Source organism: Taudactylus pleione, unplaced genomic scaffold, assembly GCF_031769625.1.
Source record: "Taudactylus pleione unplaced genomic scaffold, aTauple2 ptg000019l, whole genome shotgun sequence".
In the NCBI taxonomy this organism is placed as follows: Eukaryota; Metazoa; Chordata; class Amphibia; order Anura; family Myobatrachidae; genus Taudactylus; species Taudactylus pleione.
This window is the reverse complement of record NW_028284421.1, coordinates 26,883,785-27,027,963: the sequence shown is the minus strand read 5'-3', so window position 1 is coordinate 27,027,963 and position 144,179 is coordinate 26,883,785. Positions and strand designations below refer to the sequence as shown.

The window sequence follows — 144,179 nt, the reverse complement described above, 5'->3', positions numbered from 1 at the left end:
ATTATTTTTCACCCGTTTCAATTATGTTATCTCGTTCTGGCCCGGCTCCAAGAACTTAAAAGCGGATGCACTGTCTCGCAGTTTCCAACCTGTTCAGCCGAACATTGTCTTGGATGATACCATTGTTCCCACTTCTAACATCCATTTAGCTGTAACCAGAAATCTAGCAGATCTCATTTGTGCCTGTCAATCGGAGGCTCCAGCAGGTATGCCACAAGTGGCCCTGTTTGTTCCAGAGAGATTTGGGAAGGCGGTTCTGCTGGATTTTCATTCCTCCAAATCATCTGGGCATCCAGGCATTACTAAGATGGTTGAGTTGCTGTCTCATTCAGTATGGTGGCAGTCTATGGGTCAAGATGTCCGGGACATCTTGTGTTAGCATGTGACATCTGTGCTCGAAACATGTCTCCTCATACAGCTCCTCCTGGTCTCCTGCTTCCTCTTCCTACTCCTTCCAAGCCAGGGACACATATTGCCATGAATTTCATTGTAGACCGTTATTTTGTTATCTGTACGATTGTGGACCATTTTAGCAAGATGGTGCAGTTTGTTCCTCTCACCAAGTTGCCGTCTGCTAAGGATTTGTCTTTCTTATTCATGCTTCATGTTTTCATACTCCATGGCTTACCCATTGACAACTTCTCTGATCAAGGGACACAATTTGTGGCGCAGTTCTGGAAGAATTTCTGCTCCACTCTCGGTATTAACATCAGCCTGTCATCCGGATACCATCCACAGTCTAACGGGCAGACAGAATGGGCTCTAGATGGCCAGCAAGACTCTCACCCATCCTGGTCCAAGGACACCAAGAATTTGTGGTGGAAAAAATACTAGATTCCAGACTCTCATGAGGAGGTCTTCAATTCCTGGTCCACTGGAAGGGATATGGACTGGAGGAGCACCCCTGGATTCCAGAAAGATCTTTGCATGCTTCTACATTGCTGAGAAGATTCTTTGAGAACTTTCCAGACAAACAGGGTCTAGGGGTTCCTTAACCCCTCGTCAAGGGGGGGGTACTGTTAGGATCTACAGTTTCCAACCTGTGGCACAGCATTAATTACTGCCTGTCTGTGTGTGCAGCATCAGGTGCACATTGATTGATTCTTCTGACTGAACACAGCCCAGGTGCTCAATATCTGTCATTAAGGGAGACTTGCTTGGATTGGATCCTCTCTGTTAAATTCCAGCCAGCCCAGCACTCCATGCCGGTGATAGAAGTTTTTTTGTACTTCCGGTTCCTATCTCTTGCTTGTCAGTCGAGTTCCTGAGTCAGTCCAGCTGTGTTTCGTGTGTGCCATTTACTCCATCCAGGTGGCTCCACCTGCATCCCATCCACGCGTGCTGCTGGTTCTGGGCAACATGATGCGCTTCTTATCCCAGAAGCGTCTATCATAATCCGGTGGCCAGTGTCATCCCGGTGGCACTGGTAGCAGCTCTGTGTTCCAGGTGCGCAACCTCGCACACCGTCCCCACTGTCATCCCAGCGGCACTGATAGTAGCTCTGCATTCCAGGTGAGCAACCTCACATACGATCGCCAGTGTCATCCCGGCGGCACTGGTAGCAACTCTGCGTGCCAGGTGTGCTATTAAGCACACCGTCGCCAGTGTCATCCTGGCGGCACTGGTAGCAGCCTCACGTTCTGTTGCATAACTCACCTGAGTGTTATCAGCCCCCAGGGCTGCTCCAACAGCCCAAAGGCTGCTTCACACCATCAGTCCCTTGGCCACGATTATAAAGGCCACAATCAGCCTCCAAGCCTGCTCCAACAGCCCAAAGGCTGCTTCACACCATCAGTCCCTTGGCCACAACTATAAACTCCACAATGAGCCTAAAAATACTATCTATGTTTAGATATACTTTAAAAGATGATCATATGGGTCAGAAGTGTGGCTTTGGAAGCCTAAGAGGGTGGCCAAATTAGTGCAGCTTTACGTCACCAATTTTAAAATGTAATTTTCTGCTTCCTACTTCAAGCTGCAACCAATATAGTAATACTGTAAAGTATAAGTAGTGTATGCACAGGGCCGGATTATAGGCGGGGAGGACGCCATGTGGCTCCCACATTTTGGGGCCCCCCACATTGCCGTAGCATTCAGGGCCACTCTGGACAGTCTCTTGCCAGCTCCCGGCAGCAACAGCAGTCACTGATGGGCCATAGCTGATGATGGAATCACCGCATCATGCTAACATAATGCCACAATTCGTGGGTGTATGGGTAGGGGGCAGAGCCTAATGAAATGTATTGCCTGCCCCCATCAGAAGCCTGATCCCACAACAGGTAGCAGTGTGTAACTGTGTGTGCACTCTCTGTCCCTTCCCTCTCTCCCTCTCTTCTTCCCTCCACTCCCTCTCCATCTCCCCCTCTGTCTCACTCACGACTCCCTTCCCCGTTCCTCCCTTTCTCTCCCCCCTCACTCCTTTTCTCTCTCCCTAACCCCCTTCTCAAAATCCTGCATTTGCTCCTGGCAGTGTACTAGATCATGTCCGCTATGCTGCTGGAGTCTATTCCCAGCAGTGTAGCAGACATGATGTAGTATGCCACAACCTTGACAGCCAGTGCCTTCGTGGGACCGTGGAAAATTCTATTGATGAGCCCCCCACAAACCTTAATATGGCCCTCTGTATGCATCTGGATTACACCAGGAAAGAGCAGTAGTACCTGAGGCTGGGTTACATCTATTATACTACTGTTCTCTCCTGATGTAACCCAGCCTCAGGTACTACTGCTCTCTCCTGGTGTAACCCATGGGCATATACTACTAGTATATGCCCATGGGTTACACCAGGAGAGAGCAGTAATATATGCGCCTGGGTCACACCAGAAGAGAGCAGTAGTATATGCGCCTGGGTTACACCAGGAGAGAACAGTAGTATACACACCTGGGCTACACCAGTAGAGAACAGTAGTATTTGCACATGGGTTACACCAGAAGAGAGCAGTAGTATATGCGCCTGGGTTACACCAGGAGAGAACAGTTGTATATGCGCCTGGGTTACACCAGGAGAGAACAGTAGTATACACACCTGGGCTACACCAGTAGAGAACAGTAGTATTTGCACATGGGTTACACCAGGAGAGAACAGTTGTATATGTGCCTGGGTTACACCAGGAGAGAACAGTAATCTATGTGCCTGGGTTACACCAGGAGAGAACAGTTGTATATGTGAATGGGTTACACCAGGAGAGAACAGTAGTATATGTGCCTGGGTTACACCAGGAGAGAACAGTTGTATATGCGCCTGGGTTACACCAGGAGAGAACAGTAGTATACACACCTATATATATAAACCATAATAGTCCGGCACTCTGTAGAAAATGTAGTACTTAGCTTGTTGCCCCTGCCCCCACAGAAGAGATGATCTAGATGTAGATAAGTGCGGCACTCCAGCAGAAAGAAGAAATGCACAGACACAGCTGACCGGGTTAACGTTTTAATGCTACTTCACAGCGTTCTGATGAAAATGCTGTGAAGTAGCATTGAACGTTAACCCTGTCAACTGTGTCTGTGTATTTCTTTCTGCAGGAGTGCCGCACTTATCTACATATATATATATATATATATATACTTATACTGTGTATATATATATGCATATATACAGTATAGTATATATATATATATATATATTATATACATACATATGTGTGTGTACATCAGAAAATACAGGAGGCACACAATGGTGAAGCATATTAGAACTTGTAATTTTACTTGAAGAAGATTAAAAACAGTCACATAAAACGTGTGATATATGTTTATTTCACAATCTAGGCACAGGGTACAGAAGCATCTGAACGTTAGCTGCTTGCTGGTGTCGAAGCCGGATAATTGGCTGAGACCTAAATTGTAAAATTAATATCTGCACGACACCATTTTGCAAAAGGCTACACGACTCCGTTTTGTGAATGGTTACACAGCGCTATTTTGCGTTGCCCAAACAATATCAGTATATATACAGCGCTATGTTGTTATTTAGCGTTGTGCGTTTCCCACGCAATAGAACACTGTTAAAAGTCCTGACCAAAACAATACATACATTTACTAAAACATATAATATGAACAACCCTGTAAAGCACGTACCATGGTGTACTTCACAAACACGTAGACGCACAATGCATACTAGCGTCTTTTCTTAATATTCCTACACTTACACATTGCACACTTACATAGAAAGGTTCCCTAGCATTAAGGTTAATATTCAAGGTTTTATTCATTATTAATTATTTTATGAAGTGACTGTATTTAAGATCTAAGGTTTAGTACATGATAAGCAGACCGTGTTTTGGTGCTATTCTAAACCACTGTTTATTTGCAGATATCTGGTTCCATCGGCAAGGAGATCGCAACATGCGTCTGTAAATTATGAATCATAGAGAGTTAGGCATTGAAATGTACTCTGTAATGTAATGTTTACTAGCCAGTTTAGACTTGTTCTTCAGCGGGAAAACACACAAAAAGAGCCGTTGGAGGGCTGAACCCATACTGTACAAACTGGCTTATGGACTGCATCGTTACAGAAAAACCAAGAGGAAGAACCAATGGGATCATGTCAACTCGATCTATTATATTGCTTATCTCTGCAAGGGTATATATGCAAGTGTTCTATATCTGGTAGTTAGTCATGTCTTTCTTTCTGTTGGCGGAGGTTTCATAGTTGATGTTGGGAAATCTGGATCCAGAGCGCATGCGTATGTATCGACTGTACCTTATGATTGTATAATCTATTTGTGCTAATTGTATTATAGATCAAGGTGTGTAATTAAATGCTTTTATGTGAATAATATCTTTTTGTGCTTTGGAACCACAATCAAAGTCTGGAAAGCAATTATTTATTGTGCGAATTACAACGCTAAATAGCGACAATTTGGGTATAGAGATCATCAGGTATTCATAATTGGGGGCTCATAGAATGAGATCACACTGCCAATTTACATGGTAACACACGGTTATCGGTCTCTCATCATAGGGTGGAGGCGCCATATGCAGGAAAGAATGCACTGCTTTCGAAAACCTGCTGCCACTTAATGCTGAGAGACCGCTATCCGTTATTGTGTGAGTTCAAGGAGCGCTAATTAGAATACAGGGACAAGGAAGGAAAAAAGTTTGTTTTCTTTTGTTGATAAAGGTTCGTGTTAAAAGGGGAAGTCGCACAATAGCGTACGCATATTTCCTATATAGCTGCCACGTGTTGAAACGGTCATTGTATGTATATCATGATTGCTTGATAAACCTCTGAATTATGCTGCTATATTAAGGGAAAAAGGTTTTTATTTTCTGCGCAGAAAAGGAGTGTATAATTGAAACGTGTGATTGCAAAGCAGAGGCTACTGTCTGTTAAGCCTAAGTGTAAGTGGAGGCTACTGTCTGTTAAGCCTAATTGAAACTTGGTAGGTGCCCGATGGGGCCGGACAAACTACTGGGCCAGTGTACAAAGCAGGTACATTGTGGTTATCGAGAAACGAAGGGGTTTCTTGGTCCGGCACCCATTAATCGCAAAGTCCATTGATCAGTTAGGTGCTTTGGGCAATGCGATTGAACCGCATGGTTATATAAACCGTGATTGTGAAGTGGGTTGTCGTGGGAGTGAAACTGCTGGCAAGGTTAGGAGTAATTGGAGCTTCTAGATGCTACCAGTGGGAGTAAACTGAAAGTAGGAAGCGAGCGGCGGAAGCTTGGGTTAATATCGTCGCAGGTAGAATAATTTTCAATAGGTGGTTATTCTGCTCCTCGTTGTGCAAGCCAACTGTAACGCCAGGCATGCCGACTGTGCATAACGGGAGGGAGTGCGTGAACATAGCTCACTGAAAATCATTCACCAATTGAAATTCTCTAGAAATTGCTAAGCATTTTCTCAGATGGGTGCGAAGCAATCTCTAGTAATGGTCGATGCTGTGCTGCTGGTGGAAGGGCCACTTGGGTCGGCCAGGTATGTTATGTTTAAAAAGTATGGTGCGTACGCAACAGCGTACTGTGACATATGGGTCAAAATGACCAAGAAATGTAGAACACCTTTTCCTAAGATTGGTAGCTTTGATTCGGAGGTTCTGAACAATGTCAGAGACAGTATATGTTTAGTGAAGTCTCTGAAGAAAAGGGTAAAGTTTAATGATTGCTTAAAGTTGTGGCAGCACGAGGGGAACATGTGGCTTAGTGGTGTGCATGCGACGCAAACTAGCATTGCACGCACGATGCAAGGAAGCATGCACGCAAACAGCATTGTGTGCGCACCGCAAAGTAGCGCGCACGTACAGCAAGGTAGCATTGCGGAAGGTAATGTTAGTAGCACCCTATGTGGATGGGGGTGAAGGTACAGTCGATCTCAAAAAACATAAAAATTTAACAAGTAACTTGTACACTCTTCTAAGTAACTATAAGGAACATGTTTATGATGCAGATGATGAACCTGTTGTGATGTCCGCTCTTTCTCATGTTGCACAAATGTTAAATGTACCACCACAGCAAGCACAGGTAGCCGCCCTGCTAGTTCCAGAAATGGAGGTAGCCCCACCAGTGCAGGAATTATTAACACCCGCTGTAACAGTAGCAGAGACTGCTAATACCATACGTAGTAGCAATAGGCTGAACCCTCAAACAGGTAGTGAGGCCAAAGGTAGCAGTGTTGCAGGCATCCATCCCGTCCAGACAATAACTGTTCCCAATGGGAATCCGGACGCACATGGTGTAGTGGCCACAAGGAATGTAGCAATGCATTGTCCATGGACAAGAGCAGAACTACGTTCCATAATGACAAAATAAGTTCCTTAGTCTCTTCCTCAAAGCCCGATTGTCATACACACAGAGGAAACAGAGCAGGCTTTCCTTAACCTTAAGGACAGTCTGACAAGAGCACCTGCATTGGGAATACCTGATTATGAAAAACCTTTTGATTTGTACTGTACGGAAGCCAATGGTTGCGTAGCAGGTGTCCTCACACAAAAATATGGTGATGCCAATAGACCCATAGCATACTACAGTGCACAATTGGACACTGTGGCAGATCACTCCCAACATGTTTAAGAAGTGTAGCAGCATCTGCTCTATTGGTCAGTAAGAGTGAGGATGTAGTATTAGGCCATGATATACACCCCATGCTGTATCTGCTTTGCTAAATTCTGCCCAAACCAGATATGTCTCCTCAGCTAGGTTCACAAAATGGGAACTAGCTCTAATAGCACCTGCAAACATCACCATTAAATGGTGCAGTACGTTAAACCCAGCAACGTATTTACCATATGCGCCTCAGGATGCACAAAGGGTGGAGAGAGGTGAGTCGCTGGTGGAAGGTGAGTTCTGCAGGTATATTGATGCACATGATTGTATGGAATATTTGAATCAGACCTTTACTGCAAGACCTGACATACGGGATACACTTTTAGAAAATGTAGATGTGACATTTTGCACGGATGGGAGTTGTCATAGACAAACTGACACTGGAGAGTTATGTACAGGTTATGCTGTGGTAAATGACGAAGACATTATAGATGCTGAACTTCTTGGTCCACCTCACTTCGCCCAAGTGGCGGAGCTAGAGGCACTAAGAAGAGCATGTGAGTTAGCAAAAGGCAAATCTGCTAATATCTACACTGACTCTAGGTACGCCTTCGGGATAGTAAATGATTTTGGTGCTCTATAGCGTCTGAGAAATTTTATGACAGCAGCAGGCACACCAGTCGCACATTCCAGACATATAAAAGGACTACTAACAGCGATCCAACTGCCTAAGGCAGTGGCCGGAATTAAGTGTAAAGCCCATACATGTGAGGACGATCCGGTGTCACTGGGCAATAACAGGGCAGATAAAGCTGCCAAATGGGCAGCAGGTTCAAGAGTGAACATGCCAATTAACCAAATGATGTTTCAAACGATTGATATGCAGAAATTAATTGAGATGCATAATTTATGTTCCATTCAGGAAAAGGCAGTCTGGAGATCCAAGGGATGTGGGCAAGAGTCCTCTGGACTCTGGAGAGATGGACAAGGTAAGCCAGTGGCTCCCAAGGCATACTACCCAAGCCTGGCTGAGGCAGCGCACCGTCTGACTCACTTGGGAAAGCAAGGTATGTGCAAGTTGGTGAGAGCATACTGGTGTGCACTGGGTTTTTCTTCTCAAGCGGAAAAGAGAACAATGTCCTGTTTGACCTGCTTGAGGAAAAACATTGGGAAAACAATCCCTACTGAGCCATCCCACATTCCTCCGACCGACGGACCTTTTCAGGTAATACAAATTGATTTAATCCAATTACCACCCTGCAGGAATCTCAAGTATGTATTAGTATGCACAGATGTGTTTTCTAGTTGGGTTGAGGCATATCCAGCTGCCACTAATACTGCTGCGTTTACTGCTAAGAAAATTGTTCAGGAGTTTGTAGGCACATATGGTATCCCTAGAATTATTGAAAGTGATAGGGGTAATCATTTCACAGGTGATGTCTACCAGAACATGTGTAAGTTGATGGGTATTAATAGTAGACTTCACACCCCTTACCTATTGCAAGCCAGCGCAAAGGTGGAGAGGATGAACGGTAGTATTAAAAAGTAAATTAAGTAAGATCATGGCAGAAACTGGACTGGGGTGGCCAGAAGCACTACCACTTGTCCTTCATAGTATCAGGACAACTCCTAGACCCCCTCTCAATCTGTACCCCTTTGAAATACTGTTTGGTAGACAACCTCACTTGATTATAAGTCCACAGGAAGATTTGAAAGGTAACAATGAGGTTACTGTAAGGTATCTTATAACAATGAGTAAACAGTTAAAGCAGCAACAGCAGAAACTGAAATTGTTGTCACATGATATGCCAGAAACAAACTGTCATGATGTTGAACCTGGAGAATTTGTTATGATCAGAAATTTCTTGCATTCAGGTTGCATGACAGATTGGTGGGAAGGTCCGTATCAAGTGTTGCTGACAAGTACAACTTCCTTGAAAGTGGCAGAGAGAGATACCTGGGTCCATTCCACTCTCTGTAAGAAGGTCAACCAACCGGTGGAGAGACAAGGCGGAGTAGAGGCAGATAACGTTGACCTGTCAACTGCGAGCCTGTTCCAGGAGGGTTAAAAGTTGCAGTGAGACACCTGAGCTAAAGAAATTTGTAGATTAGTGTTCCAGCAATGGAGTGGTGTGCTGGGGTTACGTTTGTGTCTTTTTCCAGAATTTTCATCAATCTAGTTTGTTTCGGGATTTCTGGTTTCTGTGACAGAGGACAGATGATGGAGAGGGGAGCTGATGATGATATCTATGGAGTGGAGTTAGAAGAAGGAGTGCTACAGTAATCGGGGGAGTATCTGACCAAACGCAGTATAGTAATTGTTAAAAGATCTGTTAGCCTGGAAACTCGGAGGCAGTGTGAAGGTTTATCTGAGGAATATTGTATTTGTGAGTTTTGTGGGTCCCTAGTTGATGAGAATTGCATCCAATGGTGCCAGCCTAAGTATAACCAGTATTGGGGTGGCTATCCTTTAGAGGATTATCATACCATGGTGGGCAAAGTTTTAAACCAGACTGACTGTTGGGTGTGCTCTCATGTGCCTCAGGGACAGCATAATGTAGGGTTAGTGCCATTTCCATTAAATGTCTCTGAGGTCTTAGAATTACAACAAGGGAAGATGCTGGATGGAAAATTTCTTATCTCCAAACCACCTCATTTTAAACTCCACCAGTACCAAGTGGATAAATCACTTTTTATGTTTGAACATCACCAACTTCAATAAACCAGGAAGTTGGGAGGTGACTGGGAATAACCAGACGATGACCTTCTCACTAAGAGCTGATAATGAGCCTATACATTTTGAACTGTTACGCACAATTAGGTTAAGTGGGAAACACTTCCGGTAACAGTATACACTAAGTGACATCAAAGAAATGGTTGGTAGAGTACCAGAAGGGTACTGTGCCAGAGTTATACAATCAGAAACGTGTGTTAGCCAGATGGGAGAACCTGAGATAGGATCATTTGTTAGAGAAATGTGTTGGATGGTTATGATGCATTCTATTCCTTATGTTCTCCTCGATGATGTATATTTTATATGTGGAAGGAAAGCATATAAGTGGCTCTCTCCGAGTTCAGAAGGTTTGTGTTATCTGGGAAGAGTACTCCCAGAGGTTATGGCCCTTAACATGGTGAAATGCTTGGTATTCATAAAAACACCATCACCATATCTTCACATACAGTATGAACACAGAGACAAAAGAAATATGATACCTGGTGATGTACATAAAGCCACACAGTTAATTAGTGAAACAACTGGCTTTCAAGTTTTAGTAGCATTGGATCCCACCAGGATCACTCGGGGTACTCTAAATTTCAGATATGTTCAAGATCTTGCTAAATTAATAGTTAATATCACAGAGATGTATGATGACATGCTTAGGTACACAGGTAAGGAGTTACAGGCCTACAAGAAAGAACTGGTGCAACATAGATTAGTATTAAATTATCTAAAAGATGTCACCGGAGGGTACTGTGTGACTTTGGCCACCCAATTTGGTGTAAAGTGTTGCACATACATCACAAACGATACTATTGACCCCAAGGAGGTGATAGACCGGAAGATGGACGAAATTCTGCAGTTAAAATGGGAATTTCGGAAGAACCATAATGCTTCAGTGGCTGAAGTAGAGGAAGAGGTAGAAGGGGTTTCTTGGTTGAACCCAGTGAAATGGTTCTCCAGTCTAGGAGAGTGGGTCCAGGAAATAGTTGCTGGTATAGGTAAATTCCTGATCCTCATATTGGTTGTCATCATAGTAATTGGCTTATATGTCAAATGTGTTCCTACTGTGTTGAAATGTGGAAAATGTAAAACTAAGGTAAATCGAAGGAATGAAATTATGATGGTGGTCAGTAGTAACAATATGAATACTGAGGTAAATGAAGAACTGCATTACATTCCTGAACTAGAATGTACCATCAGATGATGTATAGATTTAGCCATGCATGAAATGTATTATTAAATGTTATCTTGAACATCCTAAATAATGCAAGTCCCTATCCCCTTCAAGATTTCCTTTATAGGTTAGATGCATCCCCACATCTTTCCCATGATCTCCCAAGATCTGCAGTGTGTGTATAAGGGTAGTTTTATGTCCCTCTTAGAGACACATTATTGATGGTTTAAGAACCACCTTGTGCCATCCCATAATATAACATTAAATAATATGCCATAGTGTAAGCCTAAATTAATTTTTAAGATCAGAGTGTGATAGCATATTGTTTGCTATCAAAGGGTGGACTGTTGAAGCCGGATAACTGGCTGCGACCTAAATTGTAAAATTAATATCTGCATGATGCCATTTTGTGAATGGCTACATGACTCCATTTTGTGAATGGTCACACAGCGCCATTTTGCGTTGCCCAAACAATATCAGTATATACGGTGCTATGTTGTTAGTTAGCGTCGTGCGTTTCCCACGCAATAGAACATTGTTAATAGTACTGACCAAAACAATACATACATTTACTAAAACATATAATATGAACAACCCTGCAAAGCACGTACCATGGTGTACTTCACAAACACGTAGACGCACAATGCATACTAGCGTCTTTTCTTAATATTCCTACACTTACACATTGCACACTTACATAGAAAGGTTCCCTAGCATTAAGGTTAATATTCAAGGTTTTATTCATTATTAATTATGTTAAGTGACTGTATTTAAGATCTAAGGTTTAGTACATGATAAGCAGACCGTGTTTGGTGCTATTCTAAACCACTGTTTATTTGCAGATCTTCGGTTCCATCAGCAAGGAAATCGCAACAGGCCTCTGCAAATTATGAATCATAGAGAGTTAGGCATTGAAATTTACTCTGTAATGTAATGTTTACTAGCCAGTTTAGACTTGTTCTTCAGCGGGAAAACACACACAAAGAGCTGTTGGAGGGCTGAACCCATACTGTACAAATTAGCCTATGGACTGCATCGTTACAGAAGAAACAAGAGGAAGAACCAATGGGATCATGTCAACTCGTTCTATTGTATTGCTTATCTCTGCAAGGGTATATATGCAAGCTTTCTGGTAGTTAGTCATGTCTTTCTTTCTGTTGGCGGAGGTTTCATAGTTGATGTCGGGAAATCTGGATCCAGAGCGCATGCGTATGTATCGACTGTACCTTATGATTGTATAATCTATTTGTGCTAATTGTATTATAGATCAAGGTGTGTAATTATATGCTTTTATGTGAATAATATCTTTTTGTGCTTTGGAACCACAATCAAAGTCTGGAAAGCAATTATTTATTGTGCGAATTACAATGCTAAATAGCGACAATTTGGGTATAGAGATCATCAGATATTCATACTGGTCTCCTGATGTCCGTCCACACTCCTTCCTGGACCCGTGATGTTAGCACAATCACGTCCTCTTAGCCAAGCTGCATCACTACAAAGTATCTGTGATTGGGATCTGGACTGTGTTAATAGAGATAATGAGTGCGCAGGTTAAAAGGACAGCACATGTACATATATATATATATATATATATATATATATATATATATAAAATAATTTGGACTGTGCAGCACACCCCCGTACTGAATAGAAACATGGGTCGGGAAGTCCTGAGGCGGACATTTTAGAAAATCAATATTATAAAAGGACACCTTAAATTGGCAGAGACATTATTATGCTTTTTATATAAAAACAACCTTCCCTACTCCACACTTCAAAATATAAAAAATATTTTGGGAAATCAAATAATTTAGATTTTGTAAATTGGCTGTCTGAGGCTTCTCCACTTGTATTCAACATGGGCATGTGCTGCAGCGATGAGAGAGAGTGAGAGAGTGCGGACAGGGAGTGAGGGAGAGAGAACCGAACGGACAAGGAGAGAGGTGTAGATGGACAGGGAGAAGGATGGACAGGAAGAGAGAGAGAGACTGATGGATAGTGAGAGAGAGATGGATAGACTGACAAGGAGAGAGTGCAGTACTCTATGTAAATGTAATACTATTAATAATTTGTACTAATCCTGATTTCTTTAGTTCTGGAAAACTCCTAAAAAGTCTATTTGTTTAAATTATTTTCAATACATTGACAAAACAGATATATTTTTATAAATCTATATATACAGGTATATTTATAAAAAAAAGAGAGGGACAGACGGCGAGAAAGACAGGAAGAGACACAGAGGGACAGTGCAAGACATGGGGGGACAGGGAGAGGGGGACTGAGACAGACAGCCTTGGAGAGAGGGAGGGAGACGGTCGAACAGGGAGAGAGAGAGCACAGTACTCCATATGTAAATTTAATACATTTAATAAATTGTTCTCATCTTGATTTCTTCACCTCACAGTGCCTTCACTCAAGCCACAACATTTCGAAACTAAGAACTCCCTTCTGAAAAATTACTTTAAGGTACAACATTTTTAGGTAATTTATTGACAATGAAATTAGATATCTTTATATATCTGTATAGCTATATAAAGATAGTTATAGAGAGAGTGGGACAGAAGGCAAAACAGTCGAACAGAGGGAGACACGGTAGGACAGGGAGAGAGAGAGAGAGACACATGGATGGAGAGAGGGAGATGGATGGAAAGGTACAGGGAGAGGGGGACAGGTGGAGAGGGAGAGAGAGTGCAGTACTCTTTGTAATACAAATAATTATGTTTACATACACTCTCTCTCCCTCTACTTGTCTGCCTATACGTCCCTCTCCCTGTCCATCCAGCCTCTCTCCCTGCCCATCCCTCTCTCTCTCTCTCTCCCCCTGCCCACCCATCCACCTCTCTCCCCCTGCCCACCCATCCACCTCTCTCTTTCCCTATCCACCTCTCTCTCCCTGTACACCCGTCACCCTCTCTCCCCCTCACTCCCCATCCGTACACCCCCTCTCCCCCTGCCAATCCCCCCCCCTCCCTGTCCCTTTCCATCCGTCTCCCTCTTTTCATCCATGTCCCCCTCTCTCTCCCTTTTTGTCCGTCCCCCTGTCCGTCCACCCCCCTCGCTCCCCCTGTTCGTCGCCCTCTTTCCCCCTGTCTGTCCGTCCCCCCTCTCCCTCTGTCCATCCATCCCCCACTCTCTCCCAGTATGTCCGCCCCCTCACTCCCTGTCCCTTTCCATCCATGTCTCTCTCTCTCTCCCTGTCTGTCCATGTCTCTCTCTGTTTAACTGTTTCGCCTTCTGTCTCTCTCTCTCTCTCTCTCTATAAATATATCTATATACTGTAGATATTTAAAGATATCTAATTTCATTGTCAGTAAATTACCTAAAAATGTTGTACAGTACATACCTTGAAGGAAATTTTCAGAAGGTGAATAAAGTTTTGAAATGTTGTGGCTTGAGTGAAGACACTGTGAGGTGAAGAAATCAAAATGAGAACAATTTATTAAATGTATTAAATTTACATACAAAGGGCCTGATTCAGCAAGGATCGCAGTTGCTAGGACGCACACAATCAGCCGATTGTCGCGTTCTACGCATGTGTATGCATCGCAGTGCGCAAACCAATCACTGTGATCGCAGAGGCTATGCAGACCCATCGCAGAGTGGTTGACAGGAAGTGACGTTTGTATGTGGTGACGGGGGGTGGTCGGGCGAATGCAGGTGTGCCAGTGCATCTGAACGCCGTTGCATCGGCGTACATAAGTTATCCACTGCGTAGCCATACGCAGTGTGAGGTCTCATAGCGTGCGTGGCTGTTAGCAATTTCTGAGTAAGGTCAGGGCTTGTGCAAGTATGGGTCCGATGGTACCAATGGTTTTGCTATTCTGCTAAGTATTATGGATGTGCATATGATAAGGTAGGCGGCCTTGTGTAGTACTGTGTTTGCATTGCGATCACAGTAGTTTGGATTGCTATCGCAGTTGAACTGCGTGCATACGCAGTATTGCGATCCATAGAGAATCAGGCCCAGAGTACTGAGCTCTCTCTCTCTCCCTGTCCGACCATCTCCCTCCCTCTCCAAGACCGTCCATCTCAGTCCCTCTCTTCCTGTTCCCCCATGTCTTTCACCGTCCCTCCATGTCTATCAGTGTTTCTTCCTCTATCTCGCCCTCTGTCCCTCTCTCTTTTTCTAAATATATCTTTATATATCTATATAGATTTATAAAAATATATCTGTTTTGTCAATATATTGAAAATAATAATAAAAATAAAAAAATGTACATTACGTACCTTTTAGGAGTTTTCCAGAAGACCAACACTTAAAAAAAAAAATGGAAATGTTGTGGCTTGAGTGAAGGAACTGTTAAAGTAAAGAAATCAGGATTAGTACAAATTATTAATTGTATTATGGTGCGTACACACGGTACAATAAAAATGCACGATATGAACAATAATGATATCTTATTTGGTGCCTTCCAACCCACAGGCGACCAGCAATGCGCAGGCACGGACGGACGATAACGATATCGGCCAGTGCCCGTGCATGCAGGCCAACCTGGACGATTTCGTCCAGGTTACATAGGGACCCTGAACAGTTAATGCCAACAGTCTGAATACCGAAAGGTCGGAATCCTGGCACCAGTATCCCGACCACCGCCATCCCGAAGGTAAGTATCGGGGTGTTAGGGGGAGGTTAGGTTATATAGCAGGGTTAGGCACAGTGTAGGGAGTATTAGGATTAGGGTGCGGGGAGTTAGGTTTAGGCACTAGGGGAGAGGTTAGGTTTAGGCACCGGGGAGGGGATGTTAGGTTTAGGGTGCAGGGAGGTTAGGCTTAGGCACTAGGGATGTAGGTTAGTGGTTAGAGTTACTTACCTTACACACACAGTATATATATATATATATATATATATATATATATACACTGTATATATATATATATATTAGGGGTGTGCACCGGCCACTTTTCGTGTTTTGTGTTTTGGTTTTGGATCTGGATCTTTCTTCGTGTTTTGGATCTGGATTGGTTTTGCCAAAACCACCCTTCCGTGTTTTGGGTTCTGGGTTTTGTGTTTTGGATCTGTATTTTTTTGAAAAAAAGCATAAAAACAGCTAAAATCACAGAATTTGTAGGTTTTTCTGCTCCTATGCTTTTATTAACCTCAATAACCTTAATTTCCACTCATTTCCAGTCTATTCTGAATACCTCAAACCTCACAATAGTGTTTTTATGTCCAAAAGGTTGCACCGAGGTAGCTGGATGACTATGCTAAGCGACACGAGTGGGCGGCACAAACACGTGACCCATCTAGGCGTGAAACTGCAGTGGCAGACAGGATGGCATTGAAAAACTAGGCCCCAAACTGTACATAATGCAAAGAAAAAAAAGAGGTGCAAGATGGAATTGTCTTTGGGCCCTCCCACCCACCCTTATGTTGTATAAACAGGACATGCACACTTTAACAAACCAATCATTTCAGCGCCAGGGTCTGCCACACAACTGTGGCTGAAATGATTGGTTCGTTTGGGCCCCCACAAAACAAGCTGGCAATTTATCTGTCCCTGCACAAACTGGCTCTACGGAGGCAAGATGTCATCCTCATCCTCCTCATCCACCGATTCCTCACCCTCTTCAGTGTGTACATCCTCATCCTCACAGAGTATTAATTCGTCCCTGCTGGAACCACAGGTCCCTCTGTACGTTCTGGAGGCTGGTCTCCCTGGAAGAGTTGATAATTCATTTTATGAACATCATCTTCTCCACAATTTGTGGAAGCAACCTCCTACGCCTTTCGCTGACAAGGTTCCCGGCTGCACTAAACACTCTTTCGGAGTACACACTGGAGGGGGGGCAACTCAGGTAAAATAGAGCCAGTTTGTACAGGGACCTCCAAATTGCTTCTTTTTCCTGCCAGTACAGGTACGGACTGTCTGACATGCCTACTTGGATGCTGTCACCGATGTAATCCTTTAACAGACAGACGCACGCTTGTCGCTGCTGCTTTGAGGATTCAAGTGCGGCTACAGCCCACACAATTCACAAAGACAGAAAAAAATAAAGAATATTTTTATTGTTTGTGTAGCACACTTTGAGGGTGTCACCACCCTTTAACAGACAGACGCACGCTTGTCGCTGCTGCTTTAAGGATGCAGGTGCGGCTACAGCCCACACATTTCACAAAGACCGAAAAAAAAAGAACAATATTTTAATTGTTTGTGTAGCACACTTTGAGGGTGTCACCACCCTTTAACAGACAGACGCACGCTTGTCGCTGCTGCTTTAAGGATGCAGGTGCGGCTACAGCCCACACAATTCACAAAGACAAAAAAGAAGAATATTTTTATTGTTTGTGTAGCACACTTTGAGGGTGTCACCACCCTTTAACAGACAGACGCACGCTTGTCGCTGCTGCTTTGAGGATGCAAGTGCGGCTACATCGCACACAAGTCACAAACACATTAAAAAAATAGTTTTTTATTTTTTGGAGCACTTTGAGAGTTACACCACCCTTTAACAGACAGACGCACGCTTGTCGCTGCTGCTTTAAGGATGCAGGTGCGGCTACAGCCCACACATTTCACAAAGACCGAAAAAAAAAGAACAATATTTTAATTGTTTGTGTAGAACACTTTGAGGTGTCACCACCCTTTAACAGACAGACGCACGCTTGTCGCTGCTGCTTTAAGGATGCAGGTGCGGCTACAGCCCACACAATTCACATAGACAGAAAAAAGAAGAAGAATATTTTTATTGTTTGTGTAGCACACTTTGAGGGTGTCACCACCCTTTAACAGACAGACGCACGCTTGTCGCTGCTGCTTTAAGGATGCAGGTGCGGCTACAGCCCACACAATTCACATAGACAGAAAAAAGAAGAAGAATATTTTTATTGTTTGTGTAGCACACTTTGAGGGTGTCACCACCCTTTAACAGACAGACGCACGCTTGTCGCTGCTGCTTTAAGGATGCAGGTGCGGCTACAGCCCACACAATTCACATAGACAGAAAAAAGAAGAAGAATATTTTTATTGTTTGTGTAGCACACTTTGAGGGTGTCACCACCCTTTAACAGACAGACGCACGCTTGTCGCTGCTGCTTTAAGGATGCAGGTGCGGCTACAGCCCACACATTTCACAAAGACCGAAAAAAAAGAACAATATTTTAATTGTTTGTGTAGAACACTTTGAGGTGTCACCACCCTTTAACAGACAGACGCACGCTTGTCGCTGCTGCTTTAACGATGCAGGTGCGGCTACAGCCCACACAATTCACATAGACAGAAAAAAGAAGAAGAATATTTTTATTGTTTGTGTAGCACACTTTGAGGGTGTCACCACCCTTTAACAGACAGACGCACGCTTGTCGCTGCTGCTTTAAGGATGCAGGTGCGGCTACAGCCCACACAATTCACATAGACAGAAAAAAGAAGAAGAATATTTTTATTGTTTGTGTAGCACACTTTGAGGGTGTCACCACCCTTTAACAGACAGACGCACGCTTGTCGCTGCTGCTTTAAGGATGCAGGTGCGGCTACAGCCCACACATTTCACAAAGACCAAAAAAAAAGAACAATATTTTAATTGTTTGTGTAGCACACTTTGAGGGTGTCACCACCCTTTAACAGACAGACGCACGCTTGTCGCTGCTGCTTTAAGGATGCAGGTGCAGCTACAGCCCACACAATTCACAAAGACAGAAAAAAGAACAATATTTTAATTGTTTGTGTAGCACACTTTGAGGGTGTCACCACCCTTTAACAGACAGACGCACGCTTGTCGCTGCTGCTTTAAGGATGCAGGTGCGGCTACAGCCCACACAATTCACAAAGACAGAAAAAAGAAGAAGAATATTTTTATTGTTTGTGTAGCACACTTTGAGGGTGTCACCACCCTTTAACAGACAGACGCACGCTTGTCGCTGCTGCGTTAAGGATGCAGGTGCGGCTACAGCCCACACATTTCACAAAGACCGAAAAAAAAGAACAATATTTTAATTGTTTGTGTAGAACACTTTGAGGTGTCACCACCCTTTAACAGACAGACGCACGCTTGTCGCTGCTGCTTTAAGGATGCAGGTGCGGCTACAGCCCACACAATTCACATAGACAGAAAAAAGAAGAAGAATATTTTTATTGTTTGTGTAGCACACTTTGAGGGTGTCACCACCCTTTAACAGACAGACGCACGCTTGTCGCTGCTGCTTTAAGGATGCAGGTGCGGCTACAGCCCACACAATTCACATAGACAGAAAAAAGAAGAAGAATATTTTTATTGTTTGTGTAGCACACTTTGAGGGTGTCACCACCCTTTAACAGACAGACGCACGCTTGTCGCTGCTGCTTTAAGGATGCAGGTGCGGCTACAGCCCACACAATTCACATAGACAGAAAAAAGAAGAAGAATATTTTTATTGTTTGTGTAGCACACTTTGAGGGTGTCACCACCCTTTAACAGACAGACGCACGCTTGTCGCTGCTGCTTTAAGGATGCAGGTGCGGCTACAGCCCACACATTTCACAAAGACCAAAAAAAAAGAACAATATTTTAATTGTTTGTGTAGCACACTTTGAGGGTGTCACCACCCTTTAACAGACAGACGCACGCTTGTCGCTGCTGCTTTAAGGATGCAGGTGCAGCTACAGCCCACACAATTCACAAAGACAGAAAAAAGAACAATATTTTAATTGTTTGTGTAGCACACTTTGAGGGTGTCACCACCCTTTAACAGACAGACGCACGCTTGTCGCTGCTGCTTTAAGGATGCAGGTGCGGCTACAGCCCACACAATTCACAAAGACAGAAAAAAGAAGAAGAATATTTTTATTGTTTGTGTAGCACACTTTGAGGGTGTCACCACCCTTTAACAGACAGACGCACGCTTGTCGCTGCTGCTTTGAGGATGCAGGTGGAATCTAGACGGGATTTGGAACCGAGGACACACTACCTCCATCAATTGTCTAAATCCCACTGCACTAATGTCGGATACCGGACGCACGTCTAACACCAGCATAGCAGTCAAGGCCTCAGTTATACGTTTTGCTTCAGGATGACTGCTGTCGTACTTCATCCTCATCGCTAGGGACTGTTGGAGGGTCAATTGTTTAGTAAAAGTAGTGATGTTCCTACTTCCTCTCTGGGATGATGAACAACTCCCAGCAGCAGCAACAGCACTAGGAGGAAGTGGTTCTTGATCTTTCCCTATTTTATTTTTATCGGAGAAAGTTTGGTCCTCCATTTATGTTATATTGATATATATACGTGCGGCTAAAGCGCACACAAACACAGAAAATATTTTTTTATTTTTGCTGGAGAGTAGTGCACTTTGTGGGTTACACCACCCTTTAAGAAATGAGCCAGCCAGCTCTTTACTTATGGGACACAGGCGCACGCTTGGCGCTGCTCCTTTGTTGATGCACGTGCAGCCACAGTGCACACAAGTCACAAACACAGAAAATATATATTTTTTTGGTTTGGAGTATACTTTGGGGGTTACAGAACCCTTTAACGGTCAAGCCTGCCGGCCCTTTACTTATGACACAGGCGCACGCTTGGCACTACTTTGTTGATGCACGTGCGGCTACTGCGCACACAATTCACAAACACAGAAAATAATTTTTTTTTTGGTTTGGACTGGAGAGTACTTTCGGGGGTTACAGCACCCTTTAACGGTCTAGCCAGCCGGCCCTTTACTTATGACACAGGCGCACGCTTGGCACTACTTTGTTGATGCACGTGCGGCTACTGCGCACACAATTCACAAACACAGAAAATTATTTTTTTTTTGGTTTGGACTGGAGTGTACTTTGGGGGTTACAGCACCCTTTAACGGTCAAGCCAGCCGGCCCTTTACTTATGACACAGGCGCACGCTTGGCACTACTTTATTGATGCACATGCGGCTACTGCGCACACAATTCACAAACACAGAAAATAATTTTTTTTTGGTTTGGACTGGAGTGTACTTTCGGGGGTTACAGCACCCTTTAACGGTCTAGCCAGCCGGCCCTTTACTTATGACACAGGCGCACGCTTGGCACTACTTTGTTGATGCACGTGCGGCTACTGCGCACACAATTCACAAACACAGAAAATAATTTTTTTTTTGGTTTGGACTGGAGTGTACTTTGGGGGTTACAGCACCCTTTAACGGTCAAGCCAGCCGGCCCTTTACTTATGACACAGGCGCACGCTTGGCACTACTTTGTTGATGCACATGCGGCTACTGCGCACACAATTCACAAACACAGAAAATAATTTTTTTTTTGGTTTGGACTGGAGTGTACTTTGGGGGTTAAAGCACCCTTTAATGGTCAAGCCAGCCGGCCCTTTACTTATGACACAGGCGCACGCTTGGCACTACTTTGTTGATGCACGTGCGGCTACTGCGCACACAATTCACAAACACAGAAAATAATTTTTTTTTTGGTTTGGACTGGAGTGTACTTTGGGGGTTACAGCACCCTTTAACGGTCAAGCCAGCCGGCCCTTTACTTATGACACAGGCGCACGCTTGGCACTACTTTGTTGATGCACGTGCGGCTACTGCGCACACAATTCACAAACACAGAAAATAATTTTTTTTTTGGTTTGGACTGGAGTGTACTTTCGGGGGTTACAGCACCCTTAACGGTCAAGCCAGCCGGCCCTTTACTTATGACACAGGCGCACGCTTGGCACTACTTTGTTGATGCACGTGCGGCTACTGCGCACACAATTCACAAACACAGAAAATAATTTTTTTTTGGGTTTGGACTGGAGTGTACTTTCGGGGGTTACAGCACCCTTAACGGTCAAGCCAGCCGGCCCTTTACTTATGACACAGGCGCACGCTTGGCACTACTTTGTTGATGCACGTGCGGCTACTGCGCACACAATTCACAAACACAGAAAATAATTTTTTTTTTGGTTTGGACTGGAGTGTACTTTTGGGGGTTACAGCACCCTTAACGGTCAAGCCAGCCGGCCCTTTACTTATGACACAGGCGCACGCTTGGCACTACTTTGTTGATGCACGTGCGGCTACTGCGCACACAATTCACAAACACAGAAAATAATTTTTTTTTGGTTTGGACTGGAGTGTACTTTCGGGGGTTACAGCACCCTTTAACGGTCAAGCCAGCCGGCCCTTTACTTATGACACAGGCGCACGCTTGGCACTACTTTGTTGATGCACGTGCGGCTACTGCGCACACAATTCACAAACACAGAAAATATATTATTTTTTTAGCACTTGGGGGGAGCACCCCTGATGGACAGAGCACCCCCTGGACAACACTACAGCACCTCTTTAGGACTGGGACACTGCACAGGACTTTGGAGTGGACACAGCCCCTATGGAGAACTGACTGCACAACACAGTCCAGCCAGCCCCTATGGACTTTGAAGTAGTGGACACAGCCCCTATTAACAACAGCAGTACAGCACAACACAGCCAGCCCCTATGGACTTTGAAGTAGTGGACAACAGCAGCACTACACTACACTACACTACACAGCCCTAACTCCCACCCTCCCTCTTCACTGTCCACAGCCGAGTGAGAAAATGGCGCCGACGTGGGTACCTTATATAGGATCCAAAACCCGCGAGACTCGGAAGGCGGGAAGATGACGTTTTGCCTCGATTTCAGAATCCGAGTCAGGCGGGAAAAGTCGAGCCTGACTCGGATCGGACTCGGATCGGGGGGGCTCGGGGGGGTTCGGATTTCAGAAATCCGAACCCGCTCACCCCTAATATATATATATATATATATATATTGTGATAAGGGGTAGGGGATCCCTCTCCTGGGGTAGATGGACAACTCCTTACACACAGCAGCCAGGAAAAAGCACACCAGTCGTGGATTTTCATGCAAGCTGGTCGGCGCCAGTTTCTATTGTGCAATATCAATAATCAAAGAAACAAAACATAAAACAAACCCTAGCCCGACTGGGCACTAACTAGAAAGTAAGTTCCCTCACTTAACAGAATACTAAATAAGTCCACGTCCACAGTACCTTCTGGTTTGTAGCCAACAGTGTCTCAGAGCAAGCTAACCTGCGTCTTGCTCTCCCAGGTATGAGACACTCAGCTAAAACAAAACCTAGCTTATCACAGCCATTTCCAGGTGCAAGCCCTAATGACCTGCTACCAGGCTGAAAGGCCCAACCCCTGGAGTGGCCTGTGGATGGAGCCCTCCCTCTCCTCACATCCACACCCCCAGGACCCATTACGGCTTTTCACAGAAGCCGACATTTATAGTCTGCTTTAACCAACAGACTTCTCCTGGGGGTTTTAAAAGACATAAGACAGGAATCTGGGACAGATATAGAAGCCATTCCACACCTCTCCAGTGCTTCTATCACATATCCCCCCCTTTGTTTCGACCTGTAGGGCGGAACAACTGCAGCCCCCAAACAATGGACACGTGATAAAGCATCTGCATTAGCCAGCTGGCTTCCTGGCCTGTGTTCTACTGTAAATTTAAAGGTTTGTAATGCCAAGAACCACCTCGTTATTCTCACATTGCTGTCTTCCACTTCAAAGGGGCATGGTCAGTGATCAATGTGAACTTCCTCCCACTAAATAGTAGCTGAGAGTTTCTAACGCCCACTTTATGGCCAATGCTTCTTTCTAGACCATAGCATAGTTTCTCTCATGTACATTTAATTTCCAGCTTAAGAAAAAAATCGTGCGTTCTTCACCCTCTTTGCTTTGGGACAGGATCGCTCCAATGCCTACATCTGACGCATAAGTTTGTACAACAAACTCTCTGTCAAAATCAGGGGTCATCAGAATTGGTTGGGTATATATTGCTAGTTTTAACTCCTGGAAAGCCTTCTCTGCTTCAGGACTCTATTGTCACAAATGGTGTCTGCGAGTTACCTGTCTCAGGTGGTGATTGGGATTCAACGTAGACTGGCATGACTGGAACCACAGATAACGTAAATAGCTCTATTTGCAAGATTTGTGTAGCAGTGAAAACTGCCTTTGATGATAAATGACAGGAACTTGGAGGAACAGGACTGGGACCGGCAGGAAGACTTGTTGAGTTGAACTGATGAACTAGGAACTTGACTCTGGACTGGAACTACGTGGCTTGAACTGATGAGCATGGAACTTGACTCTGGACTGGAACAACTTGGATAGAACTGATATGACAGGAACTTGACTCTGGACTGGAATAACATGACAATGGCTGAAGGGAAATCTGGTAATGCTGAGATGAGGGTTAAACAGAGTGATCCGGAAATGCTGTGACAAAGGTTGGAACTCAGGTGCAGGCTAGATTGGATAATTGGGAATTACAGGTTCAGGAAGGAATGGGTAGGTTTGGGAGTTAGGTTCAGGGAGGGAGTGGGTAGGTAGAAGGAGCAGGAGTTGATCCACAGCAAGAAGCACGATGCAGGTTTGCAGGGTGCCAGGGACTAACCAGGAGTAGGGCTAGCAGAGCACTAAGGTCAGGAGCACAGGAACTCACTATTAGTTGATGCTAGCAGGACGTCAGGATTGACAGGTATTGCTGTAGCTGGTTTTCTGGATGCAGCAGGGGTTACTGCAGCAGGTTTTCTGGATGCACTAGGGGCTGCTGTAGCAGGTTTTCTGGATAGCACAAGGGGTTGCTGTAGCAGGTTTTCTGGATAGCACCAGGGGTTGCTGTAGCAGGTTTTCTGGATGCACCAGGGGTTGCTGTCAGCAGAAGACAGGGATACACTTGTACACGGAAACAGCACGAACCATACACCACGGGAAGTAACGAGATGTTCAGGTCCAGAATGCTATCAGGGGAGGATATATATACTCTGGGTCTGGCTGCAATTGGTGGATATGGACAGGTGGTCTGGCAGTAGCATTCTGAGTGGTGGAAGGCACAACATGCTGAGGGAGTACTTATCTCTGCAGCACTGAGAATCAGAACCACACCTGCGATTCCAATCAAGACTAGCAATGCTCACAGACAGAGGAGAGCCCAAGTGAAATAATCACTGTGGGAGGAATGCAGGGAGAAGTGCTGCAGCCAGCATGATCAGAACAGGTCCTCCAGGTAAATTACACATACAGATCCATGGAGACAGCTGGCAGTGGTAAGTCAACAGGCAAAAGGTGAAAACTAGACAGGTTCGTGACATCCATTCCACCATGACTTTCTGTTTACCTTTGGTAAGGTCAGTCAGTGGGACTGCAATTGTGGCAAAATTGGGTATAAACCTCCTATAATACCCAGTAATCCCTAAGAAGGCTCTCACCTGCTTCTTATTCAGGGGTCGTGGTCAGTTTTGTATTGCTTCAATCTTATTGAGCTGTGGCTTTATCAAACCTCTGCCAATGGTGTACCCAACTTACTTTACTTCTTCCATCCCTAGAGAACACTGTTTTTGGCTGGCTGTCAAACCTGCCTTATAGATGGAGTCCAACACTGCTGGTACTCTGGGCAAGTGAGACTGCCAATCAAGACTATGAATGACCACATCATCCAGATAAGCAGCAGCATACTGTCTATGGGGCCTTGGAATCCTATTCATCATTCTTTGAAAGGTAGCAGGTGCCCCATGTAGCCCAAAGGGCAACAACTTGTATTGAAACAACCCCTCTGGTGCAGAAAAAGCTGTCTTTTCTTTGGCGTTCTCAGTTAACGGCACTTGCCAATACCCTTTGGTTAAGTCAAGAGTAGTTAAATATCTGGCTGTCCCCAGCCTTTCAATTAGTTCATCCACCCTAGGCATAGGGTAGGCATCGAATTTTGACACACTGTTCAAATTCCGGAAGTCATTGCAGAATCGCACACTCCCGTCGGTTTTGGAATGAGCACAATGGGACTTGACCATTCACTATGCGATTCTTCAATTACACCCAACTCTAACAGTTTTTTAATTTCCTTCGACACTGATTATCTTTGGGTTTCTGGTAACCTATAGGGCTTTAGGTTAACCTTAACCCATGGGTCAGTGATTATGTCATGTTTAATGACCATGGTTTTCCCTGGTATGTCAGAAAACAACACCATATTTCTGATCAGAAATTCCTTAACTTCCTGCTGTTGACTGGCTGACAGGGTGCTTGCCACTGTCACTTCGGGTACCGCGGGCCCTGGGTTTACTGGAGGGGCTCGGAAGGCTGACAGTGCTGCTCTATCCTTCCAGGGTTTTATAAGATTTACATGGTAAATCTGTTCTGGCTTTCTTTTCCCCGGCTGGTAAACTTTATAATTGACCTGCCCCACTTTTTCTAAGATTTCAAAGGGTCCTTGCCATTTAGCCAAAAGATTACTTTCTACTGTGGGAACCAACACCAACACTCTGTACCCAGGAGCAAAGTTGCGTAAGCGAGCATTGCGGTTGTATACCCTCTGCTGTGCCTGTTGGGCCTGTTACAAGTGCTCTCTTACTATCAGCACCACTGCAGCAATTCTTTCTTGCATTTGCGAAACATGCTCAATAACTGTTTTATACAGACCGAACTGCCCCTCCCATGTCTCTTTGGCAATGTCAAGTAATCCCCTTGGATGTCTCCCGTACAATAAATCAAAAGGGGAAACCCTGTGGAGGATTGGGGAACCTCTCTTATGGCCAACAGCAAATAAGGTAACAAGTAATCCCAGTCTCTACCATCTTTGTCCACTACTTTCCTTAGCATGTGTTTTAAAGTTTTATTAAACCTCTCCAATAACCCATCGGTCTGAGGGTGGTAAACAGAGGTTCTTAACTGATCAATTTTAAACAGGTGGCATAACTCTTTCATGATTTTTGACATAAACGGGGTACCTTAGTCAGTCAGGATCTCCTTAGGTATTCCCAACCTGCTAAAGACATGGACTAATTCTCTAGCAATGGTCTTGGTTGACGCATTGCGTAATGGTATCGCTTCCGGGTACCTGGTAGCGTAATTCATTATCACCAGAATATATTGATGGCCCCAGGCAGATATCATTAATGGCCCAACCAAATCCATAGCTATTCTTTCAAACGGAACCTCAATAATGGGTAACGGAACCAGGGGACTTTTGATATTTGGCCTTGGAGCATGATACTGACATTAAGGGCAGGATATACAATAGTCAGATACCTCTTTATGGACCCCAGGCCAGAAAAACCTCTGCATAATTCGCTCAGTGGTTTTCTCTACCTCTAGGTGGTCTGCCATTATATGACCATGGCCCAGATCTAACACTGTTCTTCTGTATGCTTTGGGAACTATTAATTGTTCCACAATATCTTCCCCCTTCTTAGTCACCTGATACAACAAATCCTGACATACTGCCACATGAGGATATGATAAAGGACTATCGGCATCTATGGGTTTACCATCGATCACCTTGACATTCTCCCTGGCTTTTACCAGAGTAGGGTCATTTAACTGCTCCACGGTAAAGACCTCTCTTCTGACCCCTAAATCAGGCAGACGATCAACTGGCTCAACAACACTTCCCACCTCAGTGGGAGGCACATCACTTGGTGAGCTACCATCACGCTCCACATTCTATAGTTTGCCAATCATACTAGAAAAAGGGAACATCTCTGACTCTGAAGAAACTTTCTCTGCTACTATGCCAGTAACATTCTCAAACGAGTCAGGGTGATTTACCTCTGTGCAAAACCGGCTTTCCCACAACTTTCAGAAGTGAGCAAAGTCTCTCCCCAATATTGCATCATACATTTAGCCATGTACCAAACCCACAGAGACTATCACGGAACTACATGGTGTCTCGATGTTCACTTCTGCAATAATATAATAGCGAGTGTCCCCATGTATGCAGGTCACATCAACAGTTTTCCCCTTATGCTTCAAGGGGTTTACCAGCTCAGCTTTCATAAGTGTCACCAGGCTACCAGAATCTAACAGAACCTCTACACGGTTGCCTTCTACAGTGAGTACACACATGTGCTTATCAGTCTCAGCCTGCCAGTCAGCAGTACAGGCTGGCTGTGCAAAGAAAGACCCCCTGCAGCATACATGAGCAGTATCACATTGCATAGGTTCAGAGGTAAGTGAACAATTAGCTGCAATATGGCCAAAGCCACCACATCGGAATAACTGAATCATATTATTATCTAGTCTTTTATGGGGTAGGAACCTTCCTGGCCTGGCTGGCCTGTCTCTAAGTTCCACACCCTCAGTCTTAAGTACATTCCATCGCCCAGCACCCTTCTCCCTTGGAACAGTCTTACCAGTGTCAATGGGAGTTCGCTGGTGCATCATCGGGGCTCGGTGGGGCAGACTCAACAGCTTCTCACCCGCCACGTACCTCTCCACCAGTTCGACTAACTGGTCTGTGGACTTAGGGTCTGCATGGCTCATCCACTTGCGCAGAGATGCAGGTAGTGATCGCAGATACCGGTCCATCACGACTCTTTCCACGATCTGTGGTCCTGTCAGCATCTCGGGCTGTAGCCATTTTGTGGTTAGATGGATGAGGTCATGCATCTGTGAGCATGGAGGCTTTTCCATTTGGAGTTCCCAGCGGTGGACTCGTTTGGCACAAACAAACGCGGTGACCCCCAAGCGAGTTAGGATCTCTCATTTTAGTTTTTCATAGTCCTTTGCATCAGCCAGGCACAAATCATAGTAGGCCTTTTGTGGTTCCCCAGACAGGAAGGGTTCCACAAGACTTGCCCACTGTTTCTTGGGCAACTCTCCCTTCTGCGGTTCTCTCAAATGCCATGAGATACGCCTCCACATCATCACTTGGAGTCATCTTCTGTAAAAAATGACTGGTGAGTATAGAGCGAGTGTGGGTTGGAGGGTCAGTGGATGCATCTCCAGACCGGGCTCTCAAGTGTTGTACTATCTCTTTTAAGGCCTGGCAGGTTTCCTCGATAGTGACTTGTTGTTACCTCTGGGCTGTCGCCAAGGCCAACAGTTGCACATTTGTGCATTCCTGCTGAGCTCTGGTAGCTTCCTGCTGAAGTATGTTCGTATCCTGCTGAGCTGCCGTAGCTTGGAACAAGGCCTTAACAATGTCCTCCATGTTGTCCTTAGGGGTAGGCTGGAAGCAGAACCTTGCCTCTCGGAGCATCTACTAATGCCACCTTCATGGACTCCACAATTTTGTGCCTGTTCATTTAAATTTTAAAGGACAAATTTTTCCTCGCTGCAACTTCAGTGTGTGCTTGCCCGCATTCTCCACCACTTGTGATAAGGTTGGGGTAGGGGCTCCCTCTCCTGGGGTAGATGGACACCTCCTTACACACAGCAGCCAGGAAATAGCACACCAATCGTGGATTTTCGTGCAAGCTGGATGGCGCCAGTTTTTATTGTGCAATATCAATAGTCAAAGAAACAAAACATAAAACAAACCCTAGTCCAGCTGGGCACTAACTAGACAGTACGTTCCCTCACTTAACAGAACACTAAATAAATCCATGTCCACAGTACCTTCTGGTCTGTAGCCAACAGTGTCTCAGAGCAAGCTAACCTGCGGCCTGCTCTCCCAGGTATGAGACACTCAGCTAAAACAAAACCTAGCTTATCACAGCCATTTCCAGGTGCAAGCCCTAGTGACCTGCTACCAGGCTCAAAGGTCCAATACCCGGAGTGGCCTGTGGATGGAGCCCTCCCTCTCCTCACATCCACACCCCCAGGACCCATTCTGGCTTTTCACAGAAGCCGACATTTATAGTCTGCTTTATCCAGGAATCTGGGTCTGGGACAGATATAGAAGCCATTCCACACTTCTCCAGTGCGTCTATCACAATATATATATATATATATATAAATAGAAAGGCGTCCGGCACTCAAATATATAAAAGCAACTTGCCTGGGTGCACATCCAAGGAGGTAATGCATATAATAGACGATCGGAGGCACTCGGCAGGACTGAACAACTACTCACAAATGGAGCCAAACGTAGCCGGTGTATGGGTCAACGTTTCAGCAGGCTTGTTGCTTTTATCAAGACATGTCTTTGTGAGTAGTTGTTCAGTCCTGCCGAGTGCCTCCAATCGTCTATTGTGTATATATATATATATATATATATATACACACACAAATAATATACATATACCCACACAATATAAATCTACAATTATTATTTTTTTTTCAGATAGAGTACGCTGGTTGAGGCTCCCTCTGATGGTGTCTCACAATGGTTATACCGCCCCCCCCACAGGTCTCAGCTCTGGAAGGCAGGTGCACCCGCATTAACCCCCCACAACCCCCCCTTCCGCTGGCTGGGGCACACATTGTCAGCCCCCTCTGACCATGCCTCCTGAATGTTACATCATCCCCCCCACCCCCAAGTCACCTTGGTGGCTGACAGCAGTGCTCAGATGATCATATCACCCGCACCAGACCCCCCCCACACTCCCCTTCCCCCTGGTCACGGGCCAGCTCCCGCTGGTAAGAATGGCACCCACTAGGAGCGCATGTCACTTACTGCTCTGCATGCCGCTCATCAGCTCAGCTACCTTGACCACCAGCCCACAGGTCATGGCTCCCGCTGGTAAGAACAGCACCCATTAGGAGCGCATGTTACTTACTGCTCCGAGTGCCGCTCATTAGCTCAGCTACCCCGACCACCAGCTCACAGGTCATAGCTCACGTTGGCCGGGGCTCCAGGTGACTAGCGCATGCGCAGTACTGCTGTCCCTGGGAAAATGGTGCGGGAACCATTTTCCCGGAGAACCACGCATGCGCAGTAGATTCCGGCAAATCGGAATCTACTGCATTGCGGCACCACCAGAGAGAGTGGGTCTGCGTAGTCACAGCGATCACAGTGGCTAGTTCGTGCACTTGCACTGCAATGCATACAATCGGCTGATTGCATGCGTATTACCTACTGCATTCCTTACTGAATTAGGCCATGAGTCTGCACATGCCCACCTCTTCTCTTAAAATGCCCCTGCTGCTAACCCTTTACTGGGTACTGGGAGAGGTTTTACGCTCCTAGGTACACAAATGTGTGTTTATCCCTGCTGCTGTAGATAATGTTCACCTTCTAACTCTGGATTTAGCTACCAGATGGAGATATACAGTATCGCCACTGTTGTGAAGAGAATTGAAAGCTACATCTAACACCATTTATAGCTGTCTCTCTTCACTATAGCTGCATTGACCAGGCATGTAAATATGAGCCCTGTATACCACAATCCTGCAGTGAGAATGGCTGGGGGCTGCACCCAAAACTTCCCATCAGTAGAGGGAACTATGGGCATCGCACCCGCGTGTTGCGAAAATATGCAAATGAATGTGATCGCAGCACTATACCAAAATGCCCACCAGCTTATAAAGCCGCCCACTTCCTATTACATACATCCGCAAGTCAGCAAAAACATTGGTAACATCGAGTAACATCGGACACATATACAGAGTTGTGGTTGAGCTTGACATGACTCTCAACCTGCGAAGCTTCCTGTCACCATAATTATGGATGCCTCTGTAACAGCATTCAAAGGTACAGGCACGCCTGTGTTCCTTCGACCACCCCCCCTCTTCACTCCCAAATGGCACTTGCTATCAATAATTTCTCTGTGCCACTTCGTATCCGATGCATTCACATTGGCGATCGCAGCGGCCGGTTTGTGCACACGCACTGCGGTGCATATGCATGCGCAGAATGTAAACATCGTCCAGGTGCGTGCGAATGCAGACCTGCAATCCTTGCTGATGAGGCCCTATGTTCGGTCAGCTGGAAGTGCAGGAATGAGGTGTGTGCTGTTGATGGTGTGACTGTTATGATTACTGGAGACAATCAACGGTATTATTGTAGAGCCAACTGATGACAGCCTTGAGGGCTGGAATGTATTGTACTAGTCGAGGCCAAGGGTTAAGGATTTGGTTGCAGCCTTTGGGCTATCGATGCTGCCTTGGGGCTGGTTTGTTTTGGCTAGTTGTGCTGAGGGCAAGAGGTGTGATGCAGCCTGTGGGCTGTAGGAGCAGCCTTGAGGGCTGGTAGTGGCCTTTATAGTCGTGGCCAAGGGACTGGTGATGTGAAGCAGCCTTGGGGCTGTTGGAGAAGGCATGGGGGCTGATTGTGGCCTTTATAGTCGTGGCCAAGGGACTAATGGCGTGAAGCAGCCTTTGGGCTGTTGCAGCAGCCTGGAGGGCGGATATTGACCTGGGACCGCATCAGCCTTTGGGCTGATGAGACTCAGGAGAGGTATGCAACAAGAACTTGGGGCTGCTACCAGTGCCGCCAAGATGACACTGACGATGGCGTGCTTAATAGCGCACCTGTAACGCAGAGTGGCAACCAGTGCCACCGGGATGACACTGGTGATGGTGTGCTAATTTGCGCACCTGGAATGCAGAGTGGCTACCAATGCCGCCGGGATGACACTGGTGACGGTGTGCCAAGTTGCGCAACTGGAACGCAGAACTGCTACCAGTGCTGCCGGGATGACACTGGCGACGTTGTGCTAGGTTGCGCACCTGTAACGCAGAGTTGCTACCAGTGCCACCGGGATGATACTGGTGATGGTGTGCTAGATTGCGCACGTGGAACGCAGAGTGGCTACCAATGCCACCGGGATGACACTGGTGACGGTGCGCTAAGTTGCGCACCTGGAACGCAGGACTGCTACCAGTGCCGTCGGGATGACACTGGCGACGGTGTGCTAGGTTGTGCACCTGTAACACAGAGTAGCTTCCAGTACCGCCGGGATGACACTGACGATGGTGTGCTAGATTGTGCACCTGGAACGCTAAACTGCGACTGTTGCCACCGGGTTGACACAAGTCACCAGATGGTGACAGACGCTTCTGGGGTAGGAAACACTCCGTGCTGCCCAGATGGTACAAGCAGCACGTGTGGACGAGATGCAGGTGGAGTCACCTGGATGGAATAAACGACACACACGAAACACAGCTAGACTGACTCAGAAACTCGACTGACAAGCAGGAGACTGGAAACCGGAGTACAAAAAAACGCTATAACCAGCAAGGAGTGAAGGGCTGGAATTTAACAGGAACAAGGCCCAACCAGAGCAAGTCTCCCTTAATGATAGACCAGTGTGCAGCTGTGTGTGCACAGACAGGAGAATCAATTAGCGTGCATTTGACACTGCACACAGTCAAGCAGTAATTAATGCAGTGCCTCAGGCTGGAAGCTGCAGATCCTGACAGTGACCTTACAGACCTCTCCAGATGCTTGTGGCCCTCCTAAGGTGACAGTCTATCATTGAGGAATCACATCCTCTGACCTGGCACTTCCCCCTGGTGCTCCGGTCCTATTAGTCAGCTGCTGCTGTTCTGTACTACCACTCTCACAGACGGCACCCATAGCGCAGCTCCTTCTCTTGCTTTGCAATTACCCCAGAACTGCTCTATAACAGATTTAATTGTCCCCCTCAGCCATCAGAGTCATGTGACTTGTTGCTGACTCACCAATGTTCCGGCAGCTGGGCTCCCTCCAGTCCTGGTGCATGCCAGCGGAGCTAATGACACAAGGCCTGATTCATTTCAGATCGCAACTGCGATTGCAAAAGCGATTACGCACGCAGTCTCACTGTGATAGTATGCTAATCCATTGTGATCCCTATGACATCGCTGCACAACATAAGGACGCCCACTTTACCTTACATACATCATTAATCCTTAGCAAGACTGCAAAACCATCGGTAACATTGAGTACCATCACAGCCTCATGCACACTTGCACAAGCTCTGACCTTACTCAGGAATTCCTAACTTCATCGCAAGCTATCAGGACACAAGCTGCGGAAAGGCATTGCAGTGGATAATTTATGCACACCCATTCAACCATTCGCGCATGTGCACTGCGATGCATATGCATGTGCAGAACACAACAATCAACGATTGCGTGCGTAATCTCTGTTGCGATCGGCAATTAATCAGGCCCTGTGTTTTTATGCTGTATTGTATCCTTTGATGGTAACCGCAAGGTTACTTGAGGTGAACCTTGCTGTTACCATCAAAGGATACAATGTAGTGGTTCCCACCATAGACTTCAATGGAGATTTCACACCACTGAAGTCTATGGGAAAGACAGGCTGACCGCACACAGCCAATCAGCAGGCAGCTCCTACGGAGGCGTCTGCTGATTGGCTGGCGGTTCCTGCAATGACTGGGCACACGTGGGTCTTAGGGCCTGATTCAGAGCTGAACGCTCTGACCAGAGCGCTCGCTCTGAATCAGGGCCCTCCTCCATGAAAATGGAGCGGCCTCCTGGCCGCTCGTATAGCTGTGGGTGACCACCCACAGCATATGCGAGCGACCTTCCTTCTGTCCAGCCTGGTATCAGGATTTCTCGGTTTGTTTTTTTAACCCCCTGGATGCCTACATGGACCGAAGAGGACATATATGTAGAAACAGTCGCTAAGATTGAAAGATTGCAATTACTACACTCAAGCCAATAAATTTATAAAAGAAAAAAGAAGGGATCACACATGTGATCTCTCACGATTATAATAAAATATGAATAGATATAAAATTAACACATATTTGCATTATTCCATAGTCTTGTAATGGGGGTCATTGAAGTTGAATAGACAGGATGGGCAATTAATCCTTAATAGGAAGGTGTTACCTGTAGACTCCAGTCCTGTGCAGCAATATGAAGAGTAGGGGTTAATAACCCTAGTACCCAGCTGGTACTGCGCTCAACCCGACCAGTGGGGAGCGACTTAATATAGATGTTGGTATTTAATCCTAAAATTAGGAAGCTGCAGTGGGAGGATTGCTTCTCCAAGTCATCTATTCTGCTCCAGCAGATCAAGGGTCGACAGATTCCAGGAGAATGTCCCTGGAGCGCACCGGTCTCAGGCTGCAAGCCGTCGCTGGGTGTCTGAACAGTGGCGGGGTCCAAATCTCCCACCAACACAACGCTGGACTTCTCCGTGTATGCAGGAGTCACAGCTGTCGGCACCCAGATGTCCGTGCGGCAGGGAGAAGCAAAGGATCGTCGCTGGGTCCCTTGCCTGTACAGAGCCCGGGCTGGTTATGCTTCTGGGGAGAGGATGCACGTCATTTTTTTTTTTTTATAAAAAGTATTTTCATATGTACACACAGAAACATGCACGTATCTCATGGATATGTGCATGTTTCTGTGTTACTCTAACCTGCTCAGGATAAACTCACTATCCTGAAGCTGGTCTATTGTTTTTGCGATTTCTCAGGCAGTAATATGTGTGAGTGAAGCACTCGCACTCTATTACATTCCCCGAGTTCTATCTAGAGCAGTGTTGGCTAACCTTGACACTCCAGCTGTTATGGAACTACATAACCCAGCATGCACTGCTACAGTTTTGCTATTAGGGTATGCTAAAACTGTGGCAGGGCATGCTGGGATATATAGTTCAACAACAGCTGGAGTGTCAAGGTTAGCCAACACTGATCTATAGAGTGGGAAAACATCTGGATGTGAGATGCTTTTTTGCGAGTAATAGTGAATCCCAAAAAATTTTAGTGTTACTATAGTCGCACCCTATTGCATTTGCGAGGGAGTAAAAAATTTGAGTTTAGCGCTATACTTGAATTTTTACAAAATTGCAACCTATTACATTTGGCCCATAATGTTTACTTTGGTCAGAAGCCTAATTTAGAGCACTGGTAACCAGGGCCGCCATCAGGGGGGGTCTGCCGGGCCTGGAGACCCGGGCCCGGAGAGAGCGGGGGCCCGGTGACAAGACGACAGTGAAATCGGGCTTCGGCGCCTGGGAGAAACGGTGCAGCGCCGCCGCCAGTATTTGATGCATGGCACCATCCGCGAGCATTGCAGCTCGCGGACCGGCGGCCAATCAGGAGTGGCCGCAATGGCTGCTCCTGATTGGCTGCTGGTACGCGAGCTGTGATTGGCTCGTGGCCAATGCCATATTTGAAATGCCGCGGGCAGCACTGCGCTGTTTCTCCCAGGCTGCCGTTGTGTGTCTGCGCCGCTGACTCCCGGGGCCGGGCCCGCTGACACTGAGAAACAAGGTAGGACCCGGAGTCCCTGCTGTATGCCCCTCCACCTAGTGCAGCTGGCCTTCCCTACCCTAACCCCCTACTCCAGCCAGCCTTCGCCTGCCCTGTGCTCCCCTTGTCTAAGCAGCCTTCTCTTCCCTGTGCCCCCCCAGTCCAGCCAGCCTTTCCTTCCTCCGTCTAATCAAGCCACCCTTCCCTTCCCTGTGCTCACCCTAAACCAGCTATCCTTCCCTGCCCTGTGCCCTCTAATCCAGCCAGTCTTTTCTGCTTTGTCCCCCCTTCCCAGTCCAGCCTTCCCTGCCCTGTGCTACCTCTAATCAAGCCAGCCTTCCCTTCCCTATGCTCACCCTAAACCAGCCATACTTCCCTGCCCTGTGCCCTCTAATCCAGCCAGTCTTTTCTGCCTTGTCCCCCCTTCCCAGTCCAGCCTTCCCTTCCCTGTGCCTCCCCCCTAGTATACCTAGCTTTCCCTGCCCTGCCCCCCTCTAGTCCAGTCAGCTATCCCTGCCCTTTGCCCCCCAATTAAGGTCCAGCCTTCCCTGCCCTGTGCACCCCCAGACCAGCCTTCTCTGTGCCCTCCCAGTCCAGGCTTCCCAGCTGTATGTCCCCATGTCCATCCTTCCTTCCCGACCCCAAACTTTGAGAATGTTTAAAGTTTAAACTGGTTTAATCACCAATTGACGTCCCACCCCCGAGTGTAACTCCACCCACATTGTACAAAGCTCCGCCCACCTCTGTGCCATCCCCAGGGGGGCCCTGCCTATTTTGTCAGTACCGGGCCCCACGATTTCTGATGGCAGCCCTGCTGGTAACTGACACTGAGAATTACTCTGTTTCCTGTCAGTGGGCTGTTAGTAACTGGTGATACTGAAACACACATTCACAGGAAACCTTAATTCTCTCTTACTCATATATATGTATTGTGGTTAAATTTAAATGGTTAAATTACTTATATGCAAGATATGCATAGGCAAACGCAGGGGGCTTCCGGTTGCCTAGAAACCCCCCTCCCCAGTCCATACCATGACCACAAAAGAAATAGTATATAACACAATCTTACTAGTGCTGCATGTTCTCCTCAATATCACAAATGAAATAATTAGCACTACCTGTGGATCTTTTAATATGTGTCAGCCAGTAATGAATACACGTGTGTACCAATGAGGAGATCTGGAAAACATACACTGTTAGGGTTGCACTGCTATAGACCATCTACAGCCATGGCCAAAAGTTTTGAGAATTGCACAAGTATTGGTTTTCACAAAGTTTGCTGCTTCAGTGTTTTTAGACCTTTTTGTGAGATGTTACTATGGTATACTGAAGTAAAATTACAAGCATTCATAAGTGTCAAAGTCTTTTATTGACAATTACATTAAGTTTATGCAAAGAGTCAATATTTGCAGTGTTGACCCTTCTTTTTCAAGACCTCTGTAATTCGTCCTGGCATGCTGTCAATCAAATTCTGGGCCACATACTAACTGATGGCCGCCCATTCTTGCCTAATCAATGCTTGGAGTTTGTCAGATTTTGTGGGTTGTTGTTTGTCCACCCACCTCTTGAGTAACAGCATGCCAGGGTGAATTGCAGAGGTTTTGAAAAAGAAGGGTCAACACTGCAAATATTGACTCTTTGCATAAACTTAATGTAATTGTCAATAAAAGACTGACACTCAGGAAATGTTTGTAATTTTACTTCAGTATACCATAGTAACATCTGACAAAAAGGTCTAAAAACACTGAAGCGGCAAACTTTGTGAAACCCAATACTTGTCATTCTCAAAACTTTTGGCCATGGCTGTATACAGCTAATTATTAATACTGTTATCCAGTGCACTTTGTATGACGCATATTAAAGTTGGTTAAGTGCTAATTATGGGCCGATTCATTACATATTGCAAATGCGATTGCAATAGCGATTAGGCACGCAGTCTCACTGCGATAGTATGCTAATCCACTGAGATTGCTATGCCGTCGCAGCACTACATAAGTAAGCCCACTTTATCTTACACACATCCGTAATGTTTAGCAAGACTGCGAAACCATCTGTAACACTGATTACCATTGCAGCCTCACGCACACTTGCACAAGGTCTGACCTTACTCAGAAATTGCTAACCTTGTCGCACTCAGTGAGTACAGAAGCTGCATAAGGCATCGCAGTGGATAATGTATGCATGCCCATGCAACGGCGTTCAAATGCACTGGCATGCCTGCATTTTGCCAACCACCCCCCGTCACCTCACACAAACGGCACTTCCTGTCAATTACTCTGCGATGGGTCTGTGTAGTCACTGCGATCGCAGTCTCGATCGCAGCGGCCAGTTCGCTCACTTGCACTGCGATGCATACGCATGCACAGAACACAACAATCAGCCGATTGCGTGCATAATCGCTGTTGCGATCCATAATGAATCAGGCCCTATGTCCTCTTCATGGACTGGCCACACTCAAAACTCATTTGAAAAATAGAAATCCTGTGTCATGCTCCTGACCCTAAAAACTACCTTTTTACCTCTCCGGTGTCTGTCCTGGCTAGCAATGAGGTCCACTCGCACTGTTCATCACTCCCAGATAGCACAGAGGTCCGCTCACGCTGCACATCGCTCCCGGCTGGTACTGAGGTCTGTCTGTGCTGTTCCTGCCCAGACCGCTCAGAGGGCCTGATTCAGACCCGCTCGCAAGCACATTGCACTTGCAAGCGGGTCGATGGTGGCCCAGTGCGCAAACGTGGCATGTGCACTGCGCGTGCACGAGCCCCCGAGCGAGCGCAAAAAGCGCTCGCTCCGGGACTCACTACATAAGGGGCGGCTGTCGTTGTTGATCGACAGCTCGCCCCATTTTGTAGGCGTGGCGGGGGGTGGCTTCACAAATGGAGGCGTTCCCATGCAAACGCCTGCCGTTTGTGGGCGGACCCACTGACATCACCAGTGATGTCAGTGAGAGAGCTTCTGGCTCTATTTGAGCCAGAAGCTCTCTGGGGCTTGCGGCCACGAGACCCTACCACAAGGGTCTCGTCGCAAGCCCGATGGCCTTGACCATCGCGACCATCATCATGGCCGCTCGCTATATCTGTGGGTGGTAACCCACAGCTATGCGAGCGGCCAAGAGGCCGCAACTAAAAAAAACCTGAGCTCACCCTGATTCAGAGCGAGCGCTCGCTTTTTGCGAGCGCCTCTGAATCAGGCCCAGTGTTCTGTCACTGAACATGGAGATAGCTCCCCGCAGCTCCTTGCTCACAGCATGTCTCCTCAGCATGATACACAAGCTGCACACCAGAGTTCCCTCAAGAACCATAGTATTGGTGCAGCCATGTTGGACTCAGTCACCTGGCACTCTTCCTCCAGGCAGAGCATTGCTCCCAGACTAGCTGATCGCAGCATCCAATCCCAGGGGATCCACCCCTATAAATTCAATTTACTGACTGACTGGCTTCCATTGCAGTATAATGTCGCTTCTGCTGAAGTTACAGTTCTGTGCTGAGCTCCCAGGTACTCTGTATCTGACCGGTTCCAGTCCGTGCCTTTCCAGTTTCAAGTCTGGTTATACAAGTCTCCAATATCATCTAGTAATGGTTTTTCCACTAAGACTTGCTCCTATCTGCCTCCATCGGTTCCAGCTGATATCTGCCTCCAAACGTCGGTCCCATCCGATATCTCCAAACATATGTTCCATCTTATATTTCCAAACATTGGTCCCATCCGATATCTCTAAACATCTGTCCCATCCAATATCTCCAAACACTGGTCTCAATCCAATCCTTTTCTTCAATTCAGCATCATCAATCTCAAACCAATCCTTCTCATCAGTTCAGCATCATTGGTCTCAAACCGATCCTACTCAACAATTCAGTGCTATTGGTTCCTATCCGAATCCACTCATCTATTCAGTATCATCTATTCCAATTCTATTCTACTCAACTCATCATCAGTTCCACATCATCGGTCCCAGTTCAATGTAATCATCTTCAATTCTCATTCCAACTTGCTGTTTGATAAAGACATTCCATTCCTGTCCTTGCCTTCGGGCCCATCATCTACTGCCGTTCCTCTACCTCCTCACATCACCACATGAGGAAGTCCTGGTTCAACCAGATTCATTCATGCCTCCCTAGTCTCCTCCTCCCACGCCTGTGCCGACCAATCTCAACCATCAGGAATGACAGTTTGTACTTGCCCAATGGATCCAGCTGAGAATCAAGCAAAAGCTGCAAGATTTACATAGGATCTTGTTGCTTGCCTAGAACACCAGGAGGCATCACAGGGTTAAGTGGTTCAGTTCCTTCAAGAACTGATTAACTGGATGGATAAGATCCAATCCACACTTAGAGGCCCAGGAGCTGCCGTTACATCTATTCCAATTCCTCCAGTTCAAGTTTTCTCAGTGGCACCTCGTCTCCACATTCCAACTCCTGCTAAATTTGATGGGAGCTCCAAAAATTGCAGAGGTTTCTTGACTCAATGGGAAATTCAATTTGAGCTCCAATCCAGCAATTTTCCTACAGATCGTACCCGTATGGCATATATCATCTCCCTATTATCTGGATCTGCCTTAGGCAGGGCCCCACCCTTATGGGAAAAATGTGATCCCATCCTACCATCTTACAAAGAATTTGTCACTGCATTCCACCAAATCTTAGACAAGCCTGGGAGAGTGTCATTTGGATCCACGGACCTTCGACATCTGTGCCAGGGTTCAAATTCTGTAGACCAGTATCTGGTGCAGTTTCATATACTGGCATCGGAACTCTCTTGAAATGACTGAGCATTCTATGCAGCCTTTTGGAACGGCTTATCAGACAAACTTAAAGGTGTTCTTGTCACCCGTGATCTTCCGGACAAGTTAGAGGACTTGATCTCTCTGTGCACCAAGGTGGACTTACGCTTTAAAGTATGAGCCATTGAGAGAGGGAGATTTGTTCTTCCTAAGCCTTGGGCAACAGTCTTGCCCTAGTCAGTTTCTTCTCCCAATGAGGAACCATTGCAAATTAATCGTTCTCGCCCATGACAGGAAGAACGCCGAAGGCGACAGTCCGAGAATCTCTTGCCTTTACTGTGCTGCTCATTCTCATCAGCTCAACAGTTGTCCCAAGCATCCGGGAAACTTCCAATCCTAACTCGGCAAGGAGAGGCTAAATTAGGAGTAGTTAATTCCTCTACAAAGAAAACAGAGTGGTCTACAAGTGGTCAAGCGCTTCCAGCAATTCTCTACTCTATTGGATTCAGGCACATCTGGTAACTTTGTCACATCCGAATTGGTCCAGCGATAGGCATTACCATCCTATTTACCTCACAGTGGTTGATGTAAGCTGCATCCTAGGGGGTACAATTAACCTTCAGACTCGACCTCTGTGAGTCAAGATTGTTGCTCTGCACTCAGAACTGTTAAGTTTTCTTGTCATACCCAGGGCCTCGCATTTCATAGTTCTGTGCTTGCTCTGGCCTTGTCTGCATAATCCCCAAATTGATTGGAGAACCTCTCAAGTTACCACCTGGGGATCTTCCTGCTTTGGTTCTTGTCTTCAAACAGTTTTTCCAGTATGCTCTGCTGTTCCGTTTCATCCGGATACTCCTCCTCCTTCTTATGAAGAATTTACTCATGTCTTCAGTAAAGCTGGTGCTGATGTACTTCCTCCTCACTGTGAATGGGATTGGCCAATTGATTTAATCCCTGGGAAATCTCCTCCAAGAGGGCGAACTAATCCGCTGTCGCTCCCAGAAACAAAAGCCATGACTGACAATATCCAAGAGAATCTGGAAAAAGGGTTCATTTGTCCTTCCACCTCACCGCTTCTGTTTTGTAAAAAAAAAAAGGATGGAGGTTTGCACCCTTGCATCGACTACAGGGGTGTGAATGACATCACTATTAAAAACGTTATCCTCTTCCTCTGATTACAGAGCTTTTTGACCGTGTCAGTGGAGTCACTATCTTCACCATATTGGATTTACGAGGAGCATATAATCTCATATTAATTAAAGAAGGAGATGAGTGGAAGACCACATTTAATACCCGCGACAGTCACTACAAGTACCACGTTATGACCTTTGGTCTCAGTAACGCTCCCACAGTATTCCAGCACTATGTCAATGAGATCTTCCACGATCTACTGTACAAATATGTTGTTGTCTATCTTGACGATATTCTCATATTCGCCAATGATCTGGAGGAACATCGCCAGCAGGTAAAGGAGGTTCTGATACGTCTCTGTTCCAATCACCTCTACTGCATATTGGAGAAGTGTGTCTTTTAAGTAAAGTCTATTCCCTTCTTCGAATTTATAATTTCAGGTTATGGTTGCAGAATAGATCTAGAAAAATTCCAAGCAATTCAGGAATAGCTGCTTCCTAATACTCTTAAGACTGTTCAATGTGAACTACTATCGTAAATTCATAAAGAACTTTTCTACCATCATTGCACATATTACCGCTCTCACCCGGAAAGGTGCCAATCTGTCCGGATGGTCAGAGGAAGCAAAGGAAGCCTTATAAAAAATCAAAAAGAAGTTTATCTCAGCTCCTGTTCTTTGTCAACCTGATGTCACACAGTCATTCGTCTTGGAAATGTCACGCTTTAATTTGTTTGTGGAACCAGAGTCAGGTAGATGTTTGTGTTAGAAGTAGGAGATGTGTATGCAAAGCTGGCAGGCCTGAGGAGACCTCTTGACATGTAGTTAGATGCTTCCCTGATCGGGAATTGAACCCGGGTCTCGGTAGAGAGATGCCGTATCGTTGATGGTATGATGTATGTACAGTAGCAGAAAAGAGTGTAGCAGTAGATTAAACAGGCTGAACTGGGTTGTTACTTGATAATAATAAGACACTCTTCTTACTTGGTTCTGTAGTTCAGGATACTTGAGTGGCAGATCTTGGCAGAAGGCTTTACCAGGCTTGGACTGTGTTTTCTATGTAGTTGGGAAGTACTCTAATGATGACCGGACCGAATACAGACCGAACACTGGAATGGATGGTAGCTGTGGATTAGTTTGGAATGGAACTAGTTTGGAACGGAAGCAGGAATGGCAATATACCTGAGCAGACAGAGGGATGCTTTGCACAGGTGTGTAGCACAGATACAGCACATTGGATCAAGCTGGGATTGCCTGTGCAACTCGAGATGCTGATTATATAGGAGTAAAACAGCATGGAGATTTAGTGCAGTAAACAACAACAGAACTGCACCAGCAGGTAACAATATGACTGTCAATGGAGCAGGGGCTGGCTGGCAACTTTTAGCCTGGGGGGCAAATGCATGCAGGCGGCCCTGGCAGAGGAGTAGCGTGCAGCCAGGGTGCCCGAAAGAACGTGCGTGCTACGGCGCCCCCCCCCCCTCAGGAGAGGACACCCTTATGCAGGCCTCGAGTAGTGCCCCCAGTAGTGATCCCCCCTATGCAGTGCCCCTTGTGCCCCCAGTAGTAAGCCCCTTATATAGTGCCCCCAGTAGTGGTAACCCTTATGCAGTGCCCCTTAAATAGTGGCCCCAGTTGTAGTCTTCCCCCTATGCAGTACCCCCACTATTGCCCTTTATATAGAGCCCCCAGCAGTGGTCCCTCGATGCAGTGCCCCCAGTGGTAGTCCCCTCCCCCCTATGTAGTGCCCCTAGTAGTAGTCCCCTCCCCCCTATGCAATGCCCCTAGTAGTAGTCCCCTTGTAGTGCCCCTAGTAGTAGACCCCCCCAGTAGTAGCCCCCCCCTTGTAGTGCCCCCAGTAGTAGTAGTCCCCCCCCTTGTAGTGCACCCAGTAGTAGTAGTCCCCCCTTGTAGTGCCCCCAGTAGTAGTAGTCCCCCCTCTTGTAGCGCCCCCAGTAGTAGTAGTCCCCCCCTTTGTAGTGCCCCCAGTAGTGGTCTCCTCCTTATAGTGCCAGACCCCCCGCAGTAGACACACATAATATTAAAAAAAAGACACTTACCTGACACCCGCTCCTGCTCCTGGTCCCGCCGCCGAGATTAGCTCCTCTGTCCGCCGCTTTGCATTATGGGAGTGACGCGTCATGAGAGTGACGCGTCACTCCCATTACCCACTGCGGGAACCGGAAGATGTCTGGCTCTGGCAGTGGGAGCAGCAGCCGATGAGAGTCTGTGTGACTCTCATCAGCTGCTAAAGCAAACACACAGCTGCCAGCTCCGGCGGCTGAGTGTTTGTGCTGTGTAGCGCTGACCGAACTCCGTCCGGTCAGCGCTACACACGCGGTGCAGTCTGTGTCACAGTGACACAGACTGCCCGCGGCCCGCATGATGCTGCGGCCCGGGGGGCACATGGCACCCTGCCCCCCGGCCCAGCCCGCCACTGCAATGGAGCACTGTTGCGCTTCACTCAGTAAGAACTGAGCTAGACATTGTACTAGCAGCCAGGGTTAGCCAGGATTGGATGAGCCGCGTCAGATGGTCCCAGCTGACTCAAGCTGAATAAAGATTGGCCGGACCGGACCGAATACAGACCGAACACCGGAATGGATGGTAGCTGTGGATTAGTTTGGAATGGAACTAGTTTGGAACGGAAGCAGGAATGGCAATATACCTGAGCAGACAGGGGGATGCTTTGCACAGGTGTAGCACAGATACAGCACATTGGATCAAGCTGGGATTGCCTGTGCAACTCGAGATGCTGATTATATAGGAGTAAAACAGCATGGAGATTTAGTGCAGTAAACAACAACAGAACTGCACCAGCAGGTAACAATATGACTGTCAATGGAGCAGGGGCTGGCTGGCAACTTTTAGCCTGGGGGGCAAATGCATGCAGGCGGCCCTGGCAGAGGAGTAGCGTGCAGCCAGGGTGCCCGAAAGAACGTGCGTGCTACGGCGCCCCCCCCCCCCTCAGGAGAGGACACCCTTATGCAGGCCTCGAGTAGTGCCCCCAGTAGTGATCCCCCCTATGCAGTGCCCCTTGTGCCCCCAGTAGTAAGCCCCTTATATAGTGCCCCCAGTAGTGGTAACCCTTATGCAGTGCCCCTTAAATAGTGGCCCCAGTTGTAGTCTTCCCCCTATGCAGTACCCCCACTATTGCCCTTTATATAGAGCCCCCAGCAGTGGTCCCTCGATGCAGTGCCCCCAGTGGTAGTCCCCTCCCCCCTATGTAGTGCCCCTAGTAGTAGTCCCCTCCCCCCTATGCAATGCCCCTAGTAGTAGTCCCCTTGTAGTGCCCCTAGTAGTAGACCCCCCCAGTAGTAGCCCCCCCCTTGTAGTGCCCCCAGTAGTAGTAGTCCCCCCCCTTGTAGTGCACCCAGTAGTAGTAGTCCCCCCCTTGTAGTGCCCCCAGTAGTAGTAGTCCCCCCTCTTGTAGCGCCCCCAGTAGTAGTAGTCCCCCCCTTTGTAGTGCCCCCAGTAGTGGTCTCCTCCTTATAGTGCCAGACCCCCCGCAGTAGACACACATAATATTAAAAAAAAGACACTTACCTGACACCCGCTCCTGCTCCTGGTCCCGCCGCCGAGATTAGCTCCTCCGTCCGCCGCTTTGCATTATGGGAGTGACGCGTCATGAGAGTGACGCGTCACTCCCATTACCCACTGCGGGAACCGGAAGATGTCTGGCTCTGGCAGTGGGAGCAGCAGCCGATGAGAGTCTGTGTGACTCTCATCAGCTGCTAAAGCAAACACACAGCTGCCAGCTCCGGCGGCTGTGTGTTTGTGCTGTGTAGCGCTGACCGAACTCCGTCCGGTCAGCGCTACACACGCGGTGCAGTCTGTGTCACAGTAACACAGACTGCCCGCGGCCCGCATGATGCTGCGGCCCGGGGGGCACATGGCACCCTGCCCCCCGGCCCAGCCCGCCACTGCAATGGAGCACTGTTGCGCTTCACTCAGTAAGAACTGAGCTAGACATTGTACTAGCAGCCAGGGTTAGCCAGGATTGGATGAGCCGCGTCAGATGGTCCCAGCTGACTCAAGCTGAATAAAGATTGGCTGGATCGGTCAGGTGATCAGGACATCAGTACTCCGGGGCTGGCTGGATGTGAGCTGCAGCCTAGCAGGCTGGAAACGATATAGTCTGCATCTCACTGAGAAGAGAGGTACCGCACGGACTGAGTTCAGGGAGCAAGCCGGCTGGCCACAGGAGTGGTAAGTGACCCAGTGGCAGGGGTAACAAGCCCAGGTTGTGACAGGAAGTAGACCCTTCTTCCACAGAAGTCGGTGCTGTGCTCCTGATGGTCTTCTCCACCCATGTGGATTTTCTCCAGGAAATTCAACTATTCAACTGGGGATCAAGAACTTATCACTATTAAGTTAGCCTTGGAGGAGTGGCGCTATCTTTTAGAAGGAACTGTACACATCCCATTTCCATTCTGACAGACCACAAAAACAAGTTAGCCTTGGAGGAGTGGCGCTATCTTTTAGAAGGAACTGTACATCCCATTTCCATTCTGACAGACCACAAAAACCTTTTGTACCTTAAGACAGCCCATTGTCCGAATCCAAAAACAAGCCAGATGGGCTCTCTTCTTCTCATACTTTAACTTTAAATTTTCTTTTCGTCCTGGGGTCCTGAATCAGAAGGCTGATGTCCCAAGGCTCAATTCAAATCCGCTCGCTCGATGCGTATGCAAATTCGGCTAAGTGACAGCAAGGCAGGCGATCGCACAGCAAGGCATGAGCACGCCCACTATGTCTTGGCATGTGATCGCAGTGTGTATGCAGACGCCCACCAGCCTATCTTAAGACACCCACTTGCGCACATCATCTCCAGGATGTGTATGCAACCATCGGTACCATCGAGTACCATCGGAAGTGAACGCAGCGCTTGTAGTTGACCATACCCTAAAGCAAGCACTGCGAGCACTTCAGTGTAAAATTCAGCCAGGTGACGTGTACTATGACGCTGCATCTTAATTATGCACGCCTCTGAAATGGTGTTGAGACGCTCAGACACACCTGCGTTCGCACCACTCGCCACTCCCCCGTTTTCATAGACCAACCCCTGTCACCACCCACAAACGGCTTTTCCTGTCACTCACTCAGCTGAGCAGTCTATGTGCAGTGAGCGTACGCTTCCCAATCAATCAAACTGGTTCACACACGCGCACTGCGATGCGTACACATGCACACAATGCAAACATCGGCAATCTACGAGCCAACGCATCCTAGCGAGCAGGTCTGAATCAGGCCCCCAGTCCAATATCATCTTCAATTCTCATTCCAACCTGCTGTTTAATAACCGATCCTACTCAACAATTGAGTGCCATTGGTTCCTATCCGAATCCACTCATCTATTCAGTATCATCAATTCCAATTCTATTCTACTCAACTCATCATCAGTTCCACATCATCGGTCCCAGTTCAATATCATCATCTTCAATTCTCATTCCAACCTGCTGTTTAATAAAGACATTCCATTCCTGTCCTCGACTTTGGGTCCATCATTTACTGCAGTTCCTCTACCTCCTCACAGCAATACATGAGGAAGTACTGGCTCAAGCCACCCAGATTCATTCATGCCTCCCTAGTCTCCTCTTCAGCCTTCCACACCTGTTGCAACCTCATCCCTCAGGCGTGACATTCTGCGTTTGCCCCTGATATCAGACAATTCAGAATGTACAGTGCATAATATGAAGTAAGCAGTCTGCTATATCCTAACGTTATTTGTGGATTTGGGATTTTGTGTTTTCATTACATGCCATTAGTTTTCCTCCTCTATGCCTCCATTGTTTGGATCTAACAGATAATAAAATGTACTGCTTCCGAAAGATCGGCTAATGATTTCCACAGCATAAATATTCAAGATGGAACAAGGGAGGTTTCATTACATTTTTAAAAAGCCAGTTAGCATTTAGGCTGATGACCATTTCCAAATGATATAATATAAGGACAATAACACACAACTACTAAATATCTCAGTCATTCATGGCTTAAAATGCTGATGTTCACCATATAATTTGCTAACAATATATTTCCTTCATTGTATCCCTACCCTGATTCTCATCCATGGGTCTATGCACTGGAATTGCATGATTAAGAGGGTCCAGTCACCAATAACTGCACAGGCCCTCTTGCCATAGATTTCTAGAAGATGAAGAAATATCAGTGCAGCTCACCACTGTTCGTTTAAGAGGTGAGATGCTCTGACTATATTCAGGCACGCCACACAACATTTTGGGGTCAATCCTAGTAGGTGTGCAAGTTGCCATTGGTACGAAGTGGAAACGCTGGCAATGGCACCTATGTGGCTGCAACCAAAAAAAGCATATCCTGAGGTACCGTACAGCCACTGATCTACAGATATGTCTGTCTGTAGATGATGGTTGTATGAACAACCATCACTGCTATTTGACCGGGAGTCCATATAGGCCATTTGGGCCATTCATCAAAAAGGTAATGCAGGAGATATCACAGATATCTCCTACTCACCTTTCACTTCCGATGTGGCCCGCTGTCCCCATACACTAGTATGGGACAGAAATTCGTCAAGCTCTGAAAATACAATATTTTCAGAGATTGACTGCAGGAGCATTCGCCATCTTAGGATGGCGCTTGCTCCCGCACTCGGCACTCACCACGCTCCGTCCCTATGGGAAGGAGTCCTGGGTTGCGAAAAGGGATCCTATTGGATCCTTCCGCCCCTGTCCGGCTCCTTCTGCTGGACGCTGGGGCTTTGTGAACCTGCGTGAACTCTAGTTCATGCAGACGCACTAGCACTGCTGAGTCAGACTTGGCAGTGCTAAGTTTCACAAGCCGTTTGGGTAGACAGCTGATTTTTGGATCAGCTGTCTCCACGCCGGATCAATGATGAATTGCTCTGGCGCTTGCTGCGAGTTAGTATGTTAATTATCAGCGTCCGTTCGGAACCAGAGAATTACATGATGAACAGACTCCTAAGGAACAGATGACTGTGAGGAGATATACTGTTCCAGTATAATTAAGCATAACAAATTATTTTACAACTCAGTGGTCTACAGGGACAATAGACATTGCTATTATTTATTAATATTATTATTATTATTATTATTATCATTTATTTATATGGCGCCACAAGTGTTCCGCAGCGCCTTACAAAGTACATAAACAAATTGTAGACAAGCGACTTACAGAACAATACAATACAGGACCAGGACATGGATAATATATATTGCTACATTAGCGACCATAACACCCAGATAAGCAACAGAGCATAAGCAACCAAGTGTTAGGTGCCCTAGTGGTTAGTAAGAAGTAGATGAAACTAAAGTAGAGAGAAGCACAAGAGGGTAGAGGGCCCTGCTCATAAGAGCTTACACTTCACTTAAGACTGAGCAATCTTAACCGGCAACTGCCAGCAGCGTAATTCATGCAGCCCAGAGGAAAGAAGCAGATGACTTCAGGTGAGGGCTGGGCTCGGCGCTATGAGTCACTAAGTCCCGCCCCCTCACAGGAAATGTAGAAAATCGCGTCTTAATTGAGAGGGAATGTATGAAGTAATTTTTTAAAAAACACATCATATTGGCTCTGCCTCTTCACTGTTTACCCGCAATTTGTGGGGTTATTCTCCCCATAGGGCAAGATGTGACAGGGCTGCCTACTCTACCAGGGGTGCGGTGGAATACCCGCAAATTTGAGAGCCTCCCGCAACTTCTGGGAGAGTAGGCAAGTATGGCGTAATTACTAGTTAAAACCGGGAGATGGGAAAAACAGCTTTCTAGTGAGTGTTATTACCTGAGGACAAAGGACACTGGGCCTGATTCACTACCGTACACAACTGCGATTACGCACGCAATCCACTGTTTGTTGTGTACTAGCTATTGCGATCGGGACTGTGATCGCAGTGACTATGCAGAACCATAGCAGAGTGATTGACAGGAAGTGCCGATTGTGGGTGGTGATGGCGTGGAATGGTCGGGCGAACTCAGCCAGTGTGTTTCAACACCGTTGCAGGGGCATGTATAAATTATCCACTGCAATGGCCTACGTCGCCTGAGGCCTGATAGCGTGCGTGGACGTTAGCAATTCCTGAGTAAGGTCAGACCTTGTGCAAGTGTGCGTGAGGCTGCGATGGTACTCGATTGTACCAATGGTTTTGCAGTCTTGCTAAACATTACAGATGTAAGGTAAAGTGGGCGTCCTTATGTAGTGCTGCGGCGGCATAGCGATCGCAATGAAATAGCATACTATCGCAGTTGAACTGCGAGTGTAATCGCTATTGCATTCGCAGTTGCGTTCTGTATTGAGGACCTGATTCAGAGGCGCTCGCTGTTTGCGAGCGCACGCTCTGAATCAGGGCATTTTTATTTGTTTTTTATTCTGCCTCCAGGACGCTCAAAAAGCTGTGGGTGACCACCCACAGCTAGTGCAAGCGGCCTGGCAATAGTCACGATTATCACGACCATCTGGCTTGCGTCGAGACCCAGCGGGAGGGTCTCGGCTCCCGCAAGCCCGAGTGGACTTCCTGCTCTATCACGAGTGATGTCAGTAGGGCCGCCCACAAACGGCAGGCGTTCCTAAGGGGGTCAATCAACATCGACAGCCGCCCCATCTTGTAGTGAGCACCGGAGCGATGGAGCTACTGTCGCTCGCTGGGGCTCGCGTATGCGCACACCGGAGGTGGCGCATGCGCAGTGGGGGAAAATCGACCCGCTTGCGAGCGCAGTGCACTCGCGAGCGGGTCTGAATCAGGCCCTGAATCAGGTCCACAGGCAGTCAACATTTAAGTTTATTCAGCTGAATCCTCAGCTAACTTCAGAGACTTATTCCTATATTAAATGGAGATGCATTGAGACCATTTACCTGTGTCTATCTATATTGGTATTGCCTAAGCGTGCCCTAAAAGTTAACTGTTCCAATTGGGGAATATTGAAGAACTATAGTAGTAAAGATTTTGGCAAAATTTTAGTTCTCTTTATTCCTTAAACTAGCGTTCACAACTAACTTGTTTATATAGTATGTACTCTCATTTGGTTGAAGTAATCCTTGTATTCATAGGAAGACTGCTTCTAATAAATAATTATTTTATAACTAAAGGTAATTGAATTCCTGACTATAAGTAATGTGAAATATTTGTGAAGTATTGCATAGATATGGAATATTATAGTACTACTGTGTGCAGTATAACATTGTTTAAACCTTAAGAAGTTCCGGATTCGAATTGAAGAGATACAGATAAATAGAATTGAACATTATTTTGTTCATTGTGTCATTCATTGTGTTGGGATTGGAGCAAACCCCCCTCCCAGTAAAAATCCACCACTGTGACTCCACCATCTCAGTGAGCTTCGGTGCCAGTCGCGGCTCCCCCGCTTCCGCCCTGTGCACCCCATCCTCCTGTTCCAATCCCGCACCCCACACTACCCCGTGAGGACAATCGCTGAGCTGAGTCCTCTGTTCAGGGCAGGCACAGCAGGGAGCAGGAGACAGTCTCCCTGTGTAGACAGCCCCTACGAATAGGAGTTTGCTGGGTAATGGCTTCCTATTGCTAATCTTATGCTGGGTACACACTGGCTGATATATCGTGTCTGCGTCGGCCAGCGTGTACCAGCAATATATCTGTGAACGACGTCATTCACAGACATATGTGCAGCACAGCCGATGCCCCAAATTTCTGCAGATATATTGGTGCATCACAGTGACGTGCAGTGAGGTCAATAGCTGGGGAGGCACACACAGGGCCATAGAAAGCCGTCCCAGGCCCGGGGGAGGGGTGTGGCCTAAGTACAGTAGGCATGGCCTTATCCCCTTAAAAAGAAAACCTTTTTGCAGTAGCACAAAGCATCAAGGAGGGGGGCACTGTGAGCCCCTCAGCCCGACATAAATCCACTGTGATCGCCCCCCCCACAGGCAGAGGAGACTGCTGCTGCTGCTGCTGCTGCTGCTCTGCAGCAGTGAGCAGTCTCCCACTGCAGCCCAGTGTGTGCTGGGCTGCTGACAGGTAGGAGGGTGGGGGGCGGTGTCGGACCCGATGCCCATCCAGCAAGCCTGGCCGAGTAATAATAAGTACCCGCTCTCCTCCCTCTCTTGGCGCCTTTTCGGCCAGAGTCCCGGGGGCCTGTCTCTTCCCCTACTCACTGTAAATCTCCCTTCACTTCACTAAGCTTAAATGTCTATTGATTCTCTGTGTCTCTGCTTTTATAACAAAACTTTGGAGCATGACAGGGAGTATGATAGGGGAGGAAGTATGACAGGGGAGGCTCTGCCTACCCTGACTGCACGGTCCCATGCTGTGTGTATGGGAGGTGAGCTGACCACCCGTACACTTGCTGCAGAGGCCATCGGTGACTGACAGCTGAACTGGGCAGGCACATGTAAATACCCGCCCAGTTGTGACGTTAGGCACGACACATTGGGCTGACAATTGGTAAGTGTGTATGCACTTACCAAACAGATAGGGACGGCGGATCGGCCAGACGGGAGATCGTCATCCTAGTGTGTACCCAGCTTTACACAGGGCTGGCAGTTTTAGGAGGGAACTCCTCCCTGGGACTGCCAGTCCAGAGTGTGATTAGCAGCAACAGCTTCCAGCAGGAATCCATTCTTTGCTAAATTGCCGGCCATAATGTGCATCTCCTGGCTGCAGAGTATGCAGCCCGAGAAGCCGTTTTACTGTAAGTGCGCACTGTCTGCAGCTATCACGTGTGAATCAAAAACTAGATGAACTCATATCTTAAGGGCATTTCTGGAGGCAGATATCTCCTGGAGCTTTCTTCCCCTAAAGTTGTCATTGATTATCTCGGTGCCTAATTGATTGGGTGGAATGCTGCATATGTTTTTAGTTGTTGATCTGCAAAAGTCACCTCACAGACAAGTCTTTGTGACATGATCTTTCAGAGGACTTTTGTTTTAAGCTTGATTTTATTCTGAATATGTAATCAGTATACTACCCTAGTATGCATCCCAAGGGGTAAATTAACTAAAGTGAGAGTTTTTAGAAGTGGAGATGTTGCCCATACCAATCAATCAGATTCTACTTAACATTTAACAAGTACCTTCTAGAAGATAATAGCTAGAATCTGATTGGTTGCTATGGGCAACATCTCCACTTCTAAAAACTCTCACTTTAGTTATTTTGCCCCCTAGAATCTATTGTTTTACTGCAGGTGCACAAGCTCAAAATTTCAGTGACTCTTGTTCAGCTTGAAAGGTATGCACCAAAGACATTTGTTTTGTTTCTTTCATCTATAAACACATTTTAATAAATGTGAAAAAAAACTGATTCAAAGTAGCTTAACAAAGAATAAAAGACAGATGATTTATAGATGATAGAATTTTCAAGCACTTCTTTGGTACATACCTTTTAGCTAAGTCACTGAGGGCTGCAGCTACACGGTGAAATCCAAAACCTCCAGTAAACCCATAGTCCTTCCATCCATGCACTGGCCAACTCCATATTGGAAGCCTTTTTTTTCTAATCACACTTAAGACTGTCAGTCCCAGGGGTAGGTATTTTTCCTCCCTTGGACTACCAGTACAGACTGCCATTACCAGAAAGCATTGCAATGGGAGAACACTTTAGCCTCTACTACTCCAGCATTACCTGGCTTCTAGTGGCTCCATTTCGTCTACCAGCACCAATGTGAACTGCAGCCTCGGCAGCCCCAATGACTGAAATAGTTAGGAGCCGCCACTGGTCGCGAGAATAATTATGCCCAAATTTTAATAGACTGGCAATCACACATTTGAATTCCGGGCATACACAATGGGAAAATACGCAAAACAACTCACACCAACTGGCATAGTACTCACTTTGCTTTAGATCTATAGCGGCAGATAAATTACAGTATTTTTGAGAAAATTTGCTAGCTAATTTATTTTTCACAATATGCATTAAACTGTTAACGCATTAGATATCACAAATCTCTGCCACAAAAATGTTCAAGCTGTAAAATTTCGACAAAAATCGTCCCCGTTTAGTTTTTTAAAAGTGATACTTTTTGAATGTATCAAGCACAGAAAATAATTATTATGTTCAAATTTGATGGCTTCAGTTTTTTTCTTCTATTGATGGCAAGTTAGATAGAATTCCATTACAATGGGATTGTTGGAGAGGCCCGGGTCCTCGTCCCGCCACTCCCCTTCCTACCTGTCAGCAGCCTCTCTCCCCAGCCCAACGCATGGTGCTGTGTGCTGGGCTGCAGTGGGGCCAGGGAAGCTGCTGCCTGTTGTTGGTTGAGTGGAGCGGTTACACCGATTGGGCCCCTCCGGATTTGCCTCTAGCTGAGGGGCTCACAGTGCGCCCCTATTCAGCGCACATCACCATTTGCAGCGCTACAAATCTTTTTTCTATTTTTTTTAAGGGTTGGGGGCGGGTGTGACAACGCCTCACTAGATTAGGCCATGCCTCCTGAAAAGTACCGGGGCCCGGCTCAGCTCTCTACTGGCCTGCCTACACCTATACAGAAGTAACAGAGAAAGATCTCATTATATTCATTGGAATCTAGTGATTGCCATGTTATTGCTTATTCATGTCACATACTGAGGGGCATACAAGTATGTATCATTATTTGCAAAAGAGACCTGTAATTTTCTAAGTTTTAACACCTATTATCTCATCTCCAAATTTGATTTTTTTTTGTCACCATATGTATCAATGTAGAGCTGGCTTAAATTAAAATGCGATAAACTATATCCTTTGTGATTTTTTTCCTGCATTTTCACATTTTTTATTGCAGCTGACTTCAGGCCAATGCCACAACAGTGTGATTTCTGCACATGTGCTAAGCTTGGCAGTATTGTTTAAGCTGTAGCTCTCCGTATATATATATATATATATATATTTATATATGTATACTATATAAATCTTATCTTATGAAAAATAGCACTGCATATATATATATATATATATATATATTTATATATATATATATATATATATTATAAAATTACTTCCCACAATACTGTTTGCGAAGGTAAAATTAAATAAAAAAAATAAATATATATATATATATAATTACCAATATTCACATTTTTAAGTTAATAATTACATGAGCAATACTAGATAATGTTACAAAAAAAAAACACTTCTGTACCAGGTTATTATGCCTTCAGATCATGCTGATAATTCCAGAACCCATAAGGCAAAAAAAATCAAAAGTAGATTTTGATACATATGAAAATTAACGCTATTTAATTCATTTCTTTGGTTCCGGAGCTGTTCTGCTTTATTACAATACAGACAAATAATGCATCCAAAAAAGCAATAAAAATGTGATAACTGATATAAAGATATTCGAAAAAAATCGAAATGCGATGAAAACACAAAAATTGCATTTTATTGCAAAAAAAGTTGATACAGTACATATGCCCCTGAATCTTTTCTTTTTCCCATGATCCCTGTAATTCTGAAAGTTTGTTCTGCATTAAACACTTTCACTAATCTTATACAGTCAGGTGCATAAATATTGGGACATTGACAGAATTTTCATATTTTGGCCTCTATTCACCACCACAATGGCTTTGAAATGGAACAAACAAGATGTGCTTTAACTGCAGACTTTCAGATTTAATTTTAGGGTAATTACATCCAAATCAGGTGAACGGTGTAGGAATTACACTTTTTAAGGGGCCAAAAGTAATGGGACAAACTAAACAATCCGAAATCTAACTTTCACTTTTAATACTTTGTTGCAAATCCTTTGCAGGCAATTACAACCTGAAGTCTGGAACGCATAGACATCACCAAACGCTGGGTTTCATCTTTGGTGATGCTCCGCCAGGCCTCTACTGCAAATGTCTTCAGTTCCTGCTTGTTCTTGGGGCATTTTCCCTTCAGTTTTGTCTTCATCAAGTGAAATGCATGCTCAATCGGATTCAGCTAAGGGGATTGACTTGGCCATTGTATAACATTCCACTTTTTAGCCTTAAAAAAACTCTTTGGTTGCTTTTGCAGTATGCTTCGGGTCATTGTCCATCTGCACTGTGAAGCGCCGTCCAATGAGTTCTGAAGCATTTGACTGAATATGAGCATATAATATTGCCCGAAACACTTCAGAATTCATTCTGCTGCTTTTGTCAGTCACATCATCAATAAATACAAGGGAACCAGTTCCATTGGCAGCCATACATGACCACGCCATGACACTACCACCACCATGTTTCACTGATGAGGTGGTATGTTTTGGATCATGAGCAGTTCCTTTCCTTCTCCATACTCTTCTCTTCCCATCACTCTGGTACAAGTTGATCTTTGTCTCATCTGTCCATAGGATGTTGTTCCAGAACTGTAATGGCTTTTTTAGATGTTGTTTGGCAAACTCTAATCTGGTCTTCCTGTTTTTGTGGCTCACCAATGGTTTACATCTTGTGATGAACCCTCTATATTCACTCTTGTGAAGTCTTCTCTTGATTGATGACTTTGACACATATACACCTACCTCCTGGAGAGTGTTCTTGATTTGGCCAACTGTTGTGAAGGGGTTTTCCTTCACCAGGGAAATAATTCTTCTGTCATCCACCACAGTTGTTTTCCATGGTCTTCCAGGTCTTTTGGTGTTGCTGAGCTCTCCGGTGCGTTCTTTCTTTTTAAGAATGTTCCAAACAGTTGATTTGGCCACACCTAATGTTTTTGCTATCTCTCTGATGGGTTTGTTTAGATTTTTCAGCCTAATGATGGCTTGCTTCACTGATAGTGACAGCTCTTTGGATCTCATATTGAGAGTCGACAGCAACTGATTCCAGATGCAAATGTCACACCTAGAATCAACTCCAGACCTTTTACCAGCTTAATTTATAATGAAATAATGAGGGAATAGCCCACACCTGTCCATGAAATAGCTTTTGAGTTGATAGTCCCATTACTTTTGGCCCCTTAAAAAGTGAGAGGCACATATAGAAACAGTTGTAATTCCTACACCATTCACCTGATTTGGATGTAATTACCCTCAAATTAAATCTGAAAGTCTGCAGTTAAAGCACATATTGTTTGTTTCATTTCAAAGCCATTGTGGTGGTGAATAGAGGCCAAAATATGAAAATTCTGTCAATGTCCCAATAATTATGCACCTGACTGTATGTTTTCATTCAGGCTATAACATCTGTCCAACTTTAATTATTTACACTACCGTTTCTTTAATATTTCCATCAATTTAACAACCATGTTCTCTTAAATGTATTTACTTAAAATAATACTTGATAAGGGGTGGGTGGACTGATTATCTTTGTTCAACAGCTGTGTGTTACATATTGATAAGGGCCAGAGTCATTCATATGGGTGTGGCTGTTTGGTGTGGGATTCTGATGTTGTAATGCAAAGCAGCAAGTCTTCTTAGTACAAGCATAGCTGACAGCCCTCTTCTAGCCAATATCCACTTCAGTGAGAAAAAAACAAATTGCAGAGCCTAGGAGCCATGTATATTAAAAAGAACATACATTAGCAATTTTGCATAAAATTTTATTTTTACAAAACGCTAACATATTAAAAACTAGAGATGTGTGCCGACCCCATGTTCTGGTTTTGCCAAAACTGCCCTCGAGTGTTTTGTTTGTGGTTTTGGATCTGGATTTTTTAAATAAAATTATAAAAACAGCTAAAATCAAATAATTTAGGATGGTCTTTGTCCCTACAGTATAATTAACCTCAATAACATTAATTTCCAGTCAATTTTGACCACCTCACAATATTGTTTTGTTTCAGTTTAGGCCAAAAGGTTGCACCGAGCTAGCTACCTAACTAAGCTAAGCGACAGCAGTGGCCAGCACAAACACGTGGCAGTTCAACTTCCAACATGGCACATCTAGGAAAGAGAATGACACTGCAGCGGCAAACAGGATAGCAGTACAGGTTGAGTCTCCCATATCCAAAATGCTTGGGACCAGGGGTATTTTGGATATCGGAATATTCCGTATTTTGGAATATTTGCATACCATATATACCATATTGAAATGTCTTGGGAATGGAACCCAAATCTAAACACAGAATGCATTTATGTGTTATATACACCTTATACACAAAGCCTGCAGGTCATTTTATACAATATTTTTTATATTTTTGTGCATCAAAAAAAGTTTGTGTACATACATGAAATTCATTTATGCTTCATATACACCCTATATACACAGCCTGAAGGTTATTTTATACTGTATTTTAATAATTTTGTGCTTTAAACAAGGTTTGTGTACATTGAACCATCAGAAAGCAAAGGTTTCACTTTCTCAGTTATGCTAAAAATATTCTGTATTTCAGAATATTCCGTATTTCTGAATATTTGGATATGGGAGACTCAACCTGTATATGAAACTATATGACCCCATAGAATAAACCTGTGAATGTATTAATCAAGAACTAAATCAGAGGCCTGAGGGACATCGAGTATGTATGTAGTTGAAGGCAGGGAAATTAAGAAAGTATTGATTTGTAGTAAATTTAATTTAAGTTTTGGATTCTGAAGCAAATTTATGAGGGAGGAGGGGAGGCATTTACAGAGGAAATTTCTCATTCACATCAGTCCATGTCCCAGTGGAGCTCTTTGGTGGTTCAGAATTAAAAAAAAATGAAATAATCAAAGGTCCATGCAGGAGATGCTCTCTGTGGGCAGAAAAACTTCTGGAGATTTTCTGCATTCATCAACTGCATATCAAAGATTTCAGCGGCTGTAGCAGTTCAACTTCCAACATGGCACATCTAGGAAACAGAGTGGCAGTGACTTTTCATTAATGAAGAACTAGAATAGTGGTCCAAGGGAGGTAGAGTATGTATGTAGTGGAATGCAGGGGAAAGAAAGATTGATTCATTGGTAAATTGAATTTAATTTTTTATTCCAAAGAAAATTTATGAGGGAGGAGGGGAATCCGAGCCCCTGCTGGGGTTTTCCCGCCAGTGGCACTGCAGTGGCAGACAGGATGACATTTTCATAAACTATAAAAATGTCAGCAATGCCACTAACAGTGCATAACGCAAAGAAAAGAGGTGCAAGATTGAATTATCCTTTGGCCCTTCCACCAACCCTTATGTTGTATATATTAAACAGGACATGCATAGTTTAAGAAACCAATCACTTCAGCGAGAAGGACTGCCACTTGTGGCTGAAGTGATTGGTTTGTTGGGCCCCCATAAAACAAGCTAAGCAAAGGGCAGCTAACATTGCTGGCAATGATCTCTATGTACAAACTGGCTCTACAGAGGCAAGATGTTGTCGCTATTATCATTCTCACCCTCATCAGTGTGTACAGTACATCATCTTCACACAATATTAATTTGTCCCCACTGTAATCCACCATTACAGGTGCCTCTGTACTTTGACATAATTACTGGTAAAGGTCTTCCTTGTGAAATTTGTAGTTAATTTTGAAGAACATCATCTTTTCCACATCTTGTGGATGTAGCCTCCTATGCCGATCGCTGACAAGGTTCCCGGCTGTGCTGAAAACTCATTCCAAGTACACACTGGAGGGTGGGCAGCTTCAGTAAAGCAAAGCCAGTTTGTGCAAGGGCCTCCAAATTGCCTTTTTTCCTGACAGTAGTCAAACAGACTGTCTGATATGCCTAATTGGATGCTATCATTAAAATAATACTCAACCATTCTTTGAATGGTGACCGTATCAGATGGAGTCATGGTAAAGGTGTCACAAATTTTTAGCAATTGTTCTAGACCAGACCAGATGTCAAACTGTTGCGTTGGCTCATCTGCATCAGCAATGGGTCTCTTCAGAAAGCTGAGTTTTTTCCTGGCAGCCATAGTTGCCAGAGAAACTGAAGGAGGAGACGTCACCGTGTCACATGCCACTTGAGCTGACAATTTGCTCACCAGCAGCTCTTTGCATCTCTTCAGATCTATTTCCATTAGAAAAAAAAAACACGATGTTGACCTAGGATCAAGCACTGTTCCCAAAATGTATTGATCCGATATTAAGATGCTGACAACACTTGGTCCGACATACTTAGCGGAATTGCTTTGTTTCAGCTTCTCAAGCTACTTTTCCAGAAGTCTAATTAGGGAAATGACCTGACTCAAGCTGGCAGTGTCTGAACTCACTTCACAGGTGATAACGTCGAAGGGTTTCAGCACCATGCACAACCCAAGTATTATCCACTGTGCTGGAGTAAGGTACATTCTCCCTATGACCTGGCTTGTTGTGTAGCTTTGGATTGCTTTTTGCCGTTCCTCCATCTGCTGAAGCATATAAAGGGTCGAATTCCACCTTGTTACTACCTCTTGCTTCAGTTGGTGGCAGGGCAAATTAACCAGTTCTTACAGGTGCTGCAATCTTACGGCAGTGGCCCTTGATTGAACCCACTGACCGTTAGAATAGGTAGCACAGCCTTCCTGTGTTGGCTGAATGCACAGGCACACAGTACCCTCTAATGAAAATAAAAGATTTTTTTTTTGGAGGGGTGCAACATACAGACCGTTCCACTGCACAAATATTAAGGCGGTGGCCCTTGACCGGACCCACTGACATTTAGATAAGGTAGCACAGCCTTCCTGTGTTAATTGAGCGCACACAAGTTGGAAATAAAAAGGTTTTTTTCTTTACTTAGTGTCAGTGATAGTGACACTGACCGGTAGTGACAACCACAATGGCACAAACACAGGTTTTTTTGTTTGTTTTTTTACAGACAGTGTGCCCACTGCTTTGAAAACACCAGGCTCCCTTACTCTACTCCACAGAGTGCCCCTGCGTGCCCTATACAGACTTGAAGGGACCTGTGACTCTGCACTGCTGTATTTCAGTGTCACACACACAATGAAATACTCCCTCCTCCACACAGACAGTGCCCCTGCCTATACAGACTTGAAAGGAATGACTGTGCACTACAGTAGCTGATGCTGCTAGCTAGCTTTCACTGAGAGCCCTTCCTACACTGCCTACTCCGTCGGAACTCACTTGTCAAATGGCGCCCGAACACAGGGAGGGACTTTTAACTGCGAGCCAAAACATGCGAGATCCAACAGTGGGAAGATGACGTTTTCCCGTCGGATCCCTTATGTTCGGGTGGGTATGGTTCTCAGAGAATAGGACCCACTCACCTCTAATTAAAACATTCCACCACATGCACAGTTCTACACACTTACACCATATCACCACACACACAAAACATATGGTTTTTCTAGTGCAACCATTTTGGTGTGTAATGTAAATTTTACTCTTTAGCTGGGTACACACCATACATGGATATATAGTACACATCGTGTATTGTTACACCCGGTCTGTTGTTGCTGGATGTCATTCATAGAATCATCCCATCTGCTGTGCTGCACATCCAAAGGGACGATAATGAACAACGTGGTGTAGTTACATGCAGCATATAACGATACATCACGGCGTCATACACTAGATTGTGCAATGTGTACGGCGCATGCAATGTATCGTTACTTCACATTCAGCAGCACTAGGTCACACAGTTGTATGGTGAGTACCCAGTGTGGTGAGAAGGGTTGTCTCTCACCTGAATTGCCCACATTCTGGTGGGATAAGCTCCCTCCAAGGGAAAGGAAAACAAGATTGGCACATTTTAGAAGTTTGGAATTCCGGGTTTTCTGGGCTGCACAACTCATACTGGAAATATAGAATTCCGTGTTTTCCAGGTCGCCCAGAGCCAGCATGAAGTCAGCAGCACAGGAAGGGTTTAAAACTCTCACACACCTGTTGCTCATTGCTCCTGATGCTGGATAAGCTAGCCAGGTGATAGGCTGGGGGTGGTGATTAACATTAGGGTGCCAGGACCTGGAGGATCCACAGACATTAGCACAAGGAGTGCTGAGACATTTACTTTTATGTTGTTTGCCTGTGTGTGTCCTGGCCTAACCTCATGTATGCTAAGGTGCAGTGTCTGCTACCATTAAAAACACTGCTTTACCACGTACCTCCCTGTTGTTACCTTGTCACAATCCTGGCTAGTTTTTACCTTTTGTGACTTACCTCTGCCAGCTGCTCCATGGATCTGTGTTTGTAATTCTCCTGGGACATCTGCTCTGGCTGAATCATGCTGGCTGTAACATCTCTGTGTGTGCAGACTGCTCTCCCCCCACACTGATTAAACACCTGGACCCTGCTCTGTCTGTGAGCATTGCTAGTCTTAATTGGAATCACAGGTGTGGTCCTGTTTCTCAAGGGCTGCAGAGATGAATACTCCCTCTGCATGCTGTGCCTTGCTCCACTCTGAATGCCACTGCCAGACCACCTGTCTGTATCCACCAATCGCTGCCAGACTCTAGGTATATAGATCCTCCTCTAATAGCACTCAGTGCTTGAACATCGTGTTACGTTCCGTGGTGTACTGCTTGTGCTATAGCTGTTCCTCTGTGTGCCAGTATGTCCCAGGCTCCTGCTGATTCCTAGACCAGTGCTATCCGTAAGCCTGCTGCATTCAGCTATCCACGCTACCAGACTCTCACCTACGGCTCCCAGGCCGCTCCACGTAGCTTCCACGCTACCAGCTTCTCCACACGGCTCCTAGGCCGCACCAAGTAGCTTCCACGCTACCATCTCTCACCCACGGTTCCCAGGCCGCACCAAGTAGCTTTCACGCTACCATCTCTCACCCACGGCTCCCAGGCCGCACCAAGTAGCTTCCACGCTACCAGCATCTACCCACGGCTATCCAGCCACTCCCCAAAGCCATCCAGCTACCAACGTCTACCCACGGCTATCCAGCCGCTCCACGTAGCCACCCAGCTACCAGCGTCTGCCCACGGCTATCCAGCCGCTCCACGTAGCCACTCAGCTACCAGCGTCTACCCACGGCTATCCAGCCGCTCCACGTAGCCACCCAGCTACCAGCGTCTACCCACGGCTATCCAGCTACTCCACGTAGCCACCGAGCTACCAGCGTCTGCCCACGGCTATCCAGCCACTCCACGTAGCCACCCAGCTACCAGCGTCTACACACGGCTATCCAGCCGCTCCACGTAGCCACTCAGCTACCAGCGTCTACCCATGGCTATCCAGCCGCTCCACGTAGCCACTCAGCTACCAGCGTCTACCCACGGCTATCCAGCCGCTCCACGTAGCCACCCAGCTACCAGCGTCTACCCACGGCTATCCAGCCGCTCCACGTAGCCACCCAGCTACCAGCGTCTACCCACGGCTATCCAGCCGCTCCACGTAGCTACCCAGCTACCAGCATCTACCCACAGCTATCCAGCCGCTCCACGTAGCCACCCAGCTACCAGCGTCTACCCACGGCTAACCGGCCACTCCACGTAGCCATCCAGATACCAGTCTTCCTGCCAGTCCCAGTCCGGTTCCTCCAAGCCCACTCACCTCACGGCTCGTTAGCTGCACCAAGTAGCTTCCGTGCTACCATCCATCTGCAGGCTCATCTACTGGTACCCCGACCAGCTCAGTCAGCCTACCTGCCGGTCCCAGTCCAGTCCCTCCAAGTTCCTTCTGGTCTCATTCCAACGTCTCCAGTTTCCAGTTCCAGTCACTCATCACCAAAGGCAGTTCTCACTGCTACCCACTTCTTATAATAAAGAGCTATTCATGTTAACCATGGTTCCAGTCCAGCCGGCCTCCAGTGATTCCAGCTCATCACCTGATACAGGTAACTCGCTAGCACCAACTGTGACAGTATGTTCAAGCCTAACGATGGTAGCGGATCAAGCACTTAATCCTGGATCAAGTGCTTTCCGTAACCTAATCACTCGTTTGGATTCACAGGAGGCGGTACAGCATCAAGTACTACAGCTTCTGCAAATTCTGACTAACCGGCTAGATGATACCCAAATCTTACCTGAACCCCTAACTACTTTCCATCAACTGCTGGAACAGCTACAGGCTCTACTCAACAAAATCTTTCAGATCATTCCTGAATTTCTTAGAGCTACCTCTGTCTCAACTAAAAACTCTGTCTTGGAATCTCTAAGAACCAAAGATTCTTCCTTGCCAAGTAAAGTGAGACATCGAAGTTACCCGCGCTCCAAGCTCTCTGTGGCTGAACGCCAGCGGCGTAAAGATTTACATCTCTGTCGCTATTGTGGAGCTTCTGACCACTTTCTTAAAGGCTGTCCCCTTTGCAATTCCAGCAGTATAACTATGTGTCAACATCTCAATGCCTGTTCTGGTCCCGTCCCGGATTCTGCCTGTTCCGGTCCCGTCCCGGATTCTGCCTGTTCCGGTCCCAGCCCGGATTCTGCCTGTTCCGGTCCCAGCCCGGATGCTGCCTGTTCGGGAATCTGCCTGTTCCGGTCCCGTCCCGGATTCTGCCTGTTCCGGTCCCGTCCCGGATTCTGCCTGTTCCGGTCCCGTCCCGGATTCTGCCTGTTCCGGTCCCGTCCCGGATTCTGCCTGTTCCGGTCCCGTCCCGGATTCTGCCTGTTCCGGTCCAAGCCCGGATTTTGCCTGTTCCGGTCCAAGCCCGGATTTTGCCTGTTCCGGACCCAACCCGGATTCTGCCTGCTCTGGTAGGGGACTTCAGTTGGCTACCCCAGGAGGGTCCTCAAGTCTCGTAACCCAAGAAGGGGTTTTGAGTCACTCACCCCAGGAGGAAGTCTCTGTCTTCGCATCCCAAAAGGGGGGTTCATGTTCCATACCCCAAAAGGAAAAGTTGAGTCAGCTTCCCCAGAAGGGGATTTTGGGTCCCATACTCCAACAGGGAGTGTCAAGTTCTGTACTCCAGGAGGGGACCTTAAGTCTCTCACCCCAGGAGAGGGTTACAAGTCTCACACCCCAAGAGGGGGCCCCAAGTTTCGCACCCCAAGAGGGGGTCCCAAGTCTCACACCACAAGAGGAGGTCCCAAGTTTCACACCCCAAGAGGGGGTCCCAAGTCTCTCACCCCAAGAGGGGGTCCCAAGTCTCTCACCCCAAGAGGGGGTCCCAAGTCTCGCACCCCAAGAGGGGGTCCCAAGTCTCGCACCCCAAGAGGGGGTCCCAAGTCTCTCACCCCAAGAGGGGGTCCCAAGTCTCTCACCCCAGGAGAGGGTCTCAAGTCTCGCACCCCAGGAAGGGGTCTCAGGTTGCGCACCCCAGGAGGGGGTTTCAAGTCTCGCACCCCAGGAAGGGGTCTCAAGTCTCGCACCCCAGGAGGGGGTCTCAAGTCTCGCACCCCAGGAGGGGGTCTCAGGTCTCGCACCCCAGGAGGGGGTTTCAAGTCTCGCACCCCAGCAAGGGGCCTCAAGTATCGCACCCCAGGAGGTGGTCTCAAGTCTCATGCCCCAGGAGTGGGGTCCAGGTTCCAGTTCCCAGGGAGAAGTGTCATGTACTACTAATCCTGATCATGGCTCCTGTTCAGCATCTCCTGAAAATATCGTTCCAGAGGATGACAGTTTCTGTAGCCTGTTCTCAGCCTCGAATGTTGAAGCTGCTGTCTCTGGCTCTTCAGGACTCCTTCCAGTTCCTTTAGTTGGTCCAAGTACCGAACAGCTGTCAACTTCAGTTGTTTTGATTCCTCAACAATCAGAGCATCCTCAAGTCTCTTCCAGCCCTGCACCTGAATGTGCTCCACAATCCTCGAACACACAAACTTCATTGGATACTCCAGGATACATATATTTTGATGGGGACTTATCGCAATACTTTGCATTACTGACGCAATATGCTGCAATCATGGAAGCAGATCCAGCTTGTGGTATCACTCCTACCAACCTTACTAAGTACCTTCTCTCTTCCTTTAGAGGTAAGGCATTGGACTGGGCCAATCTTCTCATCGAGTCTAAAGATCCTGTGCTTCTAAAAACAAAGACTTTCAGTGAAGCTGTTATTAAAGAATTTGGTCTAAAACCTGTCAAACGAAATTCTAGTTCTGAAAATCGGTCCAAGCAGTCTGTTGGTGCTACTAAAGAATCATCCTCTGCTGAGTCCTCCACTTCCCTGAACATGAGATGTGCGGCCACCTCCTTGTCCTCTTCATACTGCGGTAACTCCCAAAACACCATCAAAATTGGTTATATTTCACTTAGTTCCTCCCAGGAGTCCTATCAATGTTCAAGTCCTACTAAACCTTCGATTTTACCTTTAGATACTGACTCAGAGTCTGAACTTGATCCTGCATATGATAATTCTCCATTCCCTGAAAACCATCTGCCATTTGACCCTGTCCTTTCCAGTCATGTGTTTCCACAGGAGTTACCAGAGATCCCATGTCCATTGGTTGGCACAAAACGTTCTCGCAGCAGAAAGAAGAATCGACGAAGGTCTTGAATCATCCCCTTTGAAGAATTTTCACTTCTGGTATCCCAATAATGCAGAATTAAGAAGATGTCTAAAGAGATGTTTCTAGAGTGATGGTGTTCCTATGTTTGAAGCTCCTGTAATGTCATGTTTGGAAGAAAGTTTTTCAGTTTCCTGGGCGTCTCATTTTTTCATGTTCTCCTATGTATTTATTTGGGTGTTCGGAGTCCACCCTTGAAGAGGGGGGTACTGTCACAATCCTGGCTAGTTTTTACCTTATGTGACTTACCTCTGCCAGCTGCTCCATGGATCTGTGTTTGTAATTCTCCTGGGACATCTGCTCTGGCTGAATCATGCTGGCTGTAACATCTCTGTGTGTGCAGACTGCTCTCCCCCCACACTGATTAAACACCTGGACCCTGCTCTGTCTGTGAGCATTGCTAGTCTTAATTGGAATCACAGGTGTGGTCCTGTTTCTCAAGGGCTGCAGAGATGAATACTCCCTCTGCATGCTGTGCCTTGCTCCACTCTGAATGCCACTGCCAGACCACCTGTCTGTATCCACCAATCGCTGCCAGACTCTAGGTATATAGATCCTCCTCTAATAGCACTCAGTGCTTGAACATCGTGTTACGTTCCGTGGTGTACTGCTTGTGCTATAGCTGTTCCTCTGTGTGCCAGTATGTCCAGGCTCCTGCTGGTTCCTAGACCAGTGCTATCCGTAAGCCTGCTGCATTCAGCTATCCACGCTACCAGACTCTCACCTACGGCTCCCAGGCCGCTCCACGTAGCTTCCACGCTACCAGCTTCTCCACATGGCTCCTAGGCCGCACCAAGTAGCTTCCACGCTACCATCTCTCACCCACGGTTCCCAGGCCGCACCAAGTAGCTTTCACGCTACCATCTCTCACCCATGGCTCCCAGGCCGCACCAAGTAGCTTCCACGCTACCAGCGTCTACCCACGGCTATCCAGCCGCTCCCCAAAGCCATCCAGCTACCAACTTCTACCCACGGCTATCCAGCTGCTCCACATAGCCACTCAGCTACCAGCGTCTGCCCACGGCTATCCAGCCGCTCCACGTAGCCACTCAGCTACCAGCGTCTACCCACGGCTATTCAGCCGCTCCACGTAGCCACTCAGCTACCAGCGTCTGCCCACGGCTATCCAGCCGCTCCACGTAGCCACTCAGCTACCAGCGTCTACCCACGGCTATTCAGCCGCTCCACGTAGCCACTCAGCTACCAGCATCTACCCACGGCTATCCAGCCGCTCCACGTAGCCACTCAGCTACCAGCGTCTACCCACGGCTATCCTGCCGCTCCACGTAGCCACCCAGCTACCAGCGTCTACCCACGGCTATCCAGCCGCTCCACGTAGCCACCCAGCTACCAGCATCTGCCCACGGCTATCCAGCCGCTCCATGTAGCCACCCAGCTACCAGCATCTACCCACGGCTATCCAGCCGCTCCACGTAGCTACCCAGCTACCAGCATCTACCCACGGCTATCCAGCCGCTCCACGTAGCCACCCAGCTACCAGCGTCTACCCACGGCTAACCGGCTGCTCCACGTAGCCATCCAGATACCAGTCTTCCTGCCGGTCCCAGTCCGGTTCCTCCAAGCCCACTCACCTCACGGCTCGTTAGCTGCACCAAGTAGCTTCCGTGCTACCATCCATCTGCAGGCTCATCTACTGGTACCCCGACCAGCTCAGTCAGCCTACCTGCCGGTCCCAGTCCGGTCCCTCCAAGTTCCTTCTGGTCTCATTCCAACGTCTCCAGTTTCCAGTTCCAGTCACTCATCACCAAAGGCAGTTCTCACTGCTACCCACTTCTTATAATAAAGAGCTATTCATATTAACCATGGTTCCAGTCCAGCCGGCCTCCAGTGATTCCAGCTCATCACCTGATACAGGTAACTCGCTAGCACCAACTGTGACATACCTTATGTGATGTAGGAAATTAATTATATAAGTAAAATAAAATATACTTGAACATTAGGATCAAAATAATATGAGGACTAGAGATATTGCCAGAATTAAAATACCATTAATGATTGAATATGGTTTACACCATAGTGAATAGTATATATATTTTAAAGTGAGAAATAGATTAAATAGGTTTGAATATACTGTACAAGTTAAATGTTTAGTAACAGGTATTTAGAGATATGCTTTAATTGTAAGGTTTATTAATTGTGTAAGAAACAGGGTTTTACTGCTTAGACCAACAGACACTGGTATGCACAGGTGTGTAGGCGATACTTATAATAAAGATCAGAATCAAAATATAGCATTCCTTGGGTAATTATAAACTAGCTCATCTATGTCCAGGCCAGGGGCAATTTATCTACTATACCATCGAGAGGTCACATCTATTGATGCTAGCACCTTAGGCAATATAGATCTATTTGCACATCAAATAATCAAAGGTAAATTGTTTGATGAATAAACAAATACCAAATTTTATGATCCCAAAATACGTTCCCTACTGCCCACCTGAGATTTAAAAGCCAGCTGATACTTTTTACAACACTTCAGAATCTGCTTTTAGGGAAAACCGTAATTATCTGCCACATTGGACAGAATGGGACATGGCACAATTGTATTGACAGATTTTGGGATAAAAGACAGCACTGGAAGTACAGCTTAGTTAGTTGGAGAGGAGAGAGAAGTTGGAGAGAGGTCAGCACAATGTAACACAGAGTCCAGAAGAACATAAAGTTTGTGCAGGAGGAAGTACGGTAACTAATAATACTTGCAAGTATATAATCTTTGTTGTTATTAATTGTCTAAGTTTGTTAATTGTTAATTAAGTTTTATGTCTTAGGAAGCATAAATATACTAGTATATATGTCACTACTGTGTATATCTCATTCTGTATAATTTGAATTGCCTATAAATAAATATCAGAAATCAGAGCTTGAACTTCACGTCTGAACTCACTGGAATCATAATTAATTAATTCATACGTATGCATGTATTTGCAAATATATATATATAACGTATGTTAATTGAACTTTATCTATATTTATAATATCTTTATAAATATAGTAAATAAATAATATTACTGGAGTCTCATCTTCAATGATTGGCACCCATGGTATAAATATATAAAATATAGCAACGATTCCTCTACACTGTCTGGAGTCTTCAATACCCCTTGTTACACCAGCTTTTCTCTGGCTTATTTAAATAATATGGATATAATATATACTATATAACAAACAATGAATAGTCAAACCTGGCGCTTTACACACATATAAAATCTATCTAAATGTATCTAATATTATTGTAGATAATGTTCTTCCAATGATAAACCAATCCTATTCACACATTCAATGATAAGGATCAAACAAACATAATGTGTGATATGTTCAGATACTGTCACCATGTAGTGCAAATGTTCAGAAAAGTGCCTTGAAATCTTAAATAGTTCAAAGTATTGGCAGACGCTATAGCTGGTACAAGTGGCAGCAATGTGTGATGGAGGTCAGTCCACAGGGTAGATCACTTTACCAGGTCTTTGGTTTCTTAAGCAGGTAAAACAGGTTGCAGGATGACCCAGGGTTAATGCAGCAGGTATGTATAACAGGCACACAGTGCACATCTAATGGATGCACCAGATCAAGCCAGGAATGTATAGGTGAGCGCAGGTGGTGTGCAAAAGATGGGAGCACACACGAGTCTCTACATACAGTGGTGGCAGTAGAGTATGCGCACTGGCTCTATATATGTAGCGGTATAACGGTAGCTCTCCTGACACGCAGAGAGGTCTTATACTGCACTGGAGAATGCAATGGCTAATTTATGCATGCCTGCGAAACAGCGTTCAAATGGTCAGAGACGCCTGTGCTTTGCTAGAAACCCCCATTACCACCCCCAAACTCTGACTACCCGCGTGGTTCCTGTGTACAAGAGTAATCGCAATGCAATCGCTGCGCGCATACACTGCACTGTTCAATAGCAAACAATCACTTGTTCTGTGAAAATATTGGCATTGCATCCGTCTCCGAATCAGGCCCAAGGTCAGAAGTCATGTCACTGGCAGTACGGGGTACTGCCAGACAGACAGCGCAGGGCTCTCTCTCTCTCTTAACACAAAGTACGCTGGATCCTTCCCTTTCCCAACAGTATAGGAACCCCCATAGTGTTGTAATTACTTAAATCACATGAACAAACAGCATATAGAGGTCTTTATAAAACAAATGAAGACTCCACCACACTGGAACGATTTTCATCTCCCCAGACGCACGATAGTAAAGAACAAAGGAAACAAGCAATAGTGTAGCATCCTTTAAAAACTTTTATTTTTATTATATTACATGGTAAAAGGGACTAATATTAAAATAGAGCAGGTTATAATCATTGTACACAGAATAAACACTTTTAAAAAGAATCAAAATGTATTCATAGCAGAATACGTCATGTCAAGGGTATTGTAAATAGAGATCCAGAGGTTCCAGAATCCACCTGGATAAGGTACAATCCTGATGCATTAGCTGTCACTGGACAGTTTCCTTTAATACCACACATTCACCAACGCGTTTCGATTTTTAAATCCTTCTAAGGCAGTAAGGTGTAGCGTCTACACTTTCTGTGAAATGGGCATTTCTTGGTGGTGACCATGCATGAAACTCTTCCATCATGTGGGAATATTATGGGAGTGTTGTGGGTGTGTAAGAAGATTCCATGTACAATTTTAGCATATGGTCAGAATTTGTACGCTTGTTGCAGACAGATATTATGCACCCAGTATGGGGTTGATGCAGGTCTGGGTCGGTTTTCACAAGCACCGATCTTTGACATACAGATGGTTTCTTGCAATTGAATACGGATATAAGTAGCCTTTCGCAGATATGTGAAAAAGCAGCAAAGGATGCGTGTAACTCAGAATTAGGACCATAATGCACATTATCTAAATAATGGTGTGACATAGGAAATATCAGGTCCCGGTCCCTATATATAACCTGTCAGTTGCTTTTCTGTATGAAACATTATGTATCTTCAAACTGTATAAGTACAGTTGTTGAAAATCAATTCTTAGAACAAACTGTTTACCTAAACAGCAGAACCTCTGAAAGACAGGTCTGTGTCTCAGACCTCCTTATCTCTCCTCTCCCAGATAACAAGGAAAGGTGTTGCCCTCACAGGATGAGGTCAGGTGTAGATACTTTCCTCCTTACAATCTCTACTCAAGAGACACTAAGGGCCTGATTCAGAGATGTATATACTGTACATCTGAAGATGAACGCACATCTCTGATGGGAATGGGTGTGAGGTCCCGGCAGCTGAATAGCTGCCGGTACATATCCCAACGCCGGAAGCCAGAAGGGAGAAGATCCCGACAGGGCAGGTAAGTACCCTATTGCAAATATGTCCATCTCTGAATCAGGCCCTAAGTCTACAAAGGTGATAACTCCTTTGAAACCAAAGGAAGGTGCAGATAACAGGTTCTAAGGATGTTTTCCACTCCTCAGAGAGGTCAGATTAATGACTCCCAAATGTTCCTGTCATATGGGTAATCTAGTCATATAGCACTATGCTAGTTATGTGGACACTTCTGACAAAATTGTTGAAACTCCTCTGTAGACCCTGCTAGCCCCCTATTGATCATAGGCCCTGCTAGTTTAACAAGTAGAACCTGTTTGAGTGGAAACAAAGGAGGTTGTGTATCCATAAAAAAAAAAAAAGAGCAGAAGCAGTCTCCTCTCCTCTGCCTGTGGGTGGGAGCGATCACACTGATTGTGCTCCCCCTGGATTTGAGCTGAGCTGAGGGGCTCACAGCGCCCCCTATCCAGAAAATAGGGGGTTTTTTTTCCTAAGGGGGCGTGCCCCCTCATCAGTAATGTGGCCCGAGTCAGCTCTTAACGTCTCTGGCTGCGCCCTACACGCAGGTCGCGGTCCTCCCCCTTGGGTTCCAAATTATGGAGCTGGAAATCACTGGATCAGGATCTACTAGATGCCAGCAAGCATACCAAAACATAGTCGTCTGAATGGTAGGAACCAGACATGTTGTCACAGAACCAGGGAACAGGTTATAACAGAACACAGAGAAGCCAGGATCAAAGCAGAGATCACTAATCGAGGTACCAGGGAGGAGACAGAAACATGTTATGTGGATAGATGAGGTCAGAAATGGATTATCAGATATTTAACACTAACTAGCACAGGAATGCTGCAGTAAGAGATTACACCTAATACTCTGGCATTTGTCAGTGCTCAAGACTCCTGATTGACTGCTGTTCCGCAAGCTTCAATTGGCTAGTGGACGGCACCAAATTCATAATGCTGGTGGTGCTGTCTTTCCATGCCTGTCTGGCTACTCGTTCGTCCATGATCTGCAACCAGCTTGCGGCCTGGCACCAATCCACGCCGATTCCACCTGGGCCCCCCCTCTCTGTCTGGGCCCAGGAATCCAGTCCCGGCAGTCCCCCCTGATTCTGCCACCTATTCCACACTGCTGATTTTTGGACCACCTACTGGGGAAGCATATGCTACAGGAAGCCTCGCAAGGAACTACAAGCTGCTCATCTTATCTTTCTAGGAAGATAAATATTCCTTATTCTGTGTGTACAGCTATTTATACTGACTACATACCGTCTGGAGAACATATTAACATTGCAACTAATCTCTGCTCTTACAAATCCTGCTGGAGATCCCACCAAGAATTGCTCATCCATATCTGGATAGTGCCTCCTTGTGTTTCAATATCTATTTTTGACATTATAACCAACTCCTGTTGTTACTAACACTGTCACCATTACTAAATTTTGTTGATCAGTGACTGTGGAACTATCACTCCAAGTGGCATATCTATCACAATTCCGCATCCATATAGCCCAGATGGGTTGAGTATGGGATCCCGGTGGTCGAATTGCCACTGGTCAGAATACCGACAGTGGCATCCAGACAGTTAGAATCCCGACACCATCGGGTAAGTACCCTAATGCTAACCCTTACCCCTCCCTCCCCGATGCCTGAACCTAAAATCCCCCCAGTGCCTAAACCTAACTTTCCCCTCCCCGCACCCTAAACCTAATCCTCCCCCCTTAGTGCCTAACCCTAACCTTCCCCCTAGTGCCTAACCCTATCCCCTAACCACAGATACATACCTTCGGGATGCTGGCGGTCGGGATACTGGAGCCGGCAACCCAACGCTGTCAGAATTTCAGCGCCAGTATTTTGACCGCCGGGATCCCACACGCCGGGATGCTGACTACCTCCCAGCCCGGACTTAGCGCCCTGTGATTTCTGGGCATTCCAAACCCTGAATAAACAAATGCGCGGAAAGAAGTTCTCAACAGATGATGAACTGAAAAATGCCACAGCTGCAACGCTAAAAGTGATGTCACAAAACAGTCTACTGCACATCTTTGAATCGTTGTTGAAATGCTGCAAAAAATGTATTGAACGTGAAGGAAGCTACTTTGAAAAAGAAAAATGTTCAGATCCTGTGGATTCATCTGATTCTGATTAAAAAAGTCAGTCTCATTTCTTATACATTGGTCCACTTATGTTTTTTTTGGTGTATCGATTAGCGCAATTCTATTCTTTTGTTGTCTTCTGGAAATTGTAGACATCTTAGTCAATTGTTATTTAGGAATTCTTATTTACTTCTTCATCATCAAGATAAAGTTCTTTTGGTGTTACAGAAACTCAACAAAAACCATGGTGGTCTTAGGATATATCAAAGCTGCAAATCTTGTTTTTGCATGTGGATTCTTACCTTGGAACATTCATCTACCTAGCACGCACTCTGAAATGAGCCATCCATCTTTTTCAATCAGAAGATGCAAAATGAAAGCTTCCACGACCTTGTTCTCATTGTAAAAATGAATGCATCTTCTGAAATATGGACTCAAATGGCATAAGCGCTGCAAAGCCTGTGAATTACATAAACTGCCTTGTTTAAACTAAGAACCTGAGTCTCATTTCGCTAAGAGACCATGAAAAATGTGGTGTCTTTCAACTGCAGGTTATTGACCTTGTGAAACATGCATCAATATAAGCTGTCAGTGTCCTTTGCCTGCACAGTGTTATTGGAAGGCAGGCAAAAAGGCTGACACAAGTATGATAGGAAAGAGAAAAGAGGAACAGCAATCTCTTTGTGTGCTAGAATGTCAGCAGAACAGGCGAAGCTGAAGTCATAAGACCACATCACAGCTACAAATGCTCAGCAGTTCCATTCCCAGCATAGGGCCTGATTCCGAGATTTACTCTATCTGGGATTTCTTACAGATTGCAGTTGCTAAAATATGCTGATGTCTTCTAAAGCACGGCCAAGCATAGAGACGCCCACTGTTGCCTTCTCATAACTGTCCGATGACGTACAACGGTGTAAACATCAGCAGACCCTCCAACATGACCCGTTCCATTAGGTACAAAATGCTCTGCTTTTGGACTTCCTTCTTAATCTATGATTGCAGACACCTGTGGTGAAACACCTGTCTCATCTATTACTTAGTTCAACACAGGTGACTGCAATCATAAATTATGTGGGAAGTCCAGGAGCAGAGCATTTTTGTACCTGATGGGAGGGGTCATGTTGGAGGGTAGGTATCTCACAAGACCTGGAAAGTCACTCATGCCAGGTAAGCAGAATTGTGTGGCGTATTGAGCTAGATGTATGTGGACACATCTGTGGCCTGATTAAAAAAAAAAAGAATAGAGGACCATGGCCCTGATCCAGATCCACACGCAAATGGCATCGCAGCTCTCGGAACGGAATTGCGAAAATATGCTAATGACCTACTCGCCATCCAGGGCTAAGAGATGCCCACTGAAAGCATCTCACCTCCGCCGCTCACGCACAAAACCGGAAACATCAAATGCAGATCCAGTGACCAGCAGCCTTCTGAGTAAGTCTGAGGCTGGGTATGATATGTCGTCCGATCCGGCGGATCGGACCGACATATTGGGCACATCGTCTAGTGTTTACCACTATGTCGCTGACAATGCGCGCTCCCACGGGTCGTCAGCGGCATCCTCTATCGGCCCTACATGCCAGATGAAGCACGGCCCCCGCATTCGCTGCCTCCATCGGCAAGTGTGTATGCACTTGCCGATGCTGGCTCCCCCGATGGGTCCCGTCATGCCTATGTCGGGCTGGGTACGCATCGTCTAGTGTGTACCCAGCATAAGGAGTTGCAGACGCAGCGTGTCTCCAGACAGGCAGAGGGCTCTCCTGCTGCGAGCAAGGATGCAATGGCTAACTTATGCATGCCCAGGAAAAAGTTTTTAAACGGTCAGAACCCCTGTGTTTTTCTAACCATCCCCTATTACCTCCCCCAAATGCTGAGTGCATGTCACTAATATTGCGAGTGAATGCTCTGTGCACGTATGACCGCAAAACAATCTCTGCGCAGTGCGGCTTTCGCGTAAACGCAATGGCTAACAATCGATCAAACTGAGTAAATATTAGCATTGCATGTGGCTCTGCATCAGGCCCAATGTCCATTGTTGCATAGTACTGGGAATGTAGCAAATGGATTGGGTAATATCAGGTGTTTTACACCGTTTTACCATGCAACACGTTGCATACCATGGATCTGACAACGGCATCCAGTGCAAGGCAGTTTGCAAAGTGCACAAGAAACTGCAGCTTAGTGCATTTCCCCTAACAAAGCTTCAAAACACAGACCTAGATAAATATATATATTTTTATTTATTTAAATAATTCACAGTGCATAAAACAGGAACTAGGCAGAATGCAGTATGACAGAAAGGCATTGTTATCTTAGCCAAAATTCCCCATTTAAAGTGCATTATTCTGCGTGTTGAGAATGAAAGGAGAAATACATCTTCTGTATTCCTTGTTTTTAAGTATGTTGTATTTTCACCACAACATCTACATTTGTAATCTTGATAAATAACATGATTTCCAGTAAAAGGACTGATCTGCTACAAACAAAAAGCATGTGTGTCACATGAACAACAAAAGTAATATGGCCAATCCCACAATCCAGCTGTATTGTATCCTCAAAGCATTGTTTTCTGGTATCATGTTATACTCTAATATCACATGCTGTGTGTCCACTTCCTTCGCTAGGCATTGGTATTTCCCAGGGTATGTGACCTGCTCGAAAAACATGTAGCAGATGCCATTATGACGGATGCAGGGTTTCATTTCCGCGTCACCATTTTTCCAGCTATAAGTGGCATGATTTGACACTGCTGGACAGGATAAAAAATACATACGTGGTGCTTGAACATCGGTATGTTGTACAGCTGAATCTGTTTTTACAGCCTGAGGATGTATTTCTAGGGAGAAAGATTTTAGGGTTATAAATAATAAGCAACAATCAGATCCATATCCCCTATCATTTTAAACATGCATGTGTGTGTGGTCTCCTAGGCGACCGCATCGCCTGCCTTGTTGTTTATCTGGCACTGTGTGTAACTATAGCTTTAGCAGAAAATGCAGCTGTGGGCAAGGTGTTGCGGTGTGCTTCCATGTGTGGGGGCAGCACTTAGGTCATGGCCATTGCTTGGGGTGGCCAGGTGACTGTAGGTAGGAGAGGAAATTCATGATTACTTAACTGTCTGCTTACACAGGTGCCAGTCATAGGAATAAGTCAGCCGGCACTTGTAAACATACTATCTCATAAATGTACTTTGAGTTTCCCCTTTGAATTGACTTCCTTGCCATCCTGCACCCAATACCCAAAGTCTTCCCATTTCAACAAAAAGAATCTGATGCAGAAGAATCAAATCAATAAAGTGTAGAAGCGCAAATGAAGCATGATTTTATAGAACCTGTCTAATAACACTCTAATTCATGATGTACTGAGATTAGCCTTCCTTAAATCTCACCCTTACATCTATTTATTTCCTTAATGTAGAAAACTGCTGTATTTTGATCAATAAATATATACTCACCGTGGCCTTCATTACACATGGCCCCCTGTGTCAAGTTCTGCAATATTAAGTATCTGTTCAGAATGAAAGACAGACACAAAGGAAATGAATTACTGACATAGAAGGAATAAACAGTAGACCCAATGCTACATGTGTAATGTGTGTTATGTGAGAGTAATAGAAAACAAATCTATCATCCTCCAGAAACAGAACATAGAATTAAGATAAAAGAGCTCAGATAATGTAATATTAATACAATTAAATTCAGATCAGTATGTGGAAATTGTCCTTCCGATGCCATTTCCTTAATGGTCTTTCCATTGTTAGCTGCACTACAGAAGAGAGCTGTATAGTGTGATGGTTGGTAAAGCGATAAACTGCGCCAAATATGTTTATTGTGTTGTATTTTTCTGGCTTTATTTTGAAAATAATATTTAGTCTCTCCCGTGCTAGGGAAATGGCAATTCCCTGTAAGGATGGGAGGATAATAATATATGTGTGATGGGTGACTCTGCACTTTAGTCATTCACGGGGCAAATTCAATTAGGAGCGAGGACTGTGGGCCTGATTCAGCAAGGATCGCGGTTGTTAGCCATTGCGCCTGCGTATAAGCCACACTGCGAGCATTCGGCGATCGTTTTGTGATTACGGACACAGATAGGAGCATTTGGGGGTGGTGATGGGGTAGTGGTCGGAGAAACGCAGGCGCGCCTGTCCATATGAACGCCGTTGCATGGGCGTGCATAAATTGCCCACTGCGATTGCCTACGCAGCCTGAGAGCTCACTGCATGTGAAGAGACTTGTATTTCTGAGACAGGTCAGACCTGCTGTAGTTATGTGTGACGGACCGATGTTCTCTGATGTTACCGATGTATACGCAGGACTGGGTGGTATTATGATTGTGAGAAAGCAGCAGTGGGCATCTCTATGCTGGCTGAGCGGTGACAGACATTAGCATATTTTCGCAGCTTCATTGCGTGTGATTACGCAGCTGCATTCGTGATTATGTGCTGTAACCTCGCATGTTAATATTCCACTGACTACATGCAATATTTTAACACTAAAATTCTGAACTTCTCACACAAATGATAACGTTCACCTTGTGCATATCACATATTGGTAAATTCTGAAACTTATGGGGGCTGTTTTTGTGTCCACATCTTAACTCTGTGCACTACAAGCCGTGTTAAAAATAACATGCGAGAGCCGTGTGACTAGCTAGCGTTGAGCATCTTTTTGTGCAACTTTTTACCTTCAAATGCCTAAGTTCCAAAGTGACTGTGGGTGTATCTGCATGCGAAATGCTACATTCGCATGAAGATACACTCGCAATCGCACAGAGAATATAGGCATGCCGCATATCATTTTGATCAACAGAAGCTGCTGAGGTGTTTTATTGCATCACTTTTTGAATAAGATGCACCTGCAGGTAAAAAGTCACATGAAAAAACGCTCAGTGCTACCGAGTCACACCACAGCATGGCGCGACTAGAAGGGCTGTTTAACGCGAAGTAAGATGTATGTGGACACATCTGTACCTCAGATAACTGCTGCAGTCTCTGTACATACAGTACATCCTGGGGATTCTTAGTATATAGGGGTAACCCACGAAAATGGGTGTTTTGGAGATATCCTGCAAATATTGTTTGATAAATATGCCCCATAAAGAGTTAAAGTTAATATATAACCTGTGGTAAAGTAACACTACTGAGACAGCAAGTGTTTTTTATTACAGGAATGGTTTCTCAGGAACAAAGTAAGAGCACTGTGGTGAGAGCTGATCTTACTTACTTTACTAACTGTATTTTCACTGAGAGCACTGTAATAATTAACTGAAGTCAGCACTATACCAATGAAACGGCTATGTTATAGGCTAAAACCCAGAAATATTGTCAATGATTTATCTAATTTCTTCTGTGATACGCATAAGGGTCAGAGGGTCAGTAATGTGCTAAGTGAGTAAGTGCTGAGTTTAGGGATATGACCCACCTATTATTCATAAGAATAGACTGACAATTCATATTAATCCATCCACAGTAAGGATCCCGTGACTGTATGCAGTCTGTGCAGCTGGTGTTGTAGGCAGTACAGTCATCCAGTGGGATCTTGGAAACTTCACGGCCAGTTCCCACGTATAAGGCATGCTGTATAAACAATACAAAATCCATTTTACTCATTGTACATTATTCACTACTACGTCATCACATTTCACCATTCCCAGCAGCTACCTACGTCACTTCCTATATCCTGTAAAGTACAGCCCTCTTCTATCGAAACATGTGTGAAAAGAGGATATTTAGAAAGAGGTTACATGAATGTGAGGGAGGGGAAGTCTGATTATGAAAGTATAGAGTGTGTATATCTGCATGGGGGAAGGGCAGAGATTAGAGAGTATGAAGCATATGGATTAAGATTCCTATAGCAGTGCGGAATAGAGAGCAGATACGTATGTGTAGATTGATGTGATACTAAGAATACATACAGATATAATGAAGCTTATAAATGCAGACTACAGGACTAAAGATAGGTGGTTACATATCTGCTTTTCTCTTTACATTTCCAACCTAATTAAATAATAAACCAGGGTTCTTTGAATTATTAGGGTTTATTGGGTTTGTGTTCCATATTCAACTTGAGATGTTTTCCCTACAGTAACAGTGAGATGCTAAAGCAACTCTGTAGCATTCCACCAACACATCACTTCACTTCTGCTATTTTGACTCCTCTTCCCTGTACCCCAGTGTCTCAATGGTGTCCATCATTTCCTGTAACCCCAGTGTACATAATTTCCTGTAACCCTATGGTGTCCGTCATTTCCTGTAACCCAATGTCTGTATGGTGTCCGTCATTTCCTGCAACACCAATGTTTCTATGGTGTCTGTCATTTCCTGTGCTTCTCACCTCTCTCTGCTCCAGCTCCAGGTGCAGGATCTGTCCTTCCTGGCTGAAGGGATGTAATTCCAGAACATTCAAAGCTCCATCTTTGTGCTCTACAACTTTGTGCACAGTCCCATTGTCTAGTGGATACAGAGCAGAATAGCATTATTACTAAATATTGGAACAATAAGAGTTATGGTAGACTTACCTTTGTTAAGTCTTTTTGTTCAAGGTCCATAGGCTCCACAGGGATACCATGGGAAAATGTGGTTGGAGTGATCCAGGTACCAAACAGTTAAGCTTTCAGCTACCAGGATGCCTCAAGTCCTCCTCCACATATACCCCGCCCCTGGCCACAGGCATTCAATTTTGTAAACAAGCCCAAGGCAGGAGAAGGAAGAACAATGTACACCAGAAACATTATCACACAAGATGAGGGAATCCGTGACAGAAAGAAAAATTACCCATTGCAGCTAGGCGCGTCAGGGTGGGTGCCCTGTGGACCCTACAGACCTTGAGGAAAAAGAGTTAACAAAGGTAAGTCTACAATAACTCTTATTTTCTTCTTCAGGGTCCATAGGGGTCAACAGGGATACCATGGGGATGTCCTAAAGCATTTCCCCTAAGGTTGGGGACGCTCCTGAGCAAAAAGGAGAACCCGCCGACCAAAGGAAGCATCCTGAGAGGCAAAGACCATGTGGCTGCCTTGCATAATTGTTCAGCAGAGGCACCAGGATGAAACGCCCACGATGGGCCCACAAACCAGGTAGAGTGTGCTGTTGCCATGTTTGGAACAGGAAGATCAGCCTGCGTGTAAGCCTGAGAGTTGGTGTCATACACAATCATCGAGCCAGAGTTGGTTTGTTAGCTAGCCAGCCTCATTTGTGAAAACCATACAACACATAAAGAGTATCTGATTTTCTAAAAGAGTCTGTACGATCCACATAGATACGGAGAGCACGAACCACATCCAGGGAGGTTTCACCTACAGAAAGGTCTAAAGACTGGAAAGCTGGAACCACAGTTTCTACATTCACATGAAAACGAGACACTACCTTAGGAAGGTAACCCGCCCGTGTACAGAGGACAGCTCTATCCTGGTAAAAAATCAAAAAGGGGGAGCGACAAGAGAGTGCTGCCAAATCAGAGACTCTGCATACAGAGGAGATAGCGAGGAGAAAAAGTGTCTTCGCTGTCAACCACTTCAAATCTACGGAGTCCAGGGGTTCACATGGGGGAGCCTGTAGCCCCTTGAATACCAAAGACAAATACCACGGTGCCACTGGTGGGACAAAGGGTGGCTAAACTAGGAGAACACCCTGAAAAAAAATTCTAACATCCGGCAGGGAAGCGATCCTTTGCTGGAACCAAACTGACAGCGCAGAAACCTGTAGTCTCAGGGTGGCCAGATGGAGACCAATGTCTAACCCAGCCTGGTGAAAAGCAAGTACCCAGGAAACCCTAAAAACCTTAGGGTCATACCTTCTGTGGGAACACTATTGACCAAAAGAATGCCAAACTCTGTAATAAATGGGGGCAGAGGAAGGTTTTCATGCCCTAATCATCATTTGAATCACAGAGCTGGAGAAACCTTTGGCTCTTAAATGGAAGACTCAAGAGCCATGCCGTGAAAAGACAGACAAGGTAAGTCCGGATGCAGGCAGGGACCCTGCTCTAACAGATCCGGCCATAGGAAACGGAGTGTCTATGGATAAATTCCGTATGTTGTGAATCAATGGCGCCTGGGCCAAGCAGGAACCACTAGTATTACTGTGTCACCTTCCTGCTTGAATTTCCTGAGGACCCTTGGGAGGAAGGAAATCCTGGACCCGTATCTGGGAACCTTGATTTTGCGACATGAGGCAACGAGGTCTATGTCTGGTAGGCCCCATTTGTTCACCAGGAGTTGAAAAACCCCCAGGTGGAGAGCCCACTCTCTGGCATGTATGTCCTGATGACTTAGGAAGTCCGCTTCCCAACTGAGGACTCCCAGGATGAATATTGCAGAGATAGCCAGAAGATGACATTCTGCCCAGATCAAAATGTTTGTCACATCCCTCATGGCGGCCTGACTTCACGTGCCTCCCTGATGAATGAGATACTGTGGTTGCTTTGTCTGGATCTGGACTGGCCTGCCTTGGAGTAGGTCCTGTTCCAGGAAGAGCGCTTTGTATACTGTACGAAGCTCCAGGATGTTTATGAACAAGTTACTTTCCTGATTTGTCCATCTTCCCTGAAAGACTGGCGTCCGTGGTGAGGAGCACCCAGTTTGTAATCCAGAATGGGCGACCCTTTGCCCAGGTGAGCCTTTTGTAGCCACCACAAGAGAGAGAGAGAAATGAACCTCCGGAGTGAGAAGAATCCTCTGGGACCGTATTAGATTATAATGCCTGTTTCACCAGGAAAGAATCAATTGTTGCAGAGGCCTGAAGTGGAACCGAGAATATTCCACCATGTCAAAAGTGGATACCATTGACCCAAGAACCTGCATCGCTGATTGAATGGATACCCTTTGTTTGCGGAGCAATTTGCGCACTCACAATAATAGGGCCGAAATTTTGTCCCCTGGCAGAAACACCCTTTCGGTCTGAGAATCCAGATGTGCCCCCAGATGTACCATCCGCTGTATTGGAGAAAGAGAGGATTTCTTCCAATTGATGATCCAGCCATACATCTTTAGGCAGGCAATGGTCAGTTGGAGATGGTGTTGTAAAACAGCTGAAGCATGTGCCAATATCAGAAGGTCGACCAGATATGGCAGTATTCTGACTCCCTGACGCCTGAGGTAGGCCGTCATAACCGCCATTATTTTGTTGAAGACCCGAGGGGCCGTTGATAGACCAAAGGGCAGTGCCTGAAATTGGTAATGTTGTTGCATGAGAGTAAACCGTAGAAATTTTTGGTGGGATGACGCAATAGGCAATGCAGATACGCCTCCTAAATGTCCAGGGAAACCATAAAATCCCAAGTTCCATCACCAAAATAATTGACCAAAGAGTCTCTATATGGAACTTGGGTACATGGATAAACTTGTTGAGGGTTTTCAGATTTAGAATAGGGTGATGAGACCCATTTGGTTTCTGAACCAAAAACAGTTTGGAATAACCCCTTCCTTGTTGAACCACAGGAACCAGGATTATTAGCCCGGCCTGCAGCAGGGAGTAATTAGCCTCCTGGATGGCCAAGGCCTTGATAGAATCTGATGGGGGAGTTGTGCAAAAAACTTCTGGGGAGGATGCCTCCGGAAGGTGAGGGCATACCCCTGAGAGACCACTTCTCGGACCCAGGCATCTGTTGTTGTTTGATGCAATTAGTCCTCAAAATGAAGAAGTCGACCTCCCACAATGGGATCCCCCCCGGAGGAGCCCGCTCCATCAAGCAGAGGGTTTGTCATCCGGCTTGGAAGCTGGATGTCTGACCAGCTAGGACCTCTTAGTTTGCCGCTTGGTGGTCCTGCCACTCTCTAGAGAAAGGCTGTCCTTTTGCTCTTCCCTAAAGGGGATGAAAGGAGCGAAAAGAAGACTGACTAGACTTTGATGTAGCTGTTGATGGCAGACCTGCCAGAGTAGTCACTATCTTATCCAATTCTGCTCCAAAACGTATGTTTCCATAAAAAGGTAAGGATTCCAGAGCCTTCTTGGATCCCACATCTGTTTTTCAGGACCTTAACCAAAGGGCTCTTATGAGCAACAACTGAAGCTGCAGATGCTTTAGAAGCCAGGAGCCCAGCATCTATTACAGCTTCTCCCAAATAGGAAGCCGCTTCCCGTATGTGGGAGATATATGTCAGCTGTTCTCTGGTAGGAATTGGTAGCGTATCTTCCAATGCCCCCATCCATTCTAGCAACAGCCTTTAATACCCAGGCCGCAGCCATAGCCGACCGAGTAAGAGCTCCATACAATGAAAAGACTGATTTAAGACATGTTTCAAGTTTTCTATCTTTAGAAACTTTGAGGGAAAATGCTGACGGTTTAGGCAACATAGCACTCCTAACTAAATGTGTCACATGAGCATCCACAGTAGGAGGGACTTCCCACTTAGTACATTCAGAAGCTGGGAAAGGATACAAAGATGCTAACCTTTTAGTAACATGGAACCGTTTAGCAGGAGTATTCCATGCTTCCTGCATAAGTTCATTGAACTGCTCAGACTTAGCAAGCTCAGCTTTTACCACCTTCTGGTGTTTAAACACTGGAGCCTTAGGTCTAGGAGCTGGTTCATCATCCTCTATATTTAGGATTGATTTGACCGCCCTCACCAAAGAAGGGACATCCACTGTAGAAGGATGGTCCTCCTCTCCTGAGATAGACCCTGGAGAAGAACCGGCGCATCATCTGACTCCTCCGATGATGCGTCTGAATCTACATGATAAGCAGACTGATAAAATGATATCATCCGCTTAGGCGCTTTAGTGGCTGTTTGTTCGCCTGCAACAATTATTGAAATGCAGCAGCTGACTGGGCCGTACTCTTACTTGAATGGGCATAAACATCCATCCAGGAAGGATGTATATGGGGGACAAACATAGCAGGCTGGAACTGCTGTGGGTATCCCCTTATAGGAGGCAGTGTGGGAGTAGCCAACGGTCCACTAGCTGGGTCATAACCTAAAGACAAGGAGGACACGCAAGATGGCTCCTGTACAGGGGCTGGTAGACTGGACTGGTGAGGTGATTCTTTATAACAAACAGCACACAAACCATCCTGTATAAAGTCCTTGAGGGGACAAGCCCACCAAACAGCTTTTACGTGAAACCAGCACCGGGGCCTTAATTTCCTGTTTACCCTTATTCTTAGACATAATAAATAAGTGCAAATGTGACTGCCTTCACAGACAAAAAAAATATTCCCTACACACCTGTAGCAAAAGGTTGAGGATAAATAGCAGTGATAGTTATACCTGACAGTACATGAAAAAAATAAAGGCAGTAACACAGCAGAGCTAGCAAAAGTCACATACAATGCATATACAATATACCTGCAATGGGCCCTGAATCAACTACTCAAAACACAAGGCTTGGTAGGATTTTGAGCGCTGTATAACCTGGCCTCTTGGGAGAGGTATACAGGGAGACTAGCCCCAAACCTCCTGAGACCAGCAGCTTCAGCACAACAATGATAGTGGTTGCTGGGCATCTCATATCCAGAGGAGGATAAGAGGAGCAACCCAGAAGCGGGAAAACCTCAGCTGGTTCGGAGCCTGGGCTGGGGGAGGGGCGGCCAGAGAGAGCCTACCTCCCCTATGCTGTATTAACCCCCCGGGTGTGCTGGCCATATAACATGGCTGCTGCCACTGTCCCCGACGCCAGACTGACTTGCCCGGTGGTCTAGTGGGGGAGTGGATGCAGCGGTCGCCCCACTACAGCAACCTCCAACAGGTCTCCAACCGCCGGAGGTATGGACTGCCACGTGGTTCCCCACAAGCGAGGAACCACCTTACCTGCGTCCCCTTGCTTCAGGCCGCAGTCCCAGATCCCAGAATCTCCACTAGCCAAGCTCTGCCGAAGACACCAGTCCAATTACTGGTGTTGCGATGCCGGCAGGGGTAGGTCGAGCCCAGCACAGGCATCCTTTAGGATGCCTAGTGCTGCTTGCTCTGAAGTAAAAATAAATAAAACAGAGAATAAAAAAGCTTGAGACTGCCTGAGCAGACCCCCTGTTGTAAAGGTGTGTCTGATCCTGCATCACCAAACGAAAAACTGAATGCCTATGGCCAGGAGCGGGGTATATGTGGAGGAGGACCTGAGGCATCCTGGGAGCTGAAAGCTTAACTGTTTGGTGCCTGGATCACTCCAACCACAGTTTCCCATGGTATCCTTGTGGACCCCCTATGGACCCTAAAGAAGAATAAGGATATTTTCTAGTCAACATTGACAGTACAAAAGGTCATACACATGTATGTTATTGGCTAAGGCTGTAATATTTTTGTGACTTCCCTAAAGCTACGATGATAGTATGAAGGTACATATATCATTTAGATATATTGCTTTGAAGGGATCATAATGATGGGATAACTGTTGAGTTTTATTTTAGTTACCTGTAGCTAATAAGAGTACTCTGTAGCTCTCCTGGTTAGCTGCTGTTATTTCATCCACCACTATTCTTATGTAGTGGGTCAGAGTCTGGAAAACTTCTTTCTTTCCTGATGGCTTTACTGAGTCTGTCAATTCTGGAAAGTTGGATGCCTCATCTGATGTATCCTCTGGGGTATATTCAGGTGATTGGAGGCACTAAGAAAGGAGTGTAAGAGATTTTGAGGCTAGAACACAAGAACACAGACATTGTGGATAGATGATTGGAGAGGCTGAAACTATTCAAACTTTCTATTGAATTTGGCCAGTTTAAGGGCCTTAATCTTGTTTGCAGTATGATAGTGCTGCTACTGTGCCATCAAACGGTGAACTCGAAATTGAATTTGTGGTGCAAGTTCGAGTTCCCAGACCAATGTTAGACATAAAGAACATTTACACTAGATAACATAGCCTGTTTGAGCTTAAATAACATTTTATAGTTTTTTTAAATTAAAACACTGAACTTTATTGTAAATAATAAACTGTAATCATCAGCTGCGCTGGAAAGAATTTGCCTGGACATTAACAAAACTTATCACCATACAAGGATACACAATCAGAAAACATACAACAGTAAAACATTAAAGTTCTTGGCACATTCTCCCGTTTACACATTCTATATAGAGTCTGTATAGAACATGTAAACAGGAGTAGGCGCCAAGGACTTTAACATTTTAATATTGTAATTTTGTATGTTTTATGATAGTGAACTTTCAAGCCAACCATAAAAATTATATACAATGTTATGAATAGCATATTACCGTCCCAGGACGAATCTTTAGATCTTTTTTTGAAGACCCGAACAAGCTGGAAGTGTTGAAGACTAACTCAATGTCTTCAGTGTTATAGGAGCAGACAGCACTGTGATTCCTAGAGAGGGGAGAAATGTCACTGATGATGAAATAAATGAGAGACACATACACTGTGTAATACATTATTAATAAAGTTGTTGTGGTACATATACTGACAGCCTGATTGCCAGCTGTTCCTCTTCTGCCTGCTCAGTACTGTCCTTATCTTATATGATGGACTATTGCAATGATCAGTATAGCAATGAGTAATACAGACATTACTGAAGGCAGCCAGCATTTTGGGGGCTTTGTGGAGTCCTATGTCTAGCCAGAACTTGTTTAGTAAGCATACATGCACAAGTGCTTTGGACATTATATTAAAATGCTAAAAAATGTATGTTTTGCTGTCTTACCATGCATTTGTGAACAGACCATATATAACATTGCCTGTTTTTCCTTGCAGAAAGAAGACATCCAGGAGGCGGGGATAGTACTGCTCAGCTGATTCATTTCCACAAATCAAGCGTGCTTTCAGTGCTGAGCTAAACACATTACGAATGCTAGGTTTTGCAGATCCTGTCTCCCCCTGAGGAAGCAAAAGTAAGAGAATAAAGACTGTAGTTTAGTAATAGGATTGCCACCTAGCACAGCTCCTATCCCTCCCCTCCCAGTTATACCGTTTCTACACCAAAGTCCTGGGCCTGACCCGGGATTTGGAACATGGTTCCAAACCGGGTCAGACCCCTTTTCCACTGCGGTGGCGATCTGGGTTATTCCCTGATTGGCGCTGTTTACACTGCACATGGGTACAGTGCCGGCGCTTGGAGATGACATCATCTCCTTGTGCGGGATTGTGGCTTTCCTCGTGCAAAACCCTGCTAGGCTGGACCCAGGTGGAGCCGTTTCCACTGACAAAAATCCTGGGTTGTTACACGTTTATGTGCAATAACCCTGGATTTTCAAGTCAGTGGAAAAGGGGTATAAGTTGTCTCTGCTTTGAAACTTTGGTATAGTACTTCTTTGTTATTCCCTTTCTTTTAGACCATCCAAATTGACCTGGGGAAGGAGCAGAAACTGGTCCAGAAGGACATTAAGAGTTAGAGAGGAAGATTCTGTAGAACATATGGCAATATGTACATAGGGTCATACGCATTTTAACTGCATTTCCACTAGAGTGAAATAGGTAAAGTTCAGTGGGGGCGTGTCAACGCAACTGCGGCCATGCAGAGTTAGACGTGAGCGCACATATGGCAGGCATATTATATGCCTAGCATAGGGTAGTACAAGTTTGTATTGATGACATGTAGCAAACGGAGCATACGAATGGTGGTGGGTTCACTGCAACAGGCGTACAGCTCTAGATAAAGGGCAAATATTTCCATTTATTTATGTGCACAAGGCCGATTTACATTCGACTCTGCATCAAGCCCATTGTATGTGTGCTTATATGGGCAACTTAACCAAGGCAAAATGCTTAGAAATATTTTTTGTGTTTACAAAAAAGTTTCTTCATCGCCAGTCAGCTTTCTGATATACTGTACACTATCCAGACTTTACTTCTCCAATTCTGATACTTCCACAATTCCGCAGCCATACCATGAGCCCTCTCACCTTACACATCTGCGCCACCATAGACACTCTTTTTTCTAATGTTCTGGTTACGCTATTATCCTCAATGTAGAAGAGCAGAATCTTATCTTGTACTCCGTTTTCCTTTTCCACTACTAGAGACTTCACAAAACGTGGGTCTAATGTTATAATATTACGTAGGGGAAAAAAAAAGTTATCATGAAAATAAGATGAGGATTTCATGTAAGGTTTTACAAAGTACTGTCAAGCATCAAACAATCTGTATGTATATATTTCCTTCATATTCCTTTCCAGACTGCTCTATTTTTCCCTGCTTTTCATTCTGGATAATTCACTTGGTTAGTTTAGAGATAATATACAAAAAACAGAGTTGCCGATGCACTATGCGATCATTACTGTATACATTTAAATTTATTATATAGAATTTCAGAGGTACAGTAGTTTGCATATCAATGGCCACTGATACGGGCCTACCCCCAAGCGTCAAGGGCACCCCAAAAGTCAGCCCTGCGTCCCAGATGTGAACCCCAGAGTGTTAGGGACCTGCTCAATGAGGTGACCTTGACGCTGGAGGGTAGGCCTATATCATTGGCCATTGATATGCAAACTACCTCTGAAATTCTATATAATAAATTTAAATGTATACAGTAATGATCGCATAGTGCATCTGCAACTCTGTTTTTTGTATATGTCACTTTAAAATCTCAGCATGATGGCACCTTTCATTACTATTAGGGTGTGCAGTCTAGAGTCCGTCCTTATAGTTTAGAGATAAACAAATATATGCTCTTGCTAAGTAAAATAGAGGTATATCTGAGAGTTGCATTGTGTTTAAAATATATTACTTTGGAGAGCGATCTTCTTATTTATCTTGGCTAATAAAACAATAATGGAGCTCCCATTTAAAAATGCAAATATGACTAAACGAGGTTCTAGGTCAGTGATGGGTAACGGAAGGCCCTCAGACTCAGGCCACCAGCTGCTTTCTGCTTTGTTGTCATTTTTGTTTATGTATTGTTTGAAACGTTCGCTGATACGTTATTACAGACAGGCGACTCTTTCATTAAAAGCATTCACTTATTACTGAGATTAGGGAGAAGAATGTATGGCACCATGTCAAAGTCAGATTGCCTTTCACTGTTCTATCTATTTTAACAGTTATGGGATTTATTATACATTTTTCAAAATCAAGAAGTCTCTGTGATTTTGGCAGTGGGATTTCAAGTCAAAATCTGGGGTGTTAGGTTGGAAAAAAAAATTAGATTTTTCAAAATTACATCAAAATAAATAACACCAATATCTGTATATATTTTACAAAAAAAAATAAAAAGTATATTCCCACCCCCATTTTGCTCCAGTCCCTACTATTTTGATTATTCTTCCCCTTGTTTTCAGTCTACACCTAATATTGTTGTGCCCTTTTCCCAACACTTACTCCTCATGAGGTTATCCCCTGTGAACAGTAATGGAGATGTGCCATTAATCTTGCGGAATATCGGTTTTAACAAGCTTGCTGCATTGTTGGATTTTCGTGGTATAGTAGAGTATGTCTGATTTCCTGAGAGACATAGAGAAATGGTCAAACTATAAATCTAAAGAAGAGAATGAGAACTATAGTGGAATGTGACAGTGACTACTGGGAGTAAGAGGAATGGGTTATGGAAGAATATAGCCAAAATAAAGCAGGAGAGGCAAAGAATTAAGGTTGAGACATGGATAAAAGATCTTTACATATAGAGTCTTAGACAGAGATGGACGCAATGCCGGTAATGCAATGAGCAATTATTTTTGTACTGCACATGCATCCGATGGATTACCAACAGCAGTCAATTTGGACGCAGAATGATTGACAGTCAATGAGCATTTGTGGAAGGTAATAGGGGGGGGAGTCAAATGCAAGCATGTCATGACAGTTTCAAGGGCGTGTTTCACCCTGCAACTAAGACTGTGTACGCAGTTACAATGGCTCAGACGCCTGGCTTCTGACGGACATTTTGAGCAACTATAGGGATGCTCAGAGGATCGATGGTGCAACCAGTATGCGACAGATGGTGTACATTTTAAATCAAGGATCAGAGACACTGCATCTTTGTACAAATCTAGCATTTGCATAGAACCACTGCATACAGTCAGGATTTGCGTGCACCTCTGAATCAGGCCCACAAAGAGCACAGATGAGCTATTTCCCATAGCGACAAATTGCCAATTACTCTTGATGAGTCTAATGTATTACAATTCAAATGGAGCTAATGCAATCCAAAATGTGATTGCCAACTATGGGCTAGAACACAGTTGTGCTGTATTACTATATAAGCCTTTATATTTAGGTCACTATGCAGCGTTCTCCACAGTATGATGATTTACAAAACCCGCTATAGAGCTATATTAAATGAAGTAATAGGAGAAGTTGCAGGAGTACACTATAGAGAATCACAAGTATTTTAGGAAAATGCTTAAATCAGCCATTCAAGGAGCTAGGCTTAAATCAGCCATTGAAGGAGCTAAGCTTAAACCAGCCATTCAAGGAGCTAGGCTTAAACCAGCCATTCAAGGAGCTAGGCTTAAACCAGCCATTCAAGGAGCTAGGCTTAAACCAGCCATTCAAGGAGCTAGGCTTAAACCAGCCATTCAAGGAGCTAGGCTGAAATCAGATATTCAAGGAGCTACAAGGAAGTGGACAAGTTTTACAAACTGTAAATCAATAAAAGTAATTACTATTTATTCACCTGAAATTAAAATATTATAATTGGTCCCTGGGATGCGAGGGGCTAATTGTTCAGTCCAAGTCATGTCAATTTTTTGGAAACTTTCACCATCCTGAAATATAGACTAATTTGTTAATGCTTTCACAGCTAATCACTGTAGATAAATGTAAAGCTTTCTTCTATTAACCACTCTAGCCAGCAGATTGTTGTTCCATAAACCTGTGGGTGTGGTATAATAGATTGTAGATAATAGAACTAAATCAACAATCAAAAGGTCGATAACAGATGGTCGACAGGCAATAGGTCGACATGATCAAAAGGTAGACGGGGGCAAAAAGTTAACTGACAAATGGTCGACAGTCCCGAAGGTTAACAAGTTTAAAAGGTCGACAGATTCAAGTGGTCGACACATTTTTTATTATTACTATTATTATTTAACCCTAATCCATCCTTAGTGCCTAGCCCTAACCCTCCCCCTGGTGCCTAACCCTAACTCTTCCCTTAGTGCAGAGGTTCTCCTCAAGACACCCTAACAGTCCAGGTTTTAAGAATATCCATGCATGACCACAGGTGACTTAATTAGTACCTCAGTCAATTATATTTACCACCTGTGCTCAACCATGGATATCTCTAAAACCTGAACTGTTAGGGAACCTTGAGGACTGCATTTGGGAACACTGCCTTACTGCCTAAACCTAAGCCTAGTCTAACCTTAACCTTCCCCCTAATGCCTTACCCTAACCTTAAAAATTTGAAAAAAGATGTGGTGACCATTTCAACCTGTCAACCTTCTGCACTACTGACCATTTGTCAGTCAACCTTTTGTCCCTGTTGACATTTTGACCATGTCGACCATCTGATGTCGACCTATTGACTGTCGATCTTCCATATGGATACCAAACCTTTTTATGCAATTTATCTATACTGTATTCTGCAGTCAGTCATATCTCTCCTGCTATGCAAAAACTAAAAGGACATAATTCTTCCAGAATAAACAATAGAGCATCACCTCATTAACTAGAAAAAAGGACGTTTGTGTTAAACATATATATCTTATCATAAAATGATCAGATGCTTTTGAATAGACAATTGTTATACCTTTCAATATAAGAAACAATAAAGGAAGTACATTTTTACAGGTGCAGAAGCAAACTGATCTACCATTGTTCAAAACATCATCCCACATGAAAAAGGACACCAAACTAGGATGGGTAAGTACAATTTTATTGGGACCTATATGCCGCATATATATGAAGAAAGACTTTCCTAAGACAGTTAGAGTTCTGGAATTATGGCTTGCTATTAACAATAGTACGGACACTCAGTTAGAATGTCGACAGTCAAAATGTCAACTTGGATGTTAGATCACCATGTAAATTGTCAACATTCACACATCAACATATTAATTTTAACATGTCAACACCAGAATGTAGACATTACATTTTTGTGTTATTTTTAGGGTTAGGCTAAAATAAGTAAAAAACAATGTTGACATTCTGGTATCGACATGGTAAATGTCTATGTTATGAACATGTCAACAGTTTACCAAGCTGAAATGTATGAATATTGACATTTTCCATGTCGACCTAACGCCCATGTCAACATTTAGATTGTTGACATTTAGAATCTCTGAATCAGGGTCGTATCTATAATGGGTGCAGGGCCCACACCGCACACCCTGCACCCATATTTCTAATACTCACCTCTCTGGAGTCTCACATCGGCGCTATCAGCGTTGTAAAAATTGCGATGAAAATGGCAGCCGTGGCCATTTTCCCAGCGTTTTGCGTATGCACTGAGTGCTTCTCCGTAACAGTAGACTCTGGGCACTAGTCTACTGCGCAGGTCACCAAGAAAATGGCGCGGCAGCCATTCTCCCGGTAATCTGCGCATGCACAGTAGATTCTGGGCACAGACTAGTGCCCAGAGTCTACTGATGCGGCGCGGCGCTCAGTGAGCTGCCGGCTGCCAGAGAGAGAGGAGGGGGCCCTGAATAGAGACTGCACACAGGCCCCTTCCTCTCTTAATACCCCTCTGCTCTGAATGCTGACTTTTCATACCACACCCGAGGAACAAGTTTTCTAAATTATACTACTGCTTAGGTTTTATTGTATACTCTTCACTTCTAATACCGCCCATTTTATCCGTCAGATTAATAGTTATATGTGTGATTAGTGATAGCGATACTACCGGTGGTTGTCATGTAATTAATTAATTCAATTAATTAATTACTATTATCCGGATGCTGGTTGCATCTATCAGATGTATATGATACAGAAAAGAGCATTTCTACCAATATAATAATAATTGTTCTACGTATGTACAATAGTAACACATCAGAGCAACAGTCCCAATGTCGCCTAATTCTTTCTGATTTATTTAAGATATGAATAAGCATAAACCATGCAGTATATTAGGATAAAAACTGAATATACGAGTTTAATGAATGAAAGGAATGGTCCTAGATGGTTACTGTTCCATTGTTATTACTGGGGCAGTCTAAAAAATGTGCATGTGGTCTTCGTTACATACAAGCAAGCCCACTTAGATATATTTGTACAGCACACTTGAACGTTCTGCTTTCTGTAAATTACTTTTTATACTCTCTTAAGATATATTTGTATGTGCCAAGTTAGCAGAAGGTTGACACCAGATTTAGGGTTTGGTAAAAATGTAGGCTAATGGTTCGTTAACATAGAAACCCTTCCAAATACATTTTTCTAATGGAGAAAAGTAATACCTGTACATTATGAATTCCCTAAACTAACCCAAGTATTCAAGATTGGCTATATTGTTTAACCTATTGATACGAATCACCTCCCATTAGAAGATAATGCCTGGATGCAAAGCTATATCAATTATAGACTAGTCTACTCTACAGGAAACATCAATATATTTAAAAATATAAAATTGAGATGAATAAAATGTTATGTCTACATATCTCCTACACAAGTTCTGACATCTCTGTCCCATTGGTATATTTACAGAACACCAGAAAATGTCCCAATTAACTATTATAATATTATGATAGGTCTATTAATTAATGAGTTTTACAATTGAAAGCACAAACCTGCAGGGTTTAGTGTCTATTTAAATAATGAATTTAAACATAAATGTACAGAAGTAATAAAAAATGGTGCAGTGATACCTACCATTCTCCAGCAGCGAGGATTGTACGCGTTGGTGCCACAGACAGTGACATCTCCTATCAGCTGACCCACAAACGTCACATAATTCTTACAGTAAGGCTGCAAAGAGGAGAGGGTGGTCAGAACATGTAAAGAGAGCAATGCTTCAGTAGAATGTCGGAGATCTGGGTAGTAAAAGTAAAATTTATACATTAGGATATGGAAATGGCATTGTTTGTGAGTATTACCAGCAGCCGCCCAAAAACGTGTACTACACATTCCCTTTAAAAACATTTAAGACATATGGGTGAGGTTTATCAAATCTTGGAGAGAGATAAAGTGAATTTGCCCATAGCAACCAATCAGCTTATAACTGTCATTTTACATGCTATTCTAGAATATGACAGTTAGAACTTGAAGATGATCGATTGCTATGAGCAACCTCTCCATTGTCTCTCTCTCCAAGATTTGATAATTCTCACTTTTAAATTGAAATAAATTAACAGTTGCTCTATTGGATGATCATTTGCAGAACAGGATAAATGACAGTTGTGCTAAAATGGGCTATTGGGGTGCAGTGTAAGAGTTAAGTATCGGTTGTGCTAAAATGGTGTATTGGGGTGCAGTGTAAGAGTTAAGTATCGGGGTGCAAAATAAAAGTATATGCCATACAGAGTATACAATGCTACACACAGAAAGAAAAAAACGTATAGTAGACTTACATTCTCTAACACCTAATAAACTTAAGGTGCGTACACACTAGACAATGTGCTCACTATGTAATATCGTGAGCAATTTCCCTTGAACTCCAGGATACAATATGGTGTTAAAAAGTGTCCAATCTGACCAACGATCTATCGTGCGTCCTTTACAATTTCCAGTGCATCGTGTACGAGATTGGCAGATCTTGCCTGCTGTAGGCAAATTCTGAAGATGCGATGTACGACCTGCGGGTACACGCATCAGCATCGTGATCGTGAGTGGACACTCATGATATGGGCATATTTTACACGATTTGTTGTTCCGATGCGTCAAAATCAGGCGAATCGTGCAAAATATCATCTATTGTGTACGCACCTTAACTCCTTAATAAACTGCAAAGAGACGATGGCCCAAATGTAATAGGGTGAGAGTTTAGAAAATATGACAGTTTAGCAGTAAACTCTCACACTATTACATTGGTCGAGCTTTATCTTCAAAATGGGAAAACATCTGGATGAGAGTTTAAATCGTGAGAGTTCCTTGACTCTAAAAACATGAGAGATTGCATGTTCTCGGAGTCTATTACATTGGCCAATTTTAAAAAGTGGGAGAGTTTACTGCTAAATTTTCATTTTCTAAACTCTCTCCCTATTACATTTGGCCCATAATATCTACCATGTGCAGGGTCTGCAGTGCACACAAGCACTTGTGTTAGGGGGGCCCTGCATCTAGCCTTTGGCACATGGGCTCCGCCTTCTTGCATGGTGAGGGAAATTGGAGTTATTAGGGCCAGCCCTGGCACTGCAGTCTTATCTGGAGGCTTACCATTCCCCAGGAAGCAGCCACTTTGTTAATGTTAATGCTAGAGTTGCAGTGTTTAAATGTTAATGTTTTTTTAAAGTCTAAAAAGTTTAGTATACTGGTCTCGCCATCGATTAAACAATGCCCACTTTTTAGTGCTGCCACAGGCACTATTTTGCACAACAACTAAAACTACTCTCCTGTGTTGCGCATTTCCTTACCATTATTATTATTATTTATTATTACCAGTTATTTATATAGCGCACATACATATTCCGCAGCGCTTTACAGAGAATATTCGTCCATTCACATCTGTCCCTGCCCCAGTGGAGCTTACAATCTATATTCCCTATCACATGCTCACACACATACACACTAGGGGTAATTTTTTTGTTGGGAGCCAATTAACCTACCAGTATATTTTTGGAGTGTGGGAGGAAACCGGAGCACCCGGAGGAAACCCACGCAAGCACAGGGAGAATATACAAACTCCACACAGTTAGGGCCGTAGTGGGTATCGAACCAATGACCTCAGTGCTGTGAGGCAGTAATGCTACCATTACACCATCTGTGCTGCCCATTATGTTTGATGCAGCTCTGGAAATTATTTTTGAATTACAATTATGGCTAAGGGCAGCCATTTTCCTGATTCCGTACTTAGAAAAATGCAGCAACTCAATTCACTAGGAACCAGTTCCTCCATGATATCACTAGTTCCTAGTGAACTGATAGGCTGCATTATCATGATTATTAGCTCAGTTAGCAAAACGTTTGCCTCGACTTTGTGGGTCACAAGTGCCCTTTAGTAGGGATGGCCATTGGTGTGGTTATCATCGATGGCAATATAGCAAGTGTCCATCGATGGTTACCAACTGCGTAATGGATCACCATCGATGGTTTCACCAACCGATGGTCATCTCTGTTCTTTGACTGACTGGCCCATGGGCCAAGCAGAACCTGGGGGTGGAGCTTCACGGCTGTCTTAGGCAGATCTATGCTCCATGTCCCGGCACCTTATCAATAAAAAAAACAGAAGAGTGACAGGTATACTGGTGCTCTGAAAATAATACCAGTATACCTGTCACTCTTCTGGTTTATATTGTTGGAAGTTTTTGGAACTGTGATGGAGCTCCTGTTGATAGAGTGTATAGGCTGCAATGATTTTGCACACTAGAGGATACAAAAATCTTTTTGGTTAGAAAAAACAAACAAAAAAAAAACAAAAAAAAAACCCTTCGGTTATGATGTGCCATCGATGGAGGGAAACCATCTGGTTCTCCCCCATCGATGGTAAAAGCATTCGACATTGGCCATAAAGCATCAATGATTATGAATCATCTATGGTCAATGGCCATCCCTACCCTTTACGAACGTTTAAGAGAACTATGGGCCTGATTCAGACCCGGTCGCAAGCGCCGAGCGCTTGCAACCGGGTCGATGTTTGCCCACTAGGCATGCGCATGACGTCTGAGTCTCGCACCAAAGGGGGGGGAGCTGTCAATGGTGAGTGACAACTCGCCCAGTTTGGTGGGCGGGCCGGGGGGGGGGTGGTCCCAACTGAACGCTTGCCGTTTGGGGGCGGCCCCACTGACATCACCAGTGATGTCAGTGGGAGAGCTTCAGGCTCTGTTAGAGCTGAAAGACGAGACCCTACCACAAGGGTCTCGTCGCAAGCCCGATGGTGGACACCCACAGCTATGCGAGCGGCCAGGAGGCCGTTCCAAAAAAAAAAAAAAAACGCCCTGATTCAGAGCAAGCGCTCTGTCAGAGCGTCCGGCTCTGAATCAGGCCCTATGTTTTGGGAGGTATAAAGGGATCTTACCTTTCCCATACAGTAGTAGTTTTCAGCAGTAATCTGTAAAAATAATAAATATCAATTACTTGACAGAGTGGTTAATGGATATGTACACTTTACTTATCTAGTATTATTTAAGTAGACAGGAATACACCCCTTTCTGGTGAACCTTGGAATTACATCTTTACATTTTCAAGTTAATATAAAAGGTACTCACTGTGTAATTGCTCTGTTGTGTAAAATCAGAGCGATTTAAACGATACACGGCTTCTTCTCCTCCGATGTACAAAGATGATGGTGATAGGTAGAATACAGCATTTTTCTCCTCTTTTGGCAAAGGAGTAGACCATGTATCTATTGGGAAATATATAGGGTTTTAAGACATGCAGGAAAATTAGAGAATACCTTGAATGGGATGGCATAATTGATATGGTGTACTACATTTACAATTACCTGCACAAAAATCCCCATGTAATAAAATCTATCAAAATAACAGTTCTCCTGCACTCCCAGGAGTAGACCAGTCTCGGATCCCAGGGCTTGATGAAGTGATATATGGCTTAATGAGTCATCACAACCCTGCCCCCAGCTGCACAATAACACAAATCGTGGCAATATGCAGTGAGGATTGGGCCGCGATGGCGGGATTCATATCAACAAGCTGCCTACACCTCCCACCTGGATCTCATCCAAATTGACAATTATGTTATAAGACAATCCCGTTGTACCTCACTTTAACGATTAGCTTAAGAGACCTATTTATCATTGGTGGCAGTGAGACCCCAAAAAGCATAATTGCTTGTAGCTGGAAAAAGAGTTAACAAAGGTAAGTCTACCATAACTCTTATTTTCTTTTTCAGGGTCCATAGAGACCCACAGGGATACCATGGAGATGACCTAAAGCAGTTCCCCTAAGGGTGGGGACGCTCCTGAGCAGAAAGGAGAACCCGCCGCCCAAAAGAAGCATCCTGAGAGTCAAAAGTATCAAAGGCATAGAACCTAAGAAAAGTGTGGACAGAAGACCATGTGGCTGCCTTGCATAATTGCTCAGCAGATGCACCACGAATAAATGCCCACGATGGTCCCACAGACCGAGTAGAATGTGCTGTCGCCGTATTTGGAACAGGGAGATCAGCCTGTGTGTAAGCCTGAGAGACAGTCATACGTAACCATCGAGCCAGAGCTGGTTGTTAGCTGGCCATCCTCATTTGTGAAAACCATATAACACCTAAAAGAGTCTGTACGATCCACATAGATACCACATCCAGGGAGGCTTCACCTTCAGAAAGGTCTTTAGACTGTAAAGCTGGAACCACAATCTCTTCATTCACATGAAGTTCAGCTTTCCATTCCTCTCCTGCGGTACAGATTCGCCATCTGATGATGGAGTAATCAGTACCGCAAGCCGAACAGAGCAGGGAAGTTGCATACTTCCCTGCTGTCTACCCGGCGCTGGCACCGCCCCCTTTTCCCAGTGTCCACTGCAGCAGGTCTGACCTGACCTGCTGCTCTCGGACACCGGCGCATGCGCAGTGAGAATACAGACATATCGGGCACCCATTATGTCTGTATTCTCACTGCATTCAGGGATCGCGGAAAGGCCGGACAGCGCACAAAAGCATCAGAGGTAAGTATACATGAATGGCTACTATACATAAATATATATTGCATCGATGTGATGCAATAGATAGTGATGTTTACCGTGAACCACTTCATGTACTTATTTATTCCACCGTGTAGTTTGGTTGCGTTATGAATGGTAATACACAGCAGAATGTGTAACAAACTAAATATATATATATAGTATCTATTTATTTTTCTATATATATATTTATTAGAAAAATAAATAGATACTGGCGCACAAATTTTTAGTTCCTTCTGTGAAAAGTCTTATGGTTTACAAGAAAAAATTATTTCTTTGTGACACTTGTGAATAAAAGGGGGGAAAACACTCCTGATGATAACAGGTGGCAGCAGTCTTCTAGTAGTCCGTGTTGCAACGGGGAAAAATGGGTGCTGAAAAATAAGAGACGTGCGCCTAATAGTGTAGTATTTAAATTAAAGCAATCTGTGCTCAAAGTAAATAATGTGCGTACCAAAAATAAAATGTTTAAAAGCTTATCTGATGTCCAGGTCACGGTCCTATGGTCAGGAAGCACGTGATCCCAATGAGTACTGGATATTTTAATCCAAGGGATGATGACCACTTGAATAACCTTAAAGAGAGGGCTTAAACCAAGCCCATGAACACAATATGGTGTAGGATTTCCTTATGCAAACATAGTGGACAGTAAAAGTAAATACCAGATAATGCAATGTATATTGCATATAAGAATATCACTCCTTCCTGTTCCCCGTGTTTCACAGACCAATTTCCAGCTTCATAAACCAGGTATACCAGGCCTCAGACCATAAAATGAGAATATTCTCCATAAACTATTGATTTATTAACCAAAAAACACATGAATCACAGACAGACAAAATGGTGACAGGAATAAGATTATTTCAAAATTGCTCATCTTAGATATGGTTTTTAACCAGAATGAAGTCCACTTTGTTGGAGGTGCAGGAGAACCAGACCCAACGCGTTTCGTCCTATTTGGACTCTCTCTCTCTCTCTCTATATATATATATATAAAAAGTTTGTTTGTTGCCACAGCTCTCAAGGTAAAATTGCCAAATCTTACATAGTTATTTGTCACAAACGTAATCTATTGGACCACATAGCAACAATGCGACAAATCGGATATGCGGTTATGCATTCGGACATCCCTGCATCAATTGGGATGAAATCAACGCAAAGTGGTCCAGTTGGATCCTGGCCAGGTTTTAGGGGGGTTAGGGTCAGACCTCCCATTGGTATACACTGGGTAGAACTTTGACCCATGGAGCCTGTTCTGAGCCTTCCACTGGATAGATTTGGACAAAAACTTCAGAGTGGTAACATTGGATTCCAGAAGACATACTAGGGGGTTGAGGTCCCGGTCGGACCTCACTTTGGTGTAGGCTGAGCAGAACTTTGACCCGGGGAGTCTGTTCTGGGCCTTACACACTGGATGGATTTGGATGATATCACATAATAAAACTTAATAACTTGAAGATTTAAACCTGGGCAACGCCGGGTACTTCAGCTAGAATTTCATAAAGCAGTTGTGAATTTATTTCTCATCTATAGTTATGTCTCTTAAAACGATTCATATTTTGGACTGACATCAAAGGAACCACATTAATGTCACTAGAGTCATTTTACAAACTTCATTAAAAATAACCAGAATTTGCTGTTTATGCGGCTGCTTTCTACCATATATCTTATTCATAAACGTAATAATTTCTTTTATACTGACATATATAATTTGTGAGAGAAAAGAGACTTTTATACGTTCTACTAGAAATAATTTTTTAATATGTCAGAGGACTGCTTTAGAGTACACTAACAAGAGGAGTTGGTTCGTAGCATTCATAGAACTACAATGATTTGCTTATCAACCAGATTCATATAAGAAAGTACAGTTAACCGTGGACTACCACTTATAAATAGTATTTAAAACTAGTGAATTTCCACAATGAGCAGTCATATTATGTTGAGAAACAAGTTTCATATAATAATGCCCATCAAAAACCTACAAAAAAAGCCCAATATCTTGCTCATTGACAGGTTTATATCATTAGTAAATGTAGGAATAAAATAGACACTTTATTTAGGAATCAATACAGTGGTGTATTAATAAATATTAATATAAATGACCCTGTAAACTGATAATGGAGAAAAAGAAGAAGGGGTTTGGTAAACTGTAAAGCATACTATCACAACTGGGTCCACAAGGAGCAGGTTACTGGCATCCATCAATACTGAGGTTACCAAGGTAGCCTTTGTCATAAATCTATTTATAAGAAGACTTTAGCACGAAAACAATTCTGCAAAGTGCTAATCCGATCACAGATTACAGTACAGATACAACCATCTGCCTATTAGCCCTATCTCAGCATACACTTGTTTTAATCCTTCCCATAAAGCACAGGAATATTATCAGAGAGAAGACCCAGGACCAGGTGGCATCCATCCCCATGACGTATTTATAGGAAGATGTCACTTACTTGAATTAGGGTGAATTATTCTTGGTTTCATCCTCATGTAGCCAAGGCAGAGAGAAGCACAAAGACTCAGAAAAATAGGTATACATAGCTCCATGTCGCTGTGCTGAATGAGGATGAAGCAGCAGAGACAGAGATAGACCAATAGACTTCAGTAGGCTATTAAGTGCCCTCTAGTGGTTATTTTATGTAATGCATTCTGCTTATTGAAATGATTTCTGTGTATCCTCAGCATTTAAGGAGGGACTCAGGGGTGGATCTATGGATAAGACTGCCCCTAGGCACAACATGACCCCCGCCCCCCAACCCCCATTTAATTAAACTGAAAAAAATATGTAAAGAATATACACAAGAGAGGGAAATGCTGTTCAATTAAATGGCATTTTCCCTGATGAGGCTGAAGCTAGCTTCTTAATTGGCGAGCTTCTTGTTCACTTCTTATTCATTTTCCAGCTTCTTATTCAGAACATGTTGTATTAAAACATTTAAATCAAATAGAATCACTAAGTTTACATTGTATAAACAAAACATGGTATCTATTACACAAATTTCAATTGTATTTTGCTTAGCCCACAAAGCTTTTGAGCATGAAATAGGGTGGTAAAGTGGGCACAGGGACCAGATTTTCTATATTTGAATAATTAGCTGTAGTTGTGCAAGGGTTAAAACGCCTTGGGCAACAAATTTGAAACTTGGAATCCACAGAGGGGGTTAACTTACATTTAACCCACACACAATTGGCCTTGCCCAACAAGGTTTTGGGCATGAAATAGGGTGGTAAAGTGGGCACAGGGACAAGATTTTCTATATTTGAATAAGTAGCTGTAGTTGTGCAAGGGTTAAATAGCCTTGGGCAACAACTTTGACACTTAGGCCCGTATTCAATTTGAGGTGAAAATCCGTTTTTGCGTGTTTTTGGCGGAAACTTTTTGCCGATGACGTCACTTTCGCCTGTTTTGACTTTACTGCGTATTCAATTTGGAAAACTTTTTGGAAGACTTTTCGCCTAGGCGGAAAGTCAATGCAATGTAATAGGCGGAAAAGTTTTGCCTATGAATAGCAGGCGGAATGTGTTTTGGGGTGCAACGTTGCGGGAACCCCCGTGAAGCCTTCAGACAGTCCCCCAAAGGTAAACTGTGTAAAAAAACTTAAACAAAAACTTAAGAACACCCCAAAAAAATCACTTTGAATTTGGGGGTGAAAAAAAATGTTGGGGGACAAAGTTAAAAACTAGCAACCTTGATTCTGGCGGGGTCCCCAAGTATGCCCCAGGTGTTTTTTTTCATTGCAGGTGCTTGCGACAGGTGGATTTTTCATGTTTTTTTAAACTTAACTTTAGCAACTTTAAAATATGCTGGCCCCCATTTTCAAGAACCCCAAATTTGCTGGGATAATTTATTTTCTGCAAAAAATCTCCTGAATACTATTCTTCACCACTTCTACAAAAACGCTATTTAGCAGCTATTGAGTCCGTTTAAAAACACCAAATACTAAAAACACCAAATACCTTCAGCAACCAAATCGGGGGGTACCATAGTGAACCCCCGTGTCAGAGCATCTTTTGGGGGGTGTCAGGCTGATTTTCCCCAAATCTGACACTACTTTCCGCCTGTTCAAGTTTCGCTGGGTCCCGTTTTCACCTACTTTCAAATTGAATACAGCGATTTGCGGGCGATGCTTTCCGCCTGCAAAACAGATGAAAAGTCCAGGAGGCGAAAAAGTATTGTGGGTCCACTCAAATTGAAAACGGCTCTTAGAATCCACAGAGGGGGGTCACATAAAACCCACATGTAATTGGCCTTGCCCAACAAGGTTTAAGGCATGAAATAGGGTGGTAAAGTGGGCACAATCACCAATTTATATATTTGAATAAGTAGCTGTAGTTGTGCAAGGGTTAAATAGCCTTGGGCAACAAATGTGACACTTGGAATCCATAGAGAGAGTTCACATACATATGACTCATTTGCAAACTGGCCTTGCCCAACAAGGTTTTGGGCATTAAATAGGGTGGTAAAGTAGGCACAAGGACCAGATTTTCTATATTTGAATAAGTAGCTAAGGTTGTGCAAGGGTTAAATAGCCTTGGGCAACAACTTTGACACCTGACATCCACAAAGGGGGGGTCACTTACCTATAACCCACATGCAATTGGCCTTGCACAACAAGATTTTAGGCAACGTTGCACCCCAAAACCCCAATTCTGCACTTTTTTCCGCCTGCTATTCATAGGCAAAACTTTTCCACCTATTACATTGCATTGACTTTCCGCCTAGGCGAAAAGTCTTCCAAAGTGAATACGGAGTAAAGTCAAAACAGGTGAAAGTGACGTCATCGGCAAAAAGTTTCCGGCAAAAACGGATTTTCACCTCAGATTGAATACTGGCCTAAGTGTCAAAGTTGTTGCCCAAGGCTATTTAACCCTTGCACAACTACAGCTACTTATTCAAATATAGAAAATCTGGTCCCTATGCCCACTTTACCGCCCTATTTTATGTCCAAAAGTTTTGTGGGCTAAGCAAAATACAATTGAAATTTGTGTAATAGACACCATATTTTGTTTATACAATGTAAGCTTAGTGATTCTATTTGATTTAAATGTTTTAATATAACATGTTCTGAATAAGAAGCTGTAAAATTAATAAGAAGCTGGCTGAATAAGAAGCTACGTTCAGCCTTGTTTTTCCATGAGTGGTAAAACGGGTTGTTAACGTGCGCTAACCCACTGATTCTGTGTAAACTGCTGAGTTAATGGTTTTCCCCACGCATAAACCCCCAGAGCGTGTCTTTTCTCGCTGACTTTTTCCTCGCAGCTCCTGAAGCTGTGAGGAATAGTCCACACCTCTATAGTTTAACACGCTGGCTAATTGACTTTTTCCGACGTGGGTAATTAGCAATTGGGTTCTCCCCTATGAGTTCTGTATAAATATATATAACACAGTACTTACCTGTAAGCTAGATCTTCGTCTCTGAAAAGCTTTCAGTTGAAGAACAGGCAGAAGCTGTCTGGACATGTCTGGGTCTGGTTCTGATGTCTCCCGAGAGCCAAGGCAGCTCTATCCTCCCCTGCATCACAATTCTCAGGCCACAACCCTGCCTCCCTGCCGACTGCAAATACAAAAAAAAGCAATGACAAAAAAAGAGGAATCACCCGGGCTCTGAGTGACCCCACCAGGTCAGCCGTTTAGCAGGCTCTGATGTAGGGGAGCCACCCCAGCAAGCGGAGCTTTTAGGCACGTGCCTAGTGGGAAATCTACCCATGGAGTGACTGCAGCAGATATCTCCTTATAGGTTTATATGGGGGCTGCTAAACTGTCATAGGGCCTGATTCAGAGCCGCTCGTAAGCGGTCGCTCGTTCGCACTGAGCGATGTTCGCACAACTGCGCATGCGTACGGATTGTAATACGCATGCGCGAACCAGTCAGTGCGGCCGAAACTCGTTTGTTCGCAAAATAGCGAATGTCTGCTATTTTGAGTGACAGGAGGAGGCGTATGTGGGTGGTAACAGGGGAAGGTGCTTGAAAACGGGGAGTGGAATTCAGAACGCAGGCGTACTTAAAGGTCAAAACGTTTTATGGGTGTGCATAATTAATACAGCAGCATCAGCGACCACGTCACTTGGTTTTTTTTAGTCAAAACTACTCGCAAAATAGCGATTGAAAAAACCAACCACAAGAATAGCGAGCAGTTCATACGCTGTTCGATGTACTCGATTAATCTAATAAATAGCGGACATGACGTATGATGCGAGCGGCCAGGGGGCGTATTTTTCAAAATTTCGACCGCAAGTTTTGCTCGCTCGTTCAGACTTAGAGGCGTGAACAGACCGCAAAGTGCGAACGGTTCATTTGAATAGCCACCCCTTTTTTTTAAGCGAACGACCGCAAATAGCGAGCAGCTCTGAATCAGGCCCATAATTACCAAGTTTTGGTACTGAGCATGCGGCGTTGTGCAAATTAGTTTCTTAGCTCTTTTTAGGATGGGGACATGGCCCGCCAATATCCGGGACCGTCAGAGCTCTTGACGGTCCTGGCGTCGGGGTATATGTCAGCCTTATAACACACATGAACATTATGGTGATTCCTAAACCAAAAAAAACACTCAAGAATGTGCTAGTTATAGGCTTCTCTCTCTATTAAGTCTGGATATTTAACGCTTTGGTAATAGCTTAGCCAACCGATTAAACAGCTATTTAACCACCCTGATTGACCATGTTCAAGTTGCTTTGTCTCTATAAGGCATGCCTTTGGCAATATTAGAAGGACCATAGACCTAATTTCCTATATAAACAAAACAAAACTTCCCTCACAGTAATCCTTAACCTGGCCATCCACTATACAACTTTCTGTCAGATATCTGTCCAATCTGACTGGTTGGAATGAAAACCTGGTAATGTATGGGAGCAAATGACAGTCGATCATATGGTTTTAAACAATGAAAAAAGGATTTAAAAAATTGTTCAAATTGCTTACATTTGTGTGTTTTAACCAATTTGTCTGAACAATCATTTTTGGCTATTTACCAGTGTTTGTGAGCAAATTGATGATTGTCAATCCCTCCCATACATTACCAGGCTTTTATTCCAACCAGCCAGATTGGACAGATATCTGACAGAAAATTGTATAGTGGACGGCCAGCTTTATACTTGAAGATGAAAAAGCCTTTCATAGGTTATCATAGCCAATAATATTCCAAAATCATGCATAATATTATATTCTTTTGCAATTTAATTCAGACAAACCAATCCATTTATTTAAACCCTTTATCTGCTTTTGGGATGTAGTCAAAAGTTCAACAATGACAATGTTGACACTAATAATGTCAACACTACAATGTCAGCAGTTACTGTATGTCGACATTGTCAAATGTTGACATTGGCAGAATGTCGACAGGAGAAATGTTAACGTTGTTAGAATGTTGACATAAGGGTTAAGCTGGGGGTGGGACGATTAAGATATACCCGTAAATGATCTAAGTTGTGTATGCAGATCCATTATCAGCACTTGCTGCCTGCTCTCCTCCAGTAGACTGCTGTGCACAACTCCTGCAGTCACAGCTATATTGCTGCTGGAGGTGTGTACGTATCCCAAACCTTGGCATCTGCTAAGTGCTGGAACAACATTCAAGGTTTTCCCTCTGCAGGATATGTAAGAGGGTTTCACTTAACAACAGATGTTAGATGCTTAGTCTCCCTTGCAGACACCTTGCTTCCTAAAGCTGGGTACACACCTAACAGATAGATCTGCAGATGATGGTTGTTAAGGCCCGCAGAATAATTTGGTCTGGCCCTCTAAGCTTTTTTTCTGCTAGCCTCATCTGGCTAGCAGGGTGCCTAGAATGGCACCCTACATCCAGAATCTATGCAGCAGTGCCGCCTGGAGCATCCTTAGGACGCTTGAGACAGTCACACTGCTTCGGGCATTGCTTTAATCACAGAGTGTTGTAGCCCTGCCCCATGTGACGTCACAAAGAGGGGGCGAGACCTGTACCAGGCCCGCGAATAATGTTATATATATCAAGATGGCCCTCGGCAGAAAAAAGGTTCCCCACCCGATTTACATGGACATTTTTAGAATATTAAATATAAAACATTCAGATTGACATACACACAACTAACTATAAATTATTATGGTTTAAGTTTGTTTCAATCTCATAAAAGCAATTTTAAACAGCAAGAAGTTTCTTTTTATAACACGTCAATATGTCTCTATTATACCTTAGTGGAATATAGCCAAGGGGGATAATTAGCAACCAAGTCCTAGGCACATTGTTATAATCTGCAGCAATTGCCATTGGAGAGGATTGTGTATAAGAAGTTCAAAATATACAGTACCGTCTGATGTGCTTGAGTAGTATAGTTCAAACACCAAGTATTAATCCTGAGTAGAGTAGTCACAATATGTGGGCAGTGGTGGCTATTATCACCTCCACAGCAATGTCAGGAGCCGACCACTTCAAACAATTCCTCCATATAAAGGGCAAATACACTCCTAAAACCTTTCCTGACCTTTAAAAGATTTAAGGGCCTCATACATCTAATGACAGATTGCCCGATCTTCCGATCGGATTGGAAGCTCTAATCAGCTGGTCGGAAATGTCAACCGGCAGCCATCGATGGTTGCCGATCAGTTGGAAGATAGGTGAAATTTTACATGTTATGAGTCACCGATATGCAAATCACGATTATATTTTGATCGTGATTGATAAATCAGTAAAATTCAACATGGATCTCACCAATCCTCCGACCCTGGCATCTGGAGATCGCCGAATTGCAACAGTCAGTCAGTGGTGTATGGGGGACTTAATTCAATCAGCTCAAATCATTAATTACCTTAATTTCTAAAACATTTCTTTACTCTAGTTCGCAAGTTACCAAGCACTTTAAGTCGACTCTCTCTGGCCTGGGTGGTATGGCTGCTCATCTGACAACCATATACTATGTTACAAACCAGACTAACAAAACCCATTTATAAGTGCTGCCACTTACTTGCAGTTCATCACTCTCCTGTTCCTGCAGGTCAGGTTTCTAGAAATCATCAACAATCTTCTGCACCACCATCTTGTGTCAAGTCAGATGATCGAAAGTCAGCTAGTACAGGTTCAATCTGGTTGCACATTATCGCTGCAACCAATCCTCATCCAGGGCGCCCTATATAATTTCCTCCAGGTGATTCATCCATCACCTGTGCAACTTCTGTGATTCCTGTATGTCTACCTGGACTGCACCACCTCAGCTACTGTGCAAACTACATTCTACCAGTCCTACTGATTCCTGCAGACCAGCGTGATACTAATCAGCCTCAGCCATCTCAGCTGTTCCAGTATGCTGCTAGTAACATCTATTGCAGCACATCCTTCTGCTTCAGTTTTCAAGTATTCCTCCAGCATTTAGCACATCTGTCTGCTCCAGCTCTGTAAGTGATCATTCATCTTCCGTTGCTCTGCTGTTCCAATTTGCCACTGTCTTTAACACCCTCATTGCGGCACGTTCTGCTGCTTCTGTGTACAACTACAAGACAGCCTGCAATCACAGTAGGGATGGACATCGGAAACTGATGGTAAGCAACCATCGATGTTTTCGGTTCGATGGAAGTACTTTTTCCATTGAATACCGGAAATTTGATGGTTGCCAGCCCGCAGATGCAGCTTTCCGATGCCCATCCAATGGCTGGCTGCGGGGGTAAAGCACACACCAGTGGTAGGATAGATGCCACGCCCATGCGCACGGCATCTATTCAGTGTTAGGGGGAGCCTGGGGGCAGCCCAGCATCTCAGAGTAGTGGGCACGCCCCCCACAGTGACGTGAACAGGTGTGCCAGTTTATATGAATCTAGAAGCTCATATATGCCTTCGTAACTCACCATTACCTGACTCTTCTGAGACCTAGGTCATATTGTACTTCTTTTATATGCCCTTAACCTACATCTAATTATCACACCCCTAAAGCATCCTATCCTACAACTCCCTTTCACAAACACACACACACACATTATTTGAGAATAAGCACCCTCAACATATGCTCTATGGATTTAGCTCCTGATTCACTACGGCATGCAACTGCGATTGCGCACGAAGTCTCACTGCAATAGTATGCTAATCCACTGTGATCGATATGCCATCACAGCACTAAGTAAGGACGCCCACTTAACCTTACACACATCTGCGTAGCCACTGCAATCGCAGTCCCGAACGCAGTGGCCGGTTCAGGCATTCGCAGAACGCACCAATTGGCTGATTGCTTGCGTAATCGCAGTTTGCGAACGGTAGTGAATCAGGCCCTTAGTATCTTCCTGCTAAAGGTCTTGGAACTTTTTCTTTGCATTGCTAGGAGACCAGCTATCTGTGATTTCTTGTACTGGTTCTAGATGCTTGTACCTGCTATACCTGTAATTTAAATTATTATGCCTTCGTTCTGTGTCCATATTTCATATTTAATAAATACACTTCACTTCAGACAAGAGACCTGCAGCATTAGGGCCCCCAGTGATAATGTAATGATAGCATGAATTAGAATATTGTAGGGAAAATGTGAGCGTCCCTCCCCATCCCGGGGCAAACTAATCTCAAGTTGAGCAGCACTATGACTCCTCTTGGCACCAGTGCATAGTGGGAAAAAGGTAAATGTGCTATGGTGCTTTAAACTACAAGTCCCAGCAGGGCCTTGGCTACTAGAACTGCAAGCATCAACATCTCCTGGCATCCAGGTCTGTCTGAAACCAGTTCCACAAACATACCTAATAGAGATTAAAAAAAAAAAAAAAAAACAGGCAAAGCATGCTTGAGAACGGAAGAAATAATTCTATAAGAATGAAAAAAAATGCAAAAAGAGGGATTTGGATATTTATTGTAAATAAAAGATTTTGTGTTGCGATCATGGTTGTTGGCCTGTATCTTTACACCATACCTTTGAGAGCTGCATTAGATACACCTCTGAAGTGGGCATCTGGAGTTGTGATCTATGCCACATCTCTGGGGTAATGGGGGTGTTGCACCAATGTGTCTTACTTTAAATAACTGGTGCTTGCACTCCCCCTGGATCCACCTTCTCCAGGTATAAGGGGCTACAAGAGCAACTTACTTTTAGCTTAAATTGTATTGCATAGTAAAACCATACAGATTTTTGTGGCCTGTAGTTCGACTTGTGTTTGGCTGGGCATTAAGTGTGTTTTGCAGCTGTTAAGTCATGGAAAGCCTCCGAATTAGGCAACTCAATGGGTTATCTGAGTGTGAGAGTGCACTTCAGCTTGCATTACGAACACTACATAGAGTAGCCATTTTGAAGGAGTCATGTGGTGCAAACATTACCAGGATCCAAGGAATAAGTGCAGCAATGCGTTTTATAAAGTACATTCATTAAAAGTGATCAGCTGAATGGAGTGACAATGGTTCAGGTCATTTGCTGTGGCACATGCCTTAACAAGGTGAGGGAGAGCACATATAACAATATACCAATAACGTTTCCTAAGTATCCTACATTGTATAAAATTTTTGACTAACTAAAAACCTACATTACCTGTAGAACAGAGGCGCTGGTGCGGGAATATTTGACAGGAAAATCTCCTGGTGCGTCCTAGTCGTATCGTATAACAACTTACGACGCATTTTCCGCAAAAAAAAAAAGACACCCAACGCTAGTAGAGTTGCACGGACCTTTTGGCTGACTCATGCCAGGAATATCGTGCTACATGGCGTATTGAGGATAGATGAGCAAAGACACATCTGTATATAACCTGCACACTATTGTGTAGGTGCTAACAATAACCTAACAAGAAAATTGAAAAATGAAGCATTTAGGCACAGTTGTGCTATACAATATAGTCTAAACCAAAATATATTCTGACTCTACAGTATATACAGTAAGTAGCCAGTAAGCTATGGATCTGGTAATATCTATATATATCTCACTGGTCTGTTTGTCTGTCTGGTTATGCATTCGGACACTCCTGCTCTGATTGGGATGAAACCAAAGCGAGGTGGTCCAGTTGGATCCTGGCCCAGTTTTAGGGGGGTTAGGGTCCCAGTTGGACCTCCCGTTGGTGTGCGACGGGCAGGACTTTGACCCGGGGAGCCTGTTCTGTTTGGACAAACATGCCACAGTGGTAACATTGGATTCCCAGAAGTCATACTAGGGGGTTGGTGTACGCTGGGCAGAGAAAAATGGGGAAGTAAGGAGAGAGATGGAGAGAGTGAATGGAGGTGGAGACAGAGAAGAAAAAATAATACGTAGAAGCCAGGCATTACAGCTAGTACTATTATGTGAGAAAGAAAAAGTAAAAAAAAGCATTAAAGTGAAAAAAATATATTTTTAAAAATTCAGTGGCAATAAAAAGCCACATTTATTCAGTTTCAAAAAAGAGAAACCCTGACATAACAGTGTATACATTTATATTTATTGACATTTTTCTTTGTAAAATTGATCATACTTAATAACGCACTCTTTTTTACAACAGATTCAATACGTAATTATCACTAAGCATGTTATCTACACAGATTCACCTTTGTTTGTCCGGCAATGTGAGATCTGCAGTCACGATAAACATATATTAATACATACATATTCATCAGTACTTCACAGAAACCTTTATATGTTTCTATTATTAAATATATACATGCAAAAGCAATGTTACCGCAAAATACTGTTACTAATCAAATGTTGCAATAAACGTGCTTTTAAGTCTTGAACTCACATCTATGAGTTGCAGCAATCTCCAGCCTTTTCAGGGCAGCAGTTTTATGCTTTAACATAAATGGTTGGTACCAGCAACAGTAATGTAATAAATAATTAAATTACAAAGCACCCCCAGCAAAGATCAGTTCCAAAGCAGCCTGGATGTCTCCTCCGGTAGCTTGTAAAGCACGTAGGCTAAGGTCCTCATCACGGATGCCCATATCCCGCAACTGCTGAAGCTGAGGCTGCCACTGGCTCTGTAAAAAAAGTAAAATGTAAAAGACAAAAAAAAACAAGAGGAATGCATGGAAAATAAATTCTAAATTTACATGGATTTCTCTCCTCATGGGACTCTCACCAAATGCACAATGCAGCTGTACTTAGGAGCTCTGATGTAGGGGAACTGCAGGAAGAAGTCAATGAAAGCAGTTCCCAGACTGCTTGGCTGCAGCTCTTTTCCAAACAGCAGCGTTGGATTCCTACTCTCATTCAGTTCTCCTACAATACTGCTGAAGCTTCCCCCAGTACAAGACAAGTGGAAGGGACAGCTGTATCGCATAACTGGCAGCTGTCACAAGGGAGCAGCAAGTCTGGCAGACAGGGCCAATGCCCACCAAAAAATGTAAAGACCCTCCATGCCTGTTTGGTTTCCTAGGATGTCTGATGCCAATTCGCTTGAATTGCTTACAAGTCATCTTCTGAACTGATCAAACCAATAGGAAATATATATATATGATCAGTGTGCCCTTTAGAGCCAGAACACAGGGCAGATTTACTGCATTACACAGAGAAATCACTTGAAATGAAAGGGTGTTATGATAATCTCTTGACTAATCGCTAATAAATTGGGCATATAGGAAAGTATTTGAAAATATGTTAGATCAGAAAAATCTGGTCAATATAATGATCTATTCACAAATATAACATCAAGCAAACTCCTCCCCCTACTATGTATCTTCATGCAAACTTGGAGCATGCTGGGAGTTGTTGGTTTACAACAGCTGCTTAACTAATGGGTTATCTGACAGCCAGAGGTGGCGAATGCCAAGAAATGAAACAAAAAAACTAAATGAATTTCTATTTGCAAAATAAGTTGCAAAGTAGCCCATAAATTTACTTCTACATACATAAAGAGCAAACATGGCAGAAATGTGTAACTAGACGTTTAGTATCATAAAATAATATACAATCATTAAGTAAGAGGACAAAGGGCTGCATCCAATTAGGAGCGAAAAGCTGTTTTCGCCCATTTTTTGGCAAAAATTTAGCCTGGAAATGTTATCTCCGTACTCAATTCCAGTCCGTTTTCACCTATGCAAAAAGTCAATGCACTGAAATAGGCAAAACTTTTTCTCCACTGAACAGAAGGAGAAAAAGAGTGCAAAATCTACAATTTTTATGTTGGGAAACCACCCGGGAAACTTGGTACAACCCCCCCCCCCCCCCCCCAAAGGACAATTCACCCAACAAGAAAAAAAAAATTCCCAGAACACCCCAAAAAACGCCTTTGAAATTGGAGACGAAAATGAAAAAAGTGGGAGGACAACTTCAAAAACGAGCAAAATAAGCTTCTGGGGGTGCTCTAAGAAGGGGCCAAGTGTTTTTGGGATTGCAGGTGCTTGTATCACGGAGGAATTTCACTTTTTCTAAAACTTCACTTTAGAGACATAAAAATACCAAGACGCTAATAGCAAGCAATTACCACCACTTCAGTTTCTATCTTCATAAAAATAGCTATTATTCATTGGAGATCGATCTCTCTCAATCTCTCTCTCGATCACTCTCTCGATCACTCTCTCGGTCTCGATCTCTCTCTCTCTCCACACACACACACACAATGTATATATACCGTATATACTCGAGTATAAGTCTACCCGACTATAAGCCGAGGTACCTAATTTTACCACAAAAAACTGGGACAACTTATTGACTACAGTATAAGCCTAGGGTGGCAAATGCAGCAGCTACTGGTAGTAATCACCCCCCCTGGTAGTGCCTCCAGGAGTAATCCCCCCCTGGTAGTGACCCCAGTAGTAATCCCCCCTGGTAGTGCCCCCAGTAGTAATATCCCCCCCTGGTAGTGCCCCCAGTAGTAATATCCCCCCCTGGTAGTGCTCCCAGTAGTAATCCTCCCCCTGGTACTGCCCCCAGGAGTAGCCCCCCCCCCCCCAGTAGAGAAAGACATAATAATAAAAAAAAAAAAAAAAAACCACTTACCTGAAACACCCGCTCCTGGTCCCGACGCTGCTAACGGCTCCTCCAGCCGCTTTGCATTATGGGAGAGGTCATGACATCTCTCCCATTACCCACTGCGGGAGCCAGAAGATGGCTCCCGCAGTGGGAGCAGCAGCAGCCGACTCTCATCGGCTGCTGATTACAACAAACACACAGCTGCCGTTGCCGGCTGCTGTGTGTTTGGCACTGTGTAGTGCTGACCGAACTCCATCCGGTCAGCGCTACACATGCAGTGCAGCTGTGTCACAGAGACACAGTCTGCACCACGGCCCGCTGGTCCTGGAGCATCACTCAAGTGTAAGCCGAGGGGGGGGGCTTTTTCAGCACAGAAAATGTGCTGGAAAACTCGGCTTATACTCTCATATATATATATATATATATATATATATATATATATGAGAGAGAGAGATGCCTATATATGTATATAGCTCTCTCAATATATATGTAATATATATATATATATATATATATATATAAAAACACACTCATTCACACACAGACGTATTACAAATTTTATTTATACAGTGACAATATATAAGCACATATCCCACAGTGTGATTATTACCACACTGATTATTACCACTCTGAGAAGAACTGAAAAATATACGTATTTATACATATTTACATTAAAACACACTACCTGCTGGGTACTAAACTTCATATCAGAATTCATAGGTTTTTTTTTGCATAATAATAGCCACAATTATTCAACAGAAAAGGATAATGGGGATTGGCAAGAGAAGCGTAATAGTAGGTGTGTTGCTCTTGAACTTTTCCTCCAGACAAAGGTTAAACAAATTATCCTGATCCGTCCCATTCCAGGTGCTGATGAGTGGCCTATCATGTGGTCTAAGGGCCAGAATGCACTTGGGGCCTGTGAGAAAACCATGCTATTCAAAAAAATGCTTCTAGGTTTGGAAAATACAATCTAAAGGAGTAAAAGTGAAGTTATTACATATTGGGGTCAATTCAGTGCGCACATAAGCCATACTTGCCTCAAAATTGTACACTTTAATACGCACCCCTTTAGGGCTACAAATGAAATTGTGCGATTCAGGGTGTAATTACCAGAGTTAGGATGCCATCAGTACAGCACATTGCGGGCATCTCCAGTATGTTGCTCCTAATTAAATTGACCCCAAAAAGTAGAACATGAAAACTTTGCGCAAGATTACCATTGCTGCTGAATCCATATTCAGTATATTCAATGATAATCACCTTCTGGCCAATGAGGATCTAAGGTAGTTCAACAGACACCAGAAATCATTTACAGGAACAAACTAGAGGACATTGGAAACCATTGTAAAGGGAATAATGTCAGATGTTGGTACTGCACACATGCAGAAAGCTGACTCCAGAACATTTGTACTCTCCTGGTTACATTTGGAGCACAACACTTTTCCTTTCAAACATATGTGGCTATTCGCACCTGGTACACAGTTGCAACCTTTAATAGCACTTCTTAAATTATAGAAACCACATTACTGTCCATGTATTAGCCTGTGAACTGATTTAGAACCATACAGTTTCCATACATGAAGACTACTTTGGTGAATTGCAAAAGCAAAGAGCCATTATTAAATTGCCAGTTTAACAACATGTTGTCTATAGAATGATATACTCTGCTACACTGCTTGTGCTGGATAGAGATAAAAGCCCATTTATGTCTGTCATCTGTAGAAGCTTAAGTATACATAGATAGATGAGGTTGCAAAGCCCTGGGCTCTTCTGTAAAGTCTGCTTCCTACTGTCTCTAGGTTTTCTGGTGACAAGTAATGGGCTACATAATATATGGATGAAAAAGTAGAACCTTTAAATTAAGGATGATTGCAATGAATGTAATACGTTAATACTGTTTTTAAGTTTCACCTTTAATCTACAGATGTGTCCACATACATCTTACCTCTGTGCGCTACAAGTCGCATTACACAACGCGTGAGACGGTAGCTTGGAGCATCTTTTTGTGCAACTTTTTCCTTTCAAATGCGTCTTATTCACAGTGATGCGAATAGGACGCACTCACAGCTTCTGCTGATTAAAATGATGTGCGGCATGCCCATATTCTGTGTGTGACTTCGGGGTGTATATGCATGCAAAATGCTATGTTACAATGTCACAGCCGCTGACACTGTAATGCAGCATTTCGCATGCAGATGCACCAGTGATGTACGGTGAGGTCAAAGGCTAGAGATGGCATACATGGAGATGGGTCTGAGTGCTGGGAGCCTGTCTCCCCCCTACTAACTGTAACTCTCCCCTCACTACACTAAGCTTCAGTGTCCATTGATTCTCCTACCTGCATCACTGTGTCTTCTCTTGCTGCTGACTGAGCTCTGATCTCTAAACACTGCAGTGCACTTCCTAGTCACATGATATATCCAAGGTGTCCATGGGTGCTCAAGGCACGCCCCCCATACTCAGAGGCATGACTCTATTAGCTCTCTTTATGAGCAGCTTACTGCCTTGGTCTGCCTACCCTGACTGCACATCCCTGAGATGCACCCGTAGTCGCACACAGAATATAGGCATTTTCAAAGGGAAAAAGTTACACAAAAAAATGCTCAGCGCTACAGAGTCACACCACGGCATGGCGCTACTAGAAGGGCTGTTTAACATACAAGGAGACTAGATGTATGTGGGGACATATCTGTATGAAAGACAGGATTTAGAGGTGGCTGAATGGCCATATGGGTTCCCGGCATGCAGATAACCCTATAAATAACCGCAGTAAATAGGTGATATGAAACAATTTCTGAAATTTTGCTTTCAGCAGAGCTCTGCTAGATTGTTAGGGGTATATTTAATAAAGTGCGGATTTTTAGAAGTGGAGATGTTGCCCATAGCAATCAGATTCTATTTAACATTAATCTGGCACCTTCTAGAAGATAATAGCTAGAATCTGATTGGCTGCCATGGGCAACAACTTCACTTCTAAAAACCCGCACTTTAGTAAATATACCCCTTAGTGTCTGTGGCATGGGTGAGCTCTACTTTAGGGGAAGTGACTTGCCCCTATTCTATGCAAGCTCACAAAAAATCACTGTTCCTTCATTTGTCTGATTTATTACCACTGAAAGACACTGCACTTATCAATGTTGTGTTCTTGGGGTTTTAATCTCATCCTAGTGGCCGGCAGGTTCAGAAAGAGCTTCATTATTCCCCCTAACTGTTCTACACCAGGAGACACATTAAAGTAGTTGGGACTGTAGCTCTGTTATGTACATAGCTACAGACAGGAAGTCAGGGTCGTAAGATTCCTCATAATTAAGTCTACATGGGCACAAGGTTGTTGGTTTGTAAATGTTTAGCAATGGAAATTCTTTTGATTAACAAACCTCTTTACACTCTAATACTCATAGGTCATTGTCCCATACATAATCGGTCCATGAATGTCAATGACTTTGCAAAGAAATCCTCACTGCGAGCAGCATTGCTGAAGTACCTCGGCTCGTGTGCAGTGTGACCGCAACACATGCACTGTCAGACAATAATCACTAAGCTGCGTAGACATCAGCATTGCGTTCACATCTGTATCAGGCCCTCTATGTGCTCCCGATGACAAAGGAAAGTGGAAATGAAGTCTTAAGTGGTTAGAAACTTCTCAGCTTGCACAGTCATTTACGATATATTTGGGACTGAAATGTTCCCTCTGTATCACCGCTATGGGAATGGGAAGCTTTAAAAGCATGTGCCCATATTTCAGCTAAAGAACTGTTTGAGCGCACTCAACAAGGTGGAACCTTATTACACAAAACTGATCCAGCAGACAACAATTACAGAATATTGGTGCTGAGGCATATGGTGCATAAGTGGAAGTCAATGAAGAATACAACATAAACAAAATTATATCAATACCTACATATATTTGAATTGGGTGATAAATATATTATTGCTGTATTAGGCATATGCTGTTTCCCACTACACTAGTATTTCTAGAATTTAAGTCAGTTCCTATACATGAGCATGCCAGGCTTTCTTACATTTGATATTTGTGTGCAATTTACTATGTGATACCAAGGCAACATTAACTAATGATCTATTAGCATTGTAATTTCCTTCCCTTATATGCGGAGAACATGCTGGTGTTTATTTGGCAGATCCTAGTAAACCTTCTCAACCCGATACGTAAATTTGGGAATTTTAGGGTAACTAGAAAAAAGTATAATATTTCCAACTGATAGAGAAGCCCTGGTGGCTATGCTTCTTCTCTGCCCCCTGTGACAGTAGCATCCTTTAAATTCTTAGGGGGCGATTCAATTAAGCGTGCTGTTGATAGCAGCGGGAAAGAGTTCCTGGAACTATTCAATTCAGAGCACTGTTTAGTCTGAATACAAGAATTCTCCTCGCACCCTCCTGAGGGTGAGAGTAGAAACTCAACTAAAGTGCCAGCCGCAAGGCTGTTTGTCAGCTTAGCACGGCGCTAACAGCCTCGCGGCCAGCACTTTAGTTGGAGAATACCGGTTCTCGCAACTAAACACCCAGGTTAAGTCATGAGAACCGGCATTCTCCGACTTAAGTTGTAATAGTCGGACTAAGCAGCGCAGTCAATTGAATAGCTCAGGGAAAAAAATTTGCGGCACTATCCACCTCCCACTTAAATGAATCACCCCCTTGTGTCACAGATACATAAACTTATTCAGCCATACCATATCCTTAATATTATTACTCATTTGTGGACTGGGGCCTGATTCAGCAAGGATCGCAAATGCAAAACTGCACACGGGCAGCTTTGCAATTGCGATCTTTGCAATAATGCAAATGCAGCAGGAGGTGTATGACACCCCTTGCTGCATTTACGGTCGCAGTCTGGGACCACCATCGTGACTATCGGTGGTGCACTGCTGAATCAGGCCCTGAGTTACAGTCCAGTTCAAACTACCTCAAAATGTACTAAGTTATATTAATATAAATCAGTGATATTTTACCTAAAATGTTGCATGTGCTACATAACCCTTAACGGTTATATAGGAATGAGTATATACAAAATATCTAGTGGCTTTATATGCAAAACATTATACCATGAAAGAGGAGCATTCAGTGACCCTTTGTGTAAGATCAGTGGATTACTTTTTATTTATCATTATTTTTCTGTTTGAATTAAGATATTTATCATATTAATTTTATTATATATCCTATTTTAAGAATTCTGTTAGATGATTTTTTAGTACAGGATTATGAAAGTGGAGATTGGAGCCGTTGTTCTTCCTTGTGTATTTACATAATGGCTTATAGTAACTGTATATAAGTTGTTATACCTGCACTACCATTAAAAGTCATAAGTAATTACAGTGATTTGTTTTCTGTAGGAAATGTGATAGGAGTAACTTGTAAGGATCATTTATACTGAACTGACAATGGGTGACATGGTGAGATAAGACACATCCACCAGCGTAAGTAAGCATGAAACTTTAATGTCTCGCCTTCAGGCCTAAAAAGTTCTGTAGAGCTGGTCAGATGAGACTACCGTTTAATATATGATCATGTACGATCTGGGTTATGTTGTTATACCTTGGGAAGCCACATAGGAAAAACATATCTGATTGGTGAGGTATAATTATATTTACCATTTCACCCATTGCAACATATTACTATGCAACATCACTGAGAATAGAGGTGTTACCACGCATATCCTGCAGATAAGAGTAAGTAACCATGTCGGGCAAGGTGCTGAAACTGTAGTCACACAGCATATAACTCACCTGTTGTGTTGTCTGGCTGGAAGCTTGCAGTGCATGTTGCAGAGCTTGGCTGAACAAGTCATTGGTGATGGGAGTTCCTGACTGAACGCTTGATGACATAGGGGATGTTCCTGAAGAATGACCCTATAGGGGAGTGGAGTATGTTTAGATTTCCTCCATAGTAACAGAACACCTAGAATTATCTAGATAACTATTTCACTAAAAAAAATAGGTTTAAATCAATCAGAATAAATGGTATAAAATTATAGAGCAGGTTCTGACCTGTGTTCCAGGTGTGGGAGTATGAGAACTGCTTTCTGGGGTACTTGCAAGTGCTAGAGCCGTAGCCAATTCACTTTGGGTGATGGGTCGTGGACCCGCTGCTCCTGTGTATCCAAGAGAAGCAGGGCGGGGACCAGAGGTGCTAGCTAAAGATCCTGAGCGAGAGGTCTGTCACACATTTTGGTTAAAGAGAAAGAAAGGAATTATAAATTATGACATTAAATAAAGCTGCCATCGCATACTAAAATACATACACGTGTATAAAAACATTGTTATCTAACCTGTGGGAATTCATCCTCTTCATCGGACAGACCATCAAACAGGAATCCACCTTATACAAAGCACAAATAAAGTTCAAGACAATGGCTGCAAAGCTGGGAAAGAAGCGCAAGACGGAAATTAAGAAGGAGCGTATGACAGAAATGAAATGCTACACGGGGACATACCCCAAGTTGTCTGTGTTCTCACCTGGCATGTGCAAGCTTGCAGGGGGAACTGTGTGAGCAGCGCCATCTGCTGGAGGCAGTGAAGAAGATCCGCTCACTGAATGTAGGATGAGTATTATGGCATTTACAAGTGCAGGATGAGAAGACACCAGCCTATCATAAAAAATATTATAGTGATATTAAACTTAAACATAACAAATATTGAAATATATTGAGTAATTTCATCATCAAAAGCACTACTGATATGCCAACACTAAAAAACAAACACATAATTTCAGGTGAAATGTGTGTATTAAGGGCTAGTCTCAGTCTAAACAATGGAGCACAGATATGAATGTATGGATTTCCCGGCAGTTGGAGATGACAGAAGCGACCTGGGAATAAACCGGGTCGGCTTCGCGGTGTGAAAGAGGTCTGTCCCGGATCTTCTGATTTGGAAGTGTGTTCCAAATCCCGATCAGACCCGGGACTTTGCTGTACAGGTTCAGATATAATTGCAAGTAGGAATCAGAGCAGTCTGCTACTGCTATACTGGAAAAGGAATTACATGTCATTTGGAAGCACTGGGTCATTCCTGTATTTTGACGATAAACATCTTATTCCCACAACCATGTTGTCTCGCTCTCCATTTATACACACCAAGCGCTGACACTATCAGTCCAATAATAAATTGATCATGGTACATCAAGGCATTGAGTACAACACCAAATAAAGAAACATTTCAAAACCCACCTACAAGTCAGAAATTGTACTCATTACTGCTTGGAATTAAAAAATTAAAATATGCAACAACTCAATAATCAACAACTTAAATTACTTAACAACTCACACAATCTGCGTTGCAATGTATGGATCTCTTCGTCAGCAATTTACAGCAGAGTCTTGTTCAAGGATGTAAGGTGTTTATTTGTGAAGAAAAGTCAGGGGGCTAAATACTTTTTCAAGAACGTATGTATCTAATATATATATATCTATCAAACCCTCAATGCGCGAACTGTAATAACATTTGTCATGTACACAATTAGAAGTACAATTTGTAAAAGCTGCTCCTCTTGTATGATCCTTGCCAGACAATAGATCTGAAATTGAGATATAAACAACAGGACAAGAAGGCACTGATTCTGTAGTATTTAAGACCCAATTTTGGATAAAGGTAAGTGATCATGCTAATCTCAATATAACTCTGCTTGAAGATGTAATGGATCAGGACAAGTCCTTCATTGGATTCACCGACTTCAGAATAAAGACTCTGCACCAAAAACAAAACCAAAGAAAACTCATAGGGTAGTATATCACAATTTTATATCAAGAAAAAAAGTTAAAACTCGTACATAAAAATAGCTTGACAAAGTGTACAATACACCCAGCCAACCAGAGTGGTACTAGTACCAGTATCTGGGAACTTCCGGCAATTATGTTGTTTTCTCGGTGAGTGTAGTCTTGAGAGACAGCCGGCAGGTGTTGTTTTTGGTGCAGAATCTTTATTCTGAAGTCAGTGAATCCAATGAAGGACTTGTCCTGATCCATTACATCTTCAAGCAGAGTCATATTGATATAAGCATGATCACTTTCTATTGAATGTACGCACATTACTTACCTGTATCCAAAATTGGGTCTTAAATACTACACAATCAGTGCCTTCTTGTCCTGTTGATTATATTTATATTATATATATATATATATATAAAATCAAATATCCTGACTGACTCAATTACTCATCAACGCCCAGCCCAAACCCCTAGAAACATGAAAATCGGGGAGTATATTGGTGCCCACTAAGAAGGGATTTTTTCGAAATTCAACTCCTAAAGCGGTGAAATGGGCTAAAATTATTCCTCCCCCTGTGCAATGTCCTGACTGACCGACTCATCATGGCTGAAGCACAGTTCAATATTCAAACACCAACTGTCACCCCAAGTGCTGCCAAACATCACTGGCAGTTGGTGTGGTTCCTCTATTTGAATAGTGAGGGAAGGGAATATGTTACTACACAGGTGAGAGAGGAAAATGTGTTACTACACAGGTGAGGGAGGAAAATGTATTACTACGGGGTGAAGGAAGGGAATGTGTTACAACACGGGCGAGGGAGGGGAATATGTTACTCCAGAGGTGAGGGAGGGGAATACGTTACTACAGATGTGAGTGAGGGTGTTACTACAGTTGTGAGGGAGAGATTGTATCCCTGACTTTCTGCAAGTGTACCTTGAAGAATTTATGCTGTTTCGAAGGAAAAAGGTGATTTGATTTAATTTTTCTTCTCTTCATTAATTTTGCATTTTGTTAATTGATGAAAATCAAACTATTAACAGTACTATTTTTGAAAGCATTCTCACCTTGCAGCAATTTTTTCCACAACTGCCTAAAACTTTTGCACAGTACTGTGTGTGTGTATAATATATATATATATATATATATATATATATACATACACACACACATACTATGTAGACAAATGTGATTGGACACCCCCGCTCAAGTGTAATGGTCCCATGCATAACATTGCACAAGTTCCAAGCGGCCACTAATGTGGCGGTTTTGTCAAGAAGGCCCATGCACTTGCAGTTCTTTGGAAACAACAATTTTTTTTATCAGGGCGACAATGCCACCTGTCATGTTTCCAGGGCGACGCTGGACGGTATACAGTAAATTCAGTAACCCGGAAGGACTGGCCAGTTCAGAGTCCATTGCGAACCTCTTGGACGAACTGGAGTGACGGGTGCGTTCTAGGCCAACTCGACCTTCTTCAGTGTCACAGTTGGTCACTGTACTTAAGACGGAATGGCAAAACATACCGCCTGCTATTGTCCAGGAACTTGTGGACAGTTTGCCAAGAAGTGTGTCTGCAGTAATCACTGCACGTGGTGGACCTACAAAGTACTGTCCTACAAAGTACTGACGTCAATAAAGTCCAATTGATTTATTTGCTGTCAGTGTTCAATTACGTTTGTCTAAGTAGTGTATGTGTGTGTGTAATATATAATTCATTTTAATTTTTCACTTCATAGAAAATAAAATGTGTTTTAATTCATACATAACCAACATCAGATAACCAGAGCTGCAGGGGAACTTACATTCTTTTTCCCACTACACTAATAATATCAGCTTGTAAGTGTGGAGTTCATGTCATCCAAAATTGTCAAATTTTATAATTTCACTGTACCTAACAATCTGATCCATTTTAATACAATTCCAGCCATCTGTCTTTAAGCTTGTGCCTGCATGAGGTATGGAACTATACTGCTATATGGATAATGTTTGCCGCTTTAAATATGAAAAATGATGCAAATATCTTAATACATACAGTATAAGGGCTTTAGGGGGTTGGGTGTTATTTAATAAACAACCCATTTGCTGTCAGATTTAAAGCATTTCTCTTTAATGCAATGCACGTTAGGTATGGCCTTTAAAACAATTGCCAAAAATCAGCATTTTGAAAGACCTTCATTTAGTAAATTTCCCCGTTAAGACAGTTACACTTACGTGTCCAGCATGCTGGGATCAGTGAACACAGTGAACAGATCTTTGTCCTGCAGAACTCCTGTGAATACAGATGAGACATACAACTGTAATCACTTGTACTAGTCCTATTCCTGCCAGAAATCTAAACCCACATCACGCTTATTATACTTCTCCAGTAAATAGTCTGCTTCAACTACACAGCATTAGAGGGTGAAATCCAAATGCCCAGTCACTGATTGACTATTTTCTATTTTTCTTTTTACTAGAAGTACTTAACTCACCCATGGCTACAGGATCAGAGCTAAGGCCAGGGGTAGCCACAACTATTTGCTCCAAGGATTCACGGCTCCCAAGCAGCTTGAATACCTGAATGACAAGTTATTTTAACATTAATGATTTTTATTGAAACAACAATTTTACAATAATGGAATAAGATGCTGAGAAGAAATAGGAAGAGGGGAGGTAGGTGGGAAAGGGGAACAAGTGGGCAGACATAGATCTGTAGTAGAATACAATATATTATGCCATATAGAGGGTGTGCAACAAACATCTGTGTTGAGCAATCAAAGAGGGAAAGACAACAACAATCATAGAGAAAAAAAAAGTTTATTGAGGGTTCTTTGAGGCGAAAGAGTAAGGGGGAAAATTTGTGACAGAGAGGACGCATGAAGGAACTCTTCATCTGTATCAAATTCATGTCAACTAAACAACTTCTTACAACTTCTTAAGAAGTGAAGAAGCTGTGGTGGAATAAGGGACACCAAAATGAGCTTGGGAGTACTTTAATAATAGTGGGAGGAATAATCTGGAGCTATAGCAGCACGTGTAGCGATAAATATATGGCCTATCACATATCTGTAATGCTGAGGGACCTTAAAAGTGTAGAGATGTAGTTCAAGAACAGAAAAGGGAGGAAGGTTAATATACTTAGAACTTTAGTAAACAACGGGAAAACTTTTGCCGACATAATATATATATTGACAGGTTAGTTTCAGGGAATATATACAATGTGACTTTAAATGGGAAGTCGCAGAGGAAACCCGCCGTCTAGAAATAAAGTGATTCCTTACACCTGCAGCATCCTACACCTGTCCTTGTGATTTATATCTCTGGTATATATCAGCCACATCCTGTCTCTCGTCGGGCACATACCACTTTACATCGCAAAGGACGGCTCTCTTGATAGAGCTGGCCTTTGCTATGCCCCCGGACAGAGGGACTTCCGGGTGTGACACCGATTAGTCCCTCTGGCGTCCTTCTGCGCATGGCCGCAGGGGGTGATGGGAGGGGTCTGATCTGATCCCACAGGGTAAGCGTCCCGTTGAGAAGCCCATGGGCCGCCGGGACTTCATACCCATTCCGATATACAAAACAGGTTCCCAAACTCGGTCCTCAAGGCACCCTAACAGTCCAGGTTTTAAAGCTATCCATGCTTGACCACAGGTTAATTAGTACCTCAGTCAATTTGATTTAACCACCTGTGCTCAACCATGGCAATCTCTAAAACCTGAAGTGTTGGGGTGCCTTGAGGACCGCGTTTGGGAACCTCTGATATACACAATATACTCACTGCATCACGACAGGCAGAACTCGTATGCAGAGCTGTGTGCAGAGCGCGGAACTCACGGCTAGCAGCAACTTTATCTACAGGCTCTAAGAGAAAAAGAAACAGATAATAAATACCACAGATAAATGTGTTCAAGTATACACAAAATATATGCTCCAAACACTTGTTCCTTACCGGGTCGGGGTGGAGGCTCAGGCCATGCTCTGCGGAGAATATGGACTGTGCTGCCTGACTGGACTCCATAGAATTCCAGAGTCTGATCATCTCTGAGTCGTCGGCCACAGTGTATTAAATCTATGCGGAGATATTGAAAGTTAAGAAGTCTGTTGATTTGTGTTATCTGAACCAGTAACAAAGCATATGCGTCTGCTACATGCCAAAAAGCCTTCAACAGCTAACCAATAGACAGCAGCACCATAATGCTATTGTACTTAATGGACAGGCATCAATGTGTACAGTTATATATTTCTCACCAATCAGCTCTGGGTCAGGAATGGACTCTGGCAGCGTAGCAGTAATAAACTGCTTCACAACTGACACCCGGTGGCCACATAAAAAATCTCCATCACCGGTGGAGTTTACTGGGAGGCGTACAATGGATTTAGGAGAGAGGGGCTGATCTGCCAGCTGGACACATATATGGAGCTCTGACATGATCCCCACTTGTAGATGTCTGAAAAAAAACACACACACAAAAAAAGAGGTATTTGAAATGACACAGTAGTGACCCTTTGTCACATATACTACATACAAAACATGAATCTTAACACAAACAATGCAGCCTGGCTGTTGGGTTAGGTGGGACATGTGTAGAAACCCAGCCTATAAAAGTAAGCAAACAGCAGCTATATGCATCTGAAACACACTTAACATTAAAGGAGTGGTTCACCCACAGATTACCTTGCCCTCCTGCCCATATAGGGAAAATTTATGTTTTTCATAGTGTAGAATAATATTGATCTTGAGATCTATTGGTATATATAATATAATAAAGTCTGTTACGTGAACAATTGTCCAAAAACAACACAGATAATTAGCATTGATCACGCTACTCCATGTAGCCTTAAGATGAAGAGTATATTAAGATATGGAACATTGACTGACTATTACTTATAAGTCCCCGAAGAGGGTATTGATGAGAGGACTTGATAATCTGTAGGTAGGGTGAGAATCGTTACTGCTGCTTTCAGTGTGAAGAAGTCCAGCTTGAATATAATGCACTTCATATGTAGCTCCACTCCAGGGGGTATATTTAGTAAAGTGAGAGTTTTTAGAAGTGGGGATGTTGTCCATAGCAACCAATCAGATTCTCGGATGAGATTAAAACCCCCAAGGACACAACATTGATAAGTGGAGTGTCTTTCAGTGGTAATAAATCAGACAAATGAAGGAACAGTGTTTTTTGTGAGCTTACACAGAATAGGGGCAAGTAACTTCCCCTAAGGTAGAGCTCAACCATGCCACAGACACTAAGGGGTATATTTACTAGAGAGTGGGTTTTTAGAACTCGAGTTGTTGCCTATGGCAACCAATCAGATTCTAGCTATTATCTTCTAGTAGGTGCCAGATTAATGTTAAGTAGAATCTGGTTGGTTGCTATGGGCAACATCTCCACTTCTAAAAACTCTCACTTTAGTAAATATACCCCCAATACTTATATCCATACGCAGGCTGCTGTGTGCTCCTGCTGCACACCCTCGCGTCTCTCAACATCAATTAAAAACCGCACAGTACCAGGAACTGACAGGATGCTATTGCACAGGGTGTATGGTAAGATATTGCTACTTACCCGGGTATTCTCATGGTACCTGCTGGTCCTGAGAGTTCCGATGCAGCGTTGTCGGTTACGGGGTGCATGCAAATTAGAGTGCAGTATGTAGGAGCGTGTACTGTGTCAGATAATGAGAATGCTGCACTTAAAATAAATTACTCTGCCTTTTATCTATCTGTATTCAGTGTTGTTTTTGGACATTTGCTCACATGACAAGCTTTATTATACTATATCAATATTAGTGCATAGACATTGTCAGTGCCCCAGAGCACTCTAATCTCACATTATTGTATTACCTTAGGAGGTTGTGAGGGACACTTCTACTATTGGAGCTGTTAAGGCTACACATACATTATTCTACAGCGCTGCACGTATTGTGTTATAATACTGCAGGATAATAGTGTCTGGTGATCACATGTGAGACTCACAGTCAGGTAGACTCACAGTTGGGCACACGAGATGTTATTACAGAGCATACCAGGGGGGCAGAAACAGGGGCTGTTATTGCAGAGCAGACTCAAGGCAGGTGTAAGTGGAGTTATTGCAGAGCGGACTGGGGGGAGGGGGGGGGCAGAAACAGGTGTGCTATTACAGAGCAGACTCGGGCAGGCACAAGGGTTGTGTCCAGTGGCGACTCCAGAGGTGGGGCTGCAGCGCAGTCCAAAATTCAAATAGGGGAGCCACACCAACTGCCAGCGAGTCCTGGCTGGTGATGTTTGGTAGTATTTGGAAGTGTAGTTGGTGTGGCTCCCCTATTTGAATTTTGGACTGCGCTGCAGCCTCACCTCTGGTCGTGTCTAGATCGCCTTCAGTTAATGGACCTGGACGTGTTGTCGAGTAAGGGCGGAAATGCGATTCCATGTGGTATTATTTCATCCCAAACACTCGCCACGCTTCGGGCACAGATTACTATTCCCAATAGATATCCACATGGACAGTAAATGATTACATCAGGGTTCATGAGCTGAAGGGGATGCAGCAGTAACACAGGCACAAGGGGTGATATTATAGAACAGACTCAGGGGTTGTTATTACAGAGCGGGCTCAGAGCACAGGGGGTGTTATTACCGGGTCACCGACTAGTGCAGCGTTGTGTACATGGTCAATTTAAGAATATATATCTACAATTACATTCGGAAACTGCAGCGTAAAAGCTGCATCAATACAACCAGCACCTACCTGCGTGCACTTCCTTTGTTTACTATCCAACGGAAGGAAGTGACTGCGCACAGTCAGCTCTGCTGGGACTACACATCCCATCACACACCGGGCGAGCCCTGCTGCACTGCGTCACTTCCGCCTCACAGTAACGCTAGGGGAGCAATATCGCATCTTTTTGTCATCCTCAAACCACTGCTGCTGCCATAGACCCGAGTACTTTCATTTAGACGAGTATTGATTTGTAGAACACGGCATTCGTCTTATTAATGTGGGTTAAGCTTTGAATCTGTACTATTACGGGTTAACAATCGCTCAGAGCCCGTGGCGTAGTTTTTTTTTTTTTTTTCATAAATATTTTGTTTCACCAGTCAAAAACTTTAAAATGATTATATAACATCAGTTTGGGATCTTATAAAGCACTAGTCACATCCCTCAATAACCAGGGCCTCCATCAGGGGGATACAGCCAGTACTAACGTAGTGGACCTGGGCTCAAGGGAGTATGCCGGTGATCCTGTTTGCTTACTGAATATTTACTAAAGTGCGAGTTTTCAGAAATAGAGATGTTGCCAATAGCCAGGGCCTGCTCTAGGGGTGTTTGACTAGTGCGGTCACAAAGGGGCGCCACCCCTCCCCAGCATCCCGATTTCAGCGGGACAGCACTGTCCCGCTGTTCCATCCGCGGGTGGTCAAATCAGGAGGCTGGGGACACCCGTCACGGCTGACGGGAGGGGGCTGGGGGAAGCCCAGCCAGTGACGGAGTGCTGGGCTTTACCCCCAGCCTGACGTTATTTGAAGGCATGCCATGCGGGCACGCCTCTAAATAATGTCACTCAGGGGGCGTGGCCTATGGTAATTAGGCCACGCCCCAAATTCGCTCACGCACGAGGCTGCAGCGCTCCCTCAAGCGCCAGCACAGGGTGCTCATAACCCTGGTGCCGGCCCTGCCAATAGCAACCAATCAGATTCTAGCTATTCTAAAAGGTGGTGGATAAATAAGTAGAATCTGATTGGTTGCTATGGGCAACATCTCCACTTCTAAAAATTTGCACTTTAGTAAATATACCCCTTAGACACGGGTAAATGTCTTTGATGCCGGGATCATCAGTGCTCTGGGTCCCACGGCTCTCTGACACTGATCTGCTTTGCTGCAGTACATGATTTAGATGGGGATAGGGTATGGGAGATGCATGTCCCAGGTCCTCCTCTTATAGGAAGACGAAGACTTAAGTCTAACCATCTGCTCCTCCCAGCCCCCGACTCTTCTCCTTTATTCTCCCTTTGTACCTGCCTGCTATATTGCACAGTGGCAGAAGTTTCCCAACTGTGCTTCTGCCCCTACCCCCTACTCAAGTATGCCTCTGCTCCCCTCTCTCCCCAAGTATGCCTCTGCTCCCCTCTCTCCCCAGCTATGCCTCTGCTCCCTTCAGTCCCTAACTGTGCTTACCAAGTGTTTGTCTGCCTCCCCCCCAGAGTGCGCCTCTTCCCCCCCCCTCCATTCCCAAGTGTGCCTCTGCCCCCTCTCCTCAAGTGCGCTTCTGTCATCCTCACTAACCAAGTGTGCCTTTGCCCCCCACCATTCCCAAATGTGCCTCTGGACCTATTCCCTCCCAAAGTGTGCTTCTGAAACCCCCCCCCCCCCACCTGAAGTGTACCTATAATTTCCTCTCTCAATGTGTTCCGCTGGCCATCAATCCCCTTCCCCATCTCTGTCCCTTCCGCCACCCCCATCACAACTTCTGATCTCCCTGGCTGGTGGCTGCCGATCAGCAATATAACTAAAAATGGCAGGTAAGCACAATTTTTTCATAACATCCTTTGGATTTCTTCTCACTTCAAAGGACTACCGTAATCTATTACCATGCTATCGATACTTTAAGACTTTTTAGAGGATGGCCTGGTGTCATGAAGGGCAGCAAAGAAGCCACTTCTCTCCAGGAAACCATCAGGGACAGACTGATATTCTGCAAAAGGTACAGGGATTGGACTGCTGAGGACGGGTAAAGTTATTTTCTTTGATGAATCCCCTTTCAGATTGTTTGGGGCATCTGGAAAAACACTTTTCTGGAGAAGGAAAGGTGAGCGCTACCATCAGTCCTGTTTCATGCCAACAGTGAAGCATCCTGAGACCATTCATGTGTGGGGTTGCTTCTCAGCCAAGGGAGTGGGCTCACTCACAATTTTGCCTAAGAACACAGCCATGAATAAAGAATGGTAACAAAACATCCTCCAAGAGCAACTTCTCCCAACCATCCAAGAACAGTTTGGTGACGAACAATGCCTTTTCCAGCATGATGGAGCACCTTGCCATGAGGCAAAATGATAACTAAGTGGCTCGGGGTACAAAACATCTAAATTTTGGGTCCATGGCCATGAAACTCCCCAGACTTTAATCCCATTGAGAACTTGTGGTCAATCCTCAAGAGGCGGGTGGACAAACAAAAACCCACAAATTCTGATAAACTCCAAGCATTGATTAGACAAGAATGGGTGGCCATCAGTCAGTATGTGGTCCAGAAGTTGATTGACAGCATGCAAGGGTGAATTGCAGAGATCTGCAAATATTGACTCTTTGCATAAACTTAATGTAATTGTCAAGAAGAGCCTTTGACACTTATGAAATGCTTGTAATTTTACTTCAGTATACCATAGTAACATCTGACAAAAAGGTCTAAAAACACTGAAGCAGCACACTTTGTGAAAACCAATACTTGTGTCATTCTCAAAACTTTTGGCCATGGCTGTAGAAGAAACAGAGCAGAGAGAGACACCCCAGACAGGAAACGAAGAACACCATTGTTTTTCTACATGACTACCTTCCCAATTAAAAAATTACAGTTCATCCAAGACGGACGACTTCAAGAAGGCCACCATACTGGTGACATACCCTCAAATGTTTTCTCCCACTCCCATATCATATGTGTAGACACTGGATTAATAATTCCTTACTCATTTCCATTTTGTAAATATGTTTTCACACTTATGGACCACCCTGTATTATAGATTATATAAACACACACACATACACACACGTGTGTGTGCCATGTGGGAATGTCTGAAGAGGAGAGGGGCATGAGGTGCATGTTTAAACTGTATGGGAGGGCATCATAGTATTTGCTTGCTCTAGGTCAAAGGGCTCCATGCTACATCTCTAGCCCACTGGGTTGGGGACCTGAGGAAGGATGAGGGGGTCATTGCCTATTTGATCTGTACTGGCCCCACACTTTCTGATGGCAGCTCTGGCTGGTTATCCCCCCTCCACCTAAGAAAACAAATAATATGCCATTTTATACTCGTCCTGAATGAGTTCTGAAGGTATATTCAGAATGTCAGTAAAGAAGCTCACCCCCACTGTTGTGGCAGGGTGCAACTCCTGGTGTCTACTGTTCAGTTCTAGCGAAGACAAGGTCCCAGATAGCAAGCTGTGGGCTCCTCACTTCTAAATCTCTAATGCCAATATCATTTCCGTCATTATTGACAAAGCCCAACCTCCCTGCGATTTGCTGTCTGAGTACAGCCGTCGCAGATGCCCACTAAGATACAGAGGCTGCAGCCTGGCACTAGACATGGGATGCTCTGTTCCCCTCCCAATGCTTGTCGAGACATTATACACCGCTGAATGGAGCAAATGAAGTTCAGTGTAATAAAATTAAAGGTTTAGAATGTGCCATCTGGGTAGCAGGTGGGCCCCCTAGGGGTTGACAGGCTGAGCCAGTTGGTGCCCCTTTCAACCAGTGCCCCTGTGCCAATGGAATCAGATACTATACCATCAGAGACCTGCACTAACATTAACAGAAAAAATCTGCAGTTCTAAAAACATTCCTGCTCAGTGTACTGCCTGCCTCAACCTCTGCTACGTCCTTGGAGTTGCACTGTTTGCCCCGACCTCTGCTATGTCACTGGAGATGCACTGTCTGCCGCCTGACCTCGGCTACATCCCAGGAGATGCACTCTCTGCCGCCTGCATCGACCTTGGCTACGTCCCTGAGATGCACGATCTGCTGCCTGGCCCCTTGGCTATGTTCCTGGAGATGTACTGTCTGCCACCTGCCCCGACCTCAGCTACATCCTACGAGATGCTCTATCTGCTGCCTGCCCGAACTTGGCTACATCCCTGAAGATGCACTGTCTGTCCCCTGCTCCGACCTTGGCTACAACCCTGGAGATGAACTGTCTGCTAACTGACCCAACCTCTGCTACGTTCCTGGAAATGCACTGTCTGCCGCCTGCTCCGACCTAGCTACAACCCTGGAGATGAACTGTCTGCTAACTGCCCCAACCTCTGCTACGTTCCTGGAAATGTACTGTCTGCCGCCTGACCTTACCTCAGTTACATCCCACGAGGTGCATTTCTGCCGCCAGCGCCGACCTTGGCTATGTCCCAGGAGATGCACTATTGATTCTTTTACTGAATTGTATACATTGCTCACTTAAAATAAAGTTTTAAAAAATAAATAAAGGTGACTTGCTTGAATATATGTAGGTTTACACAAAACGGAAAACGTGGAAGGAATACATCAAGGCATGGGTAGGGCTAAAAGAAGCGTTATCCTTAAAAGGTCAACAGGGATGTGTTTAGAAATGGTGCATATTATATAATCTATTGGAAACCTTTCAGGGCCTGATTCTGGGGAATACTAAATGTCGATGCTGCATACATCCGAGTTGCACTTCACATGCGTACCGATGGTCAATGCCGGGAGATGCAGAATGAAATTGGATGCAAGAGCCCTGAATGCCAGTGGGCATTACAGGGAGGTAACAGGGTGGTTAGGCAGACATCGGCATGCCATGGACGGGTCACGGTCAGAGACTGTCTAAAGACACTGACACTGGCGGCCATGTTCAGATGGAGATTCTGCTCCTCCATACGGCTGGTGCAATGTTCGATGGTGTGACCAATGGTGCATTTTAGTCAGCTGTTGCATTAGCATAAAGACGTAATCTCGTCTGCAATAGCATCCACCTCTAAACCAAGCCCTGAATATATTATTCTAAAAAGTCATAATTAATGGAAACATTTAATTAATTTGATGTTTATTCATTTTTGAATAAAAAGTGCTCAATTAAAGCAAAACTATAAAAAACATAAGTTGTACAGAATTTAAGTGAATATTCTAATTAAGTTTTAAACAAAAGATGCACAGACACTACAATTAGGGCCTCATTTATACTTTGATGCATTTTTACTCCAGATATTTATATATAGATTCTGTTGCAAAAGATTTTAATAATATGAGATTAATTTTCAATGCTTTCAGTGCATCTAAAACATATTATAGGATGTAAGGTTATTCAACTTGTGTTCACCATTCTTTAATGTCTCACATGTTCCTACAGTACCCATCTCATGTCTTCCATGTGTCCTTTCTGCTTTCTTTTGCCTGCTTCCTTTGTCACTCTGCACAGTAGCGGAACTAGAGAGTGGTGGGCCCAGGTGCAAGAATATGCTTTGGGCCCCCCTATGCAGTGCCCCATATACAGTGCCCCCAGTAGTGGTCCCTCTATGCAGTGCCCCCAGTAGTAGTAGTACCCCCTCTGCATTTCCCCTTGTAGTAGTAGTAGTCCTCCTCCCTATGCATTTCCCCCAGTAGTAATCCCCCCTATGCAGTGCCCCCAGTAGTAGTAGTCCTCCCTATGCATTTCCCCCAGTAGTAGTCCACCCTATGCAGTGCCCCCAGTAGTAGTTCCCCCTATGCATTTCCCCCAGTAGTAGTCCCCCTATGCAGTGCCCCCAGTAGTAGTTCCCCCTATGCATTTCCCCCAGTAGTAGTCCCCCTATGCAGTGGCCCCAGTAGTAGTCCACCCTATGCATTGCCCCCAGAAGTAGTTTTCCCCTATACAGTGCCCCAAGTAGCGGCCACTAGTCCAGACAGTGCCCCCAGTAGCGCCCCCCTATACAGTGCCCCTAGTAGCGGTCACCCCCCTATACAGTGCCCCCTCTAAGCTGTGCCAGTTCCCGTGCCTCCTTACACACACAAAAAAAAAACTTACCTGATCCCTGCTCCTGCCGCTGTCCGCTCCTCCCGGCTCGCTTTTCTGCACAATGGGAGAGATGCCATGATGTCTCTCCAATCACCCGCTACGGGGGGGTGAGGGCAAAGGCGGAGCTCATGAGTGAGCTGCAGCCGGCTCCCTCCGTGGACACAGCAGCCAATGAGAGTGTGTCTGGCGGCTGTGGGTTTGTTACTGTGTAGTGCTGACTGCTCTCAATGCGGTCTGCACTACACTTGTGGGCCCCGGGGGACACCAGTGGCGAGTGCTGCAGCGGCTATGGGCCCCTGCACCACAGCAGGCCCCAGTGCAAGCCACCGGCTGCACCGCCGCTAGTTTCGCCACTGACTCTGCACATGTGCGTATATTTTCATCTCAGGTAATCTCTTACTCCCCCCCATGCTCTTCTTTGTATCTCTCTCCTTTACTTACCTCTCACCTTACTCCCTGCCACCCTTTCATCCCATCTCACCCCAATTCCCTCTCTCACCCCCTGCACCACTTACTCTCTGCTTCCCATTGTCATCCACATTTCTCACTGCCTGCTTCATTCTCTCTCCCCTGCATCTCTCACTGCCTGCCTCCTTCTCTCTCCCCTGCACCTCTCACTGTCTGCTTTCCTCTCCCAGGGTCTTTAAGCCCCTGCTCCTCTCACGCCATCCTTCCATCTCTCACTTTTTGTCCTGCCTATCACTTTAATTTTTTCTGCTGGTCATATTCCTCTGTCACTAGTGAAGTAAGTAAAGGTCTTATTAACAGTGCAAGATTAAAATTCCACATGGGCCTGGAGCTGCAATTAACAAAGGGCCTATTGTGTGCCACCACAGGGGGTGTGACCAGTGATGTGGTAGGGCATGACCAGTGCTGTGGAGGTGTGGCCTGCATTATGGGCTTTGGCTAGCACCTTCCTTCACTCATCTCAATTACACTCCCCACTCCGCTTATATCAACAGTGTAATGTGAAAGTCTACAAAGAAAAGGATATACCCTTGTTAGCGTGAAAAGGAGGTTTCAAATTCATGTGATCACTATCTCTATATATAAAAAGGACCTATTCTTATTGATTGCTATACCAAGATGATATTAGCTCTATATCCCATAGTAAGAAAAAAAAAGTAATTAAGTGAAGCTTATACATGTATACATAGATATGCACACACACATATATTTAAAAGTAGAGAAAGGCGGCACAATGTAGAAAAAATATGGGGCCCCACCTCTCTCTGCATAAATATTTACCATTTGGTTTTGGAAGGCACCAGGGCATTATATACTGAATTACATAAGTGTTCTGTGCCAGCCGTAGGTGAGCTGGATGCAGGGAGGAGGAGGGCTCAGACAAAAGGTGGGCACAAAGTTTCTAGGCACCCTAGGCAAAACTTCTCTACAGACACTGGTCCCCCCTTCCCCCAGCCATATAACGTACATAAAACCTCACCCACATGCGGTTGACCAAATTTTGAGAAAAATATTTGAATGTGTACTATGGACAGTATTGCCCAACAGAGATTTTCTTGTGTCCTGGTTGGTCAGTCTAACACTGATCTTTTGGACTTTGTTTCACTGGCCCTAATTTGAGGGCAGTTACTAAACACTATTTTTCAGATGGAGGGAAGTTACCTGTATGCTCAGGGATTTGCAGTGCCCTCTATTCATAATATGCCATGCAGTAGTGCCCACTCTTCATAATATGACAAGCATCATTCATAATGCCACTCAGCAGTGCCCGGCCCCCAATACATCATTTGTAACACATGGCGGTGATTCAATTGTTTGTAACTCCCGTCTAAACTACACAGGAGCTATTGTATTGTTTTGAGCGACCAGCTGGTCATGACATGCATTCTCACACGAGAATGCATGGAATTAGCTGCAGTAAGCACTTCTACCATGCTAAGTGCTAGGCACTTGCAACCAGCCCCAATGCCCTACTTAATGCAGGGGTGCAAGCAGAAATCCATGATAAGTGAAGCCTGGTCATGCAAAACTATTGAATAGCTTTATAGGAGAGCAATATGTCCATTCACCTCCATTCCCATTTAACCCCAGCAACATATGCACCCATTCTGCCAACACCCATTAACCAATTTCCCCAGCACAGTATCCGCAAACATATTCCTATCCAATAACCGATTAATCAATCCCCCCCACGAGCACCCATTAACCCATCCGTCCCCAGCACATTAATTCACCCTATCAGCTCCAATATAACTCCCCTCACACAGCACCCTTTAATACACTCAGCACCTATTAACCCTGCCTCACCCACCACTCAATAACCCATTAATTGATCAATTTCCACAGCCCCCCCCCCCATACACATGTACATAGCCATACACCAGACACATAAACATGCATATACATCATACTTGCCTACTTTTGAAAAAAAACATTTCAGGGAGATTGTGAAAGCAACACCTATGAGTGTCGCTGTAAAGTGGGCATGTACTGCTACATCTGAGAGGTGTGTCATAACATTGATTTACATCCAAATGTAAATGAGCCCAAAAGCAGTTAGTAAGATCTATTTGTTGATGAAAACACACTGATACTTTTCAGAAAATACATGTAGCCATAGGGATCATTGGGGTAGATGTATTATAGTGGCACGTTAAGTGCCGCTATAACGCTTCCTGCTTCGCCTCTTTACCGAGGCGAAGCAGGAAGCACTACCGGTGAGATGTGTGAACATCTCACCGGCCGGAGAGGGGGAGCGTTAACTCCCCCCTCCGGCGCTACCCGCTACAGACCACATCGCATCAGCTTAGTGCTGATGCGATGTGTGTCAGGCCCGGCCGGCTCCAATGAGCATGCGCGGGATCTCGCAACTATCGCGAGATCCCCGCGTGCAGCCCTGGAGCCGGTAGCCGCCACAGCAGGGACAGCGCTGTCCCTGCTGTGGGGATAGGCTAGCGCCTGACTGTAGCTGTCGATAACGACAGCTACAGCCGGCCGAACGGTCAGACGATCTGACCGTTTGTACATAGCCCAGGCTGTCGGCGCTGCTATCTTGTAGATAGCAGCGCCGATAATGACAGGGGCGCATAGCGCCCCTGTTATTTACTGCCCAGACCCCCGACCATACATCGGGGAGAAACGGTATCAGCGCACTTAACGTGCGCTGATACCGATTTCTGGGCTTCATACATCTACCCCATTGTGCCTTATACCCAATGCAGGGAAATGGTACTAATGATCCCATTTGAATGTGTATATTTTTTTAATATAACAGCTTCATAATGGGGGTAAGGTGCAATCAGGGTGATTGCTAGACTCTTCAGGGAGACAGGGAGATTACTACCATTTCAGGGAGTCACCCTGACAATGAGGGAGAGTTGGCAAGTATGATATACATACACCACCCACATATACATACCTCCCAACTGTAGGGGAGCACACACCGCTGCTCTGTATAGCAGTGCCGATGCCTGCGGAGGCAGGGGTCTGGGAGGACGGCCACCGGCAGTCTGTGACAGGAAAAATATTTTCTTGTTAATGCTGTCAGTCTCTTGTGGGTCTATTTTCAGTGGGGAGCTGGAGCTCCACCTGCCCCATTGTTAATCCAGCCTTCCCACAAGAGTAGTAACTGTGTATATTGATTCTCAATTAGATAAACATACAGTATATTAGTATCTGTCAGTATATACACATGAGATACCTACCCTTCAACATGACCTTCCACCTGGTACAAAATGCTCTGCTCCTGGACTTCCCATCTAATTAATGATTGCAGACACCTGTGTTGAACTAGTTAACAGATGAGACAGATGTTTCACCACAGGTGTCTGCAATCATCAATTAAGAAAAAAGTCAAGAAGCAGAGCATTTTGTCCTGGATGGAAGGGGTCATGATGGAGGGTCTGGAGATACCAACTGATGGGCCCCATACATCTGCGACGGATTGCCGCGATCTCGCGATGCTGCAACCCGGCATCGCAGATATCCAACATGTTGGATTTTGGTGATTTGACGATCGCGATCAAAACATTATTGCAATTGTCAAATCGTGGACATTTAACATGTCAAATGTCTGCTCCCAAGAGTCAGGGTGACAATATTATACAACAAACAAAGTAGACTCATGTGGGGTACTCTTCTATATGCTAATAAATACCAGCTTTTAATAATTAATAAAATAGGAAAACTACAATATGTCCATATTAGTGCACATGTTTAGAAGTACACTAATATGGACATATTGTATTTTTCCTTTTTTTATGAATACTTTATTAAAAGTTAGGTTTTAATATTTATCACATCATGAGATTAAAGAGTGCCCAACAAGAGTACTTTCTTTTTTGTTGAATGACATGTCACATAACCCTGGGCCACATGTAAAGGCCCCCATACATCAGAGATTGATTGCAGCAATCGTGCAATTTGCAATCGATTGTGTATAAAAATCTTTCCCTTTTTCAATCGATTGCAGAATTGACACAATCGATTGAAAAAGGGAAAGATTTTTATACACAATTGATTGCAATTTGCACGACTAGGCCCTCATACATCAGAGATTGATTGCAGAAATTTTGCAATCTGCAATCGATTGTGTATAAAAATCTTTCCCTTTTTCAATCGATTGCAGAATTGACACAATCGATTGAAAAAGGGAAAGATTTTTATACACAATTGATTGCAAATTGCACGACTAGGCCCTCATACATCAGAGATTGATTGCAGAAATTGTGCAATCTACAATCGATTTCGATTGTGTATAAAAATCTTTCCCTTTTTCAATCGATTGCAGAAATGCCACAATCGATTGAAAAAGGGAAAGATTTTTATACACATTTGATTGCAAATTGCACGATTGCTGCAATCAATCTCTGATGTATGGGGGCCTTTAGATCTGTTTGTAACATCCTTTCATCAAGTTTTTTCATTTTGCCAAGTGACAAGACCAGACAAATTTAACACCATTCAACAAGATATTTCTCAGTTTATATATGAATATGAATTACTTTTGATAACATATCAAGGAAAATATTTAGTTCTGACTCTGATCCTGGCTTGTCCTGACATTCCTTCTGGATTTTGCTTGGTACTCTGCAGTCCATCCATGTACCAGTCTTGTCTCCATTTTAATTGTTTTCTTAGCATGACACCAGCTTGTCACACCTGGGTACAGGGCAGAGGACCATGGGCCTTATTCAGCAAGGAATGCAGTTGTTTATACGCACGCAATCGGCTGATTGTTGCGTACTCACATTGCGTGTACCGGCCGCTGCGCTCCGAACTGCGAATGCATGGGATTAGCAGACCCATGGCAGAGTGATTGACAGGAAGTGCTGTTTGTGGGTGGTGATGGGGGGGGTGGTCGGGCAAACGCAGGCATGCCAGTGCGTTGGGACGGCGTTGCATGGGGAGTGCATAAATTAGTCACTGCGATACCATACGCAGCCTGAAGCCTCATAGCGAGAGCTGAAGTTAGCAATTCCTGAGTGAGGTCTGACCTGCCTTAACTGTGCGTATGGGTCCGAACTTACTCGATGTTACCGATTATTTTGCTATGTTGGCCTAGTATACGGATGTGAGTCAGGGGAAGTGGGCGTCCTTATGTGAGGCTGCGATCGCAAAGCGAATGCAAACATTTACATATCACCCCTGTGGGACCACATCATGTATGGCTGCACCCATTTGTGAGTGGGTCTAGCATGTGAGATGCACCCACTCACAGGAGCATGGCATAGCATCCAGCAGCTGGAACTAAAGTAGTCACTACTGTATTAGGATGGCGGGACAGTCCCATAATAGCTGCATTTCTTGTCAAGCTGTATATAGATGCTAAAATGTAACACACAAATTAAAGTTCTTCTACTTTACTTTGTACATCTCTCATGTAAATAACACAAACAATCTATTTTCTATCATAGAGATAGATGTATGAAGGACTTAATTTTTACATAACATCAGGTCATCTTATACACACACATTCCGCAGCACATATCCTAACCCACTGCTCCATACTCCTTCCTCACTATCTACCCCTCTGTGTCGCCCCTGTCTATTTGCCCTTCCCCTTTAGAATGTAAGCTCTCACGAGCAGGGCCCTCATCCTCACGTGCTTCTCCTCCCCCTACTTATAGTATAATTTACTCCTAACTCCCCACAATGGCACCTAACACCTGGTTGCTCATGTCCTGCTGCTTGTGTTTTGCAGCTGAGTTTATAACCTTGTCCTGCATTGTTTTGTATTACTATTAACTGTTTTTCTTGTGTGCTCATTTATGTACTGTGTAAGGCGCTGCGGAACCTTTGTGGCGCCATATAAATAAAGGATAATAATAATAATAATATTAGCAACTGTGTTGCGTGCGTATAAGCAGAATAGCGATCGTAGTTAATCAGGCCCAATGTCCTGTGAACCTACTAGCAGCAAAGCACTAAACACCTTGCAGTACCTGTTAAAATTTGGGTTTGTTAGCCTTTTCTCCTCTGTTCCTGCCAGCTCAAATTCTGGTTGGTAACGAAGGATACATTAAATTCTGCACAACTGTGGCAAACTCTGTATGTGCCTCTAAATGTAGATGCCTCAAGATAAAATGGAGCAGGGAGGTCTATCACATTTTATTTAAGTATGACAAATTATTTACACACCTAAATATCAACCAATTCAATCTATATCCATGTTTGAAGTAATGGTGCATACACACGATCAGATTTTTCCTTCAGATATGAACGATAACGATTTAAAAATCGTTCAGTCGTTCATATCTGAAGGAAAATCGTTCATATCTGACATGCCTGAACGATGGTCGATCAACGATGCGCGTTCCCGTTTGTCAGATAACGATATCTGACATCTGATGGGTTTGCAGTCAGACTTGGACGATTCCATTCATTTTAATGCAGTCAAAAATCGTTCAATCGTTCAAATCGTTCAAAACTTTGGTAAAATCGTTCAATCGTTCAGTCGTTCATCTGACAAATCTGACAAATCTGACCGTGTGTACGCTCACTGTATATTTTACGTCCCTATGCTTAGGTATGCTTTGGAGACATTAGCATATTGCGCTATTGTGATCCGTGAGAGATCGCAGCTGCGATGACATATGTGTGTGGATCTGAATCAGGCCCACAGTTTTGATCCCACCTTTCAGTATTGATTTGCAAAGTGCTCCTACATTTCTGCCTCCATTCATAGGTTTGCGAAGCAAGATGCTAGCATTTGCTGCAGAGCAGAAGTTTGCATACACAGAGGTGAGTAATCAGGGGATTACTGCAAATTAGAGTAGTTGCAGTATTGTACAGCATTTTCTAAGGTGTGCAATTATTGAAACAAGATAAAGAGGGGTATCCTTGCTGTATGAAGCGGATCAATGGCATTTTCACGCAACAAAAAAAGTTTCTAGTAGTTAGAGTCGGCGTCCTTCAGGTCTTGTCCTATACTTATAATTGGACTTATTTTGAGCCTCCATGCTACACTTCAGTGATGAACTCCAATTTAGTAAAAAGCTTATACACACAAAAGTGACATACAATAAAAACAGTACCAAAGTTCCCTTCATTCATGATTAATTTAAGCCATAAATGAGGTTAAAGCAAGCAAAGAACTGAAAAGTTTGAATGAATAAAAGGGTTGGTACTAGTGATAGGATGTCATACTTTGCTGTGGTATTTTCACACTGCACCTATTTAATTTGTGGAGCTGTGTCCCGAGAGCAGTGAGTGGATCTATGCTGGGTGGTCCATCCCGGCACAGCTGTGCCAAGCCATTTTGCCATGTGCATGATGTGTGCTTCTTGAATGAAGCCCTGTATTTGGTGTACTGTACAATATTGTGTATGCAGTGTGTAGCACACACTGCATACACAATATTGATGGTCTGTTTGTAACTGTGTGTTAACCCTTTTCTAACCAGATCAATTTTTTTATGTTTGGGAAACAGATTCTTGATTTTGCTGGAAATAACTATTGTATTTTGTAGGCAAACAAGTGTTAAAAGGCTAAATGTAATAGCTTGCGATCTTCAGCTGCTGCGGGGATTTATGTGAGTCTTCCCGTATTTTTAAAGTGGCAATCATTTTAAAGGCTAAACCAAGCTGGCTTAGCCTTAAAAATGATTGCCACTTTAAAATTCGGGGAGACTCTCATAATCCCTTCAGCGGCTGAAGATCGCAAGCTATTACATTTAGCCCATAGAGTGGTTTTATTTTATTTCAGGATAGATAGGGCTTTCTTTTGGTAGCATGTTGGAATAAACATCTTTTTATTTTATGGGTTTTATATAGCAAAAAAAATGCAGAAAATAAGAAAAATAGTTTGAAATGATTCCCGACAAAACTACTTTTAGGTAATTAGTGGGACCCCAGAAGTTTAGTTTCCCGCTACTATTTATGAAATTGTATGTCATCTTTGGTTCCCCATAGTAAAATTTCACAAGGTCCTAAATTTCCAAAGAGGGACACACCTGCCCTCTTACCTTACCATAATGCTTCCTTCCTCCTCTTCCTCTTTGCCACATTTCACTTGTACTCTGAGCACAGTTTCTTTTTGCAGGCTTGTGTGTAGAGCATTTTGCGGCTCCACACTCTTGCAGTGATGCTGATAACACAGAAGGGAGCATATTAAAGCAAAAAATCAAGGCCTAGATGAGCACAGGTAGCAGCTACAAGGGCGTACTGTGCCCCATAAAAGCTGTTAGCTTGGTATTAACACCACTGCAGGTGTGTATCTTGTACAAGTTCTGACTGCTGTCCTGGCCAAAGGTATACAATTTGTGCTGTCACAGAGTCTAGATCTAGCTGACAAGTGTTAGAACACCCTGCTGAACAGCCATCATGGCATGGCACCCATCTATCTCCTGTCAGGATGTACAAAGGCATTCTGTGGGATGCAAGACTTAAGTAGTGGACTTTCCTGGGTTGAAGAGAAGATTAAATCCTAATGTAAAATAAAAATGTGTAATACAATGTAATATTCTGTTACAGAACTCACATTAGATCCACAATTCACTATTAACTTATATCTAGCACATAAGGGACCTGATTCTGAGTCTGATGCATCTCCTGTTTTTGAGCCAACAGGCCATCTGAAACGCATAAGATGTTGTGCGCATGTGCTGCAAGATGTGTCCGAAGTCGCAAGGCAGTGCGTGCTGTATCTTGTGCGAGTCCATCATGAAATTCGTGTCTCTGGGCCTGATTCAGCAAGGATCGCAACTGCGATTACGCACGCAATCAGCCTGTTACGATCTGCATATGCATCTCAGTGCGCGAACTAGCCACTGTGATTGCAGAGCTTACGCAGAGCCTTTGCAGAGTGACAGGAAGTGCCGGTTGTGGGTGGTGACTGGGGGGTCAGGGAAACGCAGGCGTGCCAGTGCGTTTGAACACCGTTGCATGGGAGTGTATGAATTATCCACTGTGATGCCGTCCACAGCTTGGGGACTCATAGCGTGCGCTGAAGTTAGCAATTCATGAGTAAGGTCAGAGCTTGTGCAAGTGATTGTGAGGCTGCGATTGTACTCAATTGTACCAATGGTTTTGCAGTCTTGCTAAACATATGGATGTGTGTAAGGTAATGTGGGCGTCCCTGTGTAGTGCTGCGACGGCATAGCGATCACAATGGGTTAGCATACTATCGCAGTTGAACTGCGCGCGTAATCGCTATTGCATTCGCAGTTGCGATCTGTAATGAATAAGGCCCCCTGTGCGGTGAGTATCAAGACGCACGGAGCAGCTATTTTTGAACGGTGTGTCATGGGCGTGTATGTACAGCTCCGTCCGAGTCATACCTACAGGATTATGGTTTGTCTGCGGACACTGAAATAGTGGGTGGTATAGGCTTACAATTCCGTCCGCACAGATTTGCAATTTAGAGCCTAATTCAGCAGAGGATGGAGTTGCTGTCGCAGCTGCTAAGATGGTAGCAGCTGCGATAGCACTAATATGGTAATGCAGCAGGGGACGTCATGCCTCTTGCATGCATTACTGATCCGAGCTGTGCCCTAGGATCATCTGCTTGTCCATCGGCCGGCTAAGTGACCCATGGGGTCACGCAAGCCGGCCACCGCAGATGCAAAAAAGAGGCCAGGAAATCTCAGTCAGCCGACAGAGATCCTGGCCTATTCACTCCCCCCCACCCCCCCCCAATGCAGTGACATGCCTCCATTTTGGGAAACGGATGGCGTCGCCGCCCCCTCCCCACCCGGAAATGGCAGCAGACTGACACTCTGCTGCTGGAAAATGTGCGGGATCGCAGACCCGTTCTGCAGATTCCAGATAAATCGTGAATCCGAGATCAGCCCTTAGTTCGGAAATTGTCTCATTATCATAGGAATGTAAGTACAATGCCGTAGGGAAAAGAGGCTGCAGAAGCGGTAACTCAAAATCAGGCCCAAAGAAACACAAAGACTTACACAGCACAATGTATTGGGCTTATTTTCTTTACAAAACATATATACAGTGGTGGTTGAAAG

The 144,179-nt window shown here is 44.4% G+C and overlaps 2 protein-coding genes across 4 annotated transcripts; both read right to left on the bottom strand.

The window, feature by feature from the left end:
• Positions 1-75,258: 75,258 nt before the first annotated feature.
• SEMA7A (semaphorin 7A (JohnMiltonHagen blood group)) lies at positions 75,259-101,137 on the bottom strand. Of its 2 annotated transcripts, XM_088446205.1 has the most exons (14): positions 101,005-101,137; positions 97,127-97,263; positions 96,937-96,969; positions 93,636-93,731; positions 90,505-90,595; positions 89,214-89,336; positions 87,800-87,936; positions 86,602-86,774; positions 86,159-86,267; positions 85,364-85,556; positions 79,351-79,466; positions 78,439-78,593; positions 76,470-76,522; positions 75,259-75,851 (listed from the first exon to the last, which is right to left on the bottom strand). In XM_088446205.1, exons 1-14 carry the CDS (start codon positions 101,096-101,098, stop codon positions 75,514-75,516), a joined length of 1,848 nt encoding a protein of 615 aa, XP_088302331.1. In that variant the 5' UTR covers positions 101,099-101,137; the 3' UTR covers positions 75,259-75,513. The 2 variants fall into 2 exon arrangements, with proteins under 2 accessions (XP_088302331.1, XP_088302332.1); XM_088446206.1 differs by lacking the exons at positions 87,800-87,936; positions 89,214-89,336; positions 90,505-90,595.
• A 9,730-nt stretch (positions 101,138-110,867) lies between these two features.
• On the bottom strand, positions 110,868-127,887 carry UBL7 (ubiquitin like 7). Of its 2 annotated transcripts, none has more exons than XM_088446204.1 (11): positions 127,785-127,887; positions 125,308-125,507; positions 125,009-125,128; positions 124,838-124,920; positions 123,549-123,633; positions 123,289-123,346; positions 119,831-119,961; positions 119,644-119,693; positions 119,363-119,530; positions 119,102-119,224; positions 110,868-111,424 (listed from the first exon to the last, which is right to left on the bottom strand). In XM_088446204.1, exons 2-11 carry the CDS (start codon positions 125,486-125,488, stop codon positions 111,287-111,289), a joined length of 1,137 nt encoding a protein of 378 aa, XP_088302330.1. In that variant the 5' UTR covers positions 125,489-125,507; positions 127,785-127,887; the 3' UTR covers positions 110,868-111,286. The 2 variants fall into 2 exon arrangements, with proteins under 2 accessions (XP_088302330.1, XP_088302329.1); XM_088446203.1 differs by lacking the exon at positions 127,785-127,887 and adding an exon at positions 126,624-126,895.
• Between the last annotated feature and the right edge of the window lie 16,292 nt (positions 127,888-144,179).

Excerpts from the sequence above, each read along its gene's own strand:
- SEMA7A (XM_088446205.1), bottom strand. The coding sequence starts at position 101,098 with ATGGAGCTATGTATACCTATTTTTCTGAGTCTTTGTGCTTCTCTCTGC. Across the intron at positions 96,970-97,126 it reads CACAACAGAGCAATTACACA|ATTACTGCTGAAAACTACTA; the intron begins GTGAGTACCTTT and ends TTATTTTTACAG. Across the intron at positions 90,596-93,635 it reads ATCCTCGCTGCTGGAGAATG|GATGGTGAAAGTTTCCAAAA; the intron begins GTAGGTATCACT and ends TCTATATTTCAG.
- UBL7 (XM_088446203.1), bottom strand. The coding sequence starts at position 126,691 with ATGCACCCCGTAACCGACAACGCTGCATCGGAACTCTCAGGACCAGCA. Across the intron at positions 123,634-124,837 it reads GTTCTGCCTGTCGTGATGCA|GTATTCAAGCTGCTTGGGAG; the intron begins GTGAGTATATTG and ends CTTGTCATTCAG. Across the intron at positions 119,531-119,643 it reads AAGAGGATGAATTCCCACAG|ACCTCTCGCTCAGGATCTTT; the intron begins GTTAGATAACAA and ends AATGTGTGACAG.